Source organism: Rattus norvegicus, chromosome 4 (assembly GCF_021556685.1).
Source record: "Rattus norvegicus strain SHRSP/BbbUtx chromosome 4, alternate assembly SHRSP_T2T, whole genome shotgun sequence".
In the NCBI taxonomy this organism is placed as follows: Eukaryota; Metazoa; Chordata; class Mammalia; order Rodentia; family Muridae; genus Rattus; species Rattus norvegicus.
The window spans coordinates 125,199,568-125,342,677 of NC_141537.1; the positions used below are offsets into that span (position 1 = coordinate 125,199,568).

The 143,110-nt window shown below is 47.2% G+C and overlaps 4 protein-coding genes, 2 long non-coding RNA genes and 1 pseudogene across 7 annotated transcripts; 3 read left to right on the forward strand and 4 right to left on the reverse strand.

Moving 5' to 3' along the window:
- The window catches only part of LOC147994969 (sperm motility kinase X-like), a 1,606-nt pseudogene extending 1,240 nt beyond the window's left edge, over positions 1-366 (reverse strand).
- An 11,064-nt stretch (positions 367-11,430) lies between these two features.
- On the reverse strand, positions 11,431-20,546 carry Chchd4 (coiled-coil-helix-coiled-coil-helix domain containing 4). The gene is made up of 3 exons (NM_001013431.1): positions 20,351-20,546; positions 14,879-14,977; positions 11,431-12,478 (listed from the first exon to the last, which is right to left on the reverse strand). The coding sequence occupies exons 1-3, from the start codon at positions 20,370-20,372 to the stop codon at positions 12,180-12,182; spliced, it is 420 nt and encodes a 139-aa protein (NP_001013449.1). The 5' UTR covers positions 20,373-20,546; the 3' UTR covers positions 11,431-12,179.
- A 281-nt stretch (positions 20,547-20,827) lies between these two features.
- Positions 20,828-35,959, forward strand: Tmem43 (transmembrane protein 43). Its single transcript, NM_001007745.1, is given in 12 exon segments — positions 20,828-20,924; positions 24,336-24,485; positions 25,366-25,500; positions 25,895-25,989; positions 26,775-26,824; positions 27,074-27,143; positions 27,755-27,825; positions 29,029-29,150; positions 29,358-29,432; positions 30,042-30,143; positions 32,644-32,761; positions 34,187-35,959. Coding segments are annotated over 12 exon segments (1,203 nt in total). The 5' UTR covers positions 20,828-20,912; the 3' UTR covers positions 34,390-35,959.
- On the reverse strand, positions 24,667-34,871 carry LOC148006320 (uncharacterized). Its single transcript, XR_015686841.1, has 2 exons — positions 34,098-34,871; positions 24,667-26,012 (listed from the first exon to the last, which is right to left on the reverse strand). It is a non-coding gene; the product is annotated as an uncharacterized LOC148006320 (long non-coding RNA).
- An 842-nt stretch (positions 35,960-36,801) lies between the features above and the next one.
- On the reverse strand, positions 36,802-64,054 carry Xpc (XPC complex subunit, DNA damage recognition and repair factor). 2 transcript variants are annotated; one of them, XM_087657550.1, is made up of 16 exons: positions 63,902-64,034; positions 57,030-58,749; positions 56,639-56,923; positions 54,926-55,046; positions 53,468-53,552; positions 52,644-52,801; positions 52,072-52,192; positions 48,515-48,604; positions 46,871-47,743; positions 45,873-46,033; positions 43,642-43,723; positions 40,399-40,533; positions 40,132-40,301; positions 39,571-39,664; positions 38,780-38,869; positions 36,802-37,793 (listed from the first exon to the last, which is right to left on the reverse strand). In XM_087657550.1, exons 4-16 carry the CDS (start codon positions 55,021-55,023, stop codon positions 37,578-37,580), a joined length of 2,373 nt encoding a protein of 790 aa, XP_087513676.1. In that variant the 5' UTR covers positions 55,024-55,046; positions 56,639-56,923; positions 57,030-58,749; positions 63,902-64,034; the 3' UTR covers positions 36,802-37,577.
- LOC147994970 (uncharacterized) lies at positions 39,791-48,606 on the forward strand. The gene is made up of 3 exons (XR_015686842.1): positions 39,791-39,956; positions 45,657-45,733; positions 45,832-48,606. It is a non-coding gene; the product is annotated as an uncharacterized LOC147994970 (long non-coding RNA).
- A 100-nt stretch (positions 64,055-64,154) lies between the features above and the next one.
- Lsm3 (LSM3 homolog, U6 small nuclear RNA and mRNA degradation associated) lies at positions 64,155-70,394 on the forward strand. Its single transcript, NM_001106611.1, is given in 4 exon segments — positions 64,155-64,275; positions 64,957-65,067; positions 67,469-67,564; positions 70,014-70,394. Coding segments are annotated over 4 exon segments (309 nt in total). The 5' UTR covers positions 64,155-64,254; the 3' UTR covers positions 70,095-70,394.
- Positions 70,395-143,110: the final 72,716 nt, after the last annotated feature.

Here is a 143,110-nt window from a genome sequence, read left to right on the forward strand (position 1 = left end):
ATGAATAGCACTCCTAATCTGCTGGAAAAGTCAGAGGGCTTCCTCCTCCTAAAAATGGCCATCCTCCTGGATCCTGTCCCACAGCCCTCCCCTAATCATATGCTCCATTACAAGGTAGGTCTTGACAGTAATGTTGATTATCTGATAAAATTGGATAATATTGGGATGGTTGACAGATTTCATGATGTTAATTTCTGACATGAAAATGGAGGAGTTCCTTGGCAGGACTTTCAAGGCCACCAGGGTCTCAGGCAGGAGGTGGCAGGTGAGCTCCATTTTGCCAAAGCTGCCTTGGTAAATAGCATTCAAGATCGCATAACTATTTCTGAGAAGTGCCTCTTTAGGAGCCATGACCTTGAGATTCAACCAACACCATCACAGCAATTAACAGTGCTGTTAAAAATTAAAGTAATTGAAATCAGTTCTCAGAAAGAACTGTGGCTCCAATTGCCACATCAGGAAGGCATGGTGGGCAGCACTGCCCAGCTTGCTGTACCTACTGTGTGCCTGGCAAACAAGTTACCCTAAAAGGAACACATCCCAAAGAGACAACTTGATGATGCTCCTCAAGGCCACAGAAACCAAAGCAAACCAAGCACCAAAGCAATAGAAAGAAAGAGAGAAAACAGAAAGAAAGAGCAGAGCAGGAGTGAATGACACAGGACAGAAAGGAAGTGGAAGGTTGGTGAGGTGGAGAGGTAACTGAGAGCAGAGCTGAAAGCCTGATCCTGGCTCACAGAGAATGTGAGTAAAATGAGAGACTAGAAAGGCTTCAGAATCATACTCAGTGCTGCTGACACCCAGAGCCTATGTGGGACTATTCTGAAAACTTACATTCCAGTGAACCAGAAAGTCTGGAAGAAAAGACTAAGTTTCTAGGCATACTTGGTCTACCAACATCAAACCAAGAGAAAACACCATATCATGTACAAGCAACAAGATCAATAGTGATTAAATAATTTCTCAGTAAAGAAAACCTCAGGTCCAGATGAATTCACTGAGGAATCTAAAGACTTTTACAGAAGGGCCACACCAAACCCAACTCTTCCCTAAAGCAGAAATGGAAAGAGCTTAATCCACACAGCCAGGATGACCTGACATCAAAGCTGGATAGACACAAAGGGGAAATTATAAGCCAATTTCCAGGACAATGTAAATGTGAAAATCCCTTATAAAAATACTTAATACATCAATTCAATAACACATTAAGTAGGCCATACTGTATGACCAAGATGAGTTCACCAACTAATCCAAGAATAAGGATGTTCAACACATATGAATTGATGTGAGAGAGAGAGAAAGAGAGAGAGAGAGAGAGAGAGAGAGAGAGAGAGAGAGAGAGGGAGGGAGGGAGGGAGAGAGAGAGAGAGAGAGAGAGAGAGAGAGAGAGAGAGAGAGAGAGAGAGAGGCAAAGACAGAGATGGGAAAGAGGGAGGCAATAGAATCAGGACAAGAATAACACTTAGCCATAAAGAACAACTGTCATTTTCAGGAAAGTGGGTAGAACTAGAGATCATGTATTATGTAAAAACCTACACAGGGCTGGCCAGGTGGCTCAGACAGTAAAGATGTCACCAAGCCTGACAACCTGAGTTCTATCCCAGAAACCCACAGTGAAAGGAGAGAACTGACTTTCAAAAGTTGTCCTCCTGCCTCCACATATGCACTGCAGTATATGCACAAACAGATACCAAAATAAACAAATGTAAAAAAAAATTAACAAAACGTTTACCTATCTTCTACTGAGCCCTAAACCCCTAAACCCAAACCAATAAGCCAGGATACAAACTCACTAGGTCAAAAACCCAACAGAGCATCAGTGTCAAATTCAACAAATTTCCAATTTCCAAGTCTACAACCTTCTAACTAACAACTTTCTGAACTGTAAAACCTAGCCACAACCCGTGTTTCTTATGAACAGGGACCCTGCATTGCTCTGCAAGAAACAGACCAATCCCAGTCAGGCACACCCACAGCAGGTTTCGCACTTTCCTGGTGCTTAAGGTAGAGGCTGTGGCTGCTTGAGGTGGCCAGTTGTACTATGTTTCACACCCTACCCCAATGACCCACTTCTCTAAGCTAGACTCTCCAGGGTTCTGTAATGTCCCCAAGCACCACCTGCTGGAGATCAACTGTTCAAACACAGGAAGACTGTGGAGACATTTCAAATCTAACCCATCACAGAGATGATCCTGCTTAACTGTGTCTGCCAGAATGCTGCCCCTCCAGGGAGGAGGGTTAAGTCTGATGCATGAAGAGAGTGGGAGGTGAGAAAAATCCACAAGCATTTGCAGGGGGAAGGGGAGGGGCAAGGATTGCACTCACTGCTGGGTTGGAACATAGTAACCAATTAACCAATCTGTTAGGAAATTAAGACCTTTTTATAGCAGATTTAAAATGCATTAATTTCTCATCTGGTCAAACCAAATGGTGTGACGAAAAGTCTGGCATGGCTGCTGTTACTTTGTGTCTTTCCTTTCCTTTGAGTGGCCTACTGACCTATATAGATAAGCACATTCATTTTTCAAGGAAAGTTGAAAGAAGAAAGTTAAGTTGTTACCTTGAACTTGCAGCTATTTTAGGTTGATATTTTTATTATTATTGTATAGCAAAGTTACTATATACTATATATTATGTGCCATTTATAAAATATATAATTTATAATAACATAGTATATATCATTAATATATACTATATTAGCATATGCAATATAGTATATAGTATATATTAATATATTATGGTATGTTGGAATTATATAATGTCTTATAAAATAATATTCATACATTGTATTACAATTAATATATTATGTATAATATAATAAATAATTTAGTTAGTGTGTGTGTGTGTGTGTGTGTGTGTGTGTGTGTGTGTGTACATATACACACCATGTCTCAGGTGTAGAGATAAGAATTGGTTCTCTCCACCCATCATGAGTTTCTGGTGCAAGCAAGTGGTTTTATATGATGAGCTCTGTTGCTGGCCACTAGTTTACATTTGTTGTGGGAGCAGAGTCTTTGGGACTGTCTCCAGTGTACTCTCTCTTGGCTTACTTGACTGGACATGAACTCAACTAAGATCCTTGCCTCTGAGACAGTCTCTGAGGGTATTTCCTGAAATGATTGAGTGGGGTTGACCCACCCCCAAAGTGTGTGGCACCTTCAAGTGGTGGCCCAGATACAAGGAGTTCTAAAAGAAAGCTATTGCTCCTTTGCCTGCCCTTTGCCACCCTCTTCTATGGCCTTCCAGCATGGACTCACCCTCAGTGGCTCTCTAGGATTCCTTCGGGCCTTCAATATCAGACTAGGACTACTCAAAAACCAAACTTTGGGGACTAAGCAGGTACCAAATCCCCAAGCTCTCCAGCGTGTGGGCAGCCATTGAAGGGGTACCCATCAGTTTTTGTGTAAGGCATTCTAACATATATCCTTTGCAATTTATAACCATTCTACATGTTGTTTCTGTAGAGAATCCCAAGTAACACTTCCCAGGCAAGGCTGTACCCTGGAGCAGGTGCAGGTGAAGTATGCACACTTCAGCCCAGGCATGAATTCAGCTATGAATCACACTAGGATGAGAGCCAAGAATGCCCTCAGCTCACAGAGCCAGAGGAGGAAGGAGAGGGAAAGAGATGGTTTGGATGTCAAAACCCAAAGAGCTCCCACAGGAGCTTACCTTCATTTCCAACTGATTAGGGTAAAGGAAGGAAGAAAGGAAGGAAGAAAGAAAGGAAGGAAGGAATAAGTTTCCTGGTGAAACCAGAGCTTGTTATAGAAGAGGGAAATTGGAGCTCTTAAGAGATTAGAGAGAGACGACTTATCTCCTAGCTGGATACGCTACCAGAGTAGGACTCATGAAGTTCAGGTCCTCTGTGCTGGGGGCAGAGAAGTTTTATGAAGACTGAGCTTTATGAAGACAAGGTAAGCAGTCCTTCATATCTCCTGCTTCACAAAAACATCTGGGCCAGAAGACTGAAGACGGATGCTCCTACAATGAAGAAAACTTGGGGGAAGTGTCCAGGTAGTCGGCTTCTTTGTCATCCCTGTGGTTTTGGAAGCTGATTGATCTGCATTTCCTGCATATGCAGGTAATATTTATTCCATCTCAAGTCCCTGGTGAGGTTGATGACTAGATGGTTATAGTCTCATATTAAGCTAAAGTTATTTAGGATTTAAGAAAGTGTTCTTGGTCTAAGAAGATGTTTTTAGGATGGTAATGCAAGTTAGGATTAAAAAATTGATACAGAAAAGATAGATAATTCTTTCTCCAAATTGCCAAATACAAATGGACTGAACATTGTAAGTGTAACTCTTACATGATAATTTTCATAATTGTTTTATAATAGCTTTTATTGGATATAGTTTATTATTGTAAGAAAAGATTATTTTATTGGACCAAAAGGGGGAGATGTTGGGGTTAGTCTTGTGAGCTCTGTATTCAGATGCTGAGTTCTGTGCCCCAAGATCGGGTTGCAGTCTGGACATGGGCATTGTATTGACCAATGGGCTGTAAAGAATGTTCCCCAATAATCTCTGATTTGTTAATAAAAGGCTGGACCCTATGACTGGGAAGAGAGGATAGGAAGGAGGAACTTAGGATTGAATGAGGGGTGGCAGGAGAAACCATGAGGGAGAAGGAGGAGGAAGACAGAAGTAGAAGGTCACCATTAGACAAGATAGACCAGTAGCAACTGTATTTCTTTATCCTAGCTAGTTCCCAATAATGACACTTATTTTCAAGCTTCACCTCAATACCTGGCAGTCTAAATCCCCTAAACTAATCTGGCTACCTCCTAGTCAAAATCTCCATAGTACTTTATGGCCTTCTGCTCTCCAGATGAACTCTATACTTCCTCTTCCTCCTCATGCTCACTCTCCTCTTCTCGTCTCCTCTCTCCTCTCTCCATTCTCCTCTCTCTCTCCTCTCTCTTGCGCCTCTCTCTCTCTCTCTCTCTCTCTCTCTCTCTCTCTCTCTCTCTTTCCCCTCTCTCTCTCCTTCCTCTAGCCCTATTCCTCTTCTGCTCAGCCATTGGTGATCAGCTTTTATTGACAAGGCAGAGACTAAATGGTAAGCATGTTTACACAAACTTGAGACAGGAGATTCTTGACATAAGCATTACAATGCTATGTCCAGATTGAAGATGAGGAGACAGGGAAAACAGAATTTGAATAACACAAGGTTAATCTTTACACAGTGTATAAAAACATTATTGCCTACACTGTTCAGTAATAGAAAAAAATTTTAAATGGAATTGGAAGGGGTCCCCCAGAAAATGTTATTAAAGTTTGAGAGAAAACAACAGGAGAAGCAAGTGGAAAATCCTAGCAACTAGCAGAAGGAGTCGAGATACAGAAAAAGCCATGCCTTTTACGTTAGATGTGGGTCAGAGGTCGGCGAGGACAGTTCCTATTGACCTAACCCTAACCCTATCCTATGTGAAGTTTATAGTTGTGGAATTTCTTAAGATTAAAAACCCTCGCCTCAGACAGAACAAAACAGGGTATTTGGTCAGCATGACTCTGCTCTGAGTCAAGTTTTTTGTATGTAAATGACTGGCAGGCATATTGCAGCCACTATATGAAACAGCTAGTGGGGATTGGAACAAAATGACCACAGCTATGCCAGGGAGGGGCAGGCCTCAACAAAAACTGTTCTCTCCTTTCCTCCCTCTGCAGGGCTCTTTCTTTTTTCTGTTCTCCTGAGAGTTGGGCAAATCCTATTTTGTCAAATCTTTCTCTGATTTGTCACTTTGTCTGCCTCTCAACTAGACATCACTTTCAAACATGGGTGCTTCCCCTACAAGCTAACTTTACCTTCATTTTTGGGGATTAAAAGTGTGTACTAAGGATGTGTCTGTAGTTCAGCCAGAGTAGCCGTGTGGCTAGATTAAAATCCACCTACACAATGAGATGGCTTAGTAGGAAAAGGTGTCTGCTGCCCAGTCTGACTACATAGTTCTGGAACCAGTTCCCAGAAGGTTGTCATCTGACCTCCAAAGGCATCCCTGACCCCCTCTCTCCACATAGCACAACTCATCTGTTTTTAGATTTATTTTTAATCAAAGTGTAGGCCACATACGTGCAGGTGCCCACGGAAGCCAGAAGCATTAGATCCTGTGGAGCTGCAGTTACAGGCAGGTGTGAACCCCTGGACATGGCATGAAAACCAAACTTGGGTCCTGTGCAAGAGCAATAACTGCTTTTAGTTCCTAAGCCATCCCTCTGGCTCCTATAAATAGGTTTTTAGTTCACAAATTTATGATGTTTAAAAGCAACATTAACAAAATCTCACTGAGGACTGGAGAGATAGCTCAGAGGTTAAGAACTCTTGATGTTCTTCCAAAGGAACAGGGTTTAGTTCTCAGTTAGGCTCAAATGGGACTAACTACACTCTGACCGTCCACCACTAACTTCCTTGTTGCCCTGACTTTGCTAAGAACCATATAAAACTTTACCTGCCTCTTGGGGACACCCCAAACAGCCTCCTCTGAGACTTATTTTTCTGGTCATGTTTTCCTTGCTTCATTTTCCCCACTTTCCAACCAATTCCTTTCAATCCTGGACACCTCCCCCCTTCAAGACTCTTTAGTAGTCAACAGGCAAGAAAAAAAGTCACCAGGATGAATGGCTGGAGTTCTGGCTCCATATACAAAAACTTCAAGTTATCTCTGAACTCAGAAGCAGAGCATGGGCTAATGTCATTCTACCGAGCTTGTCTGCCTTTCTCTTGAGCTCCTCCAAACCCAAGGGGAGAGAGAGAGTGGGGAGAGAGGAGAGGGAGGGAGGGAAGGTGGGAGAGAGAGAAGGAGAGGAAGAGAGGGAGGAGAGAGAGGGAGAGAGAGGACTAGCGAGAAAGAGACAGGTGGGAAGAGCTCAGAGGTCCAATTGCTTGCTATAAAAGAAGTCTCTAGCTCTTCCCCCACACCTTTGGCAGGCTGAACCATGTCACCATCATAGTGGGGGGACTCCAAATCAAGTCAGTAGGGGCTGAACCAATTCACCTTTACAGTGGGGCAGTTTAAGCCAACTTGCCTCTGGTCATAGAGCAAAGACCACAAGACCTATCCCAAGTAACTTGTCTTAAGATAGGCAGGAACCTTCCATTCTTAGAATTTATCTTTGGAGGCTTTTAGAGGAACACCCACACTCATCTCTATAGTGCATTCTTAATCGCATCTGACATCTATCTAAGCTTTTATAATTTTCTAACATTAGGTTTTCTATGTACAACAATCAATATCCTGTAACAAGTAATGTAAGAGACAACTAGATTAGGGCAAAGGGTGGGGAAAATATATGGAATAAGCTATAAACCTAAGACAATGGGAACTCCAAGGAATCTATGGGTGTGACTAGCTAAGACTCCTAGCAATGGGGGATATGGAGCCTTAATCAGCTATCTCCTATAACCAGGCAAGACTTTCCAATGGAGGGATTTGGACATCAACCCAGCCACAAAGCCTAAGACCCACAATTTGTCCTGCCTACAAGATGTGCAGGAGTAGGGAAGGGCCAACCAACGACTGGCCCAGCTTGAGCCCCATGCCATGAGAGGGAGCCCACCCATGATACTATTGATGACATTTTGCTATATTTGCAGACAGCAGCCTAGGTATATCATCAGGGAAGATTCACCCAGCACCTGAGGGAAACAGATGCAGACTCAAAGCCAAACTTGGGGAATCCTGTGGAAGCGATAGAGAAAGGATTGAAGGAACCAAAGAGGTCAAGGACATCACAAGAAAACCTACACAATCAACTAACCTGGGCCCATAGGGGCTTGCAGAAACTAAACTGCCAACCAGAGAGCATGGGATGAGGCCTTCTGCACATGTGTGACAGATGTACAGCTGGGTCTTCATGTGGAACTCCTAAAGTGGGAGCAGGGTCTGTCTCTGACTACATTTCCTGCCTTTGAATTTTCCCTTCCCCTAACTGGGCTGCCTTGTCTAGCCTCAACAGACATGCCTAGTCTCTTACTGTAACTTGATATACCAAGGCTGGTTGATATTCATGGGAGGCCTGGCTCCCCTTTTCTGAGTAGAAGGAGGGAGGCGAGGGGAGAGGGAGTGGGAGGAAAGGAGGGACGGGAAGCTTTGCTTAGGATGCAAATAAATAACAATAAAAAATTGTTCCTATCACCACCATAAGGCAGAGGACTTCCCTGTAAGCTCTAAGCCAGCCAGGTCTACATAGAAATTTCCAGGACAGACTAATGAGATCCTATCTCAAAAAGGATAATTTAAAAAATTTAGAAGAGCTGATGACTTATTTTTAATTATGTGTCTGTATGTATTTGCATATGTACGTAGTTGCTCATTGAGTCCAGAAGAGGATGTCAGATCTCCTGGAGCTGGCACTAGCTATAGGTGATTTCCAGCTGTGTGGCATGGGTGCTGGGACCCAAACTCAGAACTCAAGTCCTTTGCAAGAGCGGTATACATTTTAACCACTGAGCATTTCTCCAGCCCCTACCTAGGCTTTAAAACAACAACAACAGCAGCCTTGCTGGAAGTTACAAGACTCTCAAGGGAAGACTCCTATCTAAGTTGACTTGTGACGAGTTTTCTGAGGACCTCGTGATAGGAGCTTCCTGAGGGCTGTTGGGAATTGGCATTCTTTATTTACATGACTAAGAAACCTGATATAAGAAACATAGCTAGTTTTCCAGGGCCACATATTGGCCTGTTTTCCTTAAAGCTATCTGCTCACAATGGAGAAGATAGTCCAGCGTGAGGATTTTTATTTTATTTATTTTTTTTGAACATGAAATGTCACCATAGGCTTGTTTGAATTTTGGTTCGAATTTTGGTTACCAGCCAATGGTAGTATTATGGAAGGCTGTAGAACCCTAGGAGGTGGAGTCTCACTGGCTGGAAGTGTGACCCACTGTCTTACATGCCTGTCATAATTCTTTCTTTGACACGATGGACTGTTCCCTCTCAAACGGTAAGCCAAAACCAATCCTTTCCTGCCTCCAGGGCTCTGTTCAGAACTATGCCTTTCTAGGTATAGTTGTGCATACTATAAGGCAGAATTGTAGCAAGTTTAAGGACATCTTGTGGGCTACACACTGAGTTCAGGCCACACAGGGCTCCATAGAAAGACCGCATTTCAAAACAACAACAAAAATACCTATGTGGACGCTGGGTGCTGGCCATCATCACTAAGTAACAGAACATTGCTGTAAGCAGCTGCGTCTCACACTGAGTTGACCTTCATTCAACTCTCCTTAAATCAGCTCAACAGTATCTGTCATTTGTCCTCATCTATTGTTTTTGCTCATGAGGACAGATGGCAGTTTAAATGTGAATTTTTGGAGCTGGAGCGTTGCCTTAGTGGATAAGATCATGTACTGCATGAACTGCACAGGACTAGAGCTCCATTCCTAACACCTATGTCAAGTGGCTTACAATCACTTGTTGGTAACTCCAGCTCCAGGGATTCCAACACCCTTTCTGGCTTCCACAGGTAATGCACATAATTACAGATAACATAATTACAGACACACATAATTACAGATAACAATATTTATATATAGTCTATCAGTATAGCCTAATATTCATCATTCCTTTTGCTTTTAGATGTGTGTGCACCACTCCTACCTAGTTGCCCTGGCAGATGCAATGTGTCACACTATATATGGGTGTTCAGGTTTCTTGAACTCATAAATGAATACTATCAGGCAAGTCTATACATCAATACCTTATGATCAAATTTTTACCTTTTTCTTTCTGTTTTATTGTTCCGTATGTGAAGTTGCATCCAGTGAAATCTAGATTGTCACAGCTCTCAAATTTGGTCAGCTCCATCCACGGGTTGAGCTCTCTAAATGCATAATTATCTTTGTTTTTGAAGCTGGAGAGACAGTTCAGTAGTTAAGAGGGCCCAGGTTTGATTTCTAGAACCCCCAGGGCAGGTCACCACTCTAACTCCAGTTGCAGGGTATCTGACACCCTTTTCTGTCCTCTGTAGGCACCAGGCATACACATGGTCCACAGTTATACAAAACACTCATTTACATAAAGGTCTTTATTTTTAGATATGAGAACCTGCACATATGTGTGCTGTGTGCATGAAACACCCAAAGAGGCCAGAATAGGGCATCAAACCCCTCAAGATTAGAGTTACAGGTGTGGGTGCTGGGAACTGAACCTAAGTCCTCTGCAAGAGCAAGCACTCTTAACCACTGAGCCATGTCACTAGCCCAAACTTCACAAAGTTCTGTGCTCTCGAGTTTACCAGAGTGGTACCTGTCCCAGTGTGGTATGGCAGCATCCTGGTACTCAAGATGAAGTATGGACTGGGCCACTTCTCACAAAGAGCTATGGCAGTAGGGGAAGCAATGCCACTGACTGGGAGTCTGTGGGGTAGCTTGGTGAGTGTTCCTTGGTTTTCAAGTTTAAATTACAAAGGGGTTGTGCCTTCCCTCTTATTTTTGCTTGCTCTAAGGCAAGGTCTGCATGGCCAGGAACTGAGAACCAAGGATGAACTGAGGCCAAAAGTGGCTCTAGAGTTTATAAGGAGCTGGCCAAGCCTGGAGAGGACTCTGTTGAAGGGCAGACCTGGGAAAGCCATACCTGGGAGCCCCCAGCAGACCTTGCAAGGACATCCTTATGGCTTCAAGGTTACCTTTATATAACATCAACTATGCACTCAGAACATCTGAGGCTTCAGCACAGCACAGCCTAAGAACTAAGCCAGTTACTTCAAGCCAAGGGATCTATAGACCCCTCCTCTTAAAGAGGACAATCTACCCTGCCCATATTCAATTGTCTTATCTGTAGAAGTGTTCAGAAGAAAGAGGAGCTTGCTCTGCACTCAACCCTTTTAAAGACTTAACCTGGTTTGGCTTCATTTTTTGAGAACTGGTATCACTATGTAGCCTTGGCTGTCTTGAAACTCACTATATAGATAGATCAAGCTGATCTTGTAGTTTCAGAGAGCCACTTACCTGACTCCTCTGAGATTGAGGCATTTGCCACCATCAAACTGGTTTTACTGGTTATCTCTGAAGAAGGCTTTCAATAGGATTAAATTTTTCCTATTTTTTAAAAATTTATATAAAAATATTCAGGGCTGGATAGCACTAACTGTTCAATTCTCAGCAACCACACAGTGGCTCACAACCACTTGTAATGGGACCTGACGCCCTCTTCTGGTGTGTCTGAGAGTGACTGTACTCACATAATAAATAAATAAATAAATAAATCTTAAAAATAAAAATAAAATACTTGTAGCTTGGCATGCTATTTGGGAAGCTAATGCAGAAAGATCAAGGCCAACCTTGTCTCAAAATTACAAAAGGCTGGGATGTGGCTTCATGGTCGACTTCCTGCCTGGCACAAAAGTCCTCATACATGTTCAGTCTCCACCACCACAAGAGAGCTAACGACTTTCTAACTAGTTAAAGGGCGAAAAAAGCCATTCAAAATCAGATAGAAATTGTTTCTCTTTAATTGAGTACTTCATTCAGACATTCCTCTGTTGGCTTCTGCTCTGGAAGCAGCTAGGTCCCCACCTCAATATCACAACTGAGTGAACATGGGCCCCAAACCAGGGCTCTCAGAACAGGAAAACAATAAACTGCAAAGCCAGCCTCTCCTTTCACTTAGGAGGGACTGGGAGTCACAGAGTCCAATCCCACCCTGCAGCTGTAGGCCCTGGAGCCTGGACTGCAAACACAGAAACATAGCTGTCAGGAACGAGGCAGCAGCCTCATCCTCCAGCTCCAGTACCTGACCACCAGCCTCTTCCAGTAGGGATGGACCTACTCTTAAGAGTTTTGGCATCTACTTACTTAATTTTCCCAAGAGGTGAAAAATCTACCAAAAGGAATACATACCATGGACCAGAATAAATCAGCTTTCTCACGGTAAACTTTCCTGAGTAACAACTTTTGGTTGCTGAGAAGCCTCAGCACATTATTTCAAAGTGGCAAAATCCAGGGCAATCACAGAGTACATCCAGGAGTGGCCTAACGTTTAAGGACAGGTTTATGCAGGACACAGGTGCACACACCCCCTTTTCTTCAGTGTATACGGCAAGTAGCCAAGACCCCTGATTATTAAAATAAGTTATTTTGTATATTACAGTGCACAGAGGGAAAGAACTTTCACAGAGGTGACCAAAAGGCATTGTATAGAAAGTCCCATGGTGAGTGGCAGCCAGGGCCTGAGGCCTTCAGGAGCTTGCCCCCTGCTCTTTGGCTGCAGAGGCCTTAGTGTCAGCCGTTTCCTCCACTGGTTCCACTGGCTTTGCCTCCTCTTCCTCCTCCTCGTCTTGGGGATAGAGGTCTGGGTATTTCTGCATGCATTCCTGCATGGCCCGGAACTGGTCTATACAGTCTGATCCCTTGATATCCTCTGTGCTGTAGTGGAAGCAGGAAAAGGCAGACTTGAACTGCTCCCCACAGGGGCCGCTGGCCATTCCCCCAAGACATGGGCAATTCCAGTTAATGTCTCCATTAGGCAGTATCAACCCTGGAACAGAAAGATGAACAGGGAAAGATGAGAGGTATTCTCTTTGATCTCAAGCATGCACAATCTGTTTAGTCCTTACTGTGTGGAGGCAACCCCTGTGACCTCTATGTGTATTCTGATCTATTTTCTAAGCCACCTCTCAGACCTAGAATCTGAACTGAGACTTAGATACCAGGAATCTTCTAAACCAAGTACTAATCTAATCCCCCAGGTCCTGCTCCATACCTCTGTGAGTATAGCCTAGAGCTAGTACAAACATATGGACGTGAAAGGATCTTAAAAGCTGTTGTACAATGCAAAGCAAGTACTGTTAGACTAGTGGGGCTGTATTCTTCCTATAAAAATAAGTCAAACATTAAGGCTGAGGTACAGCAGAGGTAGAGCAGGGCCAGGCATTCATGAGATCCTTGGTTCCATCCCAACCGGTAAAAAAATCAATCAAAATTTTAAGTTGAGTGATTTATTATGAATGAGCTGGGAAGTCAAGCTGTAGACGGGTTTTGAGTAAACACTACACTGACTTCCGTTGAGCACCTGCCTCCAGTGTTGAGGAGTCTTAGCACTACCAAAAGGAAGAAGGTCGGTACAAAGCCCACTGAAATGGATCCTTTACTCCAGCAGCAAGTATGGGAGAGGCCGCAGAGCTAGTGTCCAAAGTCCTAGGCTTAAGCCTGCCTCTCAACTGCAGCTCTGAAAGCTGCACTCATCAGCAAACCTGTCCCAACTGGTCCTTATTTACAGATGTCATGTGGCTGGTGCTCCTGAGCAGGAAGCTCATCACCAGCACCACACCTCCAGAGTGAGGTCCTATGCACAAAGCTGTGTGACAGCTGAAGTGGTCCTTCTGACACTGTCTGCATGTTTCTGGGTCAGAGGCCCAGTCAGGACAGCAGCAGGACCCATCAGATCTCCAGAGCCCCAACACTACCCAGCTATTGCAACCTCTCAGAGACTCAATAAAATGCTAGCACTGTAGGTTCCAGCAAGAACCAATAGACAGCTTTCAAAAGAAGTAAGATTATCACTTAAAAAGCCCAGATGCTAATTGTCAAGGAACACACTATGACCCCAGCCTGAACTACTGTTTTGAGACAGGGTCTGGCTATATTGGAACCTTGAACTCCCAAGTGCTCTTGCAGAGGACCCAGGTTCCATTTCCAGTACTGATATGGTGGCTCACAACCATATGACTCCAGTCCCAGGGAAATCTTAACACTCTTTTCTGACCCTAGCAGGCACTTCATGCATGTGCAAGCAAAACATTCATACACATATAACAATAACAACAATAACGATGATGATGATGATGACGACGACAACAACAACGAAAGACAACTTAGGTCTACAGAAGTCCTTGTTTCCTTCCTCTCAGAGCCTAGCAGAGGACAAGGTACAATGTGAATGTGGACATACAACACACATCCACAAGATGGTAGCTTTACCAGTTATGGTGCAGCATAAGCAGATATACCCTGTCTGTCCACACAGAACATATGTAACATATGTGCAGCTAATGCAGACTCAAGGTAACAAAGGACTAGAACTGATAAGAAAGGCTGACTTGACTATAGCTATCACTTTCACAACACTAACACCCTGTGACATCTGACTTGCCCTCTTCCCAACAGGATGCTAGGTATTCACCCTTAGCTTAGCAGTAGTTAAACAGGTGAAGGGTCCCACCTAGGAACATGCATCTGCTTTAGATCAGGTCTGAAAGTCCTAACCACAAGCTGGTCCTCCAGGGCTGCCTGCTTTAAGCTCCTCAATTTCACTCACTAGCAATTTTCACCCAAGGCACTTGTTCTGAATTGAGTCTTGTTGACACTGTGGACTGGGAATGTTGCATACACCTACCCCACACAGACTGGAGGATCAACAAGCCTATCCTGAAGTTTATAGAGTGAATCCCGTGTCCAAGAAGCTACTGTTACATTTAGAGGTGAGCCTAGATGTGTGTGACAGTTATGAGTAGCTTTGCTGAGTCCTGCTCCAGGCAACTGGGATCTGTTAAGACACCTCACCAAACATGTGCTCATGAGAGCAGGACCAGCAGCCTGGCTGCTGCTCTCTTGCATGCAATTCAGCTGGCACACCTGGCAGGGCTTACCCTAATAACCTGACAGAGCAGAGAGCCCTGCCAGTCCTCACTTCAGGAATCCAGACAGCCTCCCAGTCACTCTTAGTCACCTCAGTACGGACACACAGAAGGAAAGAAGCAATGTTTTAGTAAGAAGGAACTATTGCCTGCTAGCTGGCCACAATCCCAACCCTTAGGAGGGAGAGAAAGCAACCACAGAGCTGGACATTTGTCCATGGCCAAGGGAGACAAAGTGGGAAAGCAGTGTTCAGTACCAAGCCTCCCCAGGGTGTGTCTGTGGGTGGTCCCCCATCTCTCACCGTGCTCTTCATAGGGATCATTGGGGTCATCAGCCACCAGCTCAGCACTGCTAGGAGTTTCATGGTCTTCTTTGGTCACAAATATGATCCGATCCTTCCCTAGGGTTTGGAGCAGAGGAAAACAGATTCAATGGGGGGGAGTGAAACACAGAACAGTCAATCTGAAGATGGTTTCCTATATCTGTCCCTCACTGACTAAACGGCCCAGCAGCCAGGAGAGGCAGCTAGAATGAGAACAGTACTCAGATGGTGGGTGTTGGGGTAACCATTTTGTTTTGTTGTTGTTTTTGCTCCGCTGGCATAATATTGGTATTGTCTTTTCTATGGCCCATCACCAGCGGCCTTATATTTATGAATACTTGTCCTTCCACACCTGCTCTGATACTTGAGTGCCAGACAGCCCTCTCTGCTTAGAGGCAATCTGGAATTATATCAGAGGTTGTCTTGCTGCTGATTGGTTGTAATGAGCTGAGGGCCAACAGCTGGGCAAGAAGTTGGGGCGGAACTTCTGAGAAAGAGAGGGATACTAGAAGAAGAAATCAGAAGAGGAAGATTCCATAGCAGACACAGACAGAGCAGAGAAAGTTACAGTAGTGGGCAAGCTAATTGTGTTAAGTTAGATGAACTAGCATGGGGGACTGCCTGAGCTTTAAACTGTTTCAGAAGCCTCCATGTTATTATTTATACAGCTATATTTGGCGCCCAACTTTTCCTCAGCATCCACAATGCACAGGGGCTCGTCTGTTTCCATGGTGTTACTTGTGGAAGACTTGGACTGATTCAATTCTAGATCCCTGTGGCAGCCATCACTCCTGAGAGGAACAGCAGTGCCCTCTGTGCACAAGTGGTGACTCACAGGGGCTGGAACCTCCAAAGTCCCTCCGTACCCACACACTCCTCCCCAGCACAGAGCATGACTGACATCTGACCTGAGCACTGAGCATAACAATAAAAGAAAGAGAGACCCACCAATCCCAGCCCAGGCTGAGGAAAAAGGAAAGGCCAATGTCTTTCTAACCCTCAGGAAAAGCACAAAGACAATCCTGAGTTTTCTGACAGCTCACCCTGACCCCAAGGCACCTGGGATCACTTGACCCTCATCCAGAGGGCACATTGGAAAATCTTTTCAGGTATGAATGAATAAGCCTGCCTTTCATGAGTAGCCCTGAGTGAGGTTGCTACTGTGAAAGCTGAGGTCAGGCTGTCGATAGGTGACTCTTTGAAAGCTGCAAGCACTGTGTCCACTTCTCCCCTTACATTTAGGAAAGTTCAGTTCCAGGCATGTGATGGAAAAGTAAGGCAAAGTGTTGGGCCCATGATTAGGCTGGAATATCCAAGGAAGAGGCCTGGAGAAGGCAAGTGAGAGGTACGTCTAAAAGGTTACGTCAGTGAAAAGGACAGTTTAGGTGACAAGGTCTCATGCACTGGTGGACAGTAGCAATGGGTTGGTCTCAGTATATAGGACTAGCCCCAGTGCCCCTACTTGGGCTCTCTGCACTGAGACAGTTTTGGTCTCAGCAACCAACGGTATGCCAGATTATTCCTCTTACAGCTGAAGAGAGCATCTGGACAAGACCGCTGGGTCATGTTAGAGTACCTAGTGAACCTGGAGAGACTGGCCAGTTTCCAGGACCCTCAAAAGCAATTGCATAACTGATGAGTGCTAAGTAAAATCGGCAGACATGAAGCTCTCAGCTCAACTCTGACAGTTGTGACCTGGACCCAAAGGGAAGGGGACAAACCTGGACAAGTTTCTGAAATACCTGGGGCAGTATGTGATATATCAGAGGCCAGACCTCACTCACCAAAGTGCAAACCCTATGGTATACCCACATGGCTCCTTAATTCCTGGACACTGACACCCAGTCAGGTTGGGATGAAGCAGTTTAGGACTCCTTTACATCTGTTAGCTCTTGCACCCACATAGGGGCAGTTTTTCTCTAATCTCCTTTCTTAAAAGGGGAAGCCCACAGGTACTAAGAAATAAACCTAAGAAAACAATAAGGCCAGAGCAAGGGTGGGACCTGTGCTTTGAAGGATCCTAAGTGTGTTCCTTTAAAAATACTGTGTACTGCTACACAGTACAGTGCTTTCTGGAATGTTTAAAAGCAGATGACAGGGGGCTGTGACTCTGGGCTACTATGTGCCCTAGATCCCATCTCTAGAATGGTAAAATGAAAAATAAGAGCAGATGCAAGAAGGGATACAAAAATCAATGCTGATTTACTTGCTTTACTCGTTGAGACAGGGTTTCTTATGTAACCCAGGCTGGTCTAAAACTATGATCCTTGCCTTGGCCTCTTGAGTTGATAGGATTATAGATGTGAACCAACACAACAGGCTTGAAGTAAGGGGTTTTGTTTTTAAAGATTTTCATTTATGTGATTTATGTGTATACTGTGTGTGAGGGTGCAGCTCCTGACATGGGTGCTAGGACCTAAATTCAGGTGGTAAAGATTAAGAGTTTGATATCTGAAGCTAGGTAGGTGGGTCTCTGTGAATTCAAGGACAGCCTGGTCTACAATGATGAGTTCTATTCTAGACAAGACTATACAGTGAGAACTTGACTCCAAATAGAAGCATAAAAGTTTAGTATTGGGCTAGAGAGATGGCTCAGTGACTGAGAGCAGTTCTATGAGATCTCATGCCCTCTTATGACCACCTCAGGCATCAGGCATGTAATTGATACACATATATATCATGCAAAATATTTATATACAAAAAATAAACTTTTTTTAAAAAAGGAAAAGATCTACTATGTCCATAAACTTTCAATACTTCCTGTTTGTATCAGGACTTCAGGGGGAAGCGAGTCAGAGCTGACTATAATACATGTCAAGTCATCTGGGGTCAAGACAGTTTAAAAAGGACTGGGGCCTCACTCAGCCCACCGAATGTTGGCTGAGTATGCTCACAAAACCCAAAGTTTGATCCCTGCACTAAATAAAGGAGGCACAGTAGCCCACACCTAGAGTCCCAACAGAGGTAGAGGCAGGATTAGGAACTTAAGGCCAAGTGAAGCCTGAAGTAAATAAAAGGTGGCTCTAAGAAGTCAGTGTTGATTCTCTCTTGGTCTGAAGACTGGGAAGGTTTTGAGGAAACAGCATCTAAAATGGTCTTCAAACCCCTGGGCAACCCCTGCAGAGCCTTGGTGTCTCAGTACAGTGCCTATTTTTTGTTTGTAATTATCTGTCCATCCAGGAATGCTTTAATGCCAACCTCTTTCTGTTCTGTAAAGATCCAAAGCGGCACCTCACTCACTGTTACATGCCAATAGCTAGCATATCACACGGCGATACAAAATGTTTGCTGAATGAACAGAAAAGGGCAGGCTGTGTATTACTAGGAAAAGACTAAGGAACCATGTATGGCACTGACACCAATAGTATAAGGCCAGACTGAGGCTTCATCTACATGGTGGGACTCCCTAAATGCCAACCTGAGGTCTTTAACCTGGAGACTGACTAGATGTATGGACTGTTGACATAACTGTGTCCAGGCAACTGTTTGCCTAATTACAACAGAGGATAGGGGATGAGCTTGGGGTCATTCTATTAAATCCTGAGCACCCACTGTATGGGTGCTTTCTGCCATCTCTCAGCTCTGTGGGAGTGGATAATTTCAGTGTGTTTATGGAGACACAAAGTATCAAGGAAGACCTGGTGGCATTTGGGCTGGGATTTGTTTTGTTTTGTTTTTTGGAGACAGGGTTTTCCCTGTAAAATAAATTTCAAGCTGTCCTCGAACTCATAGGCTGGTCTTAAACTCACAGGGCTCCACGTGCCTCCGCTTTCCAAGTGCTGGGATGAAAGGCATGCACCACCATGCCCACTTGGGCTGGTTCTTAAAGGATAAGTTAGCAATTCAAAGAGCTGGAGGGAGAAAGTACCTGACAAATGGCACAGCCAGAGGCACTGAGGAGCAAGCAGAAAACCATGATACTAGAAAAATAACACAGTATGGTCACCTAAGGCCTTACATAGTAGTTTTGACTTGTTTTTTAGACAGGATCTCACTATGTAGCCCTGGCTGGCTTGGAACATGGTATTTATTTTATACTGGCCTTGAACTCACAGAGATTGTAGGTAGGGGCATGTGGCTTTAATCCCAGGATTTGGGAGGAAGGGAAGAATTTGAGTTTGGGGCACATAGTGAGACTGTCTGAAAACAACTAAACACACACACATACATATTATCTTTTGAACCAGAAAGAAAAGCTCTATGCTGCATTAGCAGCTGATGGACCCACCCTCCTTCCTGGAAAACCTGAGGTTTGTAAATCCATCAAGAGGTAGTAATGTTTACCTGCATAGTTTCGTTACCCCAAAGACTCACCATCAACAACCTGCCAACTAGACTTGAAGGAAAACAAAAATCATGACAAGAATCGTCTGCCTAACAGTGCTGGAGACTTGTATGAGGAACACCAAGTGCTAACCAACAGAAACAGTCCTCAGGAGAGGTACTAGTCAATTGCAATGCTGGGAAGGAGGGGCTTCTATAGCAAACTAGGGTACAGGAAAAGGCAGTGCAGTGTAGACTGGAGCCTTCTAACTGAATGTATGGCCTTGGGTGGACTACTTCCTCCTTTATACTTCAGGTTCCCTAGACTTAAGAGTAAAGGAGCTTAGAATTCTGGGTGAACTACGTCTTTCTGTAGCTTTGTATTCTCAAGAGTCCTCCCAACTCTTTCCTGCCTTGGGCACGTGCTTCATGAATACCAGAGTAAATGATGCCTGGTCTCTCAATTTACAAGAGTGGAAACTAGGGCCTGGAGGGTTTGGCAGCTCAAATATAAGGAGCCAGTTAGTGCTGGGAGGCCTTAGAGCAGACTGGTCTGGATTCTTCTGGGCTCCTGTCTATGGGTAATAGGTAGAGGAAGTGAGTGATCCTCAACGTGGCTAGAAATGACGGAAGAAAGCAAGTCCTTTCGTATAGGGCTCCAGTTTCATGACCTGATGTGGGCTCTTGGATCGAGTAACCTGTCCTAATTTACCGTTTGATAAAAATGTGGATAGTAAAAGAACCCGATATATAAAGACCGCTACGTGAAATTTAAAAGAGTGCCTAGTAAACAGGAGGAGCTCAATAAGTGCTCCTGCTAGTGGCACTTCAGCACACCCACTCAAGCCCAAGTGGTAATTTTCCGGGATATTTAAAAAGCCTAAGCGGGAGAGAAACATGTGGTGAGTGCGAGGAGCGACGGGGGCTGATTCCTAACAGTCCCCGATTTCCAGCCAGATACAACATACTCCACACTAGCAGGGCCCACGTGAGGGCCTCCGAGGCCCGAGTTCGGGCTTCACCTTGACCTTGGACCAGCCTCGTTCCTCACTGAGCCTCTGCCTTTCTCATTTGGAAACCGCCGCGTGAGGCCCACTAAAGGGCCCGCAGCCGCTCGATGGAAACCACTAGACCGCGTGTCTCTCGCAGGCCCGCGCCGGCCGGTCTCCATGGCAGCGCCCGACTCACCTTCCTGCCGGCAGTAGGACATGGTTGTTCTCAACGTTCCCAGCTCGCAGAGGGAGCAGGCGCGGCTACAGCGGCTACACCTTCTCGTTGTGACCTCCCTCGCCTCTTCTCAGGCCTGGCGGGTGGCACTGAGGCCCACACGGACCCGCCCCCTCCAGGCCTGCCCGCCGCGCGCCTGCCTCCGCTCGTCCTAAGCACCAGCACCGCTTCTCAGTCGAAAATACATTGACCAGCAGCCTTTGCGCCCGCCAACTAAAGCTATACTACATTTCCCAGAAATCTTGCAGCGCGCACGCGCACCAGTGAAATATTGGGTTTTGTAATTTTGTGGTGAAAGCGTCCGACGTCCGACTACATTTCCCAGCAATCCTTGAGACGCGCATGCGCAGACAACTTGAGACGTAGGCGGGGCCGTAACTCTTATCCCGAGTCCCGCCAGGTCCTGGATTCCTCGAGGAGTCTTGCAGCTCTGTGGCAGACAGGACACCGTATTCTGCGTTCCGGTCGTCATCCCAATTCCTAGAGGAACAAAGCAAGACGGCGGCAGCGAACCAGGCCCACCATGGCAGCGAACGTGAGTGCTTCCTGATCCCCGGGTTACACCATTATCTGGGTCGTTTTTCCCCTAGGTTTGCGCTGGGTCCTTCGGCCTTGCGACCCCAGTGGGTGCGGCTGCCCTCAGCTCCCTGAACTCGTCTATCTCGGGCTGCACGTTTGTGGGACTCAGCTCTTAGTCGAATCCGCTCGTGCACGGCTGCTTCTTCCACTCCTAGTTTCTTTCTGGGCCCCTGGGGATATAAAACTTGTGGAACTGAAGGACCACGAGAAAAGTGTCTGTCGGTGAGCAGATTAAGGTGCTCCTGCCCAGGTGGAGCTGTCCAACAAAGGCTGCTTTGGTCTCCGCTCCCTAGGGGGTGTGTGCTCCTAGGCTGTGATGTAGCAGGACAAGCCTGGCTGGATGACCTAGAAAGGGAGGCTTTTCTCTACTGCTCGGTTCCTGGTGCACTGATTTGGGTAGAGACCCTGACTGAAGATAGTTGCCCCAGACCTCTGGCCATTTCCTACTGCAACTAGTCCTTAACTTTCCTAGTGAATCCTAACATTCATTCAACAAACGGAGCAACACCACCTACTAGGGGACTGGGTGTGGAAGAAGCTGGTGACTCATAAATGCCTCTGGTGAAAGCGCCTCTGGAACCAGCTCAGGAGCACTGCCAGCCCCAGTCACACCCTCTCTCCCTCCTTGGTAGAGTGTCATTGCAGCCATCCTTGGGCCTGTTACACCCTCTTCCCAGGCCCCTCCTCTGTCCTCAAACTTCTTGGCCTCCTACACCTCCTGGGAGATCAGAGTTTGTTTCACCCACTGTCCAAGCAATATCTGCTTGGCACATTGTCCGGCCCTAGAAGGGGAGGAGAACCAAAGGTTAGGAATGCTGCACTGGAACCAGAGGAGAAGGCAACCAGCAGGCCAGCCGGGCAAGAGTGGGCGGACCCCTTCGGATCCATATGTTCAACGTCAAATTTTACAGTTCCCCAGCAGAAGACACCTGCTTGGGGGCTTTTAGACAGTTTGGCTTGCTATATCATCAGCCTGGGAAGGTGCAGATGAGGGCAGGCTTTGGAGGCAAATCCAGATTCTTCCACTCTTAACAAGCCTCTGGGTTTACCCTCATGGGATCAGTTACTGTGAAATTTGAGGGAGGTTGCTGGGCACAGAGCCTGGTACATGGGAGGTGCTTAATCCTTGAAAAAGTCACACTTAGAGGCTAGTACACACAGCCCTGGTGGGCAGAAGCCATCTTGGGTCTGACTCTCACACCAACAAACAGACACAATGGATATCTTCAGTAAGCGTGCCTTTGTCCATCCATTGTTACGTGACTTTCCCGGGAAGACATGAACATTCATCCATGTCAGTCAGGATAATCATAGACCAAAGGAGCCATTGCACCAACTCCATCTTGGTGAACCATCTTGGGCTTACTCACAGGAGCGTGGGTATTACCAGAGTCCCACGCCGGCATGGGTGACTGCCTCTGGAAGGCTGCCTAGATGGAGGTGTGTGCCCTCCCTTCCACTAGCCCTCTGCCTCCTGTATCCTCTGCACACTGCTGGGGGTGGGACACAGAGGGAAGTGAGAAGCCAGAATCCCAGGCAAGGTTATAAAGATCCTCTTCTACTCTTCCAGGGAACGTGCCGCATAATGTGAGGGCTTCATTTGGGCAATCTAAGCTATTCCGATTTCAATATGACAGTGGCTCTGCCGTGCCTAGGGACGGTACCAGAGCATCCACGCAGTAGCTGAGTCACCAGGCAGGGTAAGCAAGGGAATCTTAAGACAGTGAGTGGAACAAAAGCCCCTGAATTCAGTGTAACAACTTTCCTGTCAGGTAGGTGTTGTCACCAGCAAGTGAGGAACCAGAACCAGAAAGGCGGAGCACATGTTGCCAGGCTCATATAGCAACAGCTGGGACTCCAATCCTGGTGTGCCAATTTCCAGGCCCAGTGTGTTCCCACCCATTGCTTCATTGCTTGTTGATTCTGAGCCCGGTGTGCTGGAAGTGGAACACGTTACTGTGGATACATAAGTGTGTATACATATACACACACATATACACACAGGTGCTATTTCCCACCTCACCTCTCTCCCAGCTGGAGGGACATCTTCCTGGTTTCCCTTCCTTCCTGGCCTTAAGGGGAGCCAGCAGGGATACAGGTCTCCTTTTCCGTTGTTCAGCCTGAATTGCGCTAATCGATGAAGAAGACAGTCTAGGGTAGAGGGCCCTCCCTGCATTGCACACCCACTTACTACTTACAAGGTGTTGAACCAGGCTGATAACCTAAACAGTGGGTCTCGATTTCTTCTTCTGTGAAATGGGTAGTGGTAGCCTCTTTACCCTTGAGCCAGCCCATGATTGGCCTGTAACAAATGAGTATGTCATTTTGGGCATCTGCTGGCTTATGGCTGCCTTCTTGTCTGCAGTGGTTGTCTCCACTGAGTTTTATATGGTATTGTTCTGGATACCGTGGGTGTCCTCAGCAGGCCTGAGCTAGCAGTGGACAGCCGCCAGAAGTAGCATTAGCTCTGCTCAAGGATTCTGTCTCAAATCCATCCTCTGATCCTGGGCAGGAAGGGGCCTGGCTCTCTGAGGTGCCTGCCAGGTGACCACTTTGTATCTCTGTGACTTCCATCCACACCCACAGTCTGGGTGGCAGCTCCAGTTTCAATTGTGGAGAAATCTGATAATGTTCCTATTAGCCACAACTCCCACAGGTGCCTATGAGGCCCCAGCATGGAGCCACCACCCCAAGCATTGGGTTTTCACCCCCACTTTACCTGTGAGGACATGGAGGGCCCACAACTAGTGGGTGGCAGAGCCAGGATTCAGGCTCAGTCCCTGTTCTTGGTGATGAGCACTAGACGTACTTCAGACAGTAACAAGCTGGGTGAAGCCTGCTCCACTGACCTGTGGCTTGTGGCCTGTGGAAAGCTGCCTGGGCATGCCCGTCTGCTCTGTCTACCCAGCCCTCCTCAGCCACAGCAGGCTACTGCTCCACACCATCACTTCACAGTCCTCTGCCAAGGGTACCCTTTCCCTGAGGCCTGCCTCTATGCCCCTTCCTCCACGTAGCCTGTCTTGATGTTCTAGCTGGAAGGCACACCCAGCATTGAGTGCCTCCTTTCACTGGACACTCAGCACAGCCTCCTGGTAGTTCTTAGCCCCAAAAGGCCACCTGCCACTCTCCCAGAACATCACAGTGCTCAAGAAACCCAGCCGTTACTTCTCACATTTAATTAAAAAATACATTTCTAGCTGCTTTGTAAAATAGCCTATTGGTATCTTTAACATACACTAACTTATGGTCCAGAAATTCTATGTCAAAGGATAGTTGTCCACCAGTATCTGTGGGGAAGAGAGTCTCTTCTGGGAATCTCCTTGGACACCAAAATCAAACTTCCTCAAACTGTCAATTCCCCCCTCAGTATTCCAGTACCGGCAGCAGGAAAGAACACGTCAAAGTGACATCTGACCCCCAGCCAGGCTTCTTGGAGCGGCTGAGTGAGACTTCCGGTGGGATGTTCGTGGGGCTCGTGACCTTCTTGCTCTCCTTCTACTTAATTTTTACCAATGAGGTAAGATGCAGGGTGAGGATCCAATGGCTGGGCTCTGAAACAAAGGGCTTAGGTTTTACAGGAGGGAAAAGGGTGCTGAGGTAATCAGAAATACCTCAGTGTAAGCAAGAGGGGCAGTGAGTCGGTCGACACCCCTGAAAACCTGCTTTGGGCATGGCTGCATTCAGGTACTCACACTAGGTGACTGGAATCTCTGCCTCTTTATTGTGACAATTTTCTCAGGCAGCCCCTTCCCTTGTGGGAGCAGAAAAGGACCCCGAATTTCCAGTCTCACACCGAAGCGGTTTAGACTTAGAGAAAAAGGGAACCATGAATTTAACAGCCATCTCTCAGGTTCTTGGCTTAGGTTTCAGTCTTTAGAACTAGGACAGGACTCAGGCCCCACTGAACCTCACCACCTGTGACGGGAGGGGAGTAATCAAGAGATGATGGAGAGGGTCTGCTGCCACCATAGGTTCTCCAGAGGTTGCAGCTAGATATCCCTTTGAGGCCAAGGCACCTAGGTACCTTTGAGTGAGCTAGCTGAAGTGTGTCAGCTAAGCTGAGAACAAAGCTGGTGGGTTAGGCCTGGATCACATGATTTGGACAGTGGTTCAGATTGGCCTTTGTAAGTCACATGGATTGGGAGCCAGGGGAGTGGACGGCGGAGGAAAGCGGAGGTGCGGGACTAGTACAGGGCAGGGAGACACAGCTTTTCCCCAGCTTCATGCAGCCGGAGATTGGTGGGGTCTTCCTGGGAAAGGGATCCTGGGTTCTAGTCTCCACTCTGCAGTTGCTAGACTTCAACGTCTTTGCTCACTGAGGCTGGCCTTTGCTGTGCCCACAGCAAGGAGCCGAACAGCACCTGAGCTGATGAAATCCCCTCTTCTGCTTCTGACAGGGCCGAGCACTGAAGACTGCCAACTTGCTTGCAGAGGGGCTGTCTCTGGTGGTGTCCCCTGACAGCATCCACAGTGTAGCTCCAGAGAATGAAGGGAGACTGGTACACATAATTGGGGCCCTGCGGACTTCCAAGGTAGGCTGGGTGACTGGGTGGCAGTTGCTCACTGCTGTGGCTTAGCACTGGGCCTCATACACAGACCCCCTGTGTCTGTGTGTGGACAAGTCACTTCTCAGTCAGTCTCCCCTGTGCTAATGACAGCAGTCACAGCCATGAGGGTGAGAGCATCTCAGGTTACAGTTAGCACACAGACAGTCTGACGATAGAAGCTAGGCTGTTGTCTGAGCTCTGGGTCATGGGCATTGTGTTGAGAGCTGACGTTGGCAGCCCCATGCTGGTCTCCCTCATTCACCCCCACTTCCGGTCTTGCCATCTTTGTCTCTCTTGCAGTCAGGTAGCGCTGGCCTGGGAACTCTGGACTGTCGTGAGCCTGGTCTTTACACTTTTATTTGTTTGATTCTTTTTGAAGCTCTTGTCTGACCCAAATTATGGCGTCCATCTACCAGCTGTGAAGCTTCGACGGCATGTGGAGATGTACCAGTGGGTGGAGACAGAAGAGTCCAAGTGAGGAGCCGGGCGCTGAGGGCCTAGAGGGCGTGAAGAGCTCGGGTTAGATAAAGAGCAGTGACTTTCATGCAGATGCCATTTAACTCAATTCAAAGCGTAGGGTCTGCCTGTCAGAAGTGTCAAACCCCAACATTAGTGCATGGTGATCTTTTATTCAGAGGTAGCAATAATCTAGGGCAGAGTGGTCCAAACCTGAGAGAGAGCTCCTCAGCTTCCTCACCTGAGCATTCCAGGGTACACAGCTCAGTGGTGTCACTGGGATCAGTGTGACCCTCCCCTACCAGTCACTGCTTCACTTTTCCTGCATTGGTCCATCCTCTCACAAAGAGTACAAGTTGCTTTTCAGTTAACTCATAGGCTATCAGAAGGCAAGGGCAAGTTCTCAGTGGCCAGAGGGGTCACTTGGAGCCAGGACTGGCCGCAGCCCCACTTGAACTACATGGCCAGTGGGAGGAAAGGGAAGTGAAGGGATGCTGGAGAAGGTCCCCTGCCACCCTAGGCCCTCCCAGAGGCTGTAGCTGGATAGCTCTTTGAGCCCAAGGCCAGGTGCCTTTGGGTGAGGCAGCCTAGTGTGTCAGCATAGCTGAGAAAGCATCTTTCTGTAGGCAGGCCTTCTAGAGGCAATACCTGGGGAGGTATTGGGGCTGTCTGTTCCTGAGCCCACCAGGCTTCACTCCCTGTGGGCAGCTGGGCCTTGAGGCCATTTCTGCCCTGAGACACTTAGAGAGCAGATGGCCTTGGGTACCTGAGCTGATTCCTGCTAACTGCCTTTTTTTCTGCAGTGAGTACACGGAAGATGGACAGGTGAAGAAGGAGACAAAGTATTCCTACAGTGAGTCCCGGGCCTCCAGACCTCTGTACATCCTCAGGACATGTGGCCTCCATCGTAGTCCGTGCTGGCAGTGGTGGGCAGTACTGTGGGGCTATGGGCAAGTGTGGAAGGCCACAGCACCCCAGTCTTCAGAGTCCTGCATGCCCAGCATCTAGGGAGACCTGATCCCCAAGGGCCATGGGTGCTGGTAAGAGGATGCTGAGGCCACTCTTAACTGGTCTGAATTGTCCCTTCTTTCTCTTCATGCAGACACAGAGTGGAGGTCAGAAATTGTCAGTAGCAAAAATTTTGACCGAGAGATTGGCCACAAAAACCCCAGGTGAGAACTTGGCCTAGGTCTGAGTCCAGCCTTGCTTACCCTTGCTGGCTCCAGTCCCAGTTAATCTGAGTGATTGGTTGAGTTAACTCTGCCCCACAGGGTGGCAAACACAGGAGACATAAGTTTAACAAAGCCCTGTGTTGACTCCACATAGATCAAGGCCTGGTGAATGCTGACCCTCAAGTTAACACTGGTGACAGACTGAGTGGTCTCTGTGCACTGGAGTGTCTTGTTACTCTCAGCCCAGGTTGGGGGCTCTAGGGCGTAGTGGCATTTGTTTGAGCCTTGAACTTACTCTAGGGCTTGGGTGAGGACAGTGATGTAGCTCTTGGGATTGGCTAGATCATATGCAGCCAGGGTCCAGGTTGTCCAGATGGAAATGGTATGTGGTCATGGCTAATGGGCGGGGCCGGCTGGTGGGTCTGGGTAAAAGCTTGAGCTTCTGGATAATGAGACAGAGTAGAGATGCTCAGCCCAGAGAGGGAAATGGGAGCCCTGGGGACCGTACTATGCCTAGACTTGCTGGATCCCCTTCCTGGATACATTACAACTTGAAGGTAAGCAGATCCCATCCTGGTGTCCTATTACTGATTGTCCCTGCTCTCCTACAGTGCCATGGCCGTGGAGTCTTTCACAGCAACTGCCCCCTTTGTCCAGATTGGCAGGTTTTTCCTGTCAGCAGGTGAGTCTCAGGCCTCTTGTAGAGGTGTCCACCCAAAGGCATTTCAAAACCCCTTGGCCTTTTCCAGGGCTGAGGCCCTAGCACCCCTAGCGGGCCCACAGCCTATGATAGTTGATATCAGGGTCCAACTTGCCCCCATCTCAGAATCATATTCTGGGCTTGGACCATAGAGAGGTGAGTCCTTGGTTGTAGAACTCTCACTCCAGCCAGTTCTTCTGAAGCCTAGACTGTTCTAGAAATTAGTCCAGGTAATTACATCCTCGTCACATTTCTGTGCATGTCTATTTTGAGCAGATATTGCACCAGAGACCTGCTTTAGGCAGTTCTCAGCCAGGAGTTCAGACAAGGCCCTCCTCCCTCTGACCTCTGGCTCTACCTATGAGCCCTGCCTGGCTTTTAGCTTTGCCACAAGGAGGTGCAGCGCAACTTCCGTTGTGACTGTAAGGAGAAGCCCACTAGGTTTACTGTGGCAGCATGAGTCGCAGTAATGGTGAGGCTGTATCTCTGGGCCTCACCTGGGAGGGTGACAGAGAGACCCTTGAGATCCACATAGCCAAGCTTGGCCTGGCTGCCCCAGCAGCTCTGCCACTCAGCTGGAGCCTAGGGTGGAGGAAACCCCAGCCTAGATGTGGATGGGTGTGCTCTGAGGAGGAGTGGCAGAAACCAAGTCACTCTCAGAACTGTAGCCAAGCTGGCTAAGCAGGAGAGGGCATGGGAAAGCTGTCCTGGAGTTAGTGATTAAGTTAAGCGGACTCTGACATGGGAGTTCTAGAAGAGGAGGAAGAGAAAAGGGCATTGCAGCGGTGTGACACAGGCCTGCCATCCAGCACTTAGGAGCTGAGGCAGGAGGATAGCAAGTTTGAGGCTAACTTGGGCTACATAGTGAAAGCCTGTCACAAAACAAAAGATCCCATGCATGACAGCGTAGGTTTGTCATCCCAGCACTTGAAGAGTAAAGGCAGTAAGGTCAAGAGTTCAAAGTCACCTTCAGCTTTATAACAAGTTTGGGGCCACCATGGGCTACATGAGACCCACTACCTAAAAATGGCTCACTCCATCTGGGAAAGACAACTGAGCAAAAACTAGAGAGTGTAAGCTTTTGGCCCTGTTGTCTGGTGGCACCAAAGACAGGATCAGGCTGCAGAGCTAGCAGATTGGGCTTCTGAGTGGAGTCCATGGGTTCTGAGCATTCCGCTTCCCTAGGCCTCATTGACAAGATTGACAACTTCAAGCCCCTGAGCCTGGCCAAGCTGGAGGACCCCCATGTGGACATCATTCGCCGAGGAGACTTTTTCTACCACAGTGAAAACCCTAAGTACCCGGAGGTACGCGGGCATGCGGGCGGCTCAGACAGCAGAGGCCATGGCTTTAGAGTAGTGGAGTGTGCAGCGGCTGGACCCAGGTTGCGCTTGTTCAGTGAGACTGGAGACCAAGGGACAGGACAGTCAGGACGAGAGTGATCAGCAACCAGGTGTTGGAGAGTTGATGGGATCACTACTCACTAACTCTTCCCACTTCTCTTCTACCCTCAGGTTGGTGATGTTCGAGTCTCCTTTTCTTATGCGGGACTGAGCAGTGATGACCCTGACCTGGGCCCGGCTCACGTGGTAACTGCTTCCCAAGGGCTGACCCCAGTCATAATCCCCTGGGCCCAAACACCTTGGGATGTGTCCTGACCACTTTGTGCCTCTCTCATTTGCACAGACATCAGACCTGCTCTTGGGCCCTTTCAGAGGTCTGTGTTCCCCACAGCACCTCCTGGACCCCAGGCTGGGAGCCACAGTCTTAGTGGAGCTAGTCCAATTATGGCAGCTCCTTCACACAGTCCCAGTGCTTGGTCGTGGTTCTTCACAGTACATACAGTGAGAACTCTGTACCACGACCTGACTTAGGAGGCAGACAGAGACTCTTGGGGCTCAGGCAGCCATGGGGGAACAGTGATCCAGGTCTGGTCTGGTTGCTTGATGTGCATATGCCTTGTTATTCCTCTAGTGCCTGCAGTGACCACCAGTCCTATCTATATGAACTCTCAGTCCAGGAGGCCATCAGGGCCTTTCCCTGTGTAGATTTGCCCCAAGATGGGCTTCATCCTAAGTGCTATCCCGTAGAAGCAAGCCCCAGATCTCCTCACCTCCTAGCTGGTGTGGAGTCTGAGAGGTGGGCTGTGAGTCTCTCAGGTCACTCCACTCAACTCTAATACTGACTTCTCTGATCAGGTTACTGTGATTGCCCGGCAGCGAGGTGACCAGTTAATCCCATATTCCACCAAGTCCGGGGACACCTTGCTGCTCCTGCACCATGGAGACTTCTCAGCTGAGGTGAATTGCAGCTGCCTGTGTGGGGACAGGCACACTCTGCCCTTCTTTCCAATGCTGTTTAAGAAGCCCCACTACTACTGGTCATGGCCGGTGCCATATGGCAAGGAAGGGAACTCGACAGCCGCTTCCTGCATGAGCAGGGCACTGAGGACAGGCACTGCCCTCTCAGGCTGTCAGTTTGTGTGGGGGGGGGGAGGGTAGAGGGATAGTGAGAAAGGTCAGGAAGTGGGGATAGGAATGTGGGCAGCCATGCTCCAGCAATAGACAGTTTCTGTGCAGAGGTCTCAAAATGGACAGGTCCACCCTAGAATAATCAAGTCAGGCAGGAAAGGGTCCACTTTGTCAGTGGGCACCAGGAGGAGAAGAGGCCACCCTGGGTATCTCTTCTTCCTTCACTTCCTTCATTGCAGGTTTTGGGCTGCAGTATCAGGGCCATGTGAGTGAGGTGACCTCACCTACATACAGGTCCCACAGTCCACCGGGTACGCCTTTTCCAGCTGTGTTTGGGAAAGGTCAGATCTTACCCAGTGCTGAGGTGGAGGGATGCTGACCCTTAGTTCTGTGCCGGAGACAGTGAGACTGTGGTGATCTCACTCTTGCTGATACAGCCAGAGGATCATCCCTGTGTGCATTAAGCAAATGTGGGGGTTTCAATCCAGAACAGACAGAAAAGGCCAAGGGTACAGCTGGCTTCAGAGCACAGCTGTGCCCTTCTGCTGCTATTACTGGGTGCTCAGCTGCTCTCTGTCCTCCCTCCCAGCTATAGCCAGTGTGTCAGTGTCAGGGCACAAGCCGCTCCTTTTACCTGGCCAAGATAGGGTGTGGTTGGTCTGTGTTTGGGGAGCCTGGTTACCGGGCTCAGGGTGGGGCTACTACCTCCCAGCCTAGGCTGAGTCACCCTAGGGACAGCTCTAAAATTAGAAGTCCTTTTCTCTCTCCCAGGACTTTTTTTGCCCAGCCCCTGGTTTCTAGCCTTCTCTGGCAGAGTCCCAGGAACTATCCTCCAGAAAGTGGTGGGTCGGATGCGTGGCTGAAGGGACCCAGAGGGAAGGTTCATCTATAGACAAGCTGCTGGCAGGCACACAGAACTGAGAAGAAAGCTGGGTCCCAAAGTCAGAAAGCTGGAACTCCAGAGTCTGGAGAGTTCAGGAATCACAGGCTCCTGTCAAGTTCCCATTAGTCCTGGCACTGCTTCCCACCAGCTGCAAACCATCCTCATCTGTGAAATAAATCATTTTTAAAATGATTTTAAACCATCATCATCTGCATCTCATGTGGGTAGCACAGGCATATCTGAATAGTTTTCAAGTTAACTGCCTTATGGTGAGGCCATGGGGTTTTATGACAACCTCACAGAGCCTCAGCTTCCTGTCTCCTTAAAATGAAGGAAGATTCCAGTTGGGTTAAGAGTGGGGTATTTCTTAGCCACTGGGCTGTGGCCGCTAAATGCTGAGACAGGTATTGTCCGTTGTGTGATGTCTTAGAGTTGGACAGTCAGAGAACTGTTCAATCCACGGCTGGGAGAGACTCTCGGGAGAAATCGCATCTAAGCCAAGACTCAGGAGGAGAGTACAAAGCTGCTGAGTTGCTGTGGGCACAGTCTCCACAGGGGTGAACAGGACCTGGCTGCACCATAGGTGGCCCAGGCCCTGGTGGAGGGTCAGGGGGTTGGAGCTATGGCAGTTGTGGTATGAGAATGAGGTGAAGAGAGGAAACAGTGAGGTCAGCCAGGCTGATGCAAGAGCCCTGTGCGGAACAGTGATGATGTGGATCACGGTAGACAGCAGGGAAACAGCTGACAGAGCTTGCTTCTCTGGTGAGGGGACCACACTACACATGACCCTAGGTTGTGCCTCTGGATAAGTGGTAGGATTCTTTGCCACAGAGAGGACGGAGAGTCGGGTTGAGGTGAGGCTCTGAGTCAGCGCTCAGCATTCCAGGAGGTGTGACAGTGTCCAGGAGGCAGTAGGAGCGGGGCAGTGTGGCCCAAAAGTAGCGCTGTGTGTATAGTATTATGTTTCAGTTACAGGCTCATGGGGTGTATGACAAGCCCAGGGCAGAGTTGATGAAGCAGCCAAAGGATGTCAGCATTTACAGGCAGGAAGAGATCCAGGGACAGCAATGGGAGCAGAAAGCACAGCCTACAGAGTAGGAGGGAGTCAGTTGGGGTCAGTGTTCTGGAAGCAGCAAACACTGGGGTTGAGGGCTAATGCTTCACCTAGGATCCCAGACTGCCCATTCAGAAAGATGGGAGGTGTCTACGTATGGGATAGATGCAGTGGGAAGGATGGTGACCTTTTTTGAGGTGAGACCACGAGCTAAAGCCACAAAGATCTCAATTCCACATTCTTGAGCCAGATAGGCAGAGACTTAGGTGAGAGGTTTGCCTGTCTCTCGGTGCCCTGTATGGAAATGGCCAACAGCACCCTCAACGCCACCACCAGGACCCACACTGCCACTTGGTGACTGAGTCCTGACACCATTCCACCTTGTCTTACAGGAGGTGTTCCGTAGAGAACAGAAGAGCAATTCCATGAAGACGTGGGGCCTGCGGGCAGCTGGATGGATGGCCATGTTTATGGGCCTCAACCTCATGACACGGATCCTCTACACCCTAGGTAGGTGTGGGAGGTGCAGGAGCCAGCCTTCCCTCCTGTAGCCTTACTGCCTCCTGTAGCCCTGTGCTAGTCACACGGCCATCAGTCAACCTTTCATACTGATGGGATCTGTGAGGAAGACAGCAAACATCTGGCCTGTCTGTGACCCCTGTAAGTAGCTTAAAATGAAGGAGCAGAGAGAGGCAGGTGTGAGGGACGGGGCACTCACATCCGTTGAGGGGTCGGGGGCTGGTCCAGTTTGCATGATCTGGCCTGCTCTGCTCATCCTTTACTCGGTAACTGAGCAGCCATGGGGAGGGGTTTAGCAGCCTGTGCTATGAACTGGATCTATACCTGAAATCCCTCAAGTCAGAGTCATGGATATCCCCGCCTAGGCTTCCTTTTCTTGCCCTACTTGGGGATTTCCTGTGTGGAAACACCCTCCCGAGCCAGACCAGGTTTGCAGCAGCCAGCACATCTGGAGCCTGGGGAAGGGATGCTCACTTGCCGAGTTTGGCATCAGAGAACCCAAGTTCAAGCCAACCTGGTTCAAGTCCTGGTGCCCAGGACGTGGAGTGTGCCAGGCTGACATTGTCCAGGCAGGAGGAGAGCCTGCTCAGGGAGACTTGAACCAAGGCCTCCGCCTCAGCATGTCCCCATCTAGCGTTCTTGTGGTGCTAGCGGAAACCCTTTCCCCACTGATGTCTGTGGGCTGAGAGAGGTGTGGCTGGAGCACATCTGAGATTGGCAGTAACTGTTGGGGTTGAGGGGGACTTCCTCATTTACAGATGGGAAACTGAGGTCATCCATCCCTCAGACTTCCCCTGGACATCTGAGGTTGTGCTCACAAATACCAGCCATCAGAATTTAAACAACTATCTTGGCCATGTGACTGAATCCCTCTGGGTCTCAGTATCCACCATGTTTGAAATGCCCTACCTGTGATCCTGGTTCTTCCATTGGAGGCCTGCTGGCACCTAGGGCAGATGTAGTGTGGAGGGATAATGCAAGCTGTGGCAGGACCCATGTAGCCTTCCCTGACCATCAGTAAATGTGACCTGCTGAACTCCAGGGACTTCCTATGCAAGGCATGGAGCCATGAGGATAGACAAGCCTGTCTCTGTAGGGTTGGCACAGTGACAGAGCTCAGGCTCTGACTGAACAGTGTAGATTGTCAGTCAGTATTGACTCTAGGAGAGAGGGTTTTATGGGTGTCTTTTCAGTGGCCTAAGCATGGACTTTGAAGATTCATACTCATACTTGGGTCTGGGCTGCACAGGAATAATATTGTGGTAGCTTGCTGAGACCCCCCCCACACCCACTCCCACCCCCTGGTACCTTAGGTATGTGTACTTACTGGTTTCCTCCTTCAAATGGCAGAGAGGAACAGTCTAGAGCAGGGAGCACAATGTCCTCAGGGACTCATGGTCTTTCCTTTCCCCACAGTGGATTGGTTTCCTGTCTTCCGAGATCTAGTCAACATTGGCTTGAAAGCCTTTGCCTTCTGTGTGGCCACCTCACTGACACTGTTGACTGTGGCTGCTGGCTGGCTCTTCTACCGACCGCTGTGGGCTGCTCTACTCGGCTGCCTGGCTCTGGTGCCCATTATCATTGCACGGACCCGGGTGCCAACCAAAAAGCTGGAGTGAAGCCTCAGAGGCTAGGCTCCCTGTCACCTCTGCCCAGCTCTAGCTGGGGCAGGCATCTACACACCCCACTCTTTGAGAGGCCAGTGTCCACATCTGCATGTAGGGTTTGCTCTTCACCAGCTCATGTCTTCTCCACTCCACTTCTTGCCAAAATGCAGCTTTGGTGGGCAGAAGCAGCGTGAGGTGGCAACCCAGCAAGTACTGTTCTGCTTAATGCCTTCCCTTCTCGAGCTGTCAGCTGACCTGCTGGTGAAGGGCTCAGCCTCCCTGCCCATCCCTCCTTGCTGGAACCAAGTGCCAGGACTGCCACAACCGCCAGCTACAACCGCAACCCCAGAAAACAGCCATCACTCTCCACTGCTGGCGACACCTCATCAGTAGGACACCCAGGCTTGGAGGAGTGCACCCCACACCAGGTCTCTGGGTAGAACCTGATGTGGCCTAAAGTTAACACTGAAGATCTTGTCCCGAAAGTCTCTGTCACTGTGGCAGGACAGAGTGCTTCTATATAAGCCCTCAGGCCTCTGGTTCTAGGTTCTATTGCTTCACTTCTCGTGTTTTCCTTCCCAAAAAGGATCGTGTGAACGGTTCACACTTGACAGTTGCTGTTACTGAAATTAACTCAGCAGGAATGGTGTTTCAGCGGGCGTGGCTTGCCTGGTTTTAGCTCCTGAGGCATGGGGAAGCTTCACTTTTGCTATGCTTTTGAACCAGTGTTAGGGGATGCACCGTCATGCTGGGTTGGGACTGTGGAGGAACACATCCCTTTTGTCCTCTGCTATCAGACCATCTGTTCACTTGGAGGTCATTTTTATGTTGTAGTCAGTATTCTAAGAAAAGGCTGGAAGCTTTTCTAAGTGACCTCCAGTCAACTGAAGCCAAGAATCAGGACTCAGGCTTCCTACAGGAGGCCATGTCTGGCCCTTTTCTGTGGGACCGCTTTTGACCTTGACACTCCAGCCCCAAGTAGTTGCTGCAGGGCGGTTCTTTTTGCATTTAATGTCCATCACTGTCCTCATCCCAGGTAAAATTCATCCATACCAATGGATAGAATTTCTAAGTTACCTTGCTACTATTACACCCTTTGAAAGGGATACTTAGCCCTGATGTTATCACAGAGCCTTGGTTTATCCTGTATCGTTTCTGTTTGCAAACTGGTTGCTGTAGCAACAAGAGTGTTTGGTGGCTGACCAAGGTATCAGGCCCTCTGGCCCTAGTGACAGTTCCTTTCATGTCCTATGGCTTCTGTGCTTTCAGCTGGGTGAAATACAGCCGGAGACGGCTTACTGGGTTTAGGATGGAAATGATAATTCACTACTGTTCAGTGCACGCTGGAACAATCCCATCGAAACTCCCCAGATGGTTTGGGAAAATACAGTACAGTTAGTGATGCTTAAATATGCAACGCTTGGGATTTGGTCTGTGTAACATTTTCTTCTATGGTCTCTACCTGCCAGCTCAAAAGTTAGGAGAAAATTATAGAAGAGTAATTTGATGTCTTTGAGGAACCATGAGGTTTGTATTCTTTGTATTAAATTTTGAAATAAATTTCTACTTATCTTTTGGTATACGATCTTGCCAGTAGTCTTTTGTTGTTCATTCTTTTAAGGACTCAGACCCATTCCAACCCCCTCAGCTCCTTGTCAATGGTTTCAGTTCTTTCTGAAAGGGCAGCTCAATATTTGCCCTAAGTCTACTTTGTCTTGGCTTTACTTAAAGTAAGTGACTCATGCTTCATGAACCTTGAGAATGTGCTAGGAGCATGAGCTGAAAGCACTGTTTTTGAGTGGCACACAGATCATGTCTGTCTTATTGACTCATGGTGTTGGGCCAGCCTGCTGCATTTGTAAAATGGGGTCAGAGCCTGTCACCATACATGGGTGTGAGGAATAAATCAATTGTAGCCCAAGTACCTGGGGCATGGCGCCTCTGCCCATCTGAGGCACTGCCACGCTGTTCTCAAGCAGGCAAACTTTCCAAGCCTAACATGTCATTCCCATCATGCCTCCTCACAGCTGCCAGAACAGGTTACATCTCAAGAGACATAGTCATGCCTAACCAAAACCCCAGAAATGAAATCGAGTGTAGGAAGTTTGTCAGGCTCTGGTGCAGAAAGTACGAGAGTGCAGTTTCCATGGTGACCCTAGTCTGTTTCTCTTCCAGTGTCCAACATGAGTCATACCCCAAATGTTTTGTTTGTTTGCCTTGGTAAGAGTGACTCAACATTTTAAAGATTCTAAGATGAAGCAATATCAAATATGGTCAACACAAAAGCTTCCTTGGTGTGTGAGGAGTTCCACGCCTCCATGAAAATACACCTGAGCTTTCTCCAAGTCTCACCCACGGCACACAGAAAATTCCTGGACCCTCTTAGCTGGCTTAAGACCTGAAAGAAAATGAGCAGCCAAGGGCTTTTAGGTAAATTCTTTATTTCCTGTAGGTTCTATAAAAGGACTCTTTCCTGAGTAGTACATACAGCAGCTTAGAAAATGTATCACCAGTACAAAGTAAATGTATCCAGAATTGAATAAAATGTAGCCAAAAACTAATAATCTTTTATGAACATTTTCATAATTCTCTATTTGTTTTCTTTTTTTCATTCTTGATTTTTAGCTTTGTTCTAGTCTTCTGTCAGTATAAAATCCCAAAAGTGCCTTGACAAGAGATGACCTGTGTTCTCTGACAAAAGAGCAGCAGGCAGTACAGGAAACCTGACTCAGGAAGGCAGGCCTGAAGAGCAAATGCCCTGGGTCTGAAGGAGAGAGGAGAGCAAGCATTCTACATGTGAACTGCACTAAAGGAGGATTCCTCTCATTGCTCCAATACCCATAATTTCCCAGTGACTTCTATTTAAAAAAACAGAAATAAAGGGTAGATAAGGCATGGTGGTATATGCATATAATCTCAGCCCTCACTATAAGACAGGGATTTTAAATTTGACACCAGCTGGGAAAACAAATGAGACCCTCTAAAACTCACTCCCATTTCCAAAGACAGGAATACCAAGGTCCAGGGGTCAGAGGGTATCTCCCAGTAAAGTGTTCCAAACACCAGAGTAGACTCTGGGCAGCTTACCGCACCACCCTATGGGGATCCAGCTGGGCTGGTGTCAGACTGATCTGCAGCACAACTTCCTAGTCCCCAGGCCCATCAGCTATCTGCCTTCTCTGGCCTCGAGGACACTGGCTTCATAGCTTCTCAAATGGGAAGAGATGGGAAGCCTCTGCTGCCTGCCTTCTCCGAGTCATCTTCGTGTACTCGGGCTTCTGTTCTTCTTTAGTCTCTCGGTTCTGTGGCCAGGAAGCAGCCAGAACTCTGGCAGCTTCTGCTTGTGAACTGGTCCCTTCCTCTTCATCAGAAGAGAGTCCGCCTCCTGCATTTGCATGGGGAGCTGCTGCCTCACTCTGGGGGAAAGGCAGGGAGGGGCCACAGTTAATGATGAGTTGCAGATAAATGACTTTAAAAGGGCCAGAAGAACCCAGTCTTGAGCCTGACTGGGCCTCTTGGAAGGCAAGGGTGTGGGTGGTGCTTTGGGAGCCCAGGCTGACTTGCTGGCCCTCCCCAGCCTCATCCAAGCTCATCCAAGCAGGTACTTAGGTGAAAACTGCTGGTGGAAAGAGGATGCTCAAGCAGGCAGCTCAATCAAGTTCTAGGGCAAACAGCTGCTGGCGTGCATGTCGCCTTACTCTGACACAAATGCATGGCATTTTCATCTGCTCAGTGCTTATGACCAAACTTCAGCACTGAGGGATCTGAGGTGGTACCCTGGAGGCTGGCTGGGTTAGCTTGGGGAGGGATCCTGGATGAACAGTATAAGTCAGTAAATGGATAGCCAAAAGCAAGTGAGAACAAACCAGATGAAGGGGTCCCTAACCAGATTCAAGGGAACACATGACTAAAATGTCTCTTAGCAGGCAAACAGGCAATAGGAAGGGAGATCATAAAGGGAAAGAACATTCAGAGCATGGCCTGCTGGGTCTGACTTAGTACCCATCACTCGGCTGTTCTAAGTTCTGCCTGTACAGGGAAGAAAGCCCTCCCCCATACCCAGTACTGTGGACAGATGCTACAGGTTCGTAGAGTGTGCAGGCTGGAAGCTGGTCACAGTACTGGGAGTCCTGGAAGCCAAGAGGTGCAGACACAAAAGACCCAACAAACTTGAACTACCTATATGGAACTATGCAGTAAACTAGTCCCAGTGTAAGTGTCTAGCTTAGAGTAACAGGACCCAGAGCAGGGCAGGGGAGGGCAGGAGCAGCTAGCTGAGGTCAACTGGCAGGCTTCCTAATATAAAGCTAATTATAATGTGATGTCACAGAGTCTGGGCCACCGACTGAGTGGTAACCTTAGGACCCCAGGCTTATTTTGTCTCCAAAGGCCCCATGCTGACCTTGGCCCCGTAGCGGAGTTTCAGCCTTTCTCTGATGAGCAGTCCTCTGACCAGCAGCTTCCAGTTCCCCAGTGCCCGCTTTTCCTTTTTCTGCAGACAGAAGTAAAGGGAGGCAAGGTGAAGAAAAGGCATCATCGGAAAAATATTAAGGCAGAGCCTGATGCTCTAACACCTGTATCTATGCAATTCAGGTCAGGAGGGTCTCTGCCTGGGTAGACACTGAGTGGTTAGAGCATCTGATGTGCAAGTATGAGAGTTTGGGTCCCTAGAACTCACACAGATGCTGGGTGTACATGGCAACCTGCCTATAATTCCAGACTCAGAGTGGAGACAGGACCCCCAGAGCAAGCTGGCTAGCTAACAGTGAGCTAACTCTGGGTTTGATTTAGAGACCCTGCCTCAGTGAATAGTGGGAATGACTGAGGATTCCAGATGTTAACCTTGGGCCTCCACATGCATGAGTGCCTCCCTTGTGCCCCATAAACATGCACACACACACATGCACACACCACATAACAAAGAAAAGAGGGAAGGCCACCAGCAACAAGGCCTTTTGTGATTATCACTGACACTGACGGGAAGGCAGCAATCAGGTCTAGAATCTGGGCCTTCCAAGTCAGGGCCCACGGTCCCTTGAACATACATTCACCCCTAGAATGATACCTTCCATCAAGCACCGGAAGAGCTAACACGGAGCCTCCCACCATCTTCAATGATGCAAGGAGTGGCTGGGCCAGGGGCCCCCAACTGAACCTGCTGCTCTCCTCCAAGGCCCCGTTCACACTACCCACCTCCTTTTCCTTCTTTTCAATGAGGGCCTGTTCATTCTCCCAAGCAGCCAGCAGCACATCTCTGAATTCCTCACAGACAACGTAGCCATCAGTTCTGTGGGAACATTAATACAGCTGAGCTCACTGAGCTGGCCACCTACCCAGCCCCTCCTCCTCCTCCCTTACTCAGAAGCCAGTGGCCCGTTCTCAGCATTTGGAGCCCCGATCGACATTCCTGGCCAGTCAAGAGACAGATGCCAGCCATGCAGGAGGCAGGCCTATTGAGAACCTGTACTTCTTCCTCCACAGACCCTGCCTGAGCGCCAGAGAGTTCCCAACCCTAGTCCCCACTTCACCCAGGAGCACCCAGGAAGCAAGGACACAGCCCATGCCCTGGTCCCCAGTCTGTGAGTAGCACTAGGGGGCAGGGCTTCTGTTTAGCAGTACCAGGACACTCACTGCACTGGGTCTACTGCTTCTTGTTAGAAGCTGGGGCTGATGAGGGGAGAAGACTGACTTTAAAACCCATGGTCAAATGTGGACCTCAGCCACCCCAACTGCCACCAAAGGCCCCTCACGCACACTGGGTGGCAATAGCCTCCATGGAAATCGAAGCCAGTGATGGCCTGCACGCAGTCGATGCCCAGCTTGCGGGCCACGCGGTGCAGGTTGGGTAGGTTCATCTGGACACAGCCGATAGGCATCATGCTGGGCAGGAAGAGGTACACGTTCCCAAACTCATTCCGGGGCACCTGCAGAGACAGACGGGCGTGCCAGAGAGTAGCTGGCAGGTAGACTGGGCAGCCTATACTGATCCCCACCCCACCCCACCCCCAGAGCTGCCCTTACCTTCCCGTCTACAGCCACAGGAGGTTGATACTCTTCTGTCTGCCAGTGACCAAAGAGGCCCAAGTCATTGTGGTCATGCAGCTGGGGCTCCGAAAGCCGGGCTTTCCGGGCACGGTTAGAGAAACCTTTCACCATCTACTCCAGAGGAAACAGGGCGGGTTATAAGAAATGCTTCTTGCTCCAGGACTCAGCTTGCACCAGGCACTGAGTGCTGTCAATCTGACACAGGTGGGCCTTCCCTAGCCAGCTCACACAGGGTAGGTATTATATGGTTCTCACTCTCTTTTAGTGAGGGAGGTGAAACAGAATTTTGCTCTGTAGCCCAGGCTGATCTCTAACTCCTGATCCTCCTGCCTCAGCCTGAGTCTGAGATCACGGTGTGCCATCGTGCCTGACCTCCATCTCCATGCTTTAGATAACCACTAATCTCAATGAGCCCAAGAGGAGCAGCCCACGTGATATTCTGTGCCCAAAGTCAGTTCACGAAGGTTTTTTTTTTTCTTTTTCTTTTTTTCTTTTTTTTTTTTTTTCGGAGCTGGGGACTGAACCCAGGGCCTTGTGCTTGCTAGGCAAGCGCTCTACCACTGAGCCAAATCCCCAACCCCTTTTTTTCCTTTTTCTTTTTTTCGGAGCTGGGGACCGAACCCAGGGCCTGGTGCTTGCTAGGCAAGCGCTCTACCACTGAGCCAAATCCCCAACCCCTTTTTTTCCTTTTTCTTTTTTTTCGGAGCTGGGGACCGAACCCAAGGCCTTGAGCTTGCTAAGCAAGCACTCTACCACTGAGCTAAATCCCCAACCCCTCACGAAGGCTTTTAAGTTCTGTCCTAAGTTCCTACACCCATTACCATGAGACAGAGATGGCATGACTTACTTAAGGCACCATGGTTTATAGGTGAGAAGAGCCAGGCTTTAATCCTGGTAACCCCCATCTCTCTGTAGAGTGATCAATCACTATCCACCAGTGTCACCCGTGGAAAGCAGTGCACAGCAGTTAAGACCTACATGTTTTCCTGGGAAGCTAAGGGGTGGAAGGAGAGGAGTGGCAAACAGAGGTTGCATAACACAGACGGGCAGCACAAGAAACTGCTAAGGAATGGCGCCTGGACCTGGGCACACAGACTGCTCTGGTGCAGGGGTCAGGTCAACAAAAGCTGCTGGTAAAGAGCTTACTACATGTGGCCTCTCCCACCCTTTTCACTCTTTTCCTTTTAAAAGCGTTTGGAAAATCACTATTTAGATGAGGAACCCACCGAAGGGACTCAGGCTTGGTATGGCCCAAGCTGATGGCTAATCCTCTAGCATAACCTCTCAGCTAGCCTGTGGATTCAGCTGGCTTCCGTGTCTGACAGTCTCCTAAAGCTGTTTGCTCTGGTTAGGTTTTTATTGTAACTTGACACAACCTAGAGTCGCCTAAGAAGAGAGAGCCTCAACTTTAGAATTACCTTGATCAGATAACCTTGCCTGCGGCCATCTGAAAAAGACTGATGTGAGAGGGCCCAGTCTACTGTTGGGGCCCCGCACCCAGGCAGGGTTGTAAGCGAGCCTGGCAAGCCAGCGAGCATACTTCCTCCTTAGTTACTGCCTTGAATTCCCTTGATGATGGACTATGACCTGGAAGTGTAGGCCAAAGCCCTTTCCTGCTCCGACTTGCTTTTGGTAACGGTGGCTACCACAGCACCAGAAAGCACACTAGGCCACAGTCCATCCATGTGTTCAATGAAGTCACTGAGCACCTCTTCCATGCCAGGACAGTAATCATGGGGAAGAGGCAGTGCCTGTGGACAGAGCTCAGGCTGTAGGGAGAGGTAAGGAATGCAGGGAAGAATGGGAGCAGGCCACAAAGAAGCCAAGACATCAGTGGGACAGGGAAATGCTGACCAGAACACAGCTGCAGAGAAGGGCATCTAGGCCCAGGACAGGGAGAACAGCTGCATCTGGGGTGGTCTAGAAAGGAGGAGGCAGGTACTACAGCATTAACCATGATCACGTGAGGCCACTACCTGAAGTAATAGGTGGCTAGAGCCAGATCACCACAGAGGCCAGTGTGTTCCAGAAAGAGCCACAGAACTAATACAGAGAATGCATTTGATCTAGGAAGGAGGCTGTGACTGTTACTCAAGGAAGAGACACTGAGGCAGGAGGCAGGAGGCTGGAGGTCAGAACAAAGGAGAAATCTGGAGTCGTTCAGGAAGTGAGTGTTACATGAGCAATCATGGATCTAGTCTGAACTGAGATACTGAAAGTCAAACACAGAATTACAAATAGGAACTACATAAAATTTAGTTTATTGATTTATTAAGAATTTTATTATAACTTTAATAAGTTTAAAAATAATTTTGTATAATAAATTATGTATTTATTAATAATTTTACTAATTCACGAAATGGCTACTAAAAATGTTAAATGTGCGACTCAACTATAATCCCTGGACAACACTGGTCTGAGATTGAGCAGGTCTAGGCAGATCCCAGCAGGCAGCTCCATACACTTAAGCCACTGCTGGCAGCCACTACTACTGAGACCTGCCACCCCTTCCCACTGGCTAAGGGCCCACCACAGCTCCAGTTACAGCCCCACTGGGCTCCGCCTCCATCTGACAACAGAGCAGTACGTGTATGTAAGGGCCACTGTGCTCTGCCTGTGTGACTGAGCCAATGCCCAGAGAAACGTCTGGAACATCTTGCTGAGTTCATGGCTCTCACAGGCAGCTAACCTAAAGATGTCAAAGTCAGAGGCAAGAGCTGAGATGAGGGCCTGTGAGTCCTACTGAGCCTAGGATGTTACTAACTGCAAAGCCTCCTGGCAAGACATATCCTGTTCAAACTCTAATCTTCTCATCTGTAAGGCTGACATTATGGTAGTGATTCCCAGGGTCACCGAAACACAGCAGCTAATGCTTGGTGAACTGGTGTGCAGGGCAACCAGGCTAGTAGGTTTCTTATGAAGCAGGGCTTGAACCTCAGAATAACCCAGCAACCCAGCTCTAACCTGCTGGCCTTTGAGCTTATAGCATGAGTCTTCAGGCTACTTTCAGGCCTATAGTTCTTATTTGGAAAACTTATTTCCTATACATGCCTTATTAATAAAAAATTTAAATGCTTAGCTCCTCAAACCCTGCTGGAGGCAAAGAACAGGTTATTTCTTCTATCTGGGCATGCACCAGCAGCGCTTCCTTACTACCTTCTCCTCCCAGCTCTTGCTGCCAGCAAAATCAATCTCTCTTCGCAGGAATCTTGCTGTTACCTTATAGGGCACTTCTCCAAGCCGCACCACTCTTGCTTGCTTCAGCCACGTGTCCCTGGAGTGCAAGGTATGCACACAATCCCTAAGGGAAGACAAAGGGAAGACTCAGTGCACACTAGGGATGCAGGACCTCTGGCTCTCACCTGAGTCTGTATGTAGCAGATGTTAATTCTCCTCCCAAGCTTCACTTCACAACTGGAGCAGGCCCTGCTCCTTACCCTTCCTGCACCACACAGTGCAAAAGGCCTCACCTTTGGACTGCCTGTGCCTGTGTGACCCTCGCCCAGCTGGAGCTTTCTGAGGCTTTGTTCCTAGTTTTGACTGCCCCTTTCCCAGGACTATGGTCCAAACTCTCTCTGCCATGTGGGGTGCGGTGAAAGCCAGCATAAGCAGGTGTCAGCAGTCACAGAGCAGCACCTGCTGAGGGTCTAACCATTCTCAACAACGTGGGGACATGTGACTCCTCATAAGGCGTGGTAAACTCAATAGAAAACTATGGAAAACTAACTGAAGAAGTGAATAGGCTGTGGTGGAGGAAGACATCCATACCAGCAACAAATGATTCAGGCAGAGTAATTACTCCCAAGTAATGAGGCGCAGAGTTGCTCTTGTTTTACTGTCTCTGAGCTCAGAGCTATACCACAGGCCTACAATTCTTTCAGTAAAGCTAGACGGCCCCTGGCCAGGCCCTCTTCAACAGCCCAGCACCTCTTCAGCTCACACCCCCGTGTCTGAGGATGAGGCAAGCGGGGTCATTAGGTTTGCAGACATCAGGAAGCTGCTCCAGGCCTGCGCTGTGTGTACTGCTTTCTACTGCTGGTTATCAAAGCTGCGCACAGCATAGCTCACACAGCACAGCATGGACTCAGCAGAACACAGCAGGCCCACATCAGTCCCTTACACCGTAGAGCCCCAGCAGCTCATCCATCAGCCAGGATGACCAGCTCAGGTAGTACTTCTCTGTGAGGACAGAGGCTTCACCCTGCACTCCTACTGGAGCCAGATCATCTTTGACTGCCCAAAGGACTACAGACAGGAGCAGACCAGTTAGCAGGCAGAGAGGCTGATGGGTAGGCACCCCTTGGAAACTCCTAAGAAACAGCCAGGAAGTGCACACAGCACTCAGAATGATGCCAACTTCCAACCATTTCACTCTCTTCAGAATGGCTACTGCCAGCTACTTCTGGTGAGAACATGGAGTGGCTGGTACCATTGTGCACTGCTGAGGGGAAGGTGAGTGGTGTGGCCACTGAGGAAACAGGTCAGCCATCTCCCTCAAATTTCTGTAGTATGCCAAGCATCTGCTCAACTAACACACAAAGCAACATCACTCCCAACAGCCAAAGGAAGGGCTGGGGTATCCACTGACACGAGTAAACAAACCATGGCTTCTCAGGCAGGGAATAGTTTTAAGGAAGGAGAGGCTGGTAAGATGACTCACAGGTAAAAATAAAGGTCTGGTGTGGCTCCCCAGCATGGCTCGAAGCAGGACCTGTTCCCCATCAGAAGACTCATCCTCATGCTGGGTCTCTACACATCTCTTCTGCGTTTTCCATTTATTTAAAGCAGCCCCATGCTTCGGTCCTTACACATCAATATCCTTAAAAATCCCTCTCATTTGCTTTCCACTGCTATTGCTCAAAATTTCTGCTGCTTTTCTCCTCAGTTCTAAATTCTATTCCTCTTTCTTCAGTTTTAACTTTGTAAATATTGTATATTTGGTTTTTATTTACAGTACTTTTTTTGGTGACTTCATTTGCCTGAAGCACACAGGTACACTTATTGTCTGGCTACCGCCAGTATCCACGTCATGACTTGTTTAAGATAGCAGGGCTTGGCATGCCTGTGAGTGGGTCCTGACTCCTTCCGTTCTCTGCTTTGATGTGCATTAGATTCGAGGTGCACTTCTATGGTCTTGTATTTTAACCGTCCTGCACTTATATCATTCTCCCCACAGCTTTTCACTCTTGGTCTTTTAATACATGTTTGACTGAGCTCTCATTTCTTCTTCACAGTACACGCATACCATGGTTCACCCCTGAGGTTACTGCTAACAGCCAAACCTATGGTGAAGTGCACCAGCATCTGAAAGGTACCTGTCACCAATCCTTCAACATGCTAAACCTTAGCAGGGTGAGCCATTCTACTAAAGATCTTCATGGGAGACAATACCAATTTTTCTACTGTAAGGTACCAGGCCACCAGGAGGAAAAGGAGAATGCTTCATGCACCTGGAATAGACAGCTTCTCCACGACAATACCCAAGGACCGCAGCTGTCTCAGGGTAAATAGCCTGGAATTTCAAGAGGTGGCGCTTCAGGGCATACAGAGGGTGGTTCTTGTATGTGCTGATGGAGGTGGGCAAAGGCTGGTCCAGGTGCTTTGCCTGAAACTGCAAAGGACAAACAGTGGTGAGCATGCTCCTAGACAAGGAAGGGGGTTACGAGTGGGCTGCTATACATGAGCCTGTTCTGACAATAGACTGTGGAGCCCAGACCAATCAGCAACTTGGTGACATTGCCAGTCACTGTGGCCATGAGGTGCACTGAGGAAAGCCAGGAAGACCTAGTAACTGTGATGTGCCCCCGTATCTGAAAGGCATCTGTCTCTAATCCTAAACAGACCAGGCCCACCTTCTAACGAAAACAGGCTTGACAGGTTTAAGCAACCACCCTACAGCTTTTCTGAGATCTGCACAAGTCTTGTACTTCAGTAGGAATTGTGGGTTTTCAGTCATCAGTAGTAAATCCCACTGCTATGAAGCAAATTCTGTTTCCCAAAGCTGACTTAACTTTCTCTTGGTATTCCTTCAAAACACCAGGAGGCTCCTACAGACTGGCACCATTGTATTGGTTTTGTTGATGTTGTTTTATGGGTTTTTTTTTTTTTCAACTTGACAAAAACCTAGACATATCTGGGAAGAGAGATCTCAACAGAGGACCTGCCTCCATCAGACTGGCCTATGGGCTATCTGTGGGACATTTTCTTGATTGCTGATTGATGTAGGAGGCCCAGCCCACTGTGGGCAATGCCATCCCTTAGCAGGTGATCCTGGAAGATATAAAGGTAGCTGAATGGGAGCGTGGAGACCAAGTCAGGAAGCATCTTTCCTCCATGTTCTTGTCTCTGCTCCCACTTGAGTTCCTGCCCTCAAGGATGGACTATGATGGGGATTGTGAGCCAAACGTGATTCCTGCCCAGCATTGGGTCTGTGCAGCCAGCGTCTTACCTCCTGGTCTTCCTTCTTCTCCCTCTCGGTAAGTGGGCTCCGATAGGGCCTCAAAGTCTCAGCCCACCACTCAGCGTCAACCCGGCACTTGCGGGTTGCTGTCATCCAGGCTGGGTCATACCTCTGAGTGACATCTCGGACCCAGCCATCACTGTCAATGCCTACAACATAGGTCATGGGTTTGGTGGCATATTTGTAACAGGCCACAGGCTGGCCCACCACACCATGCACACAGTCCACACACACCCACTTTGCCTGTGGCTCACAGAACACCTCGAGCCACTGGTCTACACCAGCAGCTTTCCTATCATCTGTCTCTTCACCACCACAGGAAATCTTCTTGCCTCGCTTGCAGGCTGAAGAGCTTGAAGATGCCACTGAAAAGCTTGGTGGCTCCCATTGGCTCCCACTTTGGGTCTTGGAAGCACTCTTAGAACCAGCCTTTGACCTCTGAGGAGCTGAGGCCCTCTTCTGCTTTCGAGGGCCAGGCTTACAATCCTCATCAGAGGAATGCTGGCCCTCCCCACTGGACAGTTCAAAGTCAGAGCCACTGCCTGCCCCATCACTCTCACTCTCCTCTTTGTAAGACACCTTGGCAGCCACACGCCGCTTCTGGGCCTGTGGATGGCTCTGGATTTCCTGCTTGGCCTCCTCTCCCTCGCTGCAGGAGGGCTTCCTCTGCTGCCTGCTGCCAGCGGTGGCAGTGCCTCTCTTTCCTCTGGCATTTGCCTTGCCACTGCCTTCAGACAAGGTTTCTTCTTGTTTGATTCTTTTGCTGGTCTTGGGTTTGTTGTGGCTTTCTGGAATGTTACTAGAAGGTTCTGAAGAGTCTCCAGGACCCTCTAAAGATGTCTCCTTGGAAGATTTCTTCCCCTGAAACAGTAAGAAATGTTGGCACTCCTGAGTATGGTGCTATATGCCTTTATTCTAGTACTTGGGAGGAAGAGGCAGGATGATCAGGAGTTCAAGGTCATCATCAACTACAGTTGAGTCTGAGGCAAAAATCTGGGCTACCTGAGACTTTCTCTCAAACAAGAGAGTGGAGAAGAGGGAGGGAGAGACATATTAATTTTGCCGTTGTCTTATTTGTTCCATGAGTACAGCTGTGGCTAAACTATGATAATCAACCTCCATTACTGCCAGGCCTGAGATGACTTGACGCCCCAGAGAGGCAGCACTGACCTCCTTCCTCACATACTTAAAAATGCAGAGTCCTTTATCCATCGGTCCTCCACAATGCTCACGAGGATGGGCAACTTTCTACCTGGTTCAGAGGCTAGAAACAATAGCTCGGAACAACCCTCTCTCACATGACTACGCACACTGAGCTCGGGGTACTAACAGCTACACGTGTGTCCATTTAATACCGCCTCAAAGCAAAGTAGGCTCAAAGGAGCTCGGCTGCATGAATATCTACTCTTAAAAATCCGACATTGTTAGGGTAGTGAGACAGTTCAAGTGGTTAAAGGCAAGTCTCAACTGGAGTTTAAGTCCCAGGACTTCACAATCTTGGGAGAAAAAAAGTCCTCTGATCTCTACAAGTGCCATGACACACACACTCAAATGTAAGATAAATAAAATAAAACATGACAGATTTCCTCTCTAGTAGCAACTCCCTTTCTCTAGATGCCCCACGAACCTCACCTTTGCCACAGCTGACTTCAGTGGAATGGGCTGCAGAGACAAGACCAGCCGGGTGAGCAGCTGCAGAGCCCGAAGAATCAGAAGAAATATCTATAACACAAGAATAAGAGAAACATATTTAACTGAACAGTGTGAGGAAGCTAATCCAATGTGCTCTGCTGCTGAGATGGGAGAGCCGGGACCACCCCCAGACAGGACACAAGTCCTCAGGACACTGATATAATTGACACTACAGAGACTCAGCTCACAGGAGAGGATCCTAAGAAGGACTACGTATAATATAATATTAGACTACTTGCACACTTGATAACACATCACTGGCTACAGTTATCTCAGCCTCTTCCTGCTTATCTACTTTTTGATTGCCCTGTAGACAAGTGTTCCATGTACAATTAAGAGAAAATGATGACCAATGACTCACTGCAATTAAAATTTGCCAGAAGTGTGGACAAAAGAGTATACTGTAGGGCACACTATGACACACTATAGCTTTCATGACAAGATTTTTTTCTTTTTTCTTTTGCAGGGGAGGTTGCAAGGTGGAGAGCGGGTACGAAGGGAGGGGGCGACGAGTGGGGTTGGGGTACATGATGTGAAATTTACAAAGAACCAATAAAAAGTTAAATAAAACAAACAAACAAAAGCAATGTGTTACACAGCAGTCCTGTGGTCCTGGCACACACCCCCAATCCCAGCAGCCAGGAGGCTGAGGCAGAAGTCATGATTATGGCCCATCTTGAGTTACATAAAAGACCCTGTCTGAAAGAAAGGGCTGAAAGAAGCAGCTCAATGGTAGAGCATGCTCACCCCACTCAAGGCCCTGGCTCTGATCCCTGGCAGCTCAGTGGTAGAGCATGCTCACCCCACTCAAGGCCCTGGCTCTGATCCCTGGCAGCTCAATGGTAGAGCATGCTCACCCCACTCAAGGCCCTGACTCTGATCCCTGGCAGCTCAATGGTAGAGCATGCTCACCCCACTCAAGGCCCTGACTCTGATCCCTGGCAGCTCAATGGTAGAGCATGCTCACCCCACTCAAGGCCCTGGCTCTGATCCCTGGCAGCTCAGTGGTAGAGCATGCTCACCCCACTCAAGGCCCAGGCTCTGATCCCTGGCAGCTCAATGGTAGAGCATGCTCACCCCACTCAAGGCCCTGGCTCTGATCCCTGGCAGCTCAATGGTAGAGCATGTTCACCCCACTCAAGGCCCTGGCTCTGATCCCTGGCAGCTCCCTGCAAAATTGTGAAGATCACCAAAGCCAGAAAGAAAGGAAACCATGACAATCTGGAGGAAACAAAGGGACTCAACAATTGAGTGCAGTGTGGTGTCCTGAATAGGCACTGTCTGAGGAAGGGCTTTACAACTCTGCAGGTAGAGCCATGAGTGTTCTGTGCTTAGGGAGCTCTTCTGTAGGCGCTTGGGAGATGACAATATTGAAGGAATACAAAAGTCAGAGGCCTGGCTGGTGAGATTTCAGAGTGAAGTTTAAAGGCTCTATCAGGGCTATTATTTGAATTAAGATCCTATGGTTCTGGTTAGCTGGGGCTGAAGAATCAGTTGTGATCAACAAGATACCAGAACTACTAAAGTGAAACCTCTGCTTTGCTGGGACAATTGATGATGGTTATCTGGAGCTAAGAAATTGGCAATGACAGAGAAGAAACCAGCATCACTGAAGTAAAATCTGGAAGTGTTTTCTCAGGGGGAGCACATACAAGCTGTTCAGAAACAGTCAAGGTTGTACCTCATGCTAGCAGCCAAACTTGGTAATGAAAAAGTCACCCAATTGGTATTGGTTTTGAAGGCATGCAGGGGTCACAGAGAGCAGCTGAGGCTTGGCTCTGTAAGAGGCCAGGGGAGGCATTGGTAAGGTGCAGCCTCAGTCACACTGAAGGGCCAGGACTGAAGAGGTCATGCAAAGAACTTGAGGCTGGGCACCATGAAGAGAGCCTTTGCCCAGCACTGTAGAGATGCCAGTGCCATGGGGTGACCACCAAGAACAGCAGCAGCAGTGAGGTGGAGGCTCCGGAGTCCCAAAGATAAACTGTGTGTGTGCAGAGGGCAGAACTGGAAAGAGATTCAAGCCTGCTGGAGGAGCCCAGAAGATCAAGAGTGATCCCAGATAATTTGGACACTAAGTTACTTACACTGTTGGGGTTTGGTTTTGCTTGGTTCAGATCATGACTGTGCCCTGGTTCTTCCCTCTTGAAGAAGCTATTTAAGGGGGTTGGGGATTTAGCTCAGTGGTAGAGTGCTTGCCTAGCAAGCGCAAGGCCCTGGGTTCGGTCCCAGCTCCGAAAAAAAGAAAGAAAGAAAAAAAAAAAGAAGAAGCTATTTAATTTAATTTTGATTTTTACAGGAGTCCATAGCCAAAAGACTTTAAACTTTTAAAAGAGAATTTAGATTTTTAGGGATGTTGGGTATTTTAAAGAGACTGAAATTTTAAAGTATTAGAATTTGTAAAAGACTGTTGGACTTTGAATGTCAAGGTGACAAGGGGTCAGTTGTGTGGCTAGTCTTATGTCAATTTGACACAAACTAGAATTATCTGAACAGATAGAACCTCAACTGAGAAAATACCTCCATAGGATTTGGCTATAAGGCAAACATTAGGCAGTGCTCAGGAATTCCTTGAAAGAGCAGAGGAAGGCTTGTAGAAGCCATAGTGATCAAAGCCACCACAAGAATATGGCCCACAGAATAAACTAACCAGGGCTCATAGGGGCTCACAGAGACTGAACAGAGACAATCCGGGTCTGACCTAGGCCTTCTGCACATGTTACAGTTGTGTAGCTTGGTGTTTTTTGGGAGTCCTAACAGTGGAAGCTGGGCTGTCTCTGACTCTTTTTTTTTTTTTTTTTGGAGCTGAGGACCGAACCCAGGGCCTTGCGCTTGCGCAAGCGCTCTACCACTGAGCTAAATCCCCAACCTCTCTCTGACTCTTTAGCCTGCTTCTGGGACCCTTTTCCTCCCACTGGGTTGCCCCCTCCAGCCACAATGTGAGGGTCTGGGCCTAGTCTTATTGTAATTTATTAAGCTATGCTTGGCTGATATCCCTAGGGGGCCTGTTCTTTTCTGAAGAGAAACAGTGAAAGCGCAAGGAGAAACTGTGTTGGAGATGTAATATATGAGTTAATAAAAAAGTTACCTTAAAAAAAGAAAGCTATGACTGTAAAGCATTTTCTTAATTAGTGATGAAAGGGGGAGAGTCCAGTCCATTATGGGTGATGCCATCCCTGGGCTAATAGTCCTAGGTTCTATAAGAAAGGAGGCTGAGCAAATCATGAGGAGCAAACCAGTAAGCAGCACCTCTCCATGGCCTCTGCATCAGTTCCTGCCTCCAGGTTCCTGCCCATTTTGAGTTCCTATCCTGACTTCCATAATGGTGAACAGCAATACAGAAGTGTAAGCCAAGTAAACCGTTTCCTCCCCAACTTGCTTTTAGACGTGGTGTTTTGTCACAGCAACAGAAACCCTGACACTGAGACAACAGGCACCTCCCAGGATGACACGGTATTTTACTCCCATTAATGAGCAGTGTCACCAGAGGAACCACTTACATGGACCAACTCTTCATTATCCCTCGCAGAGTAAATGGAGATCCTCCTTTCCAAGGTCGTCTGCAGGCTGTCCTGCTCACTGGCTGAAAGGTCAGCATTGACAGTGAAGGTTCCAATGAACCTGGGGAGAGACCAGGTACTCCTCTAGACAGCAGTCAAGATGAAGGAGTTCTAGTCTTTTACAGCCAAGAAAACCAACAGGAAGTGACTCTTAGGACTCACACACCTGCACTGGCTCTTCTCAGCCCAGCTAGCTAATGCTGACCATCACTGACCCAACTCAGCTGCCACCTCTTTGAGCACCCTTTCCACTGCCCGCCCAAAGGAAGCACCCTGTTTCCTCCGCTCCTCTGCCCAGAACTCCTCATACTAGCCTGAGGATATGGGACTCAAGCCAGCCAAGGCTCTCTTTTAGGCCTAGGACCATCCTGGTGTGTGTCCCTCTCCTCAATGTCATGCCCCTTCCTGATACCAACTGACCACTTCAGGAGAGGTCTATAGAACTGACCTGTGTCAGCCCAAGAGAAGCCCAATCCTATAACCCAGTGCTGGAGGACAGTAGACAGCCTTACCACTTTACCAGGTTTGAAAGGTAGTAGACATCCCGGTCTTGAAGTGGCACTTTGGTAAAGCGAATAGGGATGATGGAGAGGCCGATGGCCAGCAGATCTGGCTGCTGGCAGATGCTATTTCGATAGAAGCCACTGGCCAGCAGGCACAGCAAGTGAACCTACAAAGCAGGGTGGAAGAAGGCAGAACAGAGGGAAGGCTGAGGACAGCATGCACAGTGCTGCCACGTTCAGATGCTTTGTGCACAGGAAACACTGGCTGTGCTTCTACACACAGCAAGTCCAAGTACAGAGGTTGGCATCAGCCATATTCCAAGGCTTTGTGTCTCACTCTTGTCTCTCCTCAAAGAATCCATTAGTTCAAGTAAGAACATTTCCTCTCCACAGCCTTCCCTTCACAAACTGCAGGATTTCAGATGAAGCATCACATCACCTGGGTCTGCTGTAGTGATGCCAGCAGGAAAAGGGAGTGGGAGACACAGGCTGCTCAGGGCACCACTGGAGGCCGAGCATGAACCTCCTTGACTGTTCTCGTTTCACCCTGCTCATCTAAACCCACCCTGCTCCGCTGGCCACCCCACCGTAACTCCTGTCCTCCACCCTCAACATCACCCTTCATTGACCTACTGCAGTAATAGTAAGGCTGTCCACTCTCTCTCATGTCCACAGAGAGCGTTCCGCCTCCTTCCCTCAGCACATCTGCCTCAACACCTGTGAAATGAGTCCACTTAAGCACCTCCTGTAAGCCCAGCTGTGAGGACAGCGCCCAACCACACAGGCCTGCCTGTCCCGGCTGGCCCTGCTCCTCATGGCCCGCCTAGCCCTACCTTGTGCATGTTCTCCTGCACTTCCTTATTGAAACGCTTCATCATCCTCCGCAGGTATGTCTCAAACTCCATCTTTATCTTCTCACTGAAACAAACAGTGAGAGAACCAAGACTGAAGCAGGAAACCGCCATGATACAGGAGTCCCTGCCCCGGGTTCCTACACAGGGCTGTGCTACTCAGTCAAATCAACAAGCAACCACCATCTGCTCCGTCTCTGTGCGGAGAGAGCGATGTCTAAATGTGTTGTCGGCATAGGCATGGCCATGCCAAGGGTCCCACAGCCTCAGACTCGAGGGAAATGGCAAAGCCTCCCTTGCCCATGAGACTCAAAGAAATGGGGAAGGCTTCACTCCCTCGGGGGTTCATGTACGGATGCTAAAAGTGTACACAGAAAATGTCCACCATAGCTCTGCACCACGTTTACAGCCTGAAGACTGCTCCTACTGAGACGGCCTAAGCCTGTTCCCCTGATCCAGCGCCACACCATAAGCCCTCCTCCTTGTTTACTTCTGTGTAATAGCCCTGCCTCCCTGATCACCTCTCTATAGTAACACACTGAGCATCTGGAGGGTTGAGGTTTCTCTGTCTAAGATCAACTGACCAGTCACTGATCAACTGATCACTGTCCACACGGCTGTCTTTTGACCCAGTCTGGTCCATCCCTGAAGCCACGATGGATGCAGCACTGCTCATCTGCAAACCTGTTCACAGGTCTCTGTGCAGCCCCTGGATGCAACAGTTCCCATCTGTAAATCTGCTCTTGGACACGGGTGATACATCTGCCAACCCCTCCCAGAATGCTGTGCCTCACCAGGCCTTAAATTCCCTTCCTTCAGAATCTCAACTACAGACTACCTCCGCAAACCACACTGATGCTAAATTAAATACATTTACATGACAATTCTGCAAAATCTTTTACCCTTGGCCCATCAACCTTCAGGAAAACCTTGGACTTCCTGAACGTCTCCCTCCTCCCTGCCCACTGAAGAGAACCTCATTAGTAAGCTTGTTTGCTCCATTTTCCTAGGCCATCGGGAGGCTACAGTGGAACCAGGCACCCTGGGAAGGTTGGGTGCTCCTTCCACAATGGGTACTATCTCAAGTCCTGTAGGGATATGTGGTAGTGAAAGCGTGAGTGCCACGTCAGCCAATGGGGAGTCAAGTCTCAGATCCTTCACTCACTGGCTAAGTGGCTCCAGGACTGTCACTGATGCTCTCTGAGCCTGTCATTTCCAATCCTGCTCTAAGGGTCAGGTAGTAAGAGATGAACAAGGTGCCCAGTCCTTGTCATGCACCTCCATCTCCCACCCAGCCAGAACAGCCAGGTGTCTCCTTTCAGTCCTACTGCAAATCTAGGTCCTCCCTGTGGCTCCAGACCACTCTAACATGCGAAGGCTTTCTTGGTGTATCTGCTGCCTATTTTCAGGACAGGAGCACAGACGCAGAGCCCAGCCTACCTTCTTTCCCGTGCCTTCGCCTGCTCTGGTGTTTCAATTTCTATCTCCACTGCCTTCACAGGCAGGTCAGACCGCGAGGTAGCAGAATTTTCTCCCATGTCCAGCACAGGCTCAGTAAGTTCTACCAACAGTAAATTTAAAGGTTAATAACACTAATTGGGGCTGGAGAGATAGCTCAGTGGTTTAGAGCCCTGACTATAGAGGACCTGGGTTCAATTCCAGGCATCCACGTGGTGAATCACAGCTATCTGTAACTCTAGACCCAGAGGATTCAACACCCTCTTCTGGCCTCCATGGGTATCATGGGTACCATGGGTATCTATACTCACGGTACAGACATATATGCAGGTAAAACACTTATACACACAAGTTAAAGTTAACAATAACGATAGTCAATATATGGAACAAAATCGGGGTTCTGCTGGAGAGACAAAATCAGGAATAGATAAACACTCCAGATTGTTTATCTGACAAAACCAGATATTCTAAAATGCAAGAGGCCAGAACTTTTCAAAGCAGGCATTGCTGTAAAAAGCCAAAGAGGAAAAGACAATGCCTAGTATGGTGGCACCCATCTGTAATCCCAGCACTCAGCAATGAGACCAGAGGTCTTATGGTCTTGTGTCCCAGGTCAATAAGAGATCTCACCTAAAAAACAAAACAAAACAAAACAAGGCCTGGAGGCTGGCAAGACTGTACACAACCTGAGGAGACCTGACTTTGGGGCTGGATCCCACAAGGTGATAGAAAAGAACTCTTGGGAGTTGTCCTCTGATCAAACACACATCGTGCGCACACACACACACACACACACACACACACACACACACACATAAAACACACACACATTCACACATATACATCCATACAATAGACACACACACACTTTAAAAACAAAACCAAAAAAAAAGCAAGAAACAGGAGTTGTAACTCTGTGGCAGAGCACCCTCCTAGCATCCCTAAAGCTATAATCCTCTGTACCACAAGTAATTAATAAAGGTAATACACGTGGTGGGAGTTAAATTAAAAGGCATTTACAAACTCAACCACCCCTGGACCTGAATTAGAAAGAAAGAAAGCAAGAGAGCTCTAAAGACTTTTTTTTAATAACTGAGGGTTGTTTTCGTGTTTGGGGTGTGATGAGGCAGCTCTGCCAGATAAGACGTCACTACCTTCTTAGTAAAGGTTTGCTCAAGTATTCAAAAGCCGAGCTTTAGGACTAAACAGAGAAAGAAACACTCAATATAAAGGACTGGGTGTCCAGACTACTCTCTCTCTTGGTAATTTGAACCTTGTCAAAATAAAAGGCTGAGGAAGCATGCCCACAGAAGGAACCATGGATTAGCATTAACTACGGCTCTTTCTCGTGGTGTAGACCTGAGGCATACAGCACTTGCAGACTTCCTCCCCAAATTCTGCAGGCTGACTAGGCACAGCTCAGTTATATGCAATTTGCATAACGCTGCCAGTGAAGAGACCTGCCTCAGGCAAGCAAAGAACTCGCTCTACAGCTATGTGAGGTGGTGCTGGGCTGGAGTTAGGACTACAGGGCTTTTCTAGGTGCACTCTTCCTCCAAACTGCTTCTGTCAAGTGCCTACTACAACTGTATCTCAAGATGGTCTGTTACAAAGAAAAACAAGATTGCAACATGTGACTTGGCTCTGAACAGCAAACAGAGAAGCAAAGTTCAGAAAAGGAGACAGGCACTTCACCTTCCACCTCCTCCCAGTCATCCTCGCTGTCATCTTCATCGGTGCCTTGGTCCACCACCTCTCTTTTGGGATGTTTCTTTGCCTTCCTGCAGTTACTCAATGAGTCCCTGTATAGGGATCAAAGACACAGAAGGCTCACTCACATGTCCTACTGTCACACTCAGGCTGGGCAGAACCTACAGGAGTCCTTCTGTTGACTGTTGCAATCACATCCATGAAATGATGGACAGCTGACTCTCACAAGTCCCAAGATTGAGGTAGGAAGAGCGCCAGTGTAAGGCTGCCCTGGTTACCAAGCAAGACAAACCCAGAACCTATTAACTCACAATCCTTGAGAAAAAGAAAAAAACAAAAAAAATAAAAACGAAGCAAAACAAAAACCTTCCTGTACCTTGAAAAGACGAAGGCAAAATTAAAACAGCCACGTGGTCCTAGGAGTCCGGGAGAACTGAGGTAGCTGGGCACACTAGCAAGTAGCTGGAGGCCAAGGAGAAGGCTCACACCAGGAGAGCTGTGAATCAACTCAGAGTGCTTTTCTCCCGTTAGAAAATGTAGCCCAAGGACACTGAAGTTGGCACACCTCACACGGGGCAAGTAAGGTGTGACCACACAAGAACCTGTAACCGGTCCAGGCTGGGTGGCTGCTCACAGAGGAAACCCCAGCAGATAAACAGCTGGGTACCCAGTGAGATGCAAGGTGAACAGCTGCCAGTGAGCTGATACGGTTCCGTAGACTCATATATAAACCCCAAAACCCCTCTACAGCTCTGGGTTACTTTGGGCCTTGTAAATAAACATTATTATAACTTGGTATTATAACTTGGAAACAGCCAAGATTTTAGCACACATTTCGGACCATCAAAGTCTTGAGCTTTAATAAAGCTCCAAAAACCCTCTGTTTTTGTTTATGTTTGCTCCAGGAAGCATAGGAACCATAATGGAGAATCCGGCTGCTTCCCCCGGCCCACTACTGCCCTCTGCTGGACTGCCCTCCCAACATCAACAGCAAGTCTGACCTATTTAGAAGCGAAAGAACTCTTACCCATTTCCTGCTATTTACCTACCAGCTTGCTGAGGCTGGGTAATGAACTAAGTCTCATCTTTACTGTCCCTCGTACTGAAATAAGAATATTCAGCTACCCTACACGAACATGAATGAAGGCCCTGTGAACATGAATGAAGCTCACAGTTGTAGTTGAGACTCAAGAGGTGTGATCACCCTAGAGGGTAGCAATGAATACACTGCATTGTCATATATAACTGTCATCCAAGTGGACATATCACACTCTGCAGCTGCAGCAGCAGCCCAAACATGAGCAAAGAGACCAAGAATCTGTTCAAACAAACAACTAGAGCTGATGGCTTCAGACATGAGTCAGAGGGAAAGAGAGTTCTCCAGAGCGGAGGGAGGGGCTGAGGTGGGGTTCAGGCTCAGTGATCAGTGCTTACTCACAACACAGGAGGCCTTTGGATTGACCTGCTAAACTATTAGAAAACAGAAACAGAAAACTAAGAAGAGCAACAGGGAACAAGAATGTGACCAGTGAATGCTCAAAGTCCAGCTGGGCATGAGTTACCTGTGCCAAATTTCTGGTTGACAGGAAGTTTCCTGCCTCTCTGCTAAGTATATGTGAAGTTGAGAGAACACCAGACCAAGAATCAGGAATTCTGAGCTCTGCTCCTGAGGGTGCTTCTAGCCAGCTGTGTAACCATGAATAAAGCACTATTTGTGAGCAGCCACTGAACTCATCAGAGAACCGAGGCCTCCAGCTCCTGCTGGCCTGGCCCTGTCTAGAAATGCTTAAAGACCCTCCTCCTTCCCACATCCCCTTAGAGAGCAAGGAGTCACCCCCATTACCCCCGCTCCTCTGAGCAACCCACTGGGCTCTGTGCTTAGGTGTCTCACCGGAAATCATCCCCGTCGTCGCTGAGTGCTTCCTCCTTCACAGCCTTGAGATTCTTGGACTTAGTGGTGGCTTTGGCCACTTTCTTTTTTGCTGCACCATTTGTGGGGTCCCCTGGATCACTGCAGTCTCTCTTCCTCTTTCCTTGGGAAACTTTCGGGAGAAAGCACTTCCTTGGGGGTTTCTGTTTCTCATCTTCAAAGTCGTCTAGGTAACAATAGAAGGCAAGATGTGAAGGGTGGTTGGGAGGGTGGACGCAGTGTGACTTGTAGGAAGGGTCAGGAGAACGTTCATAATCTCCTCACAACCATGGCTCTGGTCACCTATGACCTGTTTACCAGCCCGTGTCTAGACGGCACCCTGTGCTCAGCCTTTCACATGAAGCCTTCTCTATGGTCACGCTAAAAATTACAGATCAAACGCAAAGCCTTGATCTGTATGGTAGGGAAGCACTGTCATCAAGCTACACCACCAGATCACTCCCCCTTCTTATTGTACTTCTAAAACTGAAACCACCCTAAATGCTTGAACCCACTCATCGACACCTTGTCGGTTACCTACCTGTCAAGGCCTATTAGAATCTATCTATTACCCTCAGGTGAGATGCTTCCGGTTCACAAACCTCTGCACCTTACTCTTACCATTGTGTTTCTGACATATTTTAGACCAAACTCTGCTCAAAGCCCACTGCCAATCTAACCTAGATGGTGCATGTAAGCCAACAGCCTCAGGACTGTGGATGTTTCTCAACTACTTGGCATCAATTCCAGTGTTCAGATACCAAAAGGTTTTTCCATTTTTGAAATATCTGCATTAATCAACAAATCCAAAGCAGAAACTCTGCATCCCATAACTCTGCTCCAGTTGACTTTAGGGAGACAAGATTAGCTTTAAGACTCCAAAGAGGGCTGGTGATGATGTCTTTAATCCCAGCACTAGGGAAGCAGAGCCAGGTGGATCACTGTGAGTTTGAGGCCAGCCTGGTCTACAGAGTGAGTTCCAGACAACCAGGGCTACACAGAGAAACCCTGTTTCAAAAATGGGGTTGCAGGCGACTCCAAAGGGAGTGCTGAATTATCAAATCAAACCCATTTCTGTCATTCACTGTTTGTCTTGCTATTCTCAGAAAAAATATTTTTATTTGTGGGGGAGGCAAAGACTCTTTGGTTAGATCTAAATAAAACAGTAATTTAATTAAACTAAAATTCACATTAGACAAACATTTGTTTTTATGCTAGGTAAATCACTAATTCTTGTCTTTTTTTTTTTTTTTAATTTCAAAGACAGGGTCAAGAACTTGTGATAATTCTCCTGCCTCAGCAATTTCCATGTTTTAAACACTTAGATACAATGGCAAACAAAGAGAAAATTGTTCTTAGGCACTAACAAACTTGTCATTTGAAAGGCAGAGTTTGGTTCTGTGTTTGAAAAGGTGGAGGATATAACGGAAAAAGAATTACAGTATGCTTACTGTCCTTAGGGTTTCCACTGCTGAGACAAAACACTATGACCAAAGCAACTTGGGGAGGAAAGGGTTTCTCACATCCACAGCACTGTTGTTCATCACTGGAGGAAGCCAGGGCAGGAACCTGGAGGACAGAGCTGATGCAAAGGCCATGGAGGGGTGCTGTCTACTGGGTTGCTCCCCATGTTTTGCTCAGTCCTGTAGAAGTCAGGACCACTGGCCCAGGGATAACCCCACCCATAATGGGCTGGGCCCTCCCCACATCAAACACTAATTATGAAATGCCTTACAGGCCTGCCTACAGCTGGATCTTATGGAGATACTTAATTGAGGTTCCCCCCTCTCCCATGACTTTAGCTTGTGTCAATTTGATATAAAACTATCCAGCACACTTACAGTATCAATTTTCCCCCAAACTCTGAATATCTAGGGAAGCATGGTGGTATTTACCTGTGAGTCAAGCACTAGGAGAATGAGGAAAAATGATTGCTAAAAGTAATAGGCCAGCCTGGGCTACAAAGCAAGATCCTGTCTCAAAAAATAAACTATGCTAAACCAAACTACCCTGAATAGCCTGCCATGAAATGATTAAATTACCCTATAAAATATGTTTTGTTGTTATTAAGGCAAAGTCTTGCTATGTAGTCCTAAATGGTCTGGAACTCACTATGGAGACCAAGCTGGTCTTGAATTCACAGAGATCTACCTGCCTCTGCCTTCTCAGTGCTGGGATTAAGGTCCACCACCACGCCTGACTTAATTAAATCATTATTAAAATAAAGGAAAATGGGGGGCTGGAGAGATGGCTCAGTGGTTAAGAACATTGACTGCTCTTCCAGAGGTTCTGAGTTCAAATCCCAGCAACCACATGGTGGCTCACAACCATCTGTAATGGGATCCGATGCCCTCTTCTGGTGTGTCTGAAGACATTAACAGTGTGCCTACATGCATGAAATAAATAAATTTAAAAAAAAAAGAAATACACAAAATAAAGGAAAATGATATAATACGATGTTCAACATGAAGTGTTGTTTTTGCTAAGTTTGAAAGACAGATGGCACGGAAATCGACCATCACCCTGCAGCGGTAATCTCTAGATGACAGAAACAGGTGGCTTTTCAGTATTCTTTGCTGTTTATTTTTCGCAAGACACAAAGGGGTAAGGAAGCCTCTCAAACAATCTCCAGATTAGTTTCCAAACTTGAGCACTGTCTAACATTCCTAACCAGTGCTTGAGCTCAATGTCACTTCAACAGTTGAAGAATTACCACTGTGGCTTGCTGATCCAGCTACCGAGACTTAAGGGCAAGTGCAATCACCTTCTCCCAAGACACTTAGATGAATTCAAATTCCTTAGCATGATCTCCAGGCCGAGGTCCCTGCCCTTCAGTCATCTCAATTCCCACCTCTCACCTCTTCATTCTGAGTCTAGCCACGAGCCTTTAAGCATCCTGTTTTCTTTGCATAGGAATACTTGCCTGCCTGGCCCCCATGCCACCGAGTGGTTTATGAAGAGCTCAAAATTGCACATAGTAACTGGTTACAGTACCAGGGCACCGATAATCTCTTCCCCACAACAGTGGCAGTTTGATTGGAGATTTACTCATCACCATGTCAATTTGCTTCTCTCTCTTTCTCTCCTTTTAAAATCTTGTCATGTGCACCTCACTTGCCTCCCCATAAAAAAATCAGCATCCTAACAGGAAGTTTGCCTGCTTCATTTATATTCCCAGGACTTAGACAGTGGCTGGGGAGCACTGAATAAATGATAGAGAAACTAATCAATTTCCCAGTAAAGACATCACGGGGGGGTGGGGGGGGTGGGGGGGGGACATACGAAGAGGAGGGGCCCACTCAGCAACAAGGTGAGTGATGATGCTCTCTGCTGCCAACTCCCAAAAGGTGCCAAGCCTCACCTTCATTTGCATGCACAGGGGTGCACTTCAGAGCGGCTGTGTAGAACGTACCTAACTGGTGGACACCTCATGGCCTCATGGCACATACTCCAGAAACAAATGAGTAAATGAGTAAGCTGAAGCGTCTTAAGTGTGGAGTAAGCCAACTCCTCTCAAGTTTAGCAAACACTAGCATCTCCTAGTGGACGATGAATTCATGATCTATGTGTAATCGGATTCCAGTGTAGTAGGAGCCACAGGGTGGGAGGGGGGAGGGTCACTGAACTAAACAAGTTTTCTATCTGGTTATTTTAAAAGGTCCAGCTATCTCTTCTCTAGCAGCATGCATTTTACACATTAAAAAAAAATTTTTTTTTTTGCAGGGCAAAAGAGATGGCTTAGCAGTTAAGAGCACTTGCTACCTCTTCAAGAGAACCCAGGTTCAATTCCCAGCACCCACACTGCAGCTCGCAAATCTAATTCTGGGGGATCCAACACCGTCATCTAGCCTCTGCAGGCATAACTCATACATGGTGCACTGACATGCATGAAGGCACTCCCATACCCATAAAATAAATAAATAAATAAAATGCAATGTTTTTTCAGGGATGGAAACAAGAGGAAATACAAAATAGGATATTGAAGAACATGAGACTTGTTTTAATGAAAGTTACATTTTCCTCAAGCAATCAGATAAGAAGATCACTTGAGAATGAGAGGTTGACATGGCAGTAACTGGGATTCCGTGGTAGTGGGTTCCCAGGAATGACTACCTTAAGATGATCATGGAGTGTCTAAGACCTGAAGCAGAGAGGAAATTAGCACCAGCAAGAGCCACAAAGAACATTCTAAGCCAAAGAAACACCAAAGGCTGAGCCTCCAGATAAATAAACAGTAAGTCTAAAGAGGAGAAAGATGGTCAGAGAGAACCAGGCATGGTGACATCTGCAATCCCCGTGATCAGGAGGTAAATTAGACTGGAAGATCGACTTCTAGGCCAGCCTGATATTTAAACAGGAAAAAAATCAAAATAAGAGTATCTGGAGAGGAGACAGAGTAGAATTGTGACAACCTCCAAATCTTGTGGGAAACAAGCTAAGAGAGGTAGATACTATACTTGGAGAGCATAAACCTAAGGAGGTTTTAAGTAAGAAGACAGAGGCATAAGGTTTTGTTGTGGTTCTACATCCATTTGGCTGCTAGATGATGGGGCAGACAGATGAGAGGAAGCCAGAAAAGAAGCAACCTGAAGTTCATTTCCTTAACGATATGGACAAGATCTCTAGCTATAAAATTAAGAGAATTAAGTACAGATTTCGGTGGTTCCAAAGCTGAACTGGACTTGATGCCGAACTGGCAGTTAAGAAGAGATGTGTTCTAACGTGTGTTTTAAAAGGGATGATTTATTGAAATAGAACAACTGGGGGGATGGATATGTTTAAGGGGAAAGATGGATCTTGTTCAAGATCTAGATTAAAAACTCATTCCAGCCAGGGCGTAATGGTGCATGCCGGTTAATCCCAGCACTAGGGAGGCAGAGACAGGCGGATCTCTGAGTTTGAGGCCAACCTGGTCTACAAAGCAAGTTCCAGGACAGCTAGGTCTACACAGAGAAACCCTGTCTGGAAAAACAAAGCAAAAAACAAGAGTAACAGAAAGCGCATCCTAAAAACCCGGAGCTGGAGTTACACTGGATGGCAGTCAGGAACTTGATGAGAGAGATCTCTCACTACAGGTCTCCCTCGGTCCTGGTTTTTGGCATCTCCTGAGATACCAGGCAATTGCGAAGCTTTCTCCAGCTCGGCCTTCAACACTTGCTATGGGGCTGAACTTGGTACTAAAGGTTAACCGAAGGGTTAAGACAGATAGCAGAGGCCCTCGGGGGCTGGAGGGGGGACGCATCGGGCCGTAAAGACCTTGCGGTAGACACAGATCCGCTCCGCCGCCCGCCCCAGCCTCCGCCACCATCGCCTGACATGCTGCAGACTTGGCCTCTCACCCGCATCGCTCTCCTCAGGCCGGGTTGCTTTGTTGTCCTCGGCTTCCTGGCCGCGCTTCCTCCGCTTTCCGCCTGCGGTACGCTTTCGGGCCATGCTAGCCAGAGGCGTTCCTCCGGACAACCACGCAGGACTGCCGAAAGTCTCCGCGTGCCGGCTCCGCCCCGAGGCGTGCCATGCCTGGCCGCACCCCCAGCTCCGGATAGGACCACGCCCTCCAAAAAATCCCGCCCCCATGCAAACTACAAGGGCGCGAAGGGACAAAAATAGTGTAGTTCGCCTTCCAGTGCGTGGCGGCCCAACGTTTCCTAGTGTCTGCTCTCGCGAGAGGTGGAAAGGGCGCAGCGTTTGAAACATGGCGGACGACGTAGATCAGGTAAGTTTGTCCTGGGGCGTCCGAAGAGGAAGTGCTTTCGTTTCTTAGCCGGGCTTGCTTTTTCCACGCTTCCCGTGGAATGGCCCTTTTCTTTTTCCCGAGTTCCCACGGCCTTCCGCAGCCAGGCCTGCTCCTAAAACTTCCGTAGGCCCAGAGTTTCTCAACCCGCCCATCTGCCCATCTCGCTCGTCGTCGCCCTTTCTCTGTAGAATGCAGACGGCTGTGGATATCCCATCTATGGGAGATACGGTCGGGATTCCGACAGAAAGAGTACTGTAGCGGTAGGACACCAGCATAGTAATACGTGTAAGCACCTGGCACGCAGGCAGTGGCTCACTTGGAGTGTGTTACGAGGGGAGGTCAGATAAAAGGTGCAGTTATGTGAGATAGAGAAACTGCTAGAGATGTAGTATATAGAAAACAAGCAAAGACCTGGCACACAGTGTTTCTCTTCAGAGCATGTTGTTTTAAATGTGTTCTTTATTTAAAATGTTCGTTCCACAACTAGAATATAAGTTCCTTAATAGGGATTTATTGGGGCTTAGTGGTTAAGAGCACTTTTGGCTCTTGTAGACAACCCTGGCTGTGTACCAACACCCACATGTTGCTTTCACTGCTTAACAGTGATTGAAACACCACACTACCTCAGTGTTCCATTACTAAGCCTTCTTCTCTCATCAGCAACAGACCACCAATACCGTAGAGGAGCCCCTGGATCTTATAAGACTCAGCTTGGATGAGCGAATTTATGTGAAAATGAGAAATGACCGAGAGCTTCGAGGCAGATTACATGTAAGTCTGTTAAGTTATCTCAAAACCAGATGCTCCCCTGTCATCCCTTCCTACCTCCTTACAGATAAGAACTGCAACATAAACTTATTTTTTTTAATTATACAATGACTTTTGGGAGTTGGAAATTCCTTTATTGACTTTTAAAATATTTTTTCCTTAACCAGAATGTTTTTTAGAGAGGGATGGGACTCCTGTGAGACCAGAACAAGGCATCTGATTGCCCAGAGCTGGAGTTACAGACAGTTGTGAGCTGCCTGGTGTGGTTGCTAGGAGCCAAACTCAGGTCCTCTGCAGGGATAACCAGTGCTCTTAATTTGAGCATCTCTACAACCCTGTAGAACACTTTTGTTTTCTTCAGCTTTGTCCTCTGTTTATTTAAAATGAATAAACTTCTTTTTGTTTTAGACAAGGTCATACTATGTAACCCAGCTAGCTTCAAACTCAAGATCCTCCTGCCTCTCTCTCCTTAGAACTGGGATTTTAGACATGCACTACCACTCTTGCCATTGTCCTATGTTTTTAAAAGTTATTGGACAGGGTGTTTTGGTTTTCGACATATAAAACTCTCCTTTGACATGAAAAAAACTAAATAGCAGGCCAGAGATCGTTCACCTAGTATGTGGCAAAGCCCCTAGCACTACCAAAAAAAAATTAAACACCATAGAAATCTAAAGGTGAAATTCCATTTTCTCTGCACTATTCAAAGTTGGCTACATAGTCGTCCACATCTTTTCTGCATGTGTATATGCTGTCTGTGTTTGAAGGAGGATCCTAGTGAGGTACGGTGGCATGTGCCCATAATTCCAGTACTTAGATGACTGAGGTAGGAAGGTCATATATTTGAGGCCAGTCTGGACTACATAGTGAAACCTTGTCTGGTATGTACACACCTTTTCCACACGGTTTCTGTGTGGAATGATTATGCAGCTGACACAGTTGCCCAGGATTCTCTATAAGGCTTCGGTCACTTTTTTGTTTTTCCAGCCTTAAAACTGCATTGTGCACTTTTACATATATTGCTTGTGCACATTTATGATGCCTGTGGAATTGGTCCCTTGAAGTAGCATTATTGTGCACTTAGGGTTTTGTCTCTTCTTGTTACTTTCCTCAGAGCTGTTGGTTTACAACGGGAATTGGAATTAAGTCTTTTTAGTTCAGGCTTAGAAATAGCCCCATACTGGCACCCACAGAGCCAGTGTGGGGGACAGTCTCAGTCTTTCTTCTATGAAGAAATTTTTAGTTCTTTCATGAAACCTGAGGATAAAGAACCTCTGTGACTTGGAAGGAAATTGGACTGTTGATCTACAAGCCAGCATTAGGGAAACAGCGGTGCCAGTTTGGTGAGAAACATGGGATGGAGCTAAATTGAAAGGCTCTTCGGCACATGGAATGACCCCAGGCTAGACCATCGCCTTTAGTTTGGAGGTGTCTGAAGCTCTTACCTCTGTAGTAAGTGGCCCAGGTTTCTGTTTCCTCCCTGCTCTCCAGCTGAACATTTTGCTCATTTGTGTAGCTGCCAAGCAGTTCCTTCTCAATGTGGCGCCTGGCTATTTTTAATCTTGATATGAGCAGGCAAAAGCACTTAGCACTTTGTTAGAAGAACATATAAGTGGGTTCTGAACAAGCCCCAGGAGGTTTGCTGTTAGTAAAAGGGATGAACTTTGGAGGTTGCACTAAACACTGTGGTTGCAATCCTTCCTGCCTGAGCCCACAGATGCCAAAGCATGTTAAGCTCTGGACAAGTTATAAATGGGCAAAGTAAAGGTGGGACAAATGATTGGTGGGTAAAGTTTGAGTGCTGAAGTTTAGATCCCTAACACCTGTGGAGACCCCAGAACAAGCTCTTGCGTTCAACTTAAAGACACTACCTTAATACATACGGTGGGGAGCAACTGAGGAAGGCATCTGTTTCAGCCTCTGGCATCCACACACTTGTAAACATGCAGTACCCGTGTATACTGTACACACATACCCATGTCCACAAAAATGGGCCAAACTTTGCTACACCTGTTTCATTTTTGTGAGCATCAAATGACAGTTCCTGCTTGAGAACCGCAGTGCTATCTATCGCACAACAAGTGAGAGGACTTTTTGCTGCTTAGTATTCCTGAAAGAAGTCTGACAGAATTTGCTGTTTTTCATAATAAACTTGTGAATGGTGGGGCCGCTTTGGGTAACAAGTAAAGGAAGAACTTAAGTACTCTCAGGTTACTTTGAGTGAACTTACTTTTTATCATAAGCAGTAGCGCTTGTAAAGACATGATAGACTAGCACAGAGGGAGTGTTTGTTATTTTCATGTAAAAATTTTGGGTGTAAGTATTGAACCTGTTACTTATAATCCACTTGTATCTACTTTTTGAGCCCTATTCCTTGTTTCTCAAATCTCACCCTCTACTTCAGGCTTACGATCAACATTTAAATATGATTCTGGGAGATGTAGAAGAAACTGTGACGACGATAGAGATTGATGAGGAGACGTATGAAGAGATATATAAAGTGAGTCCTGCAAGTCTTCTCTCTTCACAATGTCAGTTCTCAACATGCAGCAGCTTAACACGTTTGTGGAAAGCCCGCTATGTTCTGGCGCCTACTTAGGAACCACTGATAGAGTGTATAGCTAAGTGCAAGGGTTTGGGAGTCACACAACCCGTTTTTAACACCAATCTTAAAGTCAGCTGTATTGCTAACATGGGTGACAGCTCACAAAGCTGGGGACTTGGGGCACACTATACAGCCTAGAGGCAGCTCAACGGTTTGAGAGTGCGCTTTCCAGTCAGCTGAGTTGGTCTGAGCCTTTGCCTCATGAGAACTGGGATTAAAAGCTTGTGCCACCACACCAAACCCACAAATACAATAGTGTCTTTTATTAAATTTAAATTTAAAAAGTATTTTATATGTATGGGTGTCTGTATATGTGTGTACTATGTGCATGCCTGGTGTCTAAGGAGGCCAGAAGAGGGCACCAGATTCCTTGGAATTGGAGTTACAAACAGTCGTGAGCCACCCTATAAATGCTGGGGTTTAAACCTGGGTTCTCAGGAAGAGCGGCCAATGTTCTTAACTGCTGAGCACCTCTTCATCATGTCTACGAATGTGTCATGTGTCTTTACTACAGACAAAGCCAGGACAGACTGGTGTTGCAGACAGTGTCTACAGTCTTTTTCATGCAGCACTGTGGAGAACAGTACATTGCTGTCTTGTATCTCTCATCACCTTTGAAATGGGAAAACAAACAGCAGCCTTTGCTCTCTCTCAGCTGACATAACTAATGAACTGTAACATTCCCAAAACAGGAAGGGGACCGTAGACCACTAGGATTCCCAGAGTTTCTCCCCACAGTGTTGATATTAACACCTGAGTGATTGGATTGCTACCAACTGGCTAATAGGAAGACAGAAAGTGGTTCTCAGTCCACCACAGAGTATTGCTCTTGTTGATTGCTAAAGTGTCAATGGCTCCAGCCCACTTTTCCTGCTGTCCGTCATGTTTAGCACCTTCCTTTACCATACAGCCCACAGTGTGGTTAACTGCCAGGTTGCTCTTAGTGGTGGTACTGTGCTCTTTGTAACAACCATCTTGACCCTCATCTTAAAGCACCGACCTTTTGGAAACTGAGGAGACAGCATCTCTATCAGACCATCCTGATTACCCAGTACCCTTCATGGTCTCTGCCTGTGCTTTTTTTTTTTTTTTTTTTTGTACTTAATATCGTTGCATCTGGCATCGTTTCTTTTTGTTTTCCTGATAACTAGCCAGTTCTTGCCAGATCTTCTTGTACTTCCCTGCTAAATCTATCTGCTACACCAGAGCGCTTATTAACATTTGGCTTTTCCCAGCATTTGTCCCCGCAGTCTGTAGTTTTTGGGAGGTCTTTAGGCTGCTCCCAAGTTCTGCCTAACACTTTGCCAAGGTTTAGTGATGACTCCAGATGCACCATGTTTGCTGACTGCCCAAAGCCTGACCACTGAGCTAAAGCTTTGAAAAGTATGTTCCCCGTTGCGCTCCCAGGAGTACATAGAAGCAGGTGTGATGGCTGAGCTCACCTGAGGCTGAGGCCCTGCCTACAGTCAGCACAGTGGTTTCCTGTCAAGTGCTAAGTTGGGGACATTCTACCCTCCTGCTCCTTGAGATCTTAGTGTACAGGGTCCATCCATTGGTAAAACAGTGACTACCCACTGACACTCAGGATGTCATTCTTAAAATCCATAGCTAAAATTCAGTCATAGCTAAGGATTTAACTCAGTAGTTAAGCATTTGCTTAGAATGTGAAAGAGTTTAATCCCTAGTACCCTCTCCCCTACTCAGTGCAAAACCAGACATAGTAACATAATCCTCTAATCCCAGCACCTAGGCTAGAGAGGTATTGACACAGTCTTATAACATGGGCAGTTTTGGAACATGCTATGTAGCCGAGTTGTACTTGAATTCATGGTGACCTGCCTGCCTCAGCCTTCTCTATGCTCTAGCATTGTAGTCATGAGGCACAATGTCTGACTTGTTTTTATTTACATTTATTTATCTAATTTTTATGTGTATGTGTGCATCTGTGCGAGTTCATGTGAATCATGTACATACAGGAGCCCAAGGATGCCAGAAAAGAAAGGACACACACACACACACACACACACACACACACACACAGAGTGAAAATAAATCTTAAAAAAATAATAATCCCAGCACTTGTGGTTGAGGTGTGGGAGGTATGGGGATTAGAAATTTCAGACTAATGTGAGCTACACCACAAGACAGTCCCCATCTCAAAAAAATAACACAACCCCCCCCTCTACCTTGTGTCCAGCTCTATCACAAAGAAGCCTGGGAAATGCACTGTAGCAGTACACTGGGTCTGGGTGTGCAGCAGTGGTCCCTGTTGCGGTCACCCGGGAGATGGGCACTTGAACTGCTTAACCTGATCCTGCTTTTCCCTTTTGTTGTTCTCTTCCAGTCCACAAAACGGAACATCCCCATGCTCTTCGTCCGGGGAGATGGTGTTGTTCTAGTCGCCCCTCCATTGAGAGTTGGCTGAGACAAAAATGGAGCCTGCGTAGGGAAGTGGAGACTTTGCCTCTTGAGATGTACAGGACACTCCCAGAGAGAGAAGCTCACACGCATCTGATAGTCAGAAATGACCCGAGGATCCCTCTACCCTCAAAGAAGTTCATTTGCAAGTAACTCACAAGCTCTCCAGCTAAATGGCCTGCCCCTTTCTCCAGCCCTCCAGTCAGTGTGACCGCCTTGCTCTTCAGGAGTTGGTTTGCCCATTGTTCTTGCAGTTACTTTCAGGATGTTTTTCTTTAAATTAAATTTGATGTTTCCTTTTTTAGTACTATGTTTTCAATGTGTCTTGTGGATTCTCAAGTTTTTACCTGTTGTGTAGTGTGTCACCCATGTCTAGGGTGTAAGGAAAGAGAGTGGTCAGCCTGCCCCTGCCCTTATCTGAGGTAGCGCTGTGCCAGCAGTTCTGGGATAGGGAGGCCATTGTTGATAGATAGCCTTGCCTGTCTTAGGGGCTCAGGTAGCACTCAGAACTAGACAAGAAGGGAGGCAAGTGACCTCAACTGTCAACCTACTAGGAAAATGCAAAGCATGACTTCTGTGACTGAAGAACTGTCTTCAGTCCTGGCTCATAGGCCGCCAGTGACAAGGTCGGAGAGTTTGAGCGGGAAGCAGCTGAAAGCAAAGCTACTTCCATTCTGGCTTCAGCCAGCCTCTACTTCACATAGAATCACAAGGACACTTGGGGCCAGCACCTTCCACTTAGTACTTACCCTGTTGTGAAATACAGGAAATAATGCTGAGGCCGTGGCTCTCAGCCTGTATGCATTAGGGCATAGTCCCTGCACCACAAAAAGAAGAAACGTGTAGACAGCCCACACTGTGGGGGATGTCTATAAATGTGCTCAGTGAGTTTGCTAATCCACTGTCAAGTGCACTTTGCTTATGTGCTCTGAGCCAACGTCATGAGGCTTTATTTTCATTATTTATTGTACCTGTTCCTACAAGTTAGAGAAGAGAAAAACAAGTGTGGCTGAGCTGCTAGAAGTTTGGTCTTCAGAGAGTAGGCAGGGCAGAACCCTCCCTCCACCTTGACCACCCCCACAGGGGGGCACATAGGACTTGGGATTTTGGCTGCGTCAAGTGGTCATTCCTTGAGATCCCCTTCCTGAGTAGACATCTTAACCAAATTCTAGCGGCAGTGGCCATAACTAGCTCACTGACTAGCATGTCTCGGGCAAAGTCTCTTTCAGGGTCCTCACAAGCCCTGCAGTCTTAAAAGGAGCAAACTGAGGTCTGTAAGGTTGGCAGCTCTTTCGTGTTTAGGACTCTAACTTAACAATTCAAGCAGACCCCCTGCTGCTGACCCCCATACCAGGGCTGCCTCTATTGGTTTGAAGTGGTCTACACTGTCTAGACTGGCAAAGGGTTTCTAGCAACTATGCCTTAGACTTCTGACCGGAGAGCCCTCAGCTGGGTATCCTACACTTGGTGGGATTAATAAGAGCGGTTTTTGTAACACAGTGTCTGTGACAGTTACAATTTGGACTGTCCTCCGTAGCCTCGGGTATTTCAATGCTTGGTCCCAGCTGGTGCTGCTGTTGAGGGAAGTTATGGAATCTTTATGGGGTAATTGATAGAGGAATGGCCTTAAGGTTTTATAGTCCGACCCTGCATCCTGTTCTCTCTGCTTCCTGAACCCCCCATAAGCAGCACATGCTCCTGCCATCCTACCTGGGTAATGTACCTCAGTGTAAGCCAAAGTAAACCCTCCTGTAAGTTGCTTCTTGTCAAATACGTGGGCATAGCAGATGTCACACCTCCACTCCTGGGTTGGTCATTTCATGAAAGAGACAGGAATGGTGGATGCTTCTCACAAAGACAGAAAATAGCGAGCTATCTTTGCAGCGTGCTTTATTTGAAATCCAAGTAACTTGGCTAAAGTTAATCTATAATCATTAGCTACAAGTGACAGTTTTAAGTAGTAAATTTCAAAGATCTGCCCCAACATGAGGTGTCATCCATCTGAACAGACAAATGCTTCCTATGACCTTAAATTTACTCTCCAGTGGTGATACTCGTCGTTGCCTTCCCGTGAGCAGCTACCAGCGATAAGCAAAGCTCACCTGTGATGAGGGAGCTCACTGGAAACAAGGAAGCCACCCCGGCTTGCACAGGATTTCTGTTATTTAAGGAAAGGAAGCACAGTGGGTGTCCCTGTCACTTAGCTCTCCATTGAGCTCAGGGCAAGCGCTTCCCTATGGGAGATTCAGACATCTTATGCTCAACCATAGGCTGTTCATCCAGCTGTGCGAATGGAGGCTTCGATGAGCCAGGCCTGAGCAGAATGCTCCCCACCTCTGTCAGGCAGTCAAAACAAGGAGACACTGTCAGAGGCAAAGAAGGCCTGTTTTACAGATAAGTCAGTTGTAAGTTGCTGGAAACTAACTGGGCGTTTTATTAGCAGTGACAGATTCCTTGGACACCCCTTAGGCCATTGCTGTGGAATCTCACCAGAAGCTCTGGAGCCTCTCAAGAAATCAAGGAGGGCAAAGCTTAGGCTTGTTCAGTAACAGACTGGGCAGCATGGTGGCAGCAGGACCATGGGGGTTGGGGGACACCTGCAGAGTCCTGCTGTAGCACTGGGTGGGGTTCCTAAGCTGACGGTAGGTATTAGCCCTCTGCTTCTGGGAACTTATTGAACACAGTCCCATCAGACAAGTGACTGCATGTATTCACAACCCCAGGCTGAGGCCTGGCCAACAGCTTGTATTCCATCAGTGCTGAATAGGTAAAGATTAAATGACACCTGGCCTGCAGTGCTGTGTGATGAACTGCAGGCAGAAAGGACCAGGCAAGCTGTGCACATCATTCCCCAATACCGGGGTCCCCCTTACTCCCTTTCACCCCTCAGCCATCTCCCATCTCCTGCTACCATGTGCCTGAGACCACCAGCAGGCCAGGCATCAGTTTACATGGAAAACGCCAAGAATTGAGGACTACAGCGCCCAGTGTTTTCAACTCCTCAGGCCCGTTGCTCCATTCTCACAGAGCATGTCGATTCTTATTTTCTTGGCTGATGCCTAAGTTTCAGGGGTGTGGATACAGCATGCCCCACTGTGGTTTCTGATATTGATTACCCCTGAGGGATTCTTTTCTTGGTATTCCTCCCATCCACTTCCTATGCCATGGAGATCCAGGGTGAGATATTGACATCCCCCCACCCCCAGTTGTCTTTGTGGGTTGGGAAAGTTCCCACACTGCAGGGGTGCCAGATAACCAAGCTTCAAAGAACGGCTGGCCATGTGCCAGCTAAGCAGATGGAGTTACCCTAAGGTCAGCTGTAAGGACTGATGAGTATCTACATGAGCAGCCCAGGACAGCCCTGGGACTGTCCCCAGGATAGGAGCAACACAGAGAGGTCATGCACAGTGAGCCAAAGTCACTCCTTTAAGCTGCCTTAGTCTAGCTGCTCCCCACACTCTCCCTGGGTCGTTTTCAGGAGAACCTGGCTTTGAAATACTTTGATTCATTCAGTTAAAATGTAGTTTGCAAGGGCTGAGAAAATGGCACAGTGTTTGCCAAATATACATGAGGATCTAAGGTCAGATCCATGTGGAAAGGCTGATGTGGATTGCCAGAGCTTGCTGGCTAGCTAGTTTTGCTGAATCAGAAAGCCCCAGGTTCAGTGAGAGACTCTCTCAAAAAATAAGGTGGAAAATGATAAAACATAAACATCTGGCCTCTTCAAACACACACACACACACACACACACACACACACACACACACACACACACGAACATATGTGAACACATACTTCACAACAGAGAGGAAGAAAGATGTTTACCATGTGCCAGATCTACAGGAGCCTGAAGCAAGTGCTGTGCAGGAAGGAAGGGGTAAGAAGATAAGGAGGGAGAAGATCGAGCATCCTCGGGGTCTGCCTCCCAGGACAGTAGTAGGGTCTGTGAAGATTTGGCAGAGCATTGAGAATCCACCACCACCGCTCCCGTCACTGTCACTTCCCTGGGCTGAAAGTCAGCAAAGAGACCAGTGCTAGAAAATTCTGAGTCAAGTTGGGCATTCAAATGAAATGAGGAAGCCTGGCGTCACTCAGTACTTTGATCTCACAGAACAATACAAAGACCTAAGGAGTGGAAGAGACCTGCCTAGGTCACAGCACACAACAAATGGACCTCTGAAATGGAATCAGGGCACCATGAGGCTCAGCCCGAGCAGCACTGTTCACACAGCCCAGCAGCACCTGAATATAGTATAGAGTCTGGGGGCTGTGGTCCCTTCAGATCACATGCCACCCACTGCACCTTCGGTTCCCCTTTGATAGGATTCTTCCTTCTGAGTGAGCAGCTGCTGTTTGGGCTAAATGGAACCTGATTTCCTATTCATGCTCACTGTGGAGTAAATGCCTCCTGGAGAAAGCAGAGGTGGGTAACAAACCTGCCCATCTTTGCTCTGTCACCAATCTGCTTTGTGGATTTCGGCAAGCTTCTCCTGTCCCTGGCTTGCACTTGCTCACCTAAGGGAAAATAGAGTACATCGAAGAGGATTCACCTAAGCTTGCATGTTTCTTTCTTTCTTTTTTTTCCTCCTCAATTAAATGTATTTTTAGCTAGTACATAAAAGCTAAACATTGGAGCTTGGCATTGTGGTGCATACCTGTAATCTCAGCACTCAAGATGCTGAGGCAGGAGGATTGCAAGTTCTAGGCCAGCCAGGGTCTATGAATCAAGATCCGGTCTCAATAGACAAGAACATAAAATATGCACACATAAGTAAATAGGTATAATGTGGTCCCAAAACGTGTTTGCACTGGGTGGAATCTTAATGAATATAAATGTTTATCTCCAAACATGTATTTAAAAATAATTAAATTTAGTTTATTTGTGGTGAAAACTTAAAATCTTTTCTTGTCGCTTGTGAAATACACAGCCATTAACTACAATCTACTGTGTAGCACCCCAGGTCTGTTGCTCTTGTTCAACTTTAAGTTTCCAGGATCAGCCAAGAGCATGTTTTGACACTAGAGGGCGCTACACTCCTCCCTATTCCGTTTCAACTTGTCTAGGTTCACTGTCAACAATATTAGATGGCAGACTGTGCCATTTAATTTCTTAAATCCAAACTATGTGAAATTCCAACCGCAGTTCCAGAAGCACAGAACAGGCAACATCACATTCACCAGAGCCCCAGGAGATAGTTTTCAGGCAAAATATCCTTCTAACAGTGGCAGCTCCTATGATGCTGAGCTGGAACCAACCACCAAGCACACACAGTCTAGGCAAGATGGTTTCACCATCACTCTATCCTGGGTTTATCTGGGTGGTTGATCTGAGCTTTGGGGGTTGGGAGTGGAGCTCAAGGCCAGACTCTGCCACCTCACTGAGCAGATTGTTCCTGCTGTCGGCCTTAATGTCCTCATTTGTGCTGTCCTTCCAGCCCAAGAGCACCCTGTTATTGATTCAACAGGTTTAGAGAGATTGAAAGGAACTTGAGAGCCACCATTTGTGTGTTACAAGGTAAGGGTACAGATGAGGAGACAAGAAACCTTGCATTTACAATTAGCTGAACACTAGACTCAGTCACTTCGATCCAGTTTCTTCGTAAGATAGGAGCTAGCCAAGAGCTCTGCCTCTGACCTGCACCCCAGCCCTCACTGATGTCTTCTCTTTTTCCTTTACAGCTTTTTCAGGCTGAGAACTGCTAGAAACTAAGTTGGATCCAAGGCAGTTGTGCTTAGGGTTTAGGGATTGGCTGAGTGAGTGGGCATAGTTCTCCTTTGAAGGGTCCTCCATCCTTCCCTCTTCGGTTCATGCTTTTCTCATCTCAGTTGTCAGGTGTGAGAGAAACGAGCAGAACAGCCTCACGAACAAGGTCATCCAACAACATCACAAGACAATGACATCACCGTCAGCTCTGGCCCAGCAAAAAACCCAGAGCTCCAGTAACTGAGGGAAAGGGCAGGTCATCCTCACGGCAGGGTGACAGAGCTGGTGCCAGGCCTCTGCCAACTATCAGGGCCTAGGAGTGTTGCTGAAAGTTACCCAGGAGCAGTTCATACCTGCCTCCACCCAGCCAGCGTTCTCACAAGCTCCTAACAGTAGAGTCTCACCAACAGGGATCCCCACCCCCACTTTTCCTAGAAGAAAGGTTAGCAACTGCCAGAATCAAAATAGATGTGAACAGAATCGTGTGGCAACACTCATGTTTAATTCAAGCATACTCGGTTGCACGATGTCCTGTGGAGGGCAGAGCTGTTGGAACTGCCACTGCGGGAGGCATCAAGCCAGACAGCCTTGCTCTCTGGGCTGGTGTTTCTGCCATGCTGCACGTCAAACAATCGTGTCTTCAGAGCTCACATGCCCTGCTTTGTAGGCAAGCCACGGGTAGAACTGCATGTAAAGAGTCATTCTGTTAAAGTAAATGGTTGTCCCAAACTATTTCTTTCATGTGCTCTGGTGGCCTGTACCTGTGTTCTCACAAGTGAGTAACACACACACACACACACACACACACACACACACACACACACGATAAAATGTACCATCTTACCGATGTATAAGTAGAATTTGGTCACAGTAAGCATTCACACTGTTGTGAATGACTGAAGATGTCCCCTACCTGCCAAGTCCCTGTTCCAAACACAATACTTTATCACTCTGTGTAGACTTCTTTTTCAGAGGTTTCAAATCCATGGGCAGGACTCAAGATATGAGAGGAAAGCATAGAGTGTAAAAGGAACTTTATTTGCCTGTACTAAGTGTTGTCTCAGAGGCTCACTGCCTCAATCTGCTAGGGTAGGCCCAGTCCTGGAAGCTTCTAGTCTCCATACAGTCTAACCTAGAAATGTTTCAGCTTCTGAAACTTACTGCTGAATAAACTCACTCTTTCTATTTCTTTTTGAGCTCTGGCTGGCTGGTTCAACTCAACTGTTCTGACTCAAACTTCTCTAAGTTGACTGAATCTGGCTTCTTTCTTGGCCTCTGACTGAATTGCCCTGCTTGGCCTCTAGCAATTTGTTCTAATCTTCTGGCTCCTTCTCATTCTCTGGATCATCATGTCTTTACCTCTCTCTGTAAAACTGTATGGTAAAAGTACCTCCTTCCTACCCCCTCTCTCTATGCTCTCTTAAATAGCCTCTCTTTCCTGTCTGTTCTTGTGAGAGTTGGGCATAGCCTATTCTGTCTAATTCGTCACTTTGTCTGCCACTCAATTAGACATTACTTTCAAACATGGGTGCTTCATTCTACAAGCTAACTTTACCTTCATTGTTAAAAGTGTGTACTAAAGTTGAGCCACAGTACAACTAGAAACAGGTTTTGCCAGTGATTAAACCGATCTTGGGGCTCACGGTGTGACCCTGCAACAGTGGAACACCTTCATCCTTCATCACAGCCACAAGCCGCTAGGGAGAACTCAAGATCGGTATGTAAAACGAAGGCTGGCCTCGAAGTGACTGAAGTGAAGACACTCCAGACAGAAGGTCCAGCTCACAGCCTGCCCCCAGGCTCCCCAACCCACTGGAGCAGCATCCAGATTCATGGCCCATCTCATTCACTTCTTACCCAGCTGCCTACCTCACTCTCCTCTCCTGCAAACCAAATGCACCAGTGGCTTTGCTATTCCTCACAAAGGCCAGGCTCACTGCCTCCTAAATCCCTTTCCGCTGAACCCTACCTCCTCTTAGAATCATCTCCAGTTGTGCTGAGCAACAGCCCCACTTGCCAAGGTCATAAAATTCTTAATGATCACCAATAAGTCATAGTTTCTAGAGTCTTCTGGGTTGATATTTAAACACAAACAAACAAAAACAGTAAAACATCTCTAAGAAGTCTAGTATGTAGCCACTTTCAGAGCCAATGTCTGAATGAGTGTTTTTCAAAACGCACTCCCAGATCAGCAAGCAGCAGCAGTACCTGGAGATGTGTTTAAAATGCAGTGTGTTAGAAAGGCTCTTAGAACAACAGCAAAGCAAGTTCTTGTTCCCTAGTCTAAAGATACCAAATGAGCCACTTTGGGTATAGAGTCAAGAGAACACATTTAAAGAAGCCCTGAGGTGACATGCCCACCAGGTTCTGAGAAGCACTGGCTTCCATCCTTCATGTTCAGCCTGTCTTGGGGGTAAAGGGCATCAGAATTCCCGGAAGCTATCAGAGTTCAGATTCCTAGTACCATTCCAGCTAGCAAACAAGACCTGTTGGACCAACCGTCCTTGTTGACTCATACATGTTAGGAATTGAGATGTTTCTCAGCTCTGTCTTGAGGGACTCAGAAACTGTGAAACACTGGGAGCAGAGCCTGGCCTGCCTGGGTCTCACATCTTAATTAACTTTGCACACTAAGGCTCGTTAGAGAAAAGACTCAGCCCAGGGCTGAGGCAAAGAAAGAACGAGACAATCTTGAAACATCTTACTCTGTCAGAAAGCAGGGAAAAGCCTGCAGATGTAGCTCAGTCAGCAAAGGGCATGCTCCTGTTAGCACTAAGACTTAAATCTTGTCCCCTGTGCTCACTCTAAGCTGGGCATGGTGGTGTGCGTGTGTACCTAGTGATGGGTTAAACAGAGACAGGTGGATGCCTAGGGCTCACTGGTGAGCCAGCACAACCAACTTGGGGAGTTCCTGGCCTGTGAGGGAATGTCTCAAAAATGGGTGGGCAGGCTGTGCCTGAGGATATCAATTGAAGTTGTCCTCTGGCCTCTCCATACCCACTCACATGCATATCTGCACACATGCACACACATGTATACATACATACATACATACACATAAAGCAAGGAAACACTTCAAAAATGAGTGTGATGTCAGAGACACAGAAGCCAGTTAAAATCTTTATTTTATTTTTAGTTATGTGTGTATTGTGTATGTATGTGTATGTATGGCGCCCACAGAGGCAGAAGAGGACATCAGGGACCCTGGAACTAGACTTACAGGTGTTTATGAGCTGCCTATAGATACTGGGAATTAAACTCTGGTCCTCCAGAAAAGTAGCCAGGGCTCCTAACTGCTGAGTCACCTCCCCAGCCCCAGAAACCAGTTTCAAGAGTCCTCATTGGTCTGATTCGAGATGAATCTGGTTGTAGTGATATAAACTAGTAATATGGTATAAATCTGTGATTTTGTAGTTAGAGGATGATTATAGAAATAAGTGTGAAGAGAAGAAAAACAGTAAAACACTAACTTCTAGAGTGTAGATTTGATTCAGTGAGCCTTAGAGAGCCTAAAACCCATGTGGGTAATTAGCTTGGTCCTCAGCTTATGGTACCATTGGGTAGCCATGGGACCTCTAGGAAGCAAGGCCCAGTGGAAAGAGCCTAGTAAATTGAGGGCATGATGTTAGGACCTGGCCATCCACCGCTTTTCTTCTGCCGTGGGGCAGGCAAACAGTTTGAGCCACATGCTTCCTCCGTGAGATCATATCTTATGATGGACCCAAGGCAACAGGGGCCAAGTGATCATGGACTTTCACTTCTGAAGCCAGGAGCTAAAATTATCCTTTCTTCTCAGATATGTTGTCAGGTGACAGAAAACTGGCTAACCCACAATTAGCAAGGAGAAGCAAAGATAAAGGTAATTGCCTGTGAATGGTAAAATGAATTAGGGGCCAAATAGGTGGATGGTAAAAACATCACCTCTTCTCCCAACAGACAGCATAGACATCACTGAGAGGAAACTGATGGCATAGTGGGTCAGCCAGGTGGTGTCCTCCCTAACCACACAAAACTAGAAGCACAAACCAGCACCATGTGCCTCCCGCCACTGCACACTGAAGACTCCATGTCACGCTGGTCGGCCTCCTTCCAAAACAGGTATAATCTCAACTGAATCCTCCAGAGCTGTCAATCAAACCCAAGTGCGAAGGCTTCACATGAGAAGGATGGGTGTGCTGTGTGATCAAGGACCTGGGAAATGGCATAACTTTGAAAGGCCATTGTTGAAGCAGTTGACAAAAGGTGAGCATAGGTTGTAGGCTAGATATGGACTATGGCCATGAGAGGGAAGGTTGCTCTTCCTGGGAGACACACACTGAAGTATTGGGGGCAGGGCAGTATGTTTGTACTATGTACTTAAAGGGGGTTCTGAGAAAAGGGGTGTAGATATCCCAGGTATAACGTACATGATAGAGGAACAATAACAGGACAAAACACAAACACATGGTGAGTGTAGGAGAGGCTGGCCTACCTTCCCCGCTGCTGTGATTGACTCTGATTCACAGTATCAGGTCCCAGTCAATCACTGTGGGGAAGTCATAGCGGCAGGAGGCAGCTGGGTACATCCAGTCAGGAAACACAGAACTTCCTGTGCACTCAGCTCACTTTCTCCATTTTATCCAGCCTGGACTCTCAGTCTAGAGAATGTGGCCATCCAGAGTGAGCAGGTCTTCCCACTTTGATGAACCTAGTCAAGGTAATCTCCTGCAGCATGCCCAGAGACCTGACTCCCAGGTGGTTCTAGATCTCAGGTTGACAAATTGAGAAGAACCATCGCCTTCCATAATTTTGTAATTATATCAAAGTGCATTCTCTTCTCCTTACCATAACAAAAGAGAGAGGGCTGAGAGATGGCTCTATGGTTAAGAGCATTGGCTGTTCTTCCAAAGGGCCTGGGTTCAATTCCCAGCACCCACATGGTAGCTCATAACTGTCTGTAACTCCACTTCCAGAGAGTCTAACCTCAAATGGACATACATGCAGCCAAAAATCCACCTATAAACATGAGATAGATAGATAGATAGATAGATAGATAGATAGATAGATAGATAGAAAGTAGAGAGAAAATCAAAGGCAGACCTTGGACAAGCAGAGGCTTAGGAGGCTTAGAGTGCTAGCTTTTAACTTCTGGGTGGCATTATTTTCAACCACTTGGGTCTCTACCCTGTGTCACCTCCACAGAGAGGTCCTATCTGGTCACTCCTCCAGCCTGTCACCCCACTCCCACCATTCCCAGGCCCCATCCTCTGTTTTCTAATTCTCTCTCTCTCTCTCTCTCTCTCTCTCTCTCTCTGTCTCTCTCTCTCTCTCTCTGGAGGGGGGGACCTGAGGGGAGGGACAACTGGTAGGAGTCAGTCTTTTTTTCTACCATGTGTGTTCTAGGGATCAAGGTTTAGCGACAATCACCTTTATTGCTGAGCCATGTTGCCAGCCCATATCACCTGTTTTCTTCTTCTCCCAGCACTCTGTGTTGTAAACCGTTTCTGTTTATATATGTCTGTCTCCTTGTTTAGGGTCTCCTCCCGCCAGAATGTAAACTTCCTAAGCGTGGAGAATGTTTCCATCTGATGCGACCTTCAGACCGCAGGCGCCTTGTGGATACGTGTGGAACGAATGAAGAACCCGCTTCCCCATCTGCAGGACAAACAGCTCCAGCTCCAACAGGCAGGCTCCTTCCTGGTCTGACGATGAAATGAAGAATCCGAGGGTGTCAGTGCTTCAGTGGAGTCACAGGGACCTCTCTATGCTGCCTGGGCAACGGTCAAATTCGGAAACAGTAGATCGTCCTGCCTCGGCCTCCAAGCACATATAGGCCCATGCCCGTGCCCGGCTTGGCCCTCGGCTTTAAATTCTTTCTCAGACAATTCTCTCCCTGATCCTACAACCCTACTGACAACATTGAATTCAGTTTACCCAATGAGCTGATAGGTACTGAGCACCTGTTGGGCCCTGAGAACCCAGGGTCTGGGCCCTAAGGAGCTTGCCACCTTAGTAGGAGCTTGGCTAAGAAAACCTAGGACAGAATAGTCACCTAACTGGCCAGTGTCACACAGCAAATCACAGCTGAGCTGGGAAGCCCCTCAGCTCTCTGCACTGCAGATGACATGGTACCCCGAAGACTAGAAATTGTGGGTCAGAGCGCTGCTCCAGTCCCAGGCGACTCCCTTCAGAGCTTACACACCCACCAATGTCCTATGACCTCAGCTTTCATCCTCCACCGTACCTTTCTGGCAGAGAGGGAACGTGCCGGATCTCAGCCCTTTCTGATTGTGTTTTTCATTATTTCCCAGCCTTCAGGTCCCATTTCCTTTAGATAAACCAGAGACTGCTCTGCTTCAGTGGGCAAAGGTCAAGTTCAACTCAAGAAGTAATCTAAGTTGGAGATGCAATCGAATAACCTTGGCAGGAAAAAAAAAACCCCAACAACAACAAAAAGGAAAAACAAAGTAACAAAACAAAAACCCACTTCAAAAAAAAATGTCTCCTGAAGAAACTGAGCATGAAGAATTGAAACAATGTAAGAGAGCGGGACATTTCTTGAAAAGATGTTTTATTTCTCCTCAGCTCATTGATCCTGCCCCTCCCTGGAAGCTTGAAAGCTTTCTCTGCCAATTAATCTCTACACTCATTACCAGCCCCCACCCCTCTATAATCCTCAGCCTCCAAAGCAAGGACTACAGTTAGCAAGACAAATGTTTGTCTTGGAAGATCAATTACCGCACTGGGAGGTCTGAGATTCCTGGGGTTTAGTGCGTGCCTTGCCTTGGACTTGCTGGGTGACCTTCGGCTCTCTGTGCAGGGGTGTCTGAGACTACACAAGGAGTCATGTCCTGAGATCGCCTTGAGTTCCCAAAGAGGGTACTTGGCCAAGGATATGATTTATCTATGCCCATAAATGCTTCTCTCGCTCCTTCTGGAAGCCAGCTAATTATGTTAAGAATTGAAAATGCATTCTCTGTGGGCATCTGAAGGACAGTCTTTACAGGAATGTGTGACGGAGAATGTGTGAATAAAAGAGACACATTAACGAAGTTTTGTTATTCTAGAGGAAAAAATGTCACGGCTCCATTATTTTTAATGGCCACAAAGTTCAGAGCTGAGGAGCAGAAGAGAATACAGCATTATTGTTGGAAGCACAGCTCACGGATGACTCCTGAGAGGAGCAACTTTTCTGGTGACATCACATGCTAGTGTTTTCTAAGTGAGCCAGGATAGTGGCTGACAGGAAGATTCCCCCATCTACAGAGTCTCCTGACCTCAGACTCTGAAGGAGCAAACTGTCAGGAGAGGCTATGTAGTTCAAGTAGGTGAGATCCTCTGACCTTAGCTCAGAGATCCTAATCTCTTGATGCCACACACTCAACTGAAGGACACCATGCCTCCCTGCTGCAGGCCATGAACACAAAGGAGTTGGGGGCATGGGAAAGTCACAGTCTCTCTCTCTCTCTCTCTCTCTCTCTCTCTCTCTCTCTCTCTCTCTCACACACACACACACACACACACACACACACAGAGGAATGAGGATCATAAAGATATTTCAGACTAGTTTCTGCTGCTATTACATAATGCCACATACTGGGTAATTTATAAACCAAAAGTTTGTCTCCGGATTCCAAACTGGAAAATTCCAAATCATGGAGGCATCATCTGGCAAGGGCACAGGGTAGACTGACAGTGAGCATGTCCAAGATGGAAGAACAAGAGAGCTCAGCTCTGACAGGTTTATCTTGTGAGAATTAGCCTACTCACACTCCTTCATCATCAATCCCTAGTACCTCTAAAGGGCCTGGCTCTCAATCTTCTTATGGTGGCTATGTTAACACGAGTGAGTTTTCGATAGGCACCCAGACTGTAGCAGAAGGATAGGCACCCTCTATGCCTCTCATCAGGCGGGGCTGTGTGTACCAATGACTGAAATCTGAAAGGAATTCCGGTGACCTATGAGATCATTCTGGCTATAGCTTTCAGCCACAGGAGGCCTCGGGGCAGATGTGTGGTGGATGAATCCAGTATAAGAAACCCAGAGAAGGTGAGCACAGTGGTAGTCTCTGAGGATGTTGCTCTGGGTGTGGTAACATCTGTAATCCCAGCACTCAGGAGGCAGCTGAGGTAGAGGCTGCCATGAGTTTGAGGCTAGCCTGGGCTACAGAGTAAGAACCCATCTCAAAAACAAAACAAAAATATAGGGGGGAGAGAGAGAGAGAGAGAGAGAGAGAGAGAGAGAGAGAGAGAGAGAGAGAGAGAGAGCTATTAGTTCTTTTTTTATGAACATTTTTAATTATTAGAATAAGACAGTACAGAAGATGCAACTCACAGGTGTCATTTTTTTATGATTGGTCATAAGGGTTGCTGAGGAATTAGTCTTCTCCCCTGGCATGTGCAAGGAGATGACAGTTCATTTTGCTTTTTACCTTTCCCAGGGACAGTGTGGGATTAGTTCTCTGCATCCACAGTCTCCTAGGAACTTCGCTGTAGGCTATTTGCACTTTGGTGCTACCAGACCAGAAACCGAAAGAGTTTCAAGAAGGAGGAAAGATAATTAAGTAAGTCAATCAGTCAGTCAGTCAGTCAGTCAGTCAATCAATCAGTCAATCAGTCAATCAGTCAGTCAGTCAGTCAGTCAGTCAGTCAGTCAATCAGTCAATCAGCCAGTCAGTCAGTCAGTCAGTCAGTCAGTCAGTCAGTCAGTCTAGGACAGCCCAGGCACACTGCAGCATTGCCCAGTTTGCAGGGCAAACCCATTACAGCTCAGAACTGCCCAACGGCTCTGGTTCATTGAGTGGCTTTCTTGTCCACATGGGGACTCTCATTTCTAGCAAGTTGCCTTCTGTAAATTGCAACTGAACTTCATCTAAACTTTATTGACCATGAAACTCTGTTGCTCAGAATCCTGAATGCCCTTTTTAAATCTCACAGTCTTGAGTCACCTCGATATTCCCTAAGAGCCAGAGAGCTGGCTCAGTGGTTTAAAGCACTTGCTGCTCTTGCAGAGGATCCAGGTTCAGGTCCCAGTACCTGCGTAAGGCTTACAACTGTCGGTAACTTCAATCCCAGGGGGCCCGAGACTTTCTTCTGTCCTTCTTGGGCATTGTATGCATAGGACACACATACACGCATGCATACAAACACTCAAACGCACAAACTAAAAGAAAAATAAATATGAATAAACAACAATAAAAACCAATATATTGTAAATGATAATTTCTTATGGGCTGGAGAGATGGCTCAGTGGTTAAGAACACTTACTACACTTGAGTCTAGCAATCTCAATTTTAGTTCCCAAAACCCACATCAGGTAGCTCATAATGTCTTGTAATTCTAGCTCCAGGGGATCCAATGTCCTTTGGCCTCTGAGTACATCCCCTCCCCCCCCACACACACATACAGCATGTATACATTTATGCATGAAAGAAAGAATACCAAGTTGATAATCGCCCTGCAGATCCTCAACCTAATATTTCCCAAAGCCTATTTTGCAAACACTTTTCAAAACACAGTACCAGGCAAGCTTCCGCTGTTAGGGAAGTGTGGGACCTGCAGTGTGCGGTGACTTTCTACCTAGTATTACACAGAGAAACTAAGGACCCAAGGCCCATAATGAGGAACCGTGTTCACTCAGCCAGCGGCTATGAGAGGGAGTCACTTTTGCCTTTTTTTAAAATTTTCCAAAAAGTATATGCTACTGGAAAATAACTTGAGAAATACCATCCTACTGAGACTCCCGATGTATCCAAGATGTGGTGAATGGACTCGGAGATGGGAGGTGGAGACCTGGAGTTGGCCATAGTTAATGGCCAACCTAGGCCCTGGAACTCCGTGTTTCCAAGCTCTGGGTTCAGTACTCTTATCAGCAGCTCCTCCCAGCTAAGGTTGGCAAAGAGTTATTGGAGAGATAGCCAGGCCATAAAGTGCCTAATGACCCAGGATTTTACTAGACAAGCTGATTCTAAAGGTTATTGTACTGGAAAGATAACTGTGAAACAGGCAGCTCTGGTTCCTCCCAGGAGAACTTCCCTGTCCACTGGGGAAGAAAAGGCACAGCTGTGGCTTCTCTCCCACAGGGCATCTTTGGGAAGTAGGAGCGGGAGCTGGGTATGTGGGCCCTGAGTTTGTGTGCTCTCGACATACAGATCAACAGACTTGATCTCGAAGGATGCCAGTGATTGGAAAGGGGATAATAAATGCAATATATATCCCTGGCATTGCATACTTCAAGGGTTTTATGTTGTGATCCCTTCATGAGGAACATTGGGGACCAAACATCTTCTAAATTAGAGTGAAGCTTTTTGGTGATGCTATGAGGTTTGCTCTCACAACCCTGGGCAGGTTTGAACAGGAAGCCCAGTGTAGAACAGGACACAGCAAGGAGGACAGAGGAGGTATAACCTGGGCAAAGAGAAGTCACAAGATGCTGGAGACTTCATTGAGAAGGTGAAGGGCTGTGTGTGCATGTGTGTGCATGTTCTGTGCATGTGTGTCTGTGTTCCTCTTACCTCAGTCTTGTGAGTGCTGAGGAAAAGCATAACTTTAAATGAGAATCAAGGCCAAGAACAGGCATGGAGATGACAGACTTTTATCCATCCATCCATCCACCCATCCATCCATCCATCCATCTACCTATTTGTAGCCCACTGTGTAGCTCAGGCTGTCCTGGAACTCACAGCAACCCACCTGCCTCTAGAGTGCTAGAATTAAAGGCATCCACCACTCCCCACTCCCAAACCCCCAACGTTAAAATAAAAACAAAGACCCTTAAACAGACTTAAGGCCAAAAAAAATTAAGGTTCTCACTTCAGGTGTGCCTGCATCCAGATTCCCAGGTAACTTGATTCTCCCTGGCTGTGTTCACAAGGCTGCTAACTCCCCTGCAGGTTCTCTACCCACTAATGGCATCAGAGCTGCAACAGCAAAGACTGATCCTGTAGCTTAGCTAGCCAGCTTTCCCAAAGGTCGTACTGTATAGTCTTAGGATTAACTGAGCCCTGGTTGGCTGTAAATTGATTGGCCACTACAGATGAAGGTACAAGCAGTTGTGAGCCACCCACAAAGGGTGCTGGGAACAGATCTTAGCTCTTCTGAAAGAGCATTGAGCACTCAGCCACTGAGCCATCTCTCCAGCCCCACCCCAACCCTGCCTTTTTATTTATTTATTTATTTATTTATTTATTTATTTATTTATTTATTTATAGACAAAAGTCTTAAGTAGGTCTGCTCTCAAACATGCTATGCAGCTGAGAATAAATTCTGGTTCTCCCACCTCCACCTCTGAAGAGCTGGGATTCCACTGTTTTGAGGCAGTAGCTCAAGTCCTGAAGGCTGGCTCTGGACTCATTTGCAGGCTGAAAGGATCCTCTGCCTCCGCTTCCCAAGTGCTGGTGCTGAAGGCGCACAGCGCACCCGGCTTATTCCCAGCTCATTTGTTTGGAGTTGGCTTATTCTTTTGTTTTCGTTCTTTACATAGTCCAGATATCAATCCCTTATATGGAACGTGAGTTGCCTATGATTTCTCCTAGATACAGGTTACCTTTTCACAAAAGTTTCAATGATGAAGTCCAGCTTGCCTGCATTTCTTTCACTGTCTGCCCTTGGTTATGATATCAGAAACTATGGCCAAACTCAGGATGATGCTTTTGCTTAATCGTGTGAGCATTTTAGTTGTAACCTTTATGCTGAGGTATCTGGTGCGTATCGGGTGCAGTCCCTCTACTGTGTAATGCATGGACCCAACTTCGCTCTTCCACAGGGACCCTTCCCACTGCCTGGAACAGACTGTTCTTTTCCAGTTAAAAAGCTGTGACTAGGCTTGGAGAGCTGGCTTAGAAGTCAAGAGCAGAGGACCTCAGTCACTTCCCAGTGCACATGGCAGCTCACAACCATCTGAAACTCCAGTTTCAGGAGATCTGATCACCTCTCCTACCTCTGCAGGCTCCAGACATACATGTGGTACACACGGGAAAACATGCATACATATAAATGAAAATTAACACAATTTTAAAAGAAAACAAAAGTCTCAACAACCCTGCTGAAAACCAATTAAACATAGATGCAGTCTGGATTTGCTGCTGGTCTCTAGGTTCTGTCCCCTTGCTTTGTGTCTCCATCCTTATGCCCATCACATTCTGTTGTGATTCCTGGACCATTGCATTCAGTTTTGACATTTGGAAATGCAAGCCCTCCAACTTCATACATCCCTTTCAACATTGTTTTTGTTACTCAGGGTCTCTCACAATTTCAAGGAATTATAGGATCCATTCACCTGCTTCTTCAAAAACAAGTCATTGGTAGGGACTGAACTTATCTATTGATCACCTTGGGAAGTACTTTTTCGTTTCTTCTTGCCTAACTGCCCAGGGTGGAGTTTGTGATACAATACTGAATAGAAGCAGTGAAGGAAAACATCCCTGGGGATGGGTCATGACCTCAGGGGATGGGTCAACTTTTCACTACTACATATCATACAAACTCTAAATCATTCCTTTGCACCACTTATCCTGTTGAAGATTTCCCTTTTATTACTAGCCTGTCAGGTAAAGTGTGTGTGTGTGTGTGTGTGTGTGTGTGTGTGTGTGTGTGTGTGTGTGTGAATGAAAAGGGAGTAGTTTTATCAAGTTCTTTTTCTTAAGAATTGAGATGATCACAGTTTTTGGGTTTTTTAATTTAAATTTAAATTTATCTTCAAATAGTAATTAAAATAAAATGAGCCCAGATAGTTCAGAGTATAGGGAAAGGAAATTGCCAGAGTCGGGGTGGGATATTGTGAATGAGTGGGCACGTGAAGCTGCTGTAACAGTTATGCTATAAATATAGGTTAACCAGGGTTATTTCGTCTATTCGCATTGGCTAACTTTTGTGTATTGAACCATCCTTGCATTCCTGAAGGAAATCCTACCTGGTGATGATCCCTGTATGAGTAATTTATGGAAAGCATTGTTACATTTTCTACCCATGAGGATACTAGTCTGCAGTTTCCTTGTGATGTCTGAACCTGGCTTTGGTATCACATAAATCCCTGCCTTAGAGAAGTACCGCCCTCAGCTTTTGAAAGTAAGCTGACCTACATACAGTCTTGCTTACTAAACTCAAATTTCTTGCTTTCCTCACAACTTAAAAAAAAAAAAAACTTGCTTTAGCCAGCATGCCTTTGAGCCTAGCACTCATGGAGCAGAGGCAGGTATGAGTTTAGGACCAGCCTGGTCTACTGAGCAAGTTCTGGGACTGTCAGAGTTACAAAGAGAAACCCTGTTTCCAGAAAACAAACAAACAAACAAACAAACAAAACAAATATACAAGACTTATTTTATGTTTAACTATGTCCATCTGTGTACATGTCTGTAGGTGGGTCTGTGCAGGAGTGCAGATGTCCACAGAGGCCAGAAGAGGACATTGGATCTCTAGGGCTGGAGTTACAGGTGATTGTGAGCGGTCAACAATGGGTGCTGGGAAAGACGCCAATACTCCCCCAGACCAGTCTTAACTGAGCCATCTCTCCAGCTCCCCACGTGGATCATGCTGAGTAGACCAGCCTGGCCATTTTCAAATCTCAAACCCTTGATCCTCCTGTCTCAGTTCCCCAAATGCTGAGCTGAAAGGCCTGCACCACCTCACCCAGCCCCTCAAGGACTGTTTCTAGTAATGTGTCCGTGGCGCAAACTGGCTTCCATAGCTTCCATACAGATTCATGTTTGTTGTTGTTAAAAGTAACTCTCTCTCTCTCTCTCTCTCTCTCTCTCTCTCTCTCTCTCTCTCTCTCTCTCTCTGTGTGTGTGTGTGTGAGTGTGTATGTGTGTGTGTGTGTGTGCACAGCATCTTTCTGTGTAACTCTATATTGACTTGGAACTCATTATATAGACCAAGCTCGCCCAGAACTCAGAGACATACACCTGCCTCTGTCTCCCAAATGCTGGAGTTAAAGGGCTGTGCCACCATGCCTCGCAGAATTTTTTTTTTTTATATTCTAATACTACAACCCTGAAATCATATCACTCAATGTGCACTGCTGCATGTCGTGACCATTCTGTTGCTCTTGTTGGTCCCCCTTTCTGAATTAAACTTGTGCACATCATGTTCCTTGGTTCATACAGCCTCTGAGGAGTGCATTCTGTTAACCTGGCAGGCAGCCAGTGACTGGGTTTTTATTCTCTTTTTAAAGACGTACGTAGTTGGGGCAGGGGCTTGCCTTCATGTGTGTCTGTGTACCACATGCATGCAGTAGCCACAGAAATCAGGAGGATAGATCCCCTAGAACTGGAGTTACATACAGATGGTTGTAAGCTGCCATAAAACACAGGTCTTCTGCAAAAGCAGCCAGTGCCCTTAACTACTGAGCCTTCTCTCCAGCCCAAAGCCAGTGATTTTAACCCACACCTATACATTTAGCCTAGAACCAAAAAGAAAAAAGAAAAAAAATTCCCAGTGTTTTCAAGTCAACCATATGCATGCTGGTACATGTCTTTATTTGTTTTATAACTTTAGTCTTCACTTCCTGTTTGTGGAGGACCACAAGGTCAGGCAGAAGTGAGAACACCCATTGAGCCTTCTGAAGCTCTGAGAATGCATATCTCCCAGGATGAGCCTTCATCCCTCAGCCAATGCCGATCTCCCACCCTTCTTCCTAAGAAATTTGGTCTGTCTCTAGCTTGCTTCAGACATTTTCTGCTGGCTCTATAGAAGCCATGCATTTGCCTTTCATTGTTTTTAACAGATAGCACCTGGGAAGCTGACTCAACCTCTTTCTGGAGAAAGCTCAATAGTGACCCTGTCCCTGGAGGGAATCAATAACAGGCTAGAGCAGAACACCAGGGTTCTTTGATAGCCGTGCTTCTTCCCCTGTGCACTGGGCTCCTGGGTATGGGAGTGGTTGATGGGTGCAGGGGTTCAAATACCACAAAGTTCTAATGTTAAGATTCTTCAGGGTTTACATTTTCCAGTTGTGCTTGATTAAGAATCCTCATGAGTCTTGTGAGCTTTTAGTTTTCCAGTTCTAATAAAGTTGATTCTGGAAGCTTCTACCAGTTCACTGCCCCTTCAGTAGATCATGGGTTTCTGTAGTTCCCCTCTCTGTGGTTCTTCTCTGGGACTCTGTCCTTTAAAATGTAGTATGCACTTCATAGCTGGTGCTGGGACTATGAAGAAGCAAGGAGAGAAAGGAGAGGTTGGCCTGTCATTCCTCACTGCAGGCGTCCTAGAACCTTAGGCTCTGAACTAGTAGTCCCTGCATGGTTCATGGTGTATGTGTGCATGCATGTGTGTGTGTGCATGCATGTGTGTGTGTGTGTGTGTGTGTGTGTGTGTGTGTGTGTGAGAGAGAGAGAGAGAGAGAGAGAGAGAGAGACAGAGACAGAGAGAGAGAGTGAGAGAATGAGAGACTGTGTGTGCGTACGAGTGGAAAGATGAGAATCAGAACATATGCATTTAAGCCTAGCCTTATTAGGTTTGGCCCATTGTGCCAACACAGCAGTGGGAACAATGGAGTCTTGTCATCATGAGGAAATCAGCTGGTGTGGGATGACATGCTCAGAATTCAAGGGACCCAGTGGATCTCTTCTGGATGTTTCTCTGACTGGTGATGACAACTATGAACAACGAAATAATTTCATCCAACTAGAGAGTGGTGACCAGGAGGTCAGGCCTGTGAGACAAAGACTAGCTATCCACCCTCAGAGCAGTGGCCATGGTGTACAGCATAAGGAACAGGAGCTCAACAGTGAACACCAGAAACTGCAGGAGCACTTGGAGCCAACACAGCAGTGGGTGGCAGCTGGTCTCTGAACACTCTGGTTTTGTCACTTTGAGGGCTGGGTCTCATGTAGCCAAGGCTGGGCTTAATTATACCTTCCGCCTCTCCATCCTGTGTTCTGAGATTGTAAGTGTGCACTAGCACAACACTGGCTCCAGAACCATCCTTATCTTCTTTGTAGAAACCGTGAGCATCAAAAATCTGTAGCAGAAAGGAGTGGGCCTAACCCAAGAGGCTCCAGTATCCTAGGTCTCCATTTCCATGTAAACCAGCCCACCCTGTCTGCCAGAGAGCCTCCTCTGGCTGCTGGGACCTGCTCTCGGAAGAGATACAGCAGTCGAGAATTGCCAAGGGAACACCTACTGTACCAGCAGCCCTTGCTGCCTGCCTCAGGAGGAATACCAGGGTGTTCCACGCCGGCTCCTGCCGCTCACGGAGGTAACGTGTATGTTCACACATGCTTTCTCCATTCCTTCTCTTCTTTATCTCAGCCCCATTCTTCTACAAGTTTGTCTTGGCATGAAATAAGCTATGTAATGAAATCCCTGGCTGGAACTGCCTCTTGGGGAGCCCAGGCTGAGGCACACTATTCCTCGCCTCCCTTCCTCTGGGGTTCGCCATCCATTTCAACCCTAGGGAGTGGGCAATTGAAGGGCTGCCCTTTTCAAACAACTAACACCTCCGTCCCATAGGCTGCAGTTCTCTGCAGTTCCTGACCTCAGCTTCCTCCGTTCCCCTTTCACACTCTGCTTGTGCGTTTTCTGGGGTATATTCCTGGTGTGTGTACTGATTATCTTTGTGCCAGTTGGGCTACACAGAAATGTTGAAACAGGCCCTGGAGGTATCTGAGGCCGATGGGTGGAGGTGTGAAAGCAGGGAGTGTTGAAAGGCAGGAGGGATGGACCCTGCCAAGCTCATGAAGAGCTCAGGCCTGCTCTTCAGAGTCTGAGGTGATGGGTGGGAGAGGGGCATTTTCAGGGACAAGGAGGCTGCCCTCTTTTTGTAATCCTAGCTTGTTCCTCATTTTGTTCCCCTTCCTGATGGCAAAAGTCTTAAAAGAACTACTATGAGTTTCCATCTGACTGCTCTCTCCCTGGTCTCACGGGCACTCCCACCCACCATACCACCAAAGCTTTTCCCTAACGACCAGCAATGATCCCGGGTGATTAAATCCATGCCCATGTCGTTCTCCGTTATTCCCTCTTTCGTTTTCCTCCCCCTTTAAAGGTAAACTGCACTGTAGATTCAGCTACATTAGGCCTTGTATACGCTAAGCTGGGAGACAGATACGTTCCCCAAGACTCCAGCCATTTCTTGGTCTGTCAGCTTCCAGCTCCCTCCTTTCTGAAGTACTGTCAGCCCATCTAGAGAGGACCTCCCTGGGCTTGTCATCCCTCACTGATCATGCCTCTCCTTTTCACGCAAGCCTCCTCACAGCCTTGACCTCTGAATGTTGGGGGCCTCTAGACTCAGTTCCAGTCACTTCTTTGACCTCTGACACATTCATTGCCCCTCATGGGGCTCAGGTGTAGAAAGTTTAGATATTTCCTGTTGGCTGACCACTCCCAGACCACATCCCTCCCCCACTTGAGCGCCACCTGTCCCAAGGGCTACTGTGGCCACACACGTGAGACAACTTAGGAGGAAGGGCAGTCTCTGAGGTTAGGAACTGTGGTCAGCTGGCAATGCTGCTCGGGGCTTATGATGAGTCAGGAAAGCACAGCAGGAGATGCAAGATGGGATTGGGCAAGGCTGCTCACAGCATGGCTGCCAGAAGCTAAAAGAGATAGGAAGGGGCTCCGGTTCCAGGAGCTCCTTCAAGGACACTTCCCAAACAACTGACTTTCCTTCTACCAGGCTCTGTCCCCTAAAGTTTCCCTGCCACACTCAGCAGTACCACAGGCTGGGGACCAAGCTTTCCATATATGGTCTAGAGGGGTCATTTCCGTCTTTTACATAAACCAAAGTTCTGATTCTCTCTCGTACCCCGTGTTCTCCTCCTGTCATTTTCTTTGGCTCCGCAAATGAGAACTCTGTCTACAAACTCAGGCAAAACTCTTGATGTCCTTTTGATATCCTCCCCATATCTGACCCATCAGCATGACAGTCTATTTCTGCCTGCCTTTTCTCATGTCAACCTTGCAGCCCAAGTGACATTTCAAAGGGCCCATCAGTTCTCCACAGGTCACCCCACTTCTCTCACCCTTCATCTATGGGCAAATAGTTGAATTCACTCAAAAGATGCCACAGTTTGCCTCATTTCCTGACCCAGGAAACATTAGTGATTTCCTTCATGCATGCTGAGCAAATCTAAAATTCCAGCAAAGATCTTCACAACCTTGCATGGCGGTCTGGGCCCTTTTCCCTCCTCCCCTTCTCTTCCTGTCCTCCTCTCTCCTCAGCTACAGCTCCTCTGGCTTCTGAGAATGTCCCTCAATACATACCAAGCTCTCTGTACCCCAGGGCCTTTTCACAACTGATTTCCTGCCTATGGTTCTTTCTGCAGATGGCATCAGGAAGTAACTGGTACTCAACACGCCCCCCCAAGATTTTTTTATTTTATGTGAGTACACTGTAGCTGTCTTCAGACACACCAGAAGAGGGCATCAGATCCCATTACAGACAGTTGTGAGCCACCATGTGGTTGCAGGAATTGAACGCAGGATCTCTGGAAAAGCAGTCAGTAGTGTTCTTAACCATTGAGCCATTTCTCCAGCCCACAATACCTCTCTATTGAGTGCCTTTATCCTGGGTCCTCAGAACACTCTGGAATCTATCCCCCATCTGACATTAACTTACTCATTCTCCATCTTCCCATTCAAAACAAGAGTTCTGTAAAAGTTAAACTAACTGTAAGTCCTCAGTGGTCCCTAAGGCTGAAACAAGCCTACTGAAGGAATGAATGGGGGCACACATTGGAGGTTTGAACTGGGGTTCTAAAGCACAGTTCCCCACCATGTCCTTCCTGACTATTTCATATGCTTTTGTACAAAATAGTGAAGACCCCTGTCCTGGATTCATTCTGTTGCTGTGATGAAATACTCTGACCAAAACTGACTTAGAGGAGGAAAGGGTTCATATTTAGTTTAAACTTCCAGGTCACAGTTCATCATTTGGGGAAGCCAGGGCAGGAACTCAAGGAGAAACTTGCAGGAGAAAGCACAGAGGAGTGCTGCTTATCTGCTTGCTCTCAGGCTCAGCTCAGCTAGCTTTCTTATACAACAAAACCACCTGCTTAGGAATGGTGCCACCCACAGTGGGCCAGACCCTTGTACATCAATTAAAAATCAAGACAACCCTCCACAAACATGCCATAGTTCGATCTGATTTGAGCAATTCCTCAATCATGACTTCCTTTTCATGTGATGCTAGGCTTTGTCAAGTTAACAAGACAAACCTCACACACCCCTTCTTTTCACATAAAGTTCAATACAGCTTGCAAAGTGCATGGGGTCTTGATCTTGCTTTATGGAAATCAGAGCTTCCGTCATGGTCTCCCTACATGACCTTGGTCCACTCTGACCCTGTCATAGATCTCATTTTTTCCATTTGTAAATCCTGCACCATCTTCCAGGCTAGGCATTCCACAGTGTGTCTCTACCTGGGATGACCACGCATTGACGTTTGACAAACGTGTCAGATAAGCGTTTGGTGCTATCTCAGGAGACGTCATCTTCACCTCCATTCCTTCACCGGAAACCCAGCACCAGTGCTTCTGGGCCCACATCCCTCATTGATAAAGTGTCCAGTAAGTTCTCAATGAGCCCATGCACTGTAGCTGTGGTGATAATGGGCTATATCTGACCACCCTGGAAGCATGCCCATGTTCCAGTTGTGGCTATGGCTGTCACTTATCTGTTGAGCATGAATGACCAGAGGCTGAACATGCAGTGGTGAAAAGTGGGAGTGATTAATTCCTGTCGCATGCCGACAGCAAGTGACAGGGAGAGGGTGTGGTGACAGCTGCCTTGGAGTTCATGCCACACATCGACACTCTGCAGGAAATAGAATACTGCAGGGCTCTTAGGCTTGTTGACAACTTGGGCTTTCTGATAAAGTTGTCAGGAAAAAGAAGAAGAAGGAAAAAAAACAGAAAGGACAGTCCTGAGAAGTTGGGAGTTTCCTGTCCTTGGAAGTACTCTGGGAAAGGCAGTGAGTGGAGGGTGAGAGGGCATGAAAGAGGCGGCATATGCCCAAAGGATAGAGCATGTTGTTCCTAATCTGTCCAGTGTCGCTGTAACCTCACACTAGCATTTGCTCCCTACTCAAGGGTCAAAGGTCAAATATCAGAGTTGACCTCTGCTTGAATATCATTTAGGTCATAGGACATATAGAAAGACTGAAAGGTGATTGAAGCAAGAAGACTAAATCCTTAGGGCAGTGGTTCTCAGCTGTGGATTGCAACCACTCTGAGGGTCAAGCAACCCTTTCTCAGGGTCTCAGGTGTAAGGCTGTGGGAAAACATAGTTACATTACAATTCATAGCAGTAGCAAACTTATAGTTATGAAGTAGAAATGAACATAATGTTATGGTTAGGGGTCACCACAACATGAGGTATATTAAATAAACATGACCCTGTATTAAATAAGGGTCACCACATTAGGAAGGTTGAGAACCACTGCCTTACAGGGAGAACAGAGATGTGAGTGTCAGGAAATACTCAAATCTGACGATAATGAGAAAGATGGAGAAATTCAGAGTCAAGAGTTAGCAGCAGAAAAAGGAGCTAAAGCAAAAACACGACTAGCATCAGAGGACACTGGTACCAAAATGTCCTTTTATAAACTCGAAAGGGTGTGATACCTTGTTCCTTGGTTTGGCTTTAAACATGACCAAATTTCTGCATTCAGGGCTAGCCTGGGCTATACAGCAAAACTCAGTCTCAAAGAAAAAATGACCAGAAGTGGGGTGCATGTGCTGAGCTTGCTGTTAACACTGCACTGCAAGTCAGAAATTAGTTTAGTGGTGGTGGTGGTGGTGGTGGTGGTGGTGGTGGTGGTGGTGGTGGTGGTGTGGTGGTGGTGGTGGTGGTTATGGTAGCTTGGGTTCTTGTTTTGTTTTGCTGTTTTGTTGTTGGGAGCTATGCCCTTAAAATCCTCCATTATTGATGTTAATATTATAGTTAGAGTTAAGTATGACTGGGTTTTTTAAGAGGTCAGGACGATGAAAAATCCCCAGCCAGCTGCAGAAGACTAATACAAATCTGGTGGTCAGGTTGCCTAATGATATGACAAACTTGTGATCTTTCTGAGGAACCAATATCCTGTTGAACTCAGCCCATTGCCTGACCACAAGAGTACAGTGTCCTTGGCTTTCGTGAATGTTTCCTGCTTCCCCCCTCCCTCTGTTACCCCTGCTATGGTATAAATTCAGCCTTGGGAAAAAATAAAATTTGTCACCTTGATCAGACTCTTGACTTGGTGTCCTTCTCGAGTCTCTTGTCCTCCATTCTCTCCTAGGTGGTCCCCAACCTCTGCTGACTGCCCTGCGGGCTGGGGCAGGGTCCTTGATTTGCTTTGCTGTTTTGTCTTGCTTTGCTTTGGTTTTTTGACTCACTACATAGTCCTGACCATCCTGGCACTTACTATGTAGACCAGGCTAGCCTCAATCTCAGAGCTCTAAGTATTTCCACCTTCCAAATGCTGGGATTAAAGGTGGGTACCACTACACCCAACAGCTCAACAGTTAACATTTTATAATAATCTAGTTCAGGAAAAAAATTATAATGGACCATGATCCCTCCCACCTAGAATTAAAATAATTTTGTTAGTGCCCATGGGGGAAGATGGATTCTCTTGCAATCTCAAACACATACTTTATGTCATGTCATTTAGAAGTGTGATATCACGTTTAGCAACTTAAATGTCAATTCATGGGCCTTCTTTGAGAGGAAGACAAAAGATAGTCATTTATTACATTTTTTCCTTTTGTAACTCAACTGGTATGCATCTTAAGACTCATTCGAGTTGTCCATACTGCCTAAGTTCTGTTGTGGGATGGTAAGTAGCTTTTCAGTTTTAGAGAAAGTAATACAAGATAAATATATACAAGGAGTCCATGACTCAAAGGACTCAAACTGCTGACAGTCCTGCGTCATCCCTTCCCCTCCTTAGTCTGTAGTTTCAGCAGGTCAGAAAGCACAGTTGGTGCTCCCAGTCCTGTGATTCTCGAAATCTGTGTAGCTCCAGTCTGGTTGGTCTTTGACATCATTGTGCAACAATCAAGTTCTCCATTTTTACCCTGACTATGCCACAGGAGAGAGCCTGACCCAGATGAGACGAGATGAGGAAACTGAACACCTTCCCAGGCACTCGTGAGTCAGGTATCTATGGCCTCGTGCTTTTGTTTAAAGATTATTCCTGGAACACCACACATTATCTGTTATCAATGCAAAAACACATCCATTGCCAAGTGGCATCCTTTGGGCTCACATCAGTAGACCTACAGGCAACCTTCTCTTCGAGATGGGAGAGATGATTTGGGGGCAGGAGACAGAGGGTCCTCTTTGCAGCATCTCAGGAGCAATGGTGAGAGTCTGAATGCTATTCTAAGTGTACTCTGTAAAAATGGGCCATGATCTGGTCCTCATTTTAAAAAGTCACCTCTAATCAGCAGTATGGCTGAGAGACTAGAGGGACTGAGAGACCAAGGGAGACCAACTGGTCCCTCTCACCCTGTACTCCAACTCTATGGGCCCAAGGCACTGGAGATAGTCTGCTGCCCTCCTAGAGCTGACGGGGATGAAGAATACACACAAAGCCACAGAAGACCTTTTCCAACAGTAGTAAGTGCCGTGCAGAAAATAAAACTGGGTGGGTGCCATGGCAACTTCTGACCAGAGAGAGAGGACATGGCCATGTGGTCTCCGATGTTACAGAAATGGACTTTCTGAGGACATGGCATTTGTGCTGAGCTCCAAAGAGGGGGAATGTGTGACTTGTGTGAAAGGAGAAGTGGGGATAAGGAGCCCACTGCACTTAAGAGAGCAGTCTGAGCACAGGGCTGGGGGAAGGAACAACCTGGGCATGCCTTCAACAAGGGTAGAGAGGCAAGCAAGGTCAGCCCTGCAGGTCATCCTGTCCACACTCAGGACTTTCACTTCACACTGAGGGAGTGAGAAGTCACACAGAGTTTGAGCAGAGAGGTCAGTGAAGAAGGCAGAAGTCAACCAAATCCATGTTGTGCACCCTATCCAGTTCCACATGTTTCTGAAAATAGATGCATTCAGTCATTTACATGTTATCTACAGCTGCTTCCACACCACACGAGCACTGATGAGCACTTCTACCAAAGCCCACCTTCTCTGTGCAACCTCGACTCTTGTCTTGTCCTTTATAAGGAAGTCTTTTGGTTCCTCAGCTCAATGATGTCTTCTGAAGTTGACTGTGCCTGCTGTTTGGGGTCATGTCATGTCATCACAGCATCATGGAGAAGTGTGGCCAGGTCACTGCAGGACAAGACATTGGGATGAGCTTTTCACAGCATCAATGCCTGCTGGGGATGTTCTCCCAGAGTCAGAGAGAAGTGTGGGCCTGAGGTATAGACTCACTGCTTCTAATGCCAGAGGCTGCCCATCTGGGTAGCCTCTGATTCACTCCATCAGCTTAGTGAGAAGCGTTTAACTGCTGTTCACAGAACCCCCACTCAAACCATCACTGCCTGCCCTTTGTCTGCGGCACCTCATCACCAATTTGGGGCTTGGAAGATGATGTGGGCCAAGCAGCTGTTTCCCATTACCTGTCTGTCCCACATGCCCACGCCACTCCCAGCAGGGAGCGGGAGGCTCCAAGAGAAGCGGATCCTGTTTCCAAATCCCAGGGCAGACTGGTTTTGTTTTGCCTCTTAAGAAAAACATTAAATAAGTAAAATAGTTGAACGCTGTGTTAGAAAACTAACCCCAAACATCTGGGGGGTTTGTGCTATGGGAGCTTATTTTCATTCCACTGGTTCTAACTGATAAATACAGAATAATTGAATTAGTCTATTTTTGTAGGCAGGAAACCACTGGTGTTATGTAAAGAAATGGAGAGGGCAAGGGGTGCAAAGAGTTGGGGCGAGCAGCAATCTGAGCAGCTCACCAGAGTGAGGAGGTCAGCGTGTACTTCAAATTTACTTTCGTAAGCATTAATGTAGTGATGGGCACTGAGCGCTGTTAGACATGGGCCCTCCCCTCCAGGAGCTTAGGATCTGCTAACAGCAAATACAGTGGTGACACAGGACGAGACAATAAAGGCAAGGGCTGTAGTGGCCCTTCATGCTCACACCATGTCCTCCAGCACAGATGCTGTCTTCCCAATTTTAAACTGGGACATGGAGAGAAAGCACAGAATTGAGGTTCGAAGCCATACGTATCTGTCTTCAGATGGCAGAACCATTGATCCTGTTCCTGCAAGTTCCAGGCAAGCAGGTTTCAGCCCCAGAACAAACCTGATCTCTCCTTGCTCTCTGGTTTTCTGTCTCACCATGAGAGCTCTCAGTTTTACAACAAAACGCCACCGCACCGTGACACCAGAGGTATAACCATTGGGTCCTGAACTTTCAACCTCCAGAGCTGTGAGCGTATAAAACAGCCAGCATTCATCATATTGTCACCACACAGAACTGCCTCTGGAGTGTCCCTCCCCCAACTCCTCTCAACAACACAAAGGAACTGGGGCCGGGGATTAGAGAGATGGCTTAGTGGTTAAGAACATGTTGTGCTCGCCGGGAAAGGGCGAAACCGGGAAAGGGAATAGCAATCGAAATGTAAATAAGAAATACTCTAGTTAATAAAGGGGAAAAAAATGTTGTGCTCTTGCAGAGGACCCAGGTGTGGTGGTGTGAATATGCTTGGCCTGGGGAGTGGCACTATTAGGAGGTGTGGCCTTGTTGGAGTGGGTGTGGCCTTGTTGGAGGAAGTGTATCACTGTGGGCTTTAAGACCCTCATCCTAGCTGCCAGGAAGTCAGTCTCTCCTAGTGGCCTTCAGATGAAGATGTAGAACTCTCAGCTCCTCCTGTACCATGCCTGCCTGGACATTGCCATGTTCCCACCTTGATAATGGACTGAAACTCTGAACCTGTAAATCAGCCCCAATTAAGTGTTGTATTTACAGAGTTGTCTTGGTCATGGTGTCTGTTCACAGGAGTAAAACCCTAACTAAGACAATAACTTAAGGTTTAATTCCCAGCACCCATAAGGCTGCTCACAGCTATCAGTAACTCCAGTCTCAAGGAATTTATTGCCCTCTTCTGGCCTTCCTGGTCACCAGGTATGCAGATGATGCACATTCATACATGCAAGCAAAACACTTACACATTAAAAAAAATGAAAGTCGGTAATGATGAACCAAGTCTGCAATTCTCATACCTGGGAGGCTGAGGAAGATTGCTGTGGGTTCAAGGCCAGCCTGAGTTACATTGTATTTCAGCATCCTGGAACTGCAGAGTGAGACCCTGACCAGTGGGAGTGAGAAGAGATGTGTGGAGGGAGTATGGAGAGGGAAATGTAAAAGAAGAAATAAGAAACCAGACCAATGGGCTGGAGAGATGGCTCAGTGGTTAAGAGCACTGGCTGCTCTTCCAGAGGTCCTGAGTTCAATTCCCAGCAACCACATGGTGGCTCACAACCATCTGTAAAGGGATTCGATGCCTTCTTCTGGGGTATCTGAAGTCAGTGACAGTGTACTCACATACATAAAATAAATAAATAAATCTTAAAAAAAAGAAAGAAACAAAAGAAAGGAAGGAAGGAAGGAAGGAAGGAAGGAAGGAAGGAAGGAAGGAAAGAAGAAAAAAAAAAGAAAGAAACCAGATAAAAACCAAAAGAACTGGGCTCTCTGGGGTCTCTGGAGGGGAGTCCACAGGATCCAGTGTGCTATAAGGAGGGGGAATCCAGACCTCTGCAGTCACTTACTGTGTGACCTTTAGTGAATACCTTCCTCTGTGTCCCATCAGCAGACTGGAACTCATAGCACCTTTCTCACTGCCACAGGGAGATCACCATGAACACCATAAGCTGATGGTCTATGCCTCCCTCGCTCAATATGTAGGACAGAACTTGAGAAAGAAGGATTGTGAGATCAGCTAGAGATAGCTGATGCCAGAAACAAGAATCCATGGTGGGTAAGATGTTGTGGGTGGCCAGTGATTCAACCAGGATGACAGCCATGAGGCAGGCCAGAGCTGACTGTGCATAGATGCTGAGTTTCTGAACCATGCTCCTGGGATGGAGCCCACTTGGACAAGGTGCTGTTTGGAAAGGCCTGGCCAACACTGCTACCTTCCCCCAACTTCTCCAGCTCCAGCCAGCTCCCCAGTTCCCTGGCTCCCCTGCTCTGCAGAAGCAATGATTACAGAACAAACTGCCTTCTGTCCTTTACGGAAAGGCTGCCAGAAGAGAATAGTTACAGACCAGCCCTTGCCTTTCCAGAGATCTCTATTAGACAGAGCTGAGAGGGAGGAATGGCCCAGGTGGAAGAATGGTAGGTCCGTGTGGAGGCGAGCTTGAGCCCAAGATGCTGGCCACGGGTGTTTGACTCCTAGCTCTTTGGATCAGCCATGTAACTTGGGCTCTTGTTCTCATCTGCAGAACGGGATGGTGGCTGGCAATATTAATTGCGTTTGTACCAAAAGTTTATTGAAAAGACTAGACGAGTCAGACCTGGCCTAGTGGCACATGCTGTAATCCCAGTACTTAGAGGGTGGCGGCATGAAGATTCAACGTTGTGTCCAGCTACAGAGTGAACTCAAAGCCAGTCTGGGTTATATGGGATTCTGCCTCAAAACAATAACAGACCCAGTTCCTTGCAGTTTGCTAGGTCTTCCTTTGTACCAGAAATGGCCAGGCACATGTGTTGGAGCCAAGACAAACAAGAAAGGGTACTTACCCTACAGGGTGCACCAATGCTTGACCTTCAGAGTCTTCCCTCTTCAACTAGGAATTCAGGACACTCAAGTTTACAATTCTGTAAAGAGAAAAATATGAATGCCCTTTTGGGGAAATGCACCTATATCATGAAATCTGCAGGGTATTTTTACTTTTTTTTCTTTTCTTTTTTACTTTTTATTTTTTTAATTAGTTTATGTGTGTGAATAGGAGACTTTGCATATAAGTGCAGTGCCAAGGGAGACCAGAAGAGGATATTAGATATCTTGGAACTGCAGTGTCAGCTTTCTGACCTTGGGTCCTTTGCAAATACAATACACACCCCTCACTGCAAAGCCATCTCTCAAGGCACAACACAAGGTCTTACTTGTCCTGGAACTCACCATGTAGATTGGGCTGGTCTCTTATAGAGATCTGTCTTCCTCTGCTTCCCAAAAGCTGGGGTCAAAGGTTCACACCACCATACCTAGTTGAGAAAAGCTGTTTTGTAAAACACTGCAAAATGACTTTGAGAGGCTGGAGAGATGGCCCAGCAGTTAAGAGGAGCTTGCCGCCCTACCATGAGGACTAGCACCCATGTTACATGGTTCACAGATGTCTGTAACTTTCACTCCAAAGGATTGAACAACTTGTCTCTGAGGACATACATGAACATGCACACACACAAAAAAGATGACTATGAAGGTCCAACGCCAACATACATCAATGGCTGTCCTTGACTGGTCCCAGTCTAATACCATGAGAAAACTGGGGAAGAGTTCTTTCTGTCTCAGACCATGTTATATCAGCTGTGGATGATCACCCAAAAATATTAAGGGATTGTGGTGAGTGGAGAGAAAGGGTCCTGGGTCTTGGAGACCCATGTGTTTATGGGATGGAAATTCTGGCAGGAATTTGCTTGTGAAGGAATCCACCTTGAGCAGTGTGTGCCTGTGTGTCTGCTATTCATAGCTTCACGGTGATCTCACTGCTGGGTTTATTATGAGAGCAAGCACTGACAGGGATGGCTGGAGTCCACCCACACAGTTTGGAGACTTTGTAAATCATCAGACAGGCTCTTGAGAAAATGATACGTGTTCGATGATGGTATTTTTAAAAGATCTGTTTTATCACTATTATTTTTTATTCTGTGTCTGGGTGTGAATGTGTGCAGATGAGAGCAAATGCCTATGAGGCCAGAAGAGGGATCCCCTGCAGCTGACGTTACAGGCAGTTTTGAGCTGCTTGACAAGGGTGCTGAGAACTGGACTTCGGTCCTTTGCAAGAGCAGCCGGAGCTCTTGAGCTCTCAATGGTGACAAGGGGGCTGGGGCTGCCTAGAAACTGCAAATCTTTAGTTGTCCCTGCCATGGAAAACAGCCTCCCCAGAGAAGTGCAGAAGGACATCTGAATGTTTACCAAAAAGTAGGCTTATTAGATAAAAGCAGAGTGCTAAAATAGATAGTTACTGGCAATCAGTTAATTTTTTTCTTTCCATTCCTGCTAGTCTTATGGCCACCATCAGTTAAAGGCCTATAATTCTGCAAAGGTGTGGGGCAGCTTGGGAAAGCAGAAGCAGAGACGGGCAATGTGTATCAGCCCAGAGCAGTTTCTGACACTCTGAGATAGCCAACATAGTCAAAGAAATGATGCACAAGTATTTGGTAATTGTCAGCTTGACAGAACCTAAAATCACTTGGGTGACAGGACTCTGGGCATGCCTATGGTGGATCATTTGATTGTGCTAACTGTGGTGGGAAGACCCACTCACTGAGGGTGACCCCATTCCCTGGCTGGGATCCTGGACTGTGTGGGTGAAGGAAGGGAGCTGGGCTGCTGGATACATCCATGGCTCTCTGCTTCCGGGCTATGGCTACAACTCAATCAGCTGCTTCAAGCTCCCAATGACCTTGACTTCCCTGCCATGGTGCACAGTAAACCAGAATAAACCTCTTGTCACTTAAGCTGGCTATGTCAGCATATTTTACCACAACCATTGTGACTGTCACACCCAACCTATCACTGACAGTATTTTCCCAGAAGCTTCAAAGACACTGACAAGTGACAGACAGACGAAGGTGGGGCCCATGAGAAACTCTGCTTGCTTGCTTATACTCAGCCAGTTTCCTTTAACACTGCTGCTACTGCAGTTCCAGAATGCCTATCTGCTGAAACAATGGCTTTCCCATATCTAGAACCAAGGGCAGAGCCAAATGTCTTAAGGCAAGACCATGGGGGAAATGAATGTACATCCCAGCTGCCAGCTGCGCGCACTGCCCAGACTGCATTTAGACCTTCCTCTGATACCCACATGTTCCTGTGTTTGGGTGCATGTGTGTGAGGTGCATGTATGTATTTGTGTGTTCCTGCACATGGAACAGAGGTAAGGTATCACTCTTCAGATGAATTCTACCTCTCTTCTAGATAGGACCTCTCATTGGCTGGGAACAGGCTAAGTAAGCTATGCTGGCTGGATGGTCAGTGAGCCCTAGGGATCTTCCTGTGTCCACCTTTCCAGGGCTAGTACTACAAATGTATGTCACTGTGTTTAGCTATTGTAGATGGGACTGATGGTGGTTAGGAGGAACTTAGGTCTTTGAAAGTACTTTACTGACCTATCTTCTCAGCTCTAGAAGACCCTCCCCACCCAATTTTAATGGTAGTATTGTATGTTTAAATTTTTTAAAAGATTTATTTGTTTATTTCATGTATGTGGGTATACTGTCGCTGTCTTCAGACACATCAGAAGAGGGCATCAGATCCCATTACAGATGGTTGTGAGTCACCATGTAGTTGCTGGGAATTGAACTCAGGACCTTGGGAAGAACAGTCAGTGCTCTTAACCGCTGAGCCATCTCCCCAGCCCCTTGTATGTTGGATGTTTTAATTTTTATTTATGTGTATGTGTGTGTGCTTGTCTAAATATGCATCGCATGCATGTCATGCCAGCAGAAGCCAGAAGAGGATGTCGGATTCCTCAGAACTGGAGTTATAGGCAGCTGTGAGCAGCCTGGTATTCTGGAAACCAAACCTGGGTCTTCTGTAAGAGCAGCAAGTGTTCCTAACCACTGAGCCATCTCTCCAGCCTTTAAAAAAAAAAAAGACGTATTTTAGACAAAAAGAGATACTGTTCTTGGGTCTATGGTGCTGTCTGTGTTTTATTCTTCCCCATCGCTCATTTGATCATTTCCCCCCCCCCCCATGAATCTACACATTTGTTGGAGGCAGATAGAATGACTGGTGTCTTGAACATGGCTAACATGTCACAGAGGGGTGGACAGACAGGTGTCTTTATATGCATGGCTTATTGAAGTAGAAACTTTTGGGTTTTTTTTTTTTTTTTGGAAACTTAGTTATGGTAAATGATGTTTTGTTGTAGTAGACAAAGGTACAAGGATGCTTTATTAGACACATAAAAGAATGGTTTTGTTGAAGTAGTCATAGGTGAAAGGACGTTTTGTTGTAGTAGACACGTGAGAGGACACGTGATAATATGATCCCACAGACAGTGGGAGACGGAGCATCAGTTTGCTTTGCGCCACCTCATTCTTTGCTAAGGAATCACATGTATTGCTTCGCCTCGCATTGGGTTACTGAGCTCCACTTGTAGTGACTCCTTACAGAGACATTCACCAAAGAACTTCTCGTGAGGTTCCTGCGGCTTCTGGCTGTTTCTGTGGACCCCAGTCAGTTGGCGAGCCTCACAGCTTCTTCTGAATTGAACTGCCCTTGCTGGTTCATGTGTGGTGGCTGCCGAGAGGACTGGACTGCAGCACTGATTCGTGTTTGATGTTTGCTATGGGACTGAACTGCTGATATCCTGACAACAAAGATTGGACTCGCCCCCAAGAACCATTCCCCATTTCTAAACAGGTCCCCTTCTAATAACTTTTGTCTTCCACTGCCTCTGGTGGGGAGTGGGCTAGAAGGGAGGTTAAATGTTTGTTAAAGTGGGCTCAGAAAGATGCACGCCTACAGCTTACTGTTCACACATAGCAAAGGGAAATGACTCGCAGCAAATGAGTCTAACGACCCACCCATCCAGCTCTGAGCGGGGCCACTGTGTCTGGAGGCAGGCAGAACTCACTTTCAGAACCACAGTGGGGGGAGGTGGTGTGAGGTGGGCTACAGGCCTGATTCCCCAGTAGACAGTAAGCCGCCACGTCCACAACCACTGATTGGAGAAGAGCAGAGTGAGGATCTGCAGCAGATGCTCCCTGAGAACAATGGAGGCTAACGGTCATGGTCTCGAACGTGCTTAGCCAGGGTAGCATACGTGCAATGCTCACTGAGGTCAGAGCTAGGTCGGTGGCAGGAAACCCTGGTGGGAGATGTAGTCAATGGAAGGGTTCCCTTGTGGCTAAAGTAGGCAGATCCCGTGCACTGAGATGCATTGAGGTGTGCTGGCCCTCAAGTTTACTTTGTTACTTTGTAGACCAAGCTAGCCTTGAACTCAGAGAGCTACCTGACACTGCCCCCTGAGTGCTGGGATTAAAGGCCTGTGCCACCACCACCTGGCTTCCTTGTAGACATTTCGGCTACTGCTCCTGAGTAGTACAGGCTGCCTGCCTCCAGGGCATTGCTAGTTACATCCCGGTATTCATTTCTGCCTTCAGCATGTCCCGATGGTAGGACGTTGAACAGGAGCCGCCATCTTGTGAACCACTCCGTTTACGTCTGTTCTGAGTGTTTGTTATCACTAGACTGTCAATTCCCTCTATGCCCTACAATCTTCTATCCAGATTCAGAGCCTGTGCTGCACCCAGGACATCTTAAAATGTGTCTGTGGGTGTCTGCACAGCCTCACTTGCCTTTAAAAATAAATAAAGCAGAGTTTCGTGTACCCCAGGCTGGCCTCAAACTTACTGTATAGTCCAGAACTAATCTGTCTGCCTCCACTTCCCCGGGTTGGAACACCAGGCATGTGCCCCCTCGTCCAGCCCCATCTGTGTTAACCCAGATGTGCCCAGGCTTGCCAGCCTGTTTGCTATTTGCAATTATGAGTAGTTCTCATCTCTCACTGGTATCTTATAGGGCTACAAAAATGGAGAGGTACATCTGAGGATGTGAGTGCAGAAATTTGAAAGCCAATTTTTAACAAAAATTCCTAAGCAATTGGCCAGTATCTGGCCAAAACTGTTTCTATAGCTGCTTCATTAAACCTGAGTGGTCTGAAATTTCTTACAGGAGATAGTCCAGGGGCCAGGAGACATCTCCCTTATTTATTTTGTAGAATGAGAGAGGTTTAGGTATATACCATGAAAAAGCAATAGGAACACAGGCTTAGACAAGATGGTTGTTTTACAATGCACAAAGGGCCGCTTGTATGATACAAGAACAAATACATTTAAAAAGGAGTAGGGGTTGGGGATTTAGCTCAGTGGTAGAGGCCCTGGGTTCGGTCCCCAGCTCCGAAAAAAAGAAAAAAGAACCAAAAAAAAAAAAAAAAAAAGGAGTAAAGCAGGCATGGTGGTGCACATCTTTAATCTGCACCTAATCCATATAGAGAATTTCAGGCCAGCAAGGGCTACACAGTAAGACCCTGCCTCAAACAATAACGACTAATTTTTTTTTTAAGAGAAAGGAACTACCTTTCCCTCCCTTTTTCTTCTTCTCATATGTATATGTGGTATGCAGTACGTGTGTTCACATGTGTGTGGGAGCATGTATATGCACATGCATGTGGAGGTCCAAAGTTGAAGTTGTGCATCTTCCTCAACCACTCCTCACCTTATTCTTTGAGGTAGAGTCTTTCAGTTAAACTAGAGCTTGCTGATAGGGCTAGTCTCACTAGTAGCTTGCTCCAGGGAGCCCATTCCCAATGCTGGAATTTGTGGAGGGCCGCCTGGTATTTACATGGGTCCTCTTGCATATATAGCAAATATTTTAACTGCTGAGCTATCTCTCCGCTCACTTCCTGCACCCCACCCCCACCCCCAGTGGGCTAGGGATCTAACCCAGTATGTCATGTTGGCTAGGCAGTTGCTCTACCAGTGAACCTCTCTTTGTTGTTTGTTGGAATTGTTAAGGCAGGGTCTTGCTATGAAGCCCAGGCTGGCCTTGAACTCAGGGATATCAGTCTCTCTTTAATCACAACCACAGAGCTCTGCAGGAGCATCCATTGTATTGTCTGAGGGGGAGATAGCCACAGCTGTGAATCCAGGTCAGCGACTGCCTGCTGACTTAGTAACAGCCCTGAGGGTAGTGCACACAAAGCCTCGTGCTCACAAAATACAATGTTCCTGCCAGGCTTTTTGGTGCCTGAATTATGCTGGTTTCATGAAAGGAATCTGGAAGCTTCCCTTCTTCGCCATGCTGAGATGTTTTAAATAGCGTTGAACCTGCATTTTTCTACAGATTGCTTGGCCTTGGTCACCAGCCCATGGATCTCCCACTTGGAGACATGTTTTATTACGATACTGCCGCTAATGTTGACAGATGTGTCACCCCTAGCAAATTCCCCATGCTCTGTTGTGATCTGCCCCTCCCCACTCTACCCCATCGCCCTCAAGCACCGTCCTTCATTAGTTTGCATGGTTTAGAAGTTCATGTAAATAAGATCAAACAGAATGCAATTTCTTCTTTTGGCATTTTCCACGCAGCATTCAGGGTTTGAATGGAACCATTGTCATATATGTGGTTAGTCATTCACCAAAATGTCATATTCGGCAACTGTCTAACCACTGTGGCTTTACTCATGCCGTGTGTATTGGGCTCATTCATTTCTCTTGCTGACATGATCCGGGGCATCCATGCTGTGTGTGCGGCCATCTGTCTCACTTTCACCAGCTGAGAGACACTTGAGTTGTTTGGGGTCCTGGGATTTTGAAGATTAAAGACACTATAAGCCTAATGTGTTTAATTCTTTATGTCAGCTCTTCCCCCCTCTCCCCCCTCCCCTGGGACAGGGTGTCATGTAGCCCAGGCTGGCCTTGAACTTGCCATATAGCAAGAATAACATTGAACTCTTAATTTCATTCTCCAATGGCTGACGTGCTGGGACGGCGGGGATGTGCCACCATTCACAGTTAGACTTTTTTCTCTTGAATAAACACTAAAGAAACAGAAAGGTCAGGCCATACGAGGGTGACATTTACCCTCTTAAGAAACTGCCCATGCGAGAGGCAAAGATTAAAACAGAGACTGAAGGAACACCCATTCAGAGCCTGCCCCACAGGTGGCCCATACATATACAGCCACCCAATTAGACAAGATGGATGAAGCAAAGAAGTGCAGACCGACAGGAGCCGGATGTAGATCGCTCCTGAGAGACACAGCCAGAATACAGCAAATACAGAGGCGAATGCCAGCAGCAAACCACTGAACTGAGAATAGGTCCCCCGTTGAAGGAATCAGAGAAAGAACTGGAAGAGCTTGAAGGTGCTCGAGACCCCAAAAGTACAACAATGTCAAGCAACCAGAGCTTCCAGGGACTAAGCCACTACCTAAAGACTATACATGGACTGACCCTGGACTCTGTCCCCATAGGTAGCAATGAATATCCTAGTAAGAGCACCAGTGGAAGGGGAAGCCCTGGGTCCTGCTAAGACTGAACCCCCAGTGAACTAGACTATGCGGGGAGGGTGGCAATGGGGGGAGGTTTGGGAGGGGAACACCCACAAGGAAGGGGAGGGGGGAGGGTGATGTCTGTCCGGAAACCGGGAAAGGGAATAACACTTGAAATGTATATAAGAAATACTCAAGATAATAAAAAAAAAAAAAAAAAAAGAAACTGCCCATGCTTTCCAAAGTAGTCAATCTATCTTACACCCCACCAGTGCCCTCTGACAGGTTCTGGGTCTGTTTTGATTCTTTGAGCGGCTGCAGTTTGACAGCGTTCTCAATCTCTTCTTATCCTGAGCTAGGTTGTCTGGGCAACAGACTCACAGACAAAGCTTAGACACCTATGCACCCTTGCAAGGATAGGTTTGGGAAGTACAGAGGGAAGGGTCAGGGTTCTCTGGACACAGGGCCCAGACCACGGCCACCGGAGCCAGTGAGTTTAGCGTAGAAACATTTCCCAAGTTTCTAGTGAATCTTATCCTGATACAGGCCAGGGATACGGCTGGGGATTCACCGCCTAGCATTTCAGATAAAGAACGCAGGACCTCCTTGGGCTGACTTGGCCAGAATTACACATCAACCAAGGGCACCATACCTGAGCCCTTGGCTCTTGCCTAGAGTTCTTTCCACTGTGTACTCTTAGTAGGTTGGGTGGTGGCACCTCGGGAAAGATGCATACAACCATTATTCATTTATTCTTTTATCAGCCTCCATAATGAGGTTATGCAGAAGGAGGGGGCACCTGGGTTTAGTCTCACTTTATGTGACTTTGGCCTCTGTCTGCTCAGTTACTTGAGAGATATTTGGAAAGAAAGTGTGAACGGGACATCAGATGTTATCCTAACTATGGGGAAACTAAAATGAGAACAACAGTCCCCACCACCATGGATATTTATTTATTTATTTATTTATTTATTTATTTTTGATGTTGTCACAGTGCTGGGGATTAAGCCTGGGGTCTCATGCATGCCAGGCAAGCAGTTGGCCACTGAAATTCACCCCCAGATTCCTGAAGAGATTTCAAATCCTCACTCTCACCATGGAAGAAACTGTTCATCTATGCACCTACCCCTCCCTGTTTATACCTACAGCGTCAACCAAATGCAAATCAAACATGTTCTGGAGAGAAACGTACCTGGCTGGGCAATGTGGTTCTCACCTGTAATCCTAGCATTCCAGAGGCTAGGATAGCCATACCAGAAGGCTATGATAGACAGGAGGATAGCCATGCAAGTTTGAGCTCAGCCTAGGCTATATTATAGATTTGAGACTGACCTGGGTTATACCTAGGAAAAAACAAAACAAAACAACAACAACAGCAACAAAACGTTGTTTAGTACTAAACAAGTACAGCCTTCCCCCACCCCCACATTGTCTGTCCCCCGGGCAGTGCATGGCCACAGCACTATATAGCACTCACACTGAGTTAGTGGCTCCAAGCACAGCCACTCTAATATCGGGGACACATTTGGGATGTGCTGACAGAGTTCTGTTGTGTGATCATCATGGTTTGCCCTTGTGTAGATGACAAGCTCACTAGGTGACATGACCTCATGGGACAACAGTCACATGTGGAGGGTGTTAATGGAAGCATCATTACCCAGTACACTGACTCTAGGGAAGGACATTGTGGACTGCACCCTAACACGCTGCATTTTATGCAAGGGACTTGAGCAGACACAGATTTGCTACCTGTGGAGAGAGATCTTGGGACCCACCTCCTGAGTGCTAAGGGCAACAGCTCCTAGGATTTCGAGAAGAAACAAGTTGATACATTCACGGGAACAAATTGATACATTTAGGGAGAGTCCCTATAGATCATAGATACACAATAGCCATGATGATGAAGAAGAGAGCTGGTGTCCTGGGAAACTTGCTCCCTTAGCTTAGACTACTCTGTGAGTGGTGTGGACAGTATGCCCTGAGGGTCCAACACACGAGATTACTCAAGTTTGAGCAGGCACGGCAGCACTCATGTTTGATTCTAATGTTCAAACTGAGTCAGGAGGATCATGAGTTTGTCAGCCTGGGTTACATAGAACCTAAATAAACTCTGAGGTTTAAATTTCAGTTCTAATATTTATCAGCTTCTTGAGCCTCCCCATTTGTCAAATTAGATCTGAGTCTTGTCTTGTTGAGGATAGAATTACTCCAATTTCCCCCTTCCCCCACCCATGCTCCTTAGTGATACCTCCTTGCCAAGATGTGGGATCTCTTTCTCGCCTTGTCTATGGAGTCTGGGCTTTGATTAGACTGAGTGTCTGTTCTCATTTTGAGATCTAACACCACCACAGGAAGAGGCACCTTCTCACAGGAAGCACTAGCAAATAGAGATCACCAGTCATCCCCACTGATTCCACCAACCTCCAGGCAGTCTCCAGAAGTTGGCTAGCAGTTGCCACAAACACACTGGAGAGACCAGTGAGCAGCAGCAGAACTGCCCAGCTGGGGCCAGCCTACACTGCCATCAGCAGAACTGCAAGCTGACACTCTGGTTCTAAGTGACTGAACTTTAGGCTGTTGTGGTACATAACAGCGGTGGAACGATACATGTGGAAATTACTTGGCCCTGTATCCCTAGCTTAATTAAGAAAATCGATGATGGCCAAGAAGTGGTGACACACACCTTTAATCCCTTGGAAGAGACACGGAATCTCTGAGTTTGAAGCCAGCCTGGTCTACAGAGTGAGTTCCAGGGCAGCCAGGGCTACACAGAGAAACCCTGTCTCAAAAAAAAGAGGGGGGGGGGAGGCGAGAGATAGAGAGATAGAAAAGGACAAAGAGAGACAGAGACAGAAAAGACAGAGACAGGAAGACAGAAAGAGAGACAGAGGTAGAGACAGATGCAGAAAGAGACAAAGGCAGAGACAAAGACAGAGACAGAAAGGGACAGAGACAGAGGCAGAAAGAGACAGAGACAGAAAGAGAGATAAAAGAGAGACAGAGACAGAAAAATATAGAGACAGAAAGGGACAGAAATAGAGACAGACAGAGTCATAAAGAGACAAAAACAGAGATAGACAGAGACAGACAGAGGCAGAGGGAGGGAGAATCAATGATGATGATGACAACACCCACCCTGTATTCCTTGCTCATGCCTCTGCTGCAAGTATCTTAAAAAAATTGTTTCATGAATTAGCTTATGCTCTGGCAACGAGAGATACAGAGTTAGAGTCCATTCACTCCCCCACACACTTACTCATTCTTCCACATCTTGGTCAATTACCAACACTTCACACCCTGCAAGGGATTTTGATTTTGTGTCTGAAATGAAAGACACTAGTGGGGTCCAGGGCTGGAGAGGGATGATACCAGGTGAACCCTGCTGTAGGCAAGGTCAGACGAGGACATTAACTGAGGGTAGACTAGTGTAGGAACCCAGAGAGCACCAATGCTAGCTAGCCTCCTGCTCACTTTTACCATAGCTCCCACAGTTTGGAAAATAAACTCCAGATAACGTGAACCACACAGGTTGCCTTGGCCTTTTACTCTGCTTCATCCACACCTGCTTCTCTTGGTTGCTCAAAGGTCCCCAACTCATGGCCTTTGCATGTAATGTCCACTCCCACCCTGCCTTCCTTTTCCTCTGTGTTACTATGTCTGCCCTTTAAATTTCTCCAGCCCTGATGTCATTGTATCCTTTATCTAAGCCAGGCCACCCAGACATCCTCCTTAAACCCCATGCTTTGCTCTCATGGCAAACACTATGAATCATAATGTAGATATGGTATGATTCTCTGCTCATGGGATGAACCAACTCTGAGCTCCATCAAAAATACAGCCAAGTCTGTCATGCTTGAAGCCATGCCCCAGAGCCTGGCCCCATCCCTGGCATGCACCAGGCATGAGGGCATCATCTCAGGGTGGCTACCCCGAGTAAACCTTGGGGGCAGAAAACCTCGCCTACCTAGAACCTCTCACCCTGAGTGGGTATGAGTGCATGGTCTTCAGAGCTCTTTCCACAGAGACAATTCTGTCTTACCCAAGATACTGGTACCAGTTTTATAGCCAAAGAACACATTTAATCTGGCCAATAAATAATGCATCTCACTAGCCCTGGTGGCTGAGCGGAAAGTCCTTAAGGAGGGAATAACACTGGTATGGAACACCGAGTCCTTAACCTCAAGAACATGGAATTCTCCTACAGGATTTGAATGTCTATTTGAATAAGGAATGCTTTCCCGAGCCATGTTTCATAAACAAGACCCTGATTAGAAGCAAACAAACAGCCCTCATAGACATCAGCTGTCTGGAAGACTTCATCTGGTTGTAAAAGAGAGACTCTGGAGAAACATAAGAATGAAACCTGGGAACCCACAGGATAGTTACGACATGGTTCCATTCACCCTGCAGAATCCCTCGCTGTGTGCAAAGTCCAGGTCTGCGGACAGCTATGTGTCTCTGGTTCCCTGTGGTACCGTGAATTTCAGAAGAGTAGGAACCAAGCTTGATCACTCATGGCTCCCTCCTCCAGAGCTCAGGGGCTAGGTGCAGAGCTGTCTGCATGTTTGCTCACGAGAGAGGCAGAGAAGCTGAGCTCCATGAAGGAGCACGTGTGAACAGCAAGATCAAGGTCACCAACCATAGAAAAATGGTGTGTAGGGTGATGAGACTCAGATCCTCCAGATTAAGCTATTCCTGAAGGCCACTGGAACATTTTGTCAGTGCACTGGAGTATTCTGTCTTGGTTAACCGAAATACTGGTGCATACAAGTGTGTGGTGTGTTTGTTCGTAGTAGCCCATGTGGGAAACAACCTAAATGTCTATCAACATGTCAGGCAAGCACCAGGTAAGCACATCTGTACACAAGCCTGGAAAACTATTTACTCCTGCGGCAGTTTGAATAAAAATTCAACCCCCTTCCCCTTAGGACCATAGGAAGTGGCACTATTAGGAGGTGTGGCCTTGTTGGAGGAAGTGCGTCACTGGGGGTGGGTTTTGAGCCCTCAGATGCTCAAGCCAGGTCCAGTGTGGTACTCTCTTCCTACTGCTTGCTGATCCAGATGTAGACCTCTCAGCTCCTCTTCAGCAGTGTGTCTGCCTCTGTGCTGCCATGCTTCTTGCTGCAAGCACAGTGGACTAAGCTTCTGAGTCTGTGAGCCAGCCTCAGTGAAATGTTTTTGTTTATAAGAGTTGCAGTGATCATGGTGTCTCTATACAGCGACAGAAACCTTAAGTAAGACACCTTGCAACAAAGAGACCAAGCAATCTGTCTTGGACTGAATGTTCAAGTCCTTCCTGGAAGTCATGGGCTTGAGTTGTAACGCCACTGAGTTTCAATTTGGAGATGAGGGCTCTATGCAAGTGCGGTGGCTGTTCCTGGCTGTCAGCTTGACAATATCGGGAATGAACTACAATCCAGACGTGGAGGGCACACCTGTGATCCAGATCTTGAGGCTGGAAGACAGGTTTTTCACCTAGATCTTGACATGTAATTTTGAGGCATATTAGTCATGAATATCTTAGGCCCAGGCAAGGTAGCACATGCCTTTAACTCTAGGCGACTGAGGCAAACAGATCTCTGAGTTCAAGGTCAGCCTGGGACAAAGCAAGCTTTAGATCCAGGTATGGTGGTACACATCTTTCATGTGGGCCACACCTTCTGCTGGAGGCTTACGTGGGACATTGGAAGAAGGAAGATTCACTCTTCTTTGACTGCTTGCACTTCTCAGCAGCACATCTGTTGGAACCGACTTCTAGAAGACCAGCTTAAACAACCAGCCTCGCGGGGCTGAGCGACTGCTAGATTCTTGAACTTCCCATCCACAGTTGCCCATTGTTGGGTTAGTTGGAAAGGCAGACTGTAAGTCATTCCAATAAATTCCCTTAATATATAGAGAAATTCCATAAGTTCTGTGACTCCAGAGATCCCTGGCTAATACAGGAATTAATTATATGGGGTCATGAAGATGGGGTGTTAATCCAACAGGATTCCTGTTCTTATTAAAATTCCAGAACTCATGTCTGCACTCATCCCCCCCCCCCGCCCCTCCAATCCTCTCACACTGGAAAAGAGTGTGTGAAAGCATGCCCCATGTAGGGGAATGTCAGGGTGGGGAGGTGGGAGGGAGTGGGTGGGTGGGTGGGTAAGGGAGCACCCTGATAGAAGCGGGTACAGAGTGGGGTGGGATAGAAGATTTCTGGGGGGTGGGGACTGGGAAATGGGATAATGTTTAAAAGGTAAATTAAATTTAAAAAAGCAACTAAAAAAAAAGGTGGCTAAGTTTGCAGAGCAGACCAAGACACTCCCAACAAATGCGTACGTGATGATGTGGATGAGCCTCCCAGACAATGTACTATGCATCATGGGCCATAATCAAAGGACAATACCACTCCCACAAGCTCTGTGATGGCTACAGACCACTGTGGCAGGGTGGCAACAGACTCCAGTGGATGGCTACCTCTAGGGAGGTGGGAGCTGACAGATCATGGATGAGAGGACTTCTGATGGTACAGGACACACTTGTTTGACTAGTAGTTAAGGGCACAGACTCCAGTATGAAAGCCGCTGAGCTATTCCTTGAGAAGCTCAAGTTGTATGGAGTATAAATCATTCCTAAATTGTTAATCTGGGTCAAATTCCCTCTGTGGTCATTTCTAATTCCTTCAAGTTCAGGATTCTAAGATGGGTTCCATCTCTTCATTTCTGGGATTTCTTTAGAGGAAAGAGGTAATAACCCAAAGACCATGTTACTGGATGCTCACCAGGAAGAGGTAGAGGGCAGCCAAACTGAATAAAAATGAAGGCCAGTGGGTGGCCAGATAAAGACACAGAAGTAGAAAAGGGAGCAAAGGAAGAAGACAGTGGGGCAATTTAGGACAGAGACTGAGGTGAGAGAGAGGCACTCTGTAGCCAGGGTTCTGGCATGCTGACTTGAAGGAGTACTTATTCCTCATGAAGCCTTAAGAGTCTCCATGTCCATGCTCAGGCCTTGTCTCATCCTCCAGTTATCCATGCCTGTCTCTGCAGGCATGACAGAGGCAGAGGGGTCAGATGGCCAAGCTAAACCATGGCTGTACCTTCCTGACCAGGACACACTCAAGGACATAGCAAAGATTTGATGATCATTGGTTGTTGGGGACCTGATCAGAGAGGCCCTGATACTCTCTGCTAGGTCTGGGTTAAGGGATTTGTGAGAACCCTAGAGGGCCCTGGCCACTCCTGCTGGGGAGATGTGCTGCTCCACAGGACAGGCCAGAATGGATGGGGGAGATTGATCTGAGAAGTGTACTTGGGAAAGTGGAGCAGGCCCTTACACATGATTGGTGAAGATCATCAGTCACACGGAGACTCAGATCTGTCTGCAAAGTTGTGCTCCAGAAAGTAAGAGATGTGAGGCTGAGCCTGCGGAGGGGAACAAAGGGCTGTGGCAGGATCCTTGGGCTGGCGGGTGACACAGTTTTTTCATGGTCACTGGACTTGAGATTAGTGGTCTGGTGACAAGACCTTCCTTTTCCAGCTTGAGACCCAGGACCTAAATAAGGTCGTTAGCCACCAAACATCACAGAAGCCTGATTTAAGATTGAACCATGGTGCCTTCTAAAGGTGCCCAATCATATACCGACTTTGCCTGAGGTGTGTGCAGGAAGGCATTTTGGACCATACGGGGTAGCCTGCCACTGCTGGTGGTCAGCCATGCAGAACCAGCATGGCCTCTTCGGGGGATGGAGAGTTGCCTGGAAACCCAGCCTAGAGATCTGTGATTTTCCTACCTTTTCGTTCCCATGAGGACTGGTCTGGGTCCTAGACCTTTGAGAATTGTCTTGTTACCATGTCCTGAAGGTTAAGCAGGCCTGAGTCTTCTTTGAGTCCCCCCAGCTGAGCTTCTCTTCCTCAAATGGCTGAAAGCCATCTTGAGTTGGTGCTGACTTATGTCTGTTGGGGTCCTTAGGGCTAGGTATCTGGACTACATCCAGAATTTCAGTACACAGGGAGATTGAGCTTTGAAGCACTTGGAAAGAAGCCAGACAGGTCTGGACGGCGTCTCTCTCCCCACCTCCCTCCCCCATTGCTGCATCAACAGTGTGTGGAGATAAAATGTTAAGTCTGAGCAGCTTCTAGTCCCATCATGGAATCACTGTGTGACCTGGGCCACTCACTCGCCTTCTCTGTGCCCAGATTCCTCATCCAGCGGTTTCTTCTTCCAGCTGGATGACCCAAAGTTCCTCAGAGCTCAAAACCTGTCAGTCTCCTGAAAGAGACCTCAATGTCCCTTGTTTTCAAAAGGAAAAGGCAGAGTTGTGCACTCTCCTTGATGTTCAATGGTCCTCAACAGTGAAGCATTGCTCCATCTGTAGGTAGACGTAGCATGTTTGGCTACCTCCTCTTCCTGGCTGCAGAAGAGAATAAATGCCATCACTGGCTCGAAAGGAATTTGCAAACTGCAATGAATAAATATTTACACCGGCATCTACCCTGTCCTCACCCTGTTCCCCGCACTGGGTGGTGTCATTTGTTTGCCTGCTCCCTCCATGTCCCCAGTGCTTGTCTCTCCTCAACATGTCTTCCAGCTGTTAAGGCTGGGCGCTGAGTTCAGAGCATCCGGGTACACCTGGCCCTGTGCTCATTGCCTTGTGTATGCTTGATCACTTCTCTGTGAGTTGGGACAGTATCACTCTTGTCTTAGACGATATTGTCCTAGTTTGCTTCTCTCTATTGCTGTGGTAAAGCACCGTGACCTAAAGCAACATTACAAGGAATGGGTTTATTTCATCAACTCCTTCCCTAGTCCCAAAAGTCAAGAAGGAACTTGGAAGCCAGAGTGGTGACATACACTTTTAATCCCAGTAACCAGAGGCAGTTGGAGATTGAGAACAGTCTGGTCTACAGGGAAAGTTCCAGAACAACCAGGGATACACAGAATACTGTCTTTAAAAAGGAGGAGGAGGGGGAGGGGGAGGGGGAGAGGGGAGGGAGAGGAGAAACCTGGAGGCAGAAATCAAAGCAAAGACCATGGAGAAACTACCTACTGGCTCATTCTTAGGCTCATATTCAACTGGTTTTCCTATGCAGCTCTGTCACATCTCCCCAGGTGTGCTCTGTACTACCAGAAGGAACGAGCTGACCTGAGGGAGCACGTGAGTTTTGTTTGAGGACATGCTGTAAAACCACACAGAGCAGCTGCTTCTCAAATCAATCAGCAATAAAGAGAATATGCCCACAGACCAGTCTGATAGAGGCTGGACCTTAATAGAGACATGTCTAGGTTTGTGTCAAGTTTGACATTCTATCATGAGGCAACTTTGACACAGAAACACCTACACCTTTAATCCATAGCCTTCTCATTTCTTGTCCTCATGATCTTATGTTTATTCACAACATAAAACACAGTCCAAGTTGTGTATGGTGGTGTGTTCCTTTCATCCCAGTACTTAGGAGGCAGAAGTAGGTAGATCTTGGTGAGTAATGATGTCTATTACAAGTTCCAGGACAGCCAGAGGTTCATAGTAAAACCCTGTCTCAAACCAACCAACCAACAAACAAACAAAAACAAAAAGTTCAACTTTTAATAGTTCCAGTCATTAAAAATGCCAACACATTTAAAATCCAAAGTCTCTTACCTGTGGGTTCCTGTAAAAGAAAAAAATAAGTTACATAGTTTCTTATTTCGCAAAGGAAGTTACAATCAAGTCAAATCACTGTCCAGCATCTAAAACTCACTTGTGATCTTCTGGGCTCCAAAGGTCATGGACAACTCTTCCCCAGCTCTGCCTTCTACAGCACACGCAGCTGACTACTCTGTGCTTGCTACTGTCTTTGATGCTCATCGCATTATTCCAGCATCTCTAATACCCTGGGATGTCCACTGCATCTGAGGTTGCACCTTCACCAATGGCCTCCTGGCCTCTCTTTGGGGACTCTTACCACATGGTGGCACATCTTCGCAGTTCTCCATGACCTTCAAAGCCATCACCATATGGGAGACTCTTGCACATTATTTGCTAAATTCTGCTTCCAGCCTGATGAACAGCCTTAGCTCCCTAGACCACAGTTTCTGTTTGCTGACCCAAAGAGATACTCTCAGGAGATCGCCTCAAAGATGCCGGTCTCTCTTTCTAAATGTTGTGTTTAGAGACTTTACTTTGTGTGTACATGTCTGAGTCGAGTATATGCTGTGTAGGCCAGAAGAAGGTTGGAGTTACAGGAAGTTTTGTGCTGCCTGATATGGGTGCTGGAAACCCAAATGCAGTCCTCTGCAAGAGCAGCAAGTACGCTTAACTGCTGAACTGTCTCTCCAGTCCCCTCAGCTATCCTTCTGGTGTAGTTCAATGACACCTTCCCAGGGGTGGCACCACCCACAGTGGGATGGGCCTTCCCACACCAATCATCAATTAAGAAAATCCCCAACAGACGTGTCACAGCTAATCTGACTGGCAATTCCTCAATTGAGGTTCCCTCTTTCTAGGCATGTCTTAATGTATATCAAGTTGACAAAAACTAACACCAGACAGCTAAAGACAGAGTTTATGTAACAGGACTCAAGAGCTATGCCTAAAATGCTTAGTCTTCCTGAGACTCAGCTCTTGACTTGTTTTGAAGATCATGAGCATGTGTGTGCGTTCGTGTGTGTGTGTGTGTGTGTGTGTGTGTGTGTGTGTGTGTGTGCTGTATGTATTTGTTTGCTTGCATGCATTCATGTGTATCTGGGTGTATGTATCTACATGATCAAGTGTTTTTGGTGTATGTTGTATGGGTCGGGGTGGTGAATTGTGTGTATGTTCCTGAGCATGTGGAATGAATGAATGAACCAATTCATACAAAGCAATGTCTCATATGGGTAATTATGAAGGCTTGGGACATCTAATTTCTTCAATTTTTTTTAAACCATGGAACAAGATTCATTGAAGTGTGCAATTTGTCACAATAATTTTGTTGACTTCTGCAACTGTCTAGACTCACAGCCCCGGTCAAGATCAGTCTAGATATTGGCTACTTCTAGCCCCCAAGCCTCAGTTTCTCCACCCTGACTTCTATCACTGGTCAGCAGCCTGGTTTTGAAGGGCAGTCTTCACTGAGTGTCCTCTGTGCAGCCCAGAAGATGAAGCCACAGGGTGCTCAGCAGCACTTCCGTTTCCTCCTCAGTTTGCCACATGGCACTGGTTGTCTTGCTTGAATTTGCCCTCGTGTTTATGTCCTCTCTATCGATAGGGGTCTACTGGGGTTATTGGTTCAGGCTGCTGAAGAAAGTTTCCATGAAAGCACACACCACCACCACCACCACCACCACCAACAACAACAACAGCAGCAGCAGCAGCAACAACAACAAAAACAGGAAACTCCCACAGACTTGTGCACATCTCAGTTTCATTTCTTTTGCTGTGATAAAACACCACGGCAAAACCAACCTAGGGCACAAAGGGCTCATCTCAGCGCACACTTCCAGGTTACAGCCGTCAGGGCAGTAATGTCGAGGCCACAGGAATGTGTACCAGCTACTCACTGTTGTGCGGTCTTCACCAGAGAAGACATTAATGCTCAAGCATTAGTTTAAGCCAATAGAACATTTTTATTAGCCAGCCAGTGACCTCAATGGGTGTTTGGGATCCCACTGTAGCCCCGAAACTTTCTCAGGGTGAGCTTTTAATCATAAAAACCATGTCCTGGGCTGACATACTTCAATTAACAAGAACAGTTAGCTAGAAGCAGAACTACAGAAGCTAAAAAGCAAGCTTAGTACATTTAGAGACTTTCCCAGAGCTATGGACTTTGATGGATTAGGTCTTTGTTTTAGTTCTGGCAGGCGGTGCTGTCTACGTGCTGAGTTTTATAGCCTGAATGGTACTGCCATCATGGAGTCAGTTGTGCTGAGGCCTGGGGCCCTGTTACATTCGTGTCCCCGAGAGATCCAGGGCAGAGAAGATGCATACACATCTGTGCTCAGCTCCTTTTCTCCACTCTCACTCAGTCGGGATTCTAAACCCATGTGTTGGTACCCACAGTGGGTGGGTCTTCCCACATGAATTCATACAGTCCAGATAATCTCAGAGGTCTCTTCTCCCAGGTCGTTCTAGACTGTGTCAACTTGACAACACCAGTCACCTGACTACCCAGAGGGAACGTGCTGACCTGAGGGAGCGCATGAGTTTTGTTTGAGGACATGCTGTAAAACATGCTTCCGTCATCTTAAGTTATAATGCATACAGCAACACTATCAGTTTCTGTGCTCCAGACCCACGTCCTGGACAGACAGGCTAGTTCCCACACAGCAGCTGCTGACATGGGCTTTAAGCCTTGAGATGTGTATGGTGGATAAAAAATGCCAGTGAAGAATGCAATAGGATAAAAAACTCAGTAAGTGGAGCTGAGGTGCAGGCCAGAGCTTCAGTCAGCCCAGCTGAGCAAGACTCTGCTGAGCTCTGGCTGCAGAGAAGCTCTAACCTCTTCCCCCAGCTAGTGGGCTGGCCTCAAAGCAGGCTGAAGGAATGGCAGCCACAAGCCACTGCTGATGGCAGTACACCTGCACAGCCACTATTTGCAGCCACCGTCCAGTGGGAAAGGGGATGGTGGCACACTGTGACTGTAATCTGCATTTCTGTGATGGCAAAGGAGGCTCTATATTGGCCATGTGTGTGTGCTTTGTGATAGAGCACCTAATCGTGGCCCTGTGATTGTTTTTGAAATTTGGAAGTATGTATTTGTTTTATTAATTTATGCAAATTCTTTATATATTTATGCAATCTGACTGTCTCCAGGTAAGCTTTGAGCTCACTGTGTAGCTGAGGATAACCTCAATCTTCTGACCCTACTGCCTCCAATTTCCAAGTGCAGGGATTAAAGGTGGGCACCACCATGACTGGTTTCTGTGACGCCGGCCATCAAACCTCGGGCATCCTACATGCTAAGCAAACGCTCTACCCACTGAGCCACATATCAGCCACTGAGTTGTTTCTCACAGGTGCATTGTAACATTTTCTCTCAACCTGTTTTAAGAACTCTTTGTTGGGCCAGTGAGAGGAGAGGGCTCAGCACCTTAAGGCTCTTGCCACTCAAGCCTGGCAACGTGAATTTAATCCCCAGGTCCCCTGTAAAAGTAGGAGGAGAGGATCAACTACAGAGGGTCATCCTCTGACCTTTACACACGTGCTCTGACATCCTTACACACACACACACACACACACACACACACACACATTCAATTATAATAATATTTTAATTAAAGGAATCCTTGTCTACACCAAGGTTAAGAAGACAGGTTTTTTTTTTCTAGAAGAGTTAGAGTTTTACCTCAAGTCTACAGCCTACCTTAAATCCCTACTCATTTGTGCTCTGATGGTTTTCCCTGGGTGCGGATGATCCACGCCAGTTAGTACCCCTTCGGAGAGCACCTTTCTCGGCTGAAGTGTAGAGTGCCTTCGCTGCAGTCCGGATGACTGACTATGTATGGGTTGGTTTAGAAGCTCCCGTCCTGGTCTGCAGGTTCGTTTGCCTCTGCCTGTGCTGTTATTAGCACGGACTTACAACAACGCCTGGCACTGGCTAGGCAAAGTCCTCTGGGGCTTTGTTTTCTTTCAGAACCATCTTGTATCTTGTCGGCCCTTCAAATAGCCACGTTAGACTTGCAGTCAGCAGACTAGCTTCCTTGTAAATGCTTATGTGGTTGTGGCTTGGGTCTATCCGGGCAACTTGATGACTTAATAATGTGAAGTGTACTGATCGATGAACACAGAACTGGCCTGGGTTTATTTCTGTCTTTTACTTCTCCTTGGTGCCCTGTAGTTTCTGTCACTAATGTCCTGCGCTGCCTCTGTTAGGTTTATTCCCAGTATTTGATGATTCTGGGAATTGAAGGTGGCACGCCAACGGTTTCATTTTTCTCACTGTTACTAGAACACAAAAATGTAATGGATTTTTATGATGATTGGTTCTCATAGCCTGTAGATTGTTGGGGATTTTTCCACACACACAATGTTATCATCTGAAGTAATGGCAAATGTCTCCTTTCCAATCTTTCTACTTTTATATCTGGCCCCATGAAAGCACAAGCTTCCAGTGTGCAGTGCTTACTAAAAATGCTGATAATTGACAGCCATCTCCAAATTCCAGCCTTAGGAGAAAAGCCGCCACCAATGATGATGCTAGCTGCAGTGTGCATGTGTGTGCATGTGTGTCATGTGTGTGCATGTGCACAGCACATACCTGTCAACAGGCAGAGAACATTCTCTCCTGGCCTCTGGCAGTTTTGACCCTGAAGGGTGAGAGCATCAACATACATCTTTCTGTGTCTTCTGATTCAATTCCACCTGTGCCTGAAGCTCTCCAAATGGAGACATGGTCTGTGGCTGGTCTCAGTCCAGAGGGAGGAGACACACCCAAGTGAGGTCATGGCAGAGGCTACAGGAGTCTGGGAGATGCCCAAAAGGCAGTGGTCAAGGATCCGTGCTCACTTACCTCAGGTTTCCAGACTCCTCTCCACTCATTCCCAAGGACTTGGGATCTGCTTTCTAAATGGAAAACAGGGCATTTTTCTAAAACCTTGAGCAGGCACTGAGTTAGGCATTAGGAGAGGACATGCAACACAGGCTCTGAGTTCTTTCTCGATTGTCCTATGTATCATCTACTGGCAAGCTCTTAGGAGGGACCAGAGCAAGGTTGGAAACAGCCATCTGCCTGTCTGCTGCCTTCACAGCATTCCTTTGTGTGATGGCTATTCCTGGTTGTCATCTTGATTATATCTGGAATGAACTACAACCCAGAGATGGAGGGCTCACCTGTGATCCAGATCTTCAGGCATAGTGGCCATGAAAAATCTGAGGCCCAGGCAAGGTAGTACATACCTTTAACTCCAGGAGACTGAGGCAAGAGTTCAAGGTCAACCTGGGACAAAGCAAGTTTTTTTTTCCTTTTCTCCATCTTTACTAAATTGGTTATTTTTTATTTACATTTCAATTGTTATTACCTTTCCCGGTTTCAGGCAAACATCTTCCTAATCCCTCCCCCTCCCCTTCTATCTGGTTGTTCCCCTCCCCATCCTCCCCCTTTACCACCCTCCCCCCAACAATCCTGTTCACTGGGAGTCCAGCCTTGGCAGGACCAAGGGCTTCCCCTTCCACTGGTGCTCTTAATAGGTTATTTATTGCAGTTGGAGCCCAGGGTCAGTCCATGTATAGTCTTTGGGTAGTGGCTTAGTCTCTGGACAAAGCAAGTTTTAGATCCAGGTGGAACACACATTTAATCTGGGCCACACCTTCTGCTGAATAGGGACATTGGAAGAAGACAGATTCACTCTTCTTCTACTGCTTGTACTTCCTCTCCAACACATCTGTTGGAGCCTACTTCTACAGAAGACCAGCTTAAACAACCAGCGTCATGAGACTGAGCAACTACTGGATTCTTGGACTTTCCATCCACAGCTGCCCATTGTCGGGTTAGTTGGACTACAGACTGTAAGTCATTACAACACATTCCCTTACTATATGGAGACATACCATAAGTTCTGTGACTCTAGAGAACCCTGACTAAGACACTCTGCCAGGGACCAAATCAGTCAGCCAGAGCGCCAGGAAAGCAATAGCCATGGAAAACAAATCAGATGACCCCCTCCAGTCACGATGCCCTACCACCGTGTCGGCCCTGGCTAGATTCTTGGCCTTCCCAATGCGGTCTGGGCAGACTCCGACATTTTCCTTCCAAAGCCCCAGGAGGCCAAGAGCAGGCCTGCTCAGGGCCATTTCTGTCCCTGGGTCTGCTTTCAGTGGATTTTTGGATTGATGGAGAGAGATTGTGGCTTGTGGGCAATGAGAGGAGAAGGCCTATCGTACTTTCAGGTTTTTTTGGCTTGGCTCAAAGATTCAAACTCCTGCAATTCCCACACTGGATGCCTCCCTTCACTGGGATAAAAGTTTACCTTAAAAAAAATGCTGGCAATAACAGCTGTTGTTTCTGGTGCTTTCTTTAACCTCCTCCATTGCCTTCTATAGTAAGTCTCTGTTCCAGTCAGACTAGTTAGGGACCTTTGGGTTACAAGTGACAGACACTGATGACAAAGTAGCCCAACTTCCCCAAAGGAGTGAATGTATTGGTTCACAGATCTAAACATTGTGTGGAAAATCAGCTGCAGGCGTGGCTGGATCCAGGCGTTCATGTGCTACTGTCACTGGGAAGGTGACTCCATCTATCTTTGACCCTGTTTGATTCTCCCGAGAACCTTTTGAGATGGTAGAGAAAGTGGGTTTGCTTTTCTGCATGAAGTAGAACTCCCAGGAAATGCTGTGATTCTCAGTTCATACATCAGCATGGAGAATCAGTTCCTCTTGCAGCACAGGGTCTGAGAATGCAGAAAGGAGAGACCGTGTGTGTGTGTGTGTGTGTGTGTGTGTGTGTGTGTGTGTGTGTGTGTGTGTGAAACGGGGTGTTATTCTCAGAATTACATGTGTAGGGTAGGCAAAACCTCTAGGTACCACCTCACCTCGCTGTCCCTGGTCTTGCCTTTATGCATGTTTCACTGCTGGAATGTTCTCTCTCTCAGGCTTAGTGCTTCCTTTCCCTTAGAGGCTCTCCCTGGTTCAGAGGGAACATTCTCCACTGTATGCAGACAAGGACTTGAGTTCACAGACTGCATAAGCTTCCCAGGGTGTGGCTCTAATTAGCAAACTCTCCCGCTCAGAGGAACACCATCGTGATCAATAATGCACAGTCCTGGGCAGCACAACATCCACATGGTGGCCTGCCTCAGTTTCCCTACCAATCTACTCCAAGAGGACACTAAAATACCCTCTGAGATGCCTGTTTAGGATTTGGTTAGCTGCCAGTGTTACTTGGAGTCCAAGCAACAAGTTTCCAAGGGTCCAAAGTTAAGAAGCCATGGTCTCTGGACATGTTCCCTCAGTGCCTTGCTTATTTGCCACTAGATGGCGGTGTTGCCCAGTATCCCCTGGGAACTCCCTGAGACACAGAAGCAGGTCACTTACTGCCAGCCTTCCTGCAAACCATCTAGGACCCCATCTCAGTGCCCAGATAACTGCCCTAGGGTCCTGCTTCTCACTGAAGATGAGTGGGCAGAAACAGGTGGGAGTCTCTGGCTCTTCGGACAATGGCTTCTGAAACTGATCAGTGGAGGGGCCTGAGAGGGAGGCGTCAGGATTCACCACACCGTATCTGTAGGCTTTCAGAGAGTGCTTACCATCCTTCAAAGCCACAAATCCATTAGAAGATTAAGTTGAAAGACGTTCAATTTAAATTTTTAATTACGAAGAAGAATAACAACACAGGAGACATGCCAATAAGCCTCTGGTTTCACCGTGTTTGCTGGCTTTCCACATGGGGTCAGGATGAGAAAACGAAGCCATGCGGACCCTTCAGATAACTACATCTGAGAACTTGGACCGACCCTGCAGCGTGTACATAAAGTCTGCTAGAGTCTGAGATCCATCCATGTTCCTTTGTATTTTCAAAACTACACAAATCAAAAACATTGAAGGAGGCAACTCTATACCCTGGAGAATGCGGAAGAACTTGGTATAGTGGGAGTCTTTGCCCCCAGAACCCTGGTACTGAGATCTGCATATAAGCATATTACCCTGCACTTGCAGCAGGGTTAGATCTGAATAGTACTTGGATGGGAGGCAGGTCTACCCGACATCTCTTTGTGGGTATCTATTTTATAGCCCCAGGAGAGTCTCCCTCATATCTCCTAGCTGGTCCTTCCCCTGAGACCTAAGAGCTCAAGGCCTCCATCGAGCTCCAGGTTCCAGTGCAGATGACGCCAGATGGAGCATGCTAGGGCTCCGTCTGCAGGTTCCAGCCCAGCCTCCTTGACGCCAGCTCTCTCTGCCTTTTACCAACACTTACTCATCCCTCTGCGTCCCAGGAGCTTCTTCTCCACGCCAGCTAACCTGACGTGTTAATTAATCCCTCTATTCACAGGCCAATGAGTGATTTACACAACCACGTGTACTCCCTCACACACCACACGTGCTCCCTCCAGGGTGTTTCGAGCTGCGGGTGCTGATAGTGAAACGTGAGTTGGAATGTCCCTCTGTCACCTCCAGGGAGCTTATGTTCTGCTCCTCATCCAGATTGGGATTGTGGAATGAGCTTCCAGGAAATTCTCCAGCCTCAGGTCATTTCTGACCTGTGCTCAGGCGTTCAACTAGAGGCCTGCATGGTCATAAACCATTATCGTCTTTCAGACTCAGGCAACGAGTTACCTCCTCTTGGGAGGCTTCTGGAATTACTGACTTTATGGAACGTCACTGAGGGCTCCACATCAGTGACTGTCTCTCTCACTCTGGTGTCAACTCTGGGGCAGCGGGGACTGCAGTAAAGTAGGGGGTTTCCCAAGGTGACCACAGGCTAAAAGTGTCACCAAGAATGATTCTGATTTTTCCAGACCTTCCAGACTGATTTAACACACACACACACACACACACACACACACACACACACACACACACACGAAAAAAAAAAGTGTCTAATTGTGTATCCCTGGCTGGCCTGGAATTCCCTTTGTAGACCAGACTGACTTTGAGCCCATAGAGACCAGCCTGGCTCTGCCTCCCAAGTGCTGAGACTAAAGGCGTGTGCCACCACACCCTGCTGAAAATGATTGTTAAAAATGTAAAAGGTTCAGGTGTGGAAGTCAGAGGACAACTTGTAGGAATCACTTCTTTCCTTCTACATCATGGGTCCTGGGAATTGAACTCAGGTCATCAAGCTTGGCAGCAAGCACCCTTGTTGGCTGAGTCATCTCAGTAGCCCCAGAAATCTTGACGTTTTGAGTTAAGTGTTGGTAAATAATTTTACATAAAAAGTCTTTTGTTGGACTAAATAATACACATTCAGAGATTTGGCCACTCGCTGATAATCTGGGCTGCCTCTCTCAGGGCACGACTGCTATGGGTACCCTTGGGTTTGTGCAGTTACAGGTGACTAGGGTAACAGCCATGATAGCTGCCCTGGCTACTTACTGGCTGACCTCAGAATATCCTGAACCTAATATGCTGCCTAAGGCGAGTTGCATGAAAACATGAAATCTAACATCTTTGACTCGCCTCCCATCAGGAAGTGGCCTGTGGTGTAGTCTTTCCTGGCACAGGGAACCCGTGATTTCTTGACCAGTGGAGTAGAGCAGAGGTACCCCTGTCCATTTTGGGGGGGGGGGGGGGGGCTCTGGGAACCCAACTCCCTTACCTTCAGAAAATCCAAGCGAGGTGTGAAGAGACCCTGTGAAGCAGAATGAGGCTCCTCCTGCTGTGATCCCCTCCTGCTATGCTCCCCCCACTGCCTCTCCCAGGTATCAAGTTGAGGTTAGTAAGCCATCTCAGGAACAGACATTCCAGGTACTTGTCCAGCCATTCCAGCCAACACCACACCACATAGAGCAGAGTCGAACATATTACTGAACAAAATAATGATTTTTGTTGTTTTTTTTCTTTTTTGTTTTTTGATTGTTTTTTTTTTCTTTTTTGTTTTTTTGAAACAGAATCTCATGTGGTCCAGACTAGCCTTGAACTCTCTACGTATAGCCAAGGATGACCTTAAACTCCTAATCCTCCTGCCTCAACCCTCCTAGATTCTGGGATGTACCATCACACCCAATTTTGGGGTGCTGGGGATTGAACCCAGGACTTCATGCATTCTAGGAGAGCATTTCCCTGGGTGACCCACAGCTCCAGCCCATAGATAAGTGAACACCTAAAGCTCTGAGGGTTGATAGCAACAGATAACGGGGCTGTGGAGAGACAGGTCTAGCCTGGCTCCTTGGTCACTGGCACTGAGATCTCAGGTTCTTTTCTTCCCTAGACTAGTCTTGCCATTGAGAAGTAAGGATTAGTATTGGCCCACAAGTATTAAAAGGATCTTTGGGACCAGTGAATCATGAGTTGGCATCATGACCTTGAAAAACAGTCAGGTCCTGAGAAGGGAAGCAACAGGCCTTGGACCTGCAAAGCCCTGAAACTCAGCCACTGTTCAGGAAGACACATTTGAATATACCCAGGACAGCTGGTTTTTCAGGACAAACAACTGGGGACACCCTAGCCATCCGTCAATGGGAGAAGGCTGTGTGCGCTGCTTATTTTTAGGCTACAAATGAGTGGATTCAAGCCATGTACAGATAGAAGTGGGGGGGACTTAACAAGCTTAGACTGGTTCATACCACAGAGTCCCACTCAGGTAAAGCCTGAGAGCAAACGAATCAAAGATGTTATGGATATGCAAACAAAGGCGGGAGGGTAAGCTGCAGAGGCGGGCCCGGCGCATCTTGGGGTCAACAGTGTCTCCATACTGTGCCAGGAGGAGGAACATGACAAAATGTGAACTGTATGCAGAACTCATGGGCGTTTTTATATTAGTTTTTGCGCTTTTCTCTTGCTTGAAACATTTCGTAATTTAAAAGAACAGTTTTCATCAAGGGAAGGATGAAGCTGAGGAAGGAAGCCTCTCCCAGGTGTGAGTCACGGGAAGGCTGGAGCCTCCGTGCTGCTGGTCAGCATGGCAGGCTGTGGAAGGACTCCCGTTCCCACCGTGTCACTCTGTGGGAGAGCAAATAAAGGTGAGTTCACCTGGAGAGTCTCCTAGCCTACCACATCCCAGTGATGGCTGTGGCCCCTTGTCCTTTGCACAGTTCTTCCTGGTGACCATGAGCCTGGTGACCTTGGCATCTGGGTCTCAGGGCGCCTAGTATCCGGCACCATGGACTGGTCACTGTGAGACACAAGTTCTGGGATTCCTCATTCACTCCATGAACATGATTGTCTGTGTCTCGCAAGTTTTCCTAATATCGAATGTGATCCTGAGAGGTAGCCAAAACTGCCAGGGCTAGACAGGAAGCACCTGATACCATGTGGGAAGCCATTGGAAGGGATAGGATGGTGCAGCTCCTAGGACCTCAAGAGGCTCTCAGACTCCCTGGCCCAACTGGCCCTGGGGCGCAGAGGCATCAGCAGGGTCTACTGCAAGCACAGGCTTCCCAGACCAACACAGCAACTCCCATCCAGCTCTGAGAAACTCCAGATGTGCCTGTCCCTGGAGTGACCTCTCAAGGAGCCACCTACACACCCATGAGATCACCTGCCACCCTCTCACCTTCAAGATCCTCTCACAGGCAGGACTGCTGCGTGCATTCGCTTACAAAGTGGGGAAACTGAGGCCCAGTCTCAGCTAGCCATTTCCTTTCCAGTCTGGTTGTCACATGTAAGCATGCCTGTGTGAGCAGGGTCTCCTAGAGCCTTAGCCCCTCTCCCCAGAGGTCACCCCAACCTCAGCATTTTACACCCCAGATGCAGTCCTCCTGAACAATACAGACTACAGATCCCCACCCCCAAGTTTCCTTTGTTCTGTACTCACAGAGCTTCCCCTTTGCCAAGCCCGCAGCTGCGATTGGCTCCTGTTGGTTGCCGTGTAATATTCCACACATGAGTCTGCCAGTGACCCTTTCAACCTGGCCTTTTCCTAGGTTTTAATACTAATATCGTTGGGCGTTGCTGCCTAAGCTGAATGGAGCCTGGCAGCGGGCCTGGAGAGGCAGGCACCTACTTGCTCCCCATTTATGAGAAGGAAGCAGAGTCCTGAGACAGAGCGTGGCGGGTGTTGAAGAAAGCGCTCGGCTTGGCTGGTTTCTAGTTGCCTGCTTTCAGCTAAGAAACGAGCTTAAAGGGGGTGCCTGCCGTAAAGGGGTCTGTTTACTAGTCTTCCTCTGCTGTAGAGGTTACTCTTCAGGGGCCTGAAGCACTACTCTTGTGGAAGTCACCCACTCCTCTCTGTGCAGGGACCTGAGAGTGACCTACCTGTCAGAAAGTCCCAGACTTCACCTTGGCTCACGCTCATGCCACCACTTTCCGAATGTGGGACTTGGAACAGTTTGTGAGCTGAGTCGTCACCTTACCATGTTCAATTACCTGCTTCATTACTCCACAAATGCCTTAAGCCCATTGCCGGGAGGCAGGCGGATGACTTGCTTTCCTGTGTCACAGGTGTGGCAGCCCCGAGGAATAAAGTTTTTCTGCATCTTGCAAGCTTGGTCATTTCTGTGCCTGCACTCTGTGTAGCAGGCAATGGGCTTGAGTCCCTAAGAAGATGAGCCATCTACAAAAACAGGTGCTATTCTGCCCGTGAGCATCCAACCCTAGTCCCAGACCTGCCCTACCCCTTGCAGGCTGCCCATACTCCCTCTTTCCTTCGTTGCCTCTTCTTTTTGATAAACCCCACAAGGAAGCTCAGTGCCTGGGCCATCTCAAGGCTTCCATTCATCATTGCTGGCCAACCCAGTCCCATTCTCTTTTAAGACTCCTCCAGCATGGAATTCTCTGTCCCCAAACCCCAGGGCTTTGGGTCTTCTTGAGCAGCTCTGTTCCCAAGGCCTGGGAAGCAAGTGGACACTTCTATCTGTGCCTCAGTTTCCTCCCTTGTGTATTGAGGAAGATGAAAGTTCATCCCTGAGACACGCTTGGCAGTTCTAGCAGGAGCTTTCTGAGCCACAACCAAGGCTCCCCTACTCTCTCAGGTCTATGCTCAGCTTTTCAAAAATTAGGACTTTCGGGTTCCCGTAGGGGAGGGCCCAGGAGCAGCAGGACCCCTGCGCCTGAGACACCGCTGGAACCTGAAGGAAACAGACCGGATAAACAGCTCTCTGCACCCAAATCCCGTGGGAGGGAGAGCTAAACCTACAGAGAGGCAGACACGCCTGGGAAACCAGAAGAGACTGCACTCTGCACACACATCTCGGACGCCAGAGGAAAACACCAAACGCCATCTGGAACCCTAGTGCACGGAAGCTCCCGGAAAGGGCGGCGCATATCTTCCTGGTTGCTGCCGCCGCAGAGAGCTCGTGGGCAGCACCCCGTGAGCAAACTTGAGCCTCGGGACCACAGGTAAGACCAACTTTTCTGCTGCAAGTGACCTGCCTGGTGAACTCAAGACACAGGCCCACAGGAACAGCTGAAGACCTGTAGAGAGGAAAAACTACACGCCCGAAAGCAGAACACTCTGTTCCCATAACTGGCTGAAAGAAAACAGGAAAACAGGTCTACAGCACTCCTGACACACAGGCTTATAGGACAGTCTAGCCACTGTCAGAAATAGCAGAACAAAGTAACACTAGAGATAATCTGATGGCGAGAGGCAAGCCCTGGAACCCAAGCAACAGAAACCAAGACTACATGGCATCATCGGAGCCCAATTCTCCCACCAAAATAAACATGGAATATCCAAACACACCAGAAAAGCAAGATCTAGTTTCAAAATCATATTTGATCATGATGCTGGAGGACTTCAAGAAAGACGTGAAGAACTCCCTTAGAGAACAAGTAGAAGCCTACAGAGAGGAATCGCAAAAATGCCTGAAAGAATTCCAGGAAAACATAAATAAACAAGTAGAAACCCATAGAGAGGAGACACAAAAATCCCTGAAAGAATTCCAGGAAAACACAATCAAACAGTTGAAGGAATTAAAAATGGAAATAGAAGCAATCAAGAAAGAACACATGGAAACAACCCTGGATATAGAAAATCAAAAGAAGAGACAAGGAGCTGTAGATACAAGCTTCACCAACAGAATACAAGAGATGGAAGAGAGAATCTCGGGAGCAGAAGATTCCATAGAAATCATTGACTCAACTGTCAAAGATAATGTAAAGCAGAAAAAGCTACTGGTCCAAAACATACAGGAAATCCAGGAATCAATGAGAAGATCAAACCTAAGGATAATAGGTATAGAAGAGAGTGAAGACTCCCAGCTCAAAGGACCAGTAAATATCTTCAACAAAATCATAGAAGAAAACTTCCCTAACCTAAAAAAAGAGATACCCATAGGCATACAAGAAGCCTACAGAACTCCAAATAGATTGGACCAGAAAAGAAACACCTCCCGTCACATAATAGTCAAAACACCAAACGCACAAAATAAAGAAAGAATATTAAAAGCAGTAAGGGAAAAAGGTCAAGTAACATATAAAGGCAGACCTATCAGAATCACACCAGACTTTTCGCCAGAAACTATGAAGGCCAGAAGATCCTGGACAGATGTCATACAGACCCTAAGAGAACACAAATGCCAGCCCAGGTTACTGTATCTTGCAAAACTCCCAATTTCCATAGATGGAGAAACCAAGATATTCCATGACAAAACCAAATTTACACAATATCTTTCTACAAATCCAGCACTACAAAGGATAATAAATGGTAAAGCCCAACATAAGGAGGCAAGCTATACCCTAGAAGAAGCAAGAAACTAATCGTCTTGGCAACAAAACAAAGAGAAGAAAAGCACACAAACATAACCTCACATCCAAATATGAATATAACAGGAAGCAATAATCACTATTCCTTAATATCTCTCAACATCAATGGCCTCAACTCCCCAATAAAAAGACATAGATTAACAAACTGGATACGGAACAAGGACCCTGCATTCTGCTGCCTACAGGAAACACACCTCAGAGACAAAGACAGACACTACCTCAGAGTGAAAGGCTGGAAAACAACTTTCCAAGCAAATGGTCAGAAGAAGCAAGCTGGAGTAGCCATTCTAATATCAAATAAAATCAATTTTCAATTAAAAGTCATCAAAAAAGATAAGGAAGGACACTTCATATTCATCAAAGGAAAAATACACCAAGATGAACTCTCAATCCTAAATATCTATGCCCCAAATACAAGGGCACCTACATACGTAAAGGAAACCTTACTAAAGCTCAAAACACACATTGCACCCCACACAATAATAGTGGGAGATTTCAACACCCCACTCTCATCAATGGACAGGAGCCGGATGTAGATCGCTCATGAGAGACACAGCCAGAATACAGCAATACAGAGGCGAATGCCAGCAGCAAACCACTGAACTGAGAATAGGACCCCCGTTGAAGGAATCAGAGAAAGAACTGGAAGAGCTTGAAGGGGCTCCATATGTACAACAATGTCAAGCAACCAGAGCTTCTAGGGACTAAGCCACTACCTAAAGACTATACATGGACTGACCCTGGACTCTGACCCCATAGGTAGCAATGAATATCCTAGTAAGAGCACCAGTGGAAGGGGAAGCCCTGGGTCCTGCTAAGACTGAACCCCCAGTGAACTAGACTGTTGGGGGGAGGGCGGCAATGGGGGGAGGGTTGGGAGGGGAACACCCATAAGGAAGGGGAGGGGGGAGGGGGATGTTTGCCCGGAAACCAAAGAATTATTATTAAGTATTAAATAAAATAAAAAAAAGAAAAAAATTAGGACTTTCAAAGGTGACTGGGGGAGGGCGAGTAATCAGGCATGGAGGCACAAACCTTTGATCCTGGCACTCTAGAGACAGACAGGAGGAGCTCTGTGAGTTCAAGGCCAGCCAGAGATACACAGTGAGACTCTGTCTAAAAGAAAAAATGATTGGGAGGCTAAGCACGCAGCTCAGTGGGCTAACTTGCTTAGCATGTGCTAAGCCTGGGTTTAAAGTATAGAAATAAGAGAACATATAAACAAACAAGTTTAGGTGTGGCAGGCAGTGCATGCCCAGTTCCTTGTCACTCAGGAGGTAGAGGCAAGAGGACCAAGAATTCAATCAAGGCCATCCTCTGCTGTGTAGCCCTAGGCTTTGTGAGGTTTTGGGGGGCTGTTTTTTCTAAGTGATAGATGTCCACAGTATAAAATTTAATCAGTCTTCTCTCACCTCTATGCCATGGACTTCCTTGTTCTTCCAAAGACCCTGTTTTTCCAGTTCTTTCTTGATCTTTCCAGAAATGTCTGGCACCAACAGGATGATTTTTGCACCAATGGCACTTGCTCTACACACATTCTCGTTTGGCTATTATTTTTTTTTTACAAGGATAAAAACCTGAACAAAGCTACTCCAAACTATTGCTACTTAAAAAAAAAAACTTTGAAATAGTTTAAGACCCACAGGAAGTTGCAAAAATAGTCCCAAGCCCTCCCAGGCACCTTTCACCCCACTTCTCCCAGAAACAACATCTTACGTAACCATGGCACACTGTCAGTGCTAAGAAACTGACAGAGGTGCAGCGTGACTGACTGAAAGGCAGACCTTATTTGGACTCCAACAATTTTCACATGTGTGGGGTTATTTCAATGGGTTGTGTTTTCTTCTGCGGCCCTTTATAACATTTTCTCTCACACAGGGAGAGTTTGTGGGTTGGGATAGAGGACATTCCAGTCACCACAGAAAAAGTCCTTTATGTTAACACTTTGAGATCTCGCCTTCAGAGCCAGAGACATGGCTCAGCAGTTCAGAGTGCTCCAGGCGCTAGCGGAGGACCCAGGTTCAGGTCAGAATTCACATGGAGACTCATCTGTAACTCTTGCTGCAGGAGATCCAGTACCCTCTTCTGGTCTCTGAGGACACTACACTCACATGTGCACATAACCACATGCACACACACACACACACACACACACACAAACACACACACACAGACACACACATGCACACACATGCACACACACATGCACATAAACACACACACACAGACACACACATGCACACACACATGCACATAAATACATACCACACACACACACATGCACATAAACACACACACAGACACACACATGCACACACACATGCACATAAATACATACCACACACACATGCATATGTACACACACACCACACACACACACCATACACACACATGCATATGCACACACACACACACACACACACACTCTAATTTAAAATAAAACAAATCTTTAGCATCCTCCCCTCCCTGCCCCCATCCCCTAGCAGCCCCTGATCTCTTCATTTATGTTATTGTATATAATCATTCATCTATAGTCCTCCATGGCTATAATTATGGACATTGACACTGTTGTATAGAGTGATGTCATAAGTCTAACCTTTTAAGATTAGATTTTTTTTCTCAGTGTAATACTCTTGAAGTCAATTCAAGCTATTGTTTTATCAACGGTCCCCTCCTTTTTATTGCTGGGTAATGCTCTATATTATGGAGGTAACCGGAGTTTGTTTAGTCATTCACCTGTTAAAGGACTTTGGGACTGTTTCCAGTTCGGGACCCTTACAAATAAAGCAAGTGCCCATTGCTGGATGTCCCCACATGCCTGCTTTCATTTTCCAGGACCAAATACCCAAAAGTCTAACAGCCAAGTCATGTGTTAAGCATATGTCTAATAATTTGATAAGCACATGTTCAATCTGTTTCCTGAATGAAAATTCCAGTTGCTCTGTGTTGGTCTTGGCTTCTGCTGTCAGAGCTCTGACCCTGGGACAAAGCACCCAGGACAATCCATCTAAACAGAAGAAAGGTTTCTAACATGTCTCATATTTGAGGCTTGGGACATGGATAGTTAGTCCCATTACTCTGGGGACTGTGGGAGTGGACAGTAGAGAAAGCCACTTAATCTTGTACAGCTAGGAAGGTATATGAGGGAGAAAATCAGAAGAGGAGGGTCTGGGGTCCCTATTTTCCCTTCAAATACATACCACCCCTAATAACCTAAGCTCTTTCTGAGGACTCTACATCCCCTTCTAGCACTGGGGGCCACAGACAAAGCGTTCAATTGTGGGTTCTGGGAACAGCTGAGGCCAAAGCCACAGCCATAGCAAAGACTTATGTCAGCCATTTCATTAGGACTGTCATGTGTATTGCTTTTAGTGTTTTGAAACAGGTTCAAACATGACCCATGCTGGTACCCAACTTCTGTGTAGTTGAGGCTGCTCTTAAACCTTTGATCCTCTTACCTCTACCTCACACACAACTTTGGGTATTACAGGCATGTCCCACCATACCTAGCTGTTTTGTCATTTTGAAACAGAATTTTGATATATAACTTAAGGTGGCCTCAAATTCCTGATCCTCCTGCCTCAGCTTCCCAAGTGCTGGGCTGACAAGTGAGTGCTAGCTCTGACCTCATAGCCTTGGTATACATTTCCCTCCGATTAGGGAAGCTGGACATGTTTTCCTGTGCAATATTTTGGTCATGTCTCTCTTCTTTGGTGAGGTGTCTGCACAAAACTCTGGGCTGACCTGTAAGGAGAACCTTTGACTCTTTCTACCAACGTTACCACATTCGAGTGCACCCTAGCTACAATCCCTGGGCTCAGAACCAAACACAAACCTTTCTCCCTGACAGTTTTCTGTCTGTGCCTATAACAGTGATTCTGTGGGGAGAGTGCTTCTTTTTGATGACATCAATTTCATCTGTCAGTTCTTTGCTTTTACCAGTAATACATCCTATCAGCAGGTGGATAGCTTCCTGGCCATTGCACAGACATAATGCCTTTGGTCAGTTCCCTCTCTGGGGCCTCACTACCCAAACTGGTGCCTCTCTGACCTTTGCCTCCTGAAATCCCTGAGTATCCATCCTTCTTGTGCTGGGAGAAGCCCCTAGAAACAGGGCTGCAGGTCAGAGGTCAGTATTCATGCCTCCCACCTTGCCACTTCAATGTCTGCAACACCTCTCATCAACACACAGTTTTATCAGATTTGTTTAGCCCTGGCCACTTTTAAGAGTGAACAATAGTTTCTCCATGTGATACTGGCTTTTATTTCCAGGAGGGCTTGCTACTTAAGGTATTTGGCTACTGTCCCATTCATGTTTCTCCTGGTTGTGGCCATCCACAGGAGCCCACGTATAAAGGTCTGGGCTATGGCAATGCAAGGACTCCCTCTTGGATCAGTCTTTACCACTGTTGGCTTTACCATGGGGCTGAAACTGGGGTTCACGCCTTGTATCTCACTTGCAGCCATGAGACTCTCTCTGTGTTGGCTCAGTGTCCCTATCAACAAAAGAATAGTCCCAACTCATAGAAATGCACAGAATGAGGGCTGGGATTCTCACTTGACAGAATACTTCTCTAGACTGTGCAAGGTCATGAGTTTGATGTCCAATGTCACATGCACTGGCATGATGATGCATGCTTGTAATCCCAGCACATGGGACATATAGGCAGGGGAATTGAGGTCAATCTCAGCTACATAGGGAGATAGAGGCCAGCCTAGGCTATATGAGGACCTTCTCTTTAGAGTGAGTGAATGAACGAATGAATGGATGAATGAAGCACACAATGAGTGCTGTCCAAGGGCCAACTTTTCATTCCTCCCCCCATCCTTATGAGGTCTCACAGCATTCCTCACCATAGCTCTCCAGCTCCCACTGGACTCTCCCCTGGTTAGACTTCCTCTTGGCCTCTAAGAGTTTGTTGCAACTCCAAGATCTTCAGATATTCCCCAGAGAGTTTCACATTGTCATGAGATCTCTGGCAAGGACCATTGTCCAGTGTTGACTGCCAGGTCTGCTGTCCTAGTGTTCTGACCCTGAGGACAACCCACCAACCACTTCCTGCTTGGGTGTCTGCTTCTGTGTCACAAGCAGGGCCTGTCTGAGGGAAGCCAAGGATAAGGTGTAGACAGGACATGGTACAGTCAGAAACAGACAAGAGCTGGATATATAGCTGAAGCCCTGGAGAGTTCCTGGTGTGGCAGGTGGTAGCCTAGGCTTTGGTATCACTAGGTGACATCTCAACAAGATAGAAGGGATTCTCCTGCCATTCCTGAAACTACCTAGAGATGGGACCCAGCACAGAGGAGGACACCCACCTCAGCTACTGCCTGGAGACAGTATGTACTACACAGGAGCTCAGCCACCCTCAGTTTTCAAGGCAATGTCACTAGATGTCATCAGCAAGATGAGACTCCCATCAGAAGATCACAAAGGAAAAGCCTTAAAATGAAGCACCAATCTTCCGGCCCACGGGCTACCTGTCCAGTCACTGATCTGCAGGCTTAGCTCCTAGCCTCACTTTCTCTCCCTGCACAGATGCCTGCAGCCCCAGCAGGAGGCTTCTTCTCTGCTTTCCAGACTGTCTTTGGCTCCTGTGTATATTTCTTGGTAACTAGTGCACATTCCTCTTCTCCTGTGACTCTGTCTGTTGTTTGCTTTAACATGCTTAAAGACTGAAAGCTCAAGTTCCCTTCCCCCATACCAGCTGACACCCTGCCAGACACTGCCCCCCTCCTGTCCTGTTTCTCTGGCTCTTCTCCCTTGAGTCTCTCTCTCTTCTCTGTGAGTGCTGTCTGTCCTATGTCACTCACTCCTGTTGCCTGGAAAGGTAACCATAAGAGACTGTGGAAATGCTTCTCCAGTTCCTCATCCCATTGGCGTTCCCAGGTACAGCTCTAAGAGATGACACTGCAGGACAGCCCAGCCGAGACCATAAGGGTTCACATGGACTCCCCGGTTCTTTATGCTGAATCAGGGTCAGCTGCCACAACCTCCAGGTGAAGTCTGTTTAGCTGGGAATTGATCTGCCTCTTAGCTGCTCGACAGGAATGAAGTTGGCTAGGTGATAGATACGTAGAACCTTCTTAAATAGCAATGTTTATTGAGTACCCACTGTGAGCTAGCTGTGGTTCTGGCCTTTAAAGAACAATGGTGAAGAAGAAAGACAGACATGCCTGATTTTCCAACTTACCCTCTTCTAAGATCTCTACCTTCTGGCAAAAAGTACGTACTCCCTGAAACCTTGAAGTGTCTGCCCTGGTCACCCTGGATCACCTCAGTCCTTTTAAATTTGTCACAGCTGCCAGGCTGTGGTGGCACACACCTTTAGTCCCAGCACTCAGTAGACAGAGGCAGGTAAATCTCTGTGAGTTTGAGGCCACACATAGTGAGCTCGAGGGCAGCTGGGGCTACACAGTGAAACCTTGTCTGAAACAAAACAAAATAAAACAAAACAAAACAAAACAAAAACGAAACACCCAAACAATGAAGAGGAGGAAGAGGAAGAGGAGGAGGAGGAGGAGGAGAAAGAGGAAAGAAAGAAAGAAAGAAGAAAAGAAAGAAAGAAATCCCTGTCTCAAAAAACAGAAATAAGGGGCTGGAGAGATGACTCAGCGGTTAAGAGCATTGACTGCTCTCCTAGAGGTCCTGAGTTCAATTCCCAGCAACCACATCGTGGCCCACAATCATCTGTAATGGGGAATCTGATGCCCTCTTCTGATGTGTCTGAAGACAGCTACAGTGTACTCACATACATAAAATCAATAGGTCAATCAATCAATCATCAATCAATCACAGCTATAAGACCCTTTCTGCAAGAGCAATGGATACCTGTGATCCCAGCATTGGGAAGAGATGCTGTCTATTAAGGTAGTTCCCACTGAGATATCAGCAGTCAAGACTTCAGCATGAGGGTCAGGGACATACCTCTGCCCAGAACGAGAAGGCTTCTCTGGGTGAGAATGATGAGGGGGGATCTCATGGTTCCAGAATGACTGTTGCAGAGAATAGCAAAGCCAGAGACTACAAAGCCATGCTCAAGGGAATGAAAAGTTAAGAGGAGCCAAGATTTCTAGGGACCCAGATGGACGATTATGCCAGACCTTGAGTCATAGGACAAAGACCTGCACATTGACCAGTATTCAATCAACAAATAGCTAAAAGCTCTTGCCTTCTTAGCTCCAGTGAGTGCTTTCACTGGTCTGCTTCTGTCTTTACCACCATAAGAACACTACCAGCTCTGTGTCAGGAACATGAGAGACTCAAGAAACCGGCTTCCACAGTTCCTAGCCTAGCCCAAATGCTAATCAAACCACAGGTCTTGAACAATAAAGTGTCTCAAACCACTAAGCTTCAGGTGGCTTGCTACATGGTATGACTGTAACAAAGATAACTGATACAATTCTCTCTGGAAAGACTGATGTTTGGAGATTATAGAAACCCTGTTAGCTGTCTATTCTGCTGCCCTTCCCCCTTCTTGTGGGACCCTGACTCATGAAGTGTTAAGTATGCCGTGACAGATACAGAAGTGCTGGGGCAGGGGGACAGTATTTACCACTGTGACAGAAGCTTCACAGTCCACCAATGGCAAAGAGCCAACCTCAGTTAGCACTCCCAGCTCATGCCTAGAAAGTGCTCCCTCCCAGCTACTAACTGAGTTTGGATCTTGAATCCTCCAGAAGGTCCCAGGAAACTCCTGAAGATCTAGAATATTCCTTTTCATCTTATGCTAGATAGGCTCAGCTCCATCACTTACAGCTGTGAATCCTGACTAGGTCACACGGGACATTTATCATGTCCTGCTTGTGTTTCCTCAGTGGCACATGAGACTTCTCACAACAGCATCTAACTCCTAAGACTAAACAGAATGCCTGTGGAAGCATGATCTAGGATAAGTATAAAGCAGGCACTCAATCCATGCTAGTCATCTCTACTGCATATCTCAGTCCTGGTTCTGAGATCTGAACCTTCATCCACCTCCCAGATGACCTCTGTAGCTGGGACCAAAGCTGCTTGTTGCATCTGGTAGGCACATTTGGCCAAAAGTCACTTTTTGACTTAGAGTCCTCAATTAGAAAGAAAGAAAGAAAGAAAGAAAGAAAGAAAGAAAGAAAGAAAGAAAGAAAGAAAGGAAGGAAGGAAGGAAGGAGGGAAAGAAGGAGGGAAGGAAGGAGGGAAGGAAGGAAGGGAAAAGTTTTAAATTGTTGACATTTACAGAGTATTAGTGCTAAGAGCCAGACCCTCACACATGTGATATCATTCCCCTAAATGGCCCGTTCATTCTTGCCCCTGTTTACAGAGATTACAGCCAAAATAGCCAAGAAGGTACAGTAGGCCCCATCTGCATTCCTTTCCTATCCAGCAGCCTTCACTCCCTTTTTGAGGAAAGACACTTCAGATTTTCTTTGGGGAAGCTCTGACCTTCTTTAATGAGTATAGGGTCAAAGCTGTCAGTCAAGTTGTCCTGCTTTCCTCTAGCTCACATGACCCAGACATGGGTGATCCTGGGACTTTGCCTTGGTCTGGGAAGCTTGCTTCCCCATGGCAACTTTGTCTATGGGTCCTTGAGTGTCTACATCCTAAGCACATGAGATTTCCACACCAAGAGGCAACTTTCTTCCTTCCAATGGGGCCCCAGATATCAAACTAAAGTCAGAGAGCCACTCTGGGCCCTAGCCCATATTCAGGAGCACTAAAAGATCATGTGGGGTTTGAGGTTGAATGCTGGAGGGAAGGGTCTTGTCTGGCAAGAGCATTGCTGGTAAAAGAGCCAGGCATTGGTGTGAAACATGCCCACTGTGGCACTATAAAGCCAAGTGCTCTGTGGAATTCCTCAAAAGTGACTTCTCACCCGCCCCTTGCCTTCCAGACTTTACAATTCCACAGAACAGTTCCCAGTAACCAACAGGTCTGCAAACCCCTACCTGATGATTCACCTGATGGCTCTCAGTTCAGAATCACCATGGAGCCTTTCCTTCATTGCTTGTCTCAGAGTCCGTG

Bases quoted from the DNA above. Each gene is read 5' to 3' on its own strand.
- Chchd4 (NM_001013431.1), bottom strand. From the start codon at position 20,372: ATGTCCTACTGCCGGCAGGAAG. The intron at 14,978-20,350 runs GTGAGTCGGGCG...TCCAAACCCTAG, and splicing joins GTCCTACTGCCGGCAGGAAG to GGAAGGATCGGATCATATTT. The intron at 12,479-14,878 runs GTGAGAGATGGG...TTTCTGTTCCAG, and splicing joins TGATCCCTATGAAGAGCACG to GGTTGATACTGCCTAATGGA.
- Xpc (XM_087657550.1), bottom strand. From the start codon at position 55,023: ATGGGAGAAAATTCTGCTACCTCGCGGTCTGACCTGCCTGTGAAGGCA. The intron at 47,744-48,514 runs GTGAGGTTCGTG...TTACTGTTTCAG, and splicing joins TGAAGTCAGCTGTGGCAAAG to GGGAAGAAATCTTCCAAGGA. The intron at 37,794-38,779 runs GTCAGCATGGGG...CCTTTCCCCCAG, and splicing joins AACTCCGCTACGGGGCCAAG to AGTGAGGCAGCAGCTCCCCA.